This window comes from Spinacia oleracea, chromosome 2 (genome assembly GCF_020520425.1).
Source record: "Spinacia oleracea cultivar Varoflay chromosome 2, BTI_SOV_V1, whole genome shotgun sequence".
NCBI lineage: Eukaryota > Viridiplantae > Streptophyta > Magnoliopsida > Caryophyllales > Amaranthaceae > Spinacia > Spinacia oleracea.
The window spans coordinates 111,816,190-111,939,910 of NC_079488.1; the positions used below are offsets into that span (position 1 = coordinate 111,816,190).

Sequence of the window (123,721 nt, forward strand, 5' to 3'; positions counted from 1 at the left end):
AAGTGTTTCATGGTTCCTTGCCTATTGCAACACACATTCCTATTTGGTTGCAAGGCAAAGATTCTTCTGTGGACCTCATTCCTGCTGCTATTTTGGATCAAAGGGTGGTGCAGTCCAACAATCAGGCTAAAGTACAGTTTTTAGTCCAATGGGAGGACACTCTTCCTCATGATGCTACTTGGATGGATGCTTCCATTTTTGAATCTAAGTATCCACAATTTACTATCCTTTAAACTTGAGGACAAGTTTGCTTAAGGGGGATGGAATGTTAAGGGAAGAATTACAAATAAAGATCATAGTCAACGCATTGACTTTGCAAAACTGAATTCTGTTATTGACTTTCTGTTATTTGGTGTAACTGAATTCTGTTATTCAGTTGCTAGCTGGAATTGTAATATATACTCAAATGCTGTAAGCTGAGATTCATTCATGAAATATATTACAAACTCCTCTCTAAATTCTCCTTTCTTAATTCTCTCTTTCTGTTCCATTCTGTTTCTATTTCTGTTCTTCTTCTTCTTCTTCTTCTTCTTCTTCTTCTTCTTCTTTCTTATGCTGCAAGCTATATCTTTCTGTATTTTGGTGGTTCTATTACAAAACTGATAACAGGATTAAGAATCCTGTAACAGAACATCATCTCATATGTACAAACAAAAACAACGTATGCTGTTTATGGTTCTTGGTTATGTAAGCTGTTTATAGTTTTTTAACGTCTCTAATTGTAATTTGTAATCTTGTTTTGTTATGCAATATTAAGCCTATGTCCAAAAAAAAAAAAAAACCCCCGTAAATTAAACAATCTCGAACGTGCATAGATGCATCAGTGCATGAATGTACTCGTATTTGTTTGACCCTTTCCGATAGTGCACTGGTCAAAAGTCTTTGTAACTCTTAATTCAGCAGCCAATTATTTATGTTATGCTTCAATTGAATAAAACGTTGAATATGAAGTATCATATATATATATATATTCACCTTAAAATCGATCTAAATTAAGTATTAGCTGCAGCAACTAGGATATCAGCATTACTTTCACACTATAATTTGGTCTTTCATTAATTAATCCACTAGTAAGTGGTACGGAGAAACTACATTACCTTATAATATTTGGACTTTTGTTTGTCGTTTGGAAGTTTGAAAAACTTCCGGTGAAATTGTGATCATTTTGTGTAGTTTTTTTTGCCTTTGATTGTCTTGGTTGTAGTACGTCCACAAATCTTACATGTTACTCGTAATTAACTAACCACCCTTTTTCTTTTCTATGTCGGACAATGACTCCCGATTCATATGTGGGGTATATGATATCAGCCCTCGTATGTGAGCCTATATATCTCTTGCGATTTGGAAAAGTCATTACTCACTAGTTCCTCGTTAGACCTTCTATGGACTTCCAACATGAGGTTAAATGTAAAATGATCCGTACTTGGAGCAATCAATTATGTTGGAATTTCTGCTCCAAACATATCTCCAAATCCTCTCAATCGTGCGTTTTTCAATTTATCGAAACCTTCTTTTTCAGGTGTTTGATAATGGGCCAGAAATATTGCTCTAATACCATGACAAATACTCCTTCTGTCCCATAACTATAGTCTTATTTGACTAAAAATACGGGGTTAAGAAAAAATGAATACTCCATATATTAAATTGATAATTGGTTTATATGAGAAAGTAGAATATAATACATGAGAAGAGAGAATATAATACGTGCGAAATGGAATATATTTCATAGTACATGGTTTCTTTTGTGTGTTTTCAATACATTTTTAATTAATATAGTACCTTGTGTCCCTGTTCAACAATTACGAATAGTTGTTGGATATTGAAAGTTTTACTTGACTTGTTTGACCAACGGTTAAAGATGGATGTGGGCCAGCCCGACCCGAAGCCCGACCCGACCCGACACGAAAAAAGCACGGCCCGACACCGGGACAAAGTCGTGGGTCGGGCATGTGCCATGATTTTTTGGAAAAAGCACGACAAGACACGACACTACAAAGCACGCTAAATTTAATAAAATTAGCCTTAGGCACGACGGGCCGGCACGGCATGGAAAGAAAGCCCGTGGGCTTGGGCCCTTTTTAACTTTTCAGTCCGGCCCGACACGAAACAACGTGGGCCTTAAGCCCACGACTCATGGACTCGACCCGAAGCCCAGCCCACGGCCATCTTTACTAACGGTAGGTGATTTTGCTGAGTGTTTGACTCGGGTTTTTGGAACGAAAAAATAAAAAAACACAAACACAATGTACCATCGTGGACTTTGTGGCTGCTCACCAGCTTCGTGCGCAAAGCCGACATGTCAAGTAGTCGCAGCTGCATGCCAGATTGCCAATTGGAAATTCTATTTTTATTTTTATTTTTGAAGTGTGGCAATTACTCGATTAGTAGGTGAGTTAAAGTGTTAAACAACATTATCAATTTTTTCAATAAACTTAAATTATTCATAAATTACATAAACACCCTCAACTACCACAACCATTTTCCCGGTTTCCCCTAACGGCAGAACTGGTAATGCCTGACGACCCGACCCGATAATCGGACCCAAATCGACCCAAAGTTAACGATAGAAACTTAAGTAGATTAAATAGAACCCAAATGGCCTGATTTTGACCTGAATTGACCTATTTATCACATTATGTATTAGTAGTGTATTATGGAATAATATCAAGTACTCCGTATTACATCAATTCTGATATATTCTGACACAATACAACATCAACTTGAAATAATCAAGTGTGTCTTGGCCTATTGGAAATGATTTCACCTTCCAACCAAAAGGTTGGGGGTTCAATCCCACTAGGGTCTAGGGGCACTTTAAGGGAGGGTTTCCCTTACCACTCCCCCCACTCTTAAAGTGTCTAACCTGCTAATTCGAGCAGGTTCACCCGTGCAGAGTTCCGACCCAATAAGACTGTTCTTCTTACCTTGCAAAAAAAAAAACATCAACCTAAAACCAAACCCAAACTATTAACCCGAATTGACACCCCTACCTAATATCCCCACTTCCCCTTTTATTTTTTGAAAAATTATTTCCCACTTTGAATATTTTTTTCTTTTTTGAGGGAACTTTGAAAATGAAAGTAAATTTCCTTTTTCACTTCTTCTCCTTTCTCCAACTACCCCCTTCCTTATAAAAGCCCACCTCCCTCCTTTCTCTCTCTTCAACCCCTCAAACATCAAAACCCCGTCTTTCCCTCTCCTAACTACGGCGGCAGACAAATATTTCAACACAAAAACTTAAAAATGGCTCTTTCCGGTAACACCATTCTCCCTACCAAAACCACCTTCTTACCCTCCACCACCACCGCAAAACCCACCACTTTCTCTCTCCTCCCTCTCAAACCCCGCCACATCTCCGCCGTCCAATCCTCCGACAAAAACCACCCCATTACCTCCTCCAAACCCACCATCCCTTCCGCCGCCGCTGCCTCCACCACCGCTATCTCATCCATTGCTAAAAAGTCGTCGTCTGAACAACAATGGACCCTCGAAAGCTGGAGGTCAAAAAAGGCATTACAGTTACCTGAATACCCAGATCAGAAAGAACTCGATGCTGTTCTCAAAACTATTGAGGATTTCCCCCCGATCGTCTTCGCCGGAGAAGCTCGTATTCTCGAAGAGCGTCTCACTGACGCCGCCCTCGGCAATGCCTTCGTCCTCATGGGCGGCGATTGCGCCGAGAGTTTCAAAGAGTTCAATGCTAACAATATTCGTGACACCTTCCGTGTTCTTCTCCAGATGGGCGCCGTCCTAATGTACGGTGGCCAAATGCCCGTCGTCAAGGTAGGTTGCAAATGCAATATACAAATTGGTATGTTTGATTGCACTATTGTTGTTAATGGTGATTGATTTTGGGTGGCGATTTTTCAGGTGGGGAGAATGGCGGGGCAATTTGCGAAGCCCAGATCAGACGGGTTCGAGGTTAGGGATGGAGTTAAGCTACCGAGTTACAGAGGGGATAACATTAATGGCGATGCATTCGATGAGAAATCAAGGATTCCTGATCCACAGAGGATGATTAGGGCGTACTGTCAATCAGCTGCTACTCTTAATTTGTTGAGGGCTTTTGCTACTGGTGGTTATGCTGCTATGCAAAGGGTTGTTCAATGGAATTTGGGTTTTGCTGAGCGCAGTGAGCAGGCTGATAAGTATGTTATATTACTACTATTATTTAGTTGACTTTTTTTTAACCATTTTTGTAGAAAAATGTTAGATTCATTTTGTTGGGTACTTGTTTTGTTCTTTTGTTATGTTTGCCTCTTTGTTGAAAATAGTAATGGAGGCCTTAATTGGGACAAATATAATCCATTTGATTAATACAAATTACAAATGGGGTCGGGGGATTCGAACTGTGGACCTATCGTACCTAGACCATCTGTCTTAACCACTAGGCTAAGACATCATTGGTTGATTTCGCAATATAGGATGAAGGGATTAGCTTGAATTGGAATTATATTAATATGGAGTTGCTTTTTTTCAAAATTGCATTTTGGACCATTTGGAAAATTTCTTGGTGAAATTGGTAATTCGACCTTAGAAGGGATGAAGAATATAGCCTTTATCAAATCTTTGAGGGTGTTTTTGGGTTGATTTCTACTTGTCTTAGGGTGTTTATGGATCTTGTTCTGTGCTTGAAGTGGCAGAAAACTAGAATGTTGGAGATTGCTTTCTTTGTCATCATCAACTTTAAAGGTCAATGAATTATTGTCTGATATTTTTGTCATTGATCCTAAGGAGTTCATGGTGAAGTAAAAAGATTTTTTTTCCTTTTTTACTCGGGGAATTATTTGTGTTAGTACTATTGTGGGACTGGGACTTAATAAATGGGGACAGTATTGCAGCATCAATTCTCATTCAATTGCAAGAATTTAATTTGCTTTCCTGGATACACCATCCGATTTGGTGTTGACCTTTCAACTTTTGAACGGGCATCAAGTTAGATGCTCATAATATGGTATATTAGGATTCTCATATTATGATTTAATCTGTTGTCAATTGTGATCATTTGCCTCAATTTATTGTGATTTATCTTATCCTCTGCTTCGTAAATCATTTCTGGCTTAGATCATGTGGTAGTTTCTATATGGATAGTGCAGTTATTTGCTACCTTAACCTTTCTCACATGATATGACCGAGCCAATGCCTAAATTGCGCTTTTGCCTACTATGGGGTGGGGTGTAGGATCTTATGGCAGTGATTAACCTAGGATGAACCAGAACATGCAATATAAAACCTAATGGGTTGTTCTGTGGTTTGTGTAACGGTCTATAAAGACCATAATACTTTGTTTTGTTTGTAAACTTTTTCATTCAAATTTAGCCTATGTCAAAATAAAATAAAAAAATAAAATAGTGCAATGCTAATTTGCTAAATGATGCCCTTTTGCTTGGTCTTGCGATGTTGACAACTTGTGAAAAATGCACACCGAAATTGAGAAATTGTTGATTATTTGATCAAGGCTTTTTACCATTGATTGTTTGTGTCGAACATGTGCTACTTTCGGAATTTTTATCAGAGTTTTGACATAGTAATGTGTAAAATGGGTGCAGGTACCAAGAATTAGCTCACAGAGTTGATGAGGCCCTTGGATTCATGGCTGCTGCTGGTCTGACACTTGACCATCCCCTGATGCAATCTACTGAATTCTGGACTTCCCATGAGTGTTTGTTGTTGCCTTATGAACAATCTCTAACAAGGAAAGATTCAACTTCCGGGCGCTACTACGACTGCTCAGCTCACATGGTTTGGGTTGGAGAACGTACTAGGCAGCTTGATGGTGCTCATATTGAGTTCCTCAGAGGAATTGCCAACCCCCTCGGAATTAAGGTAACAAAATGCATTCTCCATTTTCAAGTTATTTTAATAAAAATTATTTATTCGAAATCACTAATGTATAAAATTAATCATTTTAACCCTTTCAAATGTTTATCTGTCAACTTTTTTTTATATAATATAAAAGTTAATCAAAACATATAAAAAGTTATAAAAAACTAGGTAAACGATATTCTGGTGTACCATACATTTATTGTACACCTTGTGCGTGCAAGACTTTTGTTCTCTATTTTCAAGTTATTTCGGGGGAAGGAGACACGTAAAGATAGAGGATGCCTACATTCCTTTTGTTGTAATTTGACATGTAAATTAAAGTCAGCGTGTAGTGGCTCGCCAACTAATTGAACAAATTTGGCTCAACATATTTCTGTGTTTTTTTGGTGTTATAGGTGAGCGACAAGATGGATCCTAACGAGCTCATCAAGCTCATTGATATCTTGAATGCTGAGAACAAGCCTGGAAGAATCACTATAATCACTAGAATGGGAGCTGAGAACATGAGAGTGAAGCTACCTCATTTGATTAGAGCTGTCCGTAGAGCAGGTCAAATCGTGACTTGGGTCAGTGATCCTATGCACGGAAACACCATTAAAGCTCCATGCGGTCTTAAAACTAGGCCTTTCGATGCTATTCGGGTATGTTACTAATCTTTATACAATTGCATTTAAATGTCTTAGTTTTTACCTGATTTAAACTGGATGCTAGATTTGGGGTATTGGTCAAATTTATGATGCAAACCACTAATGGAGTATTAGTTTCTTGGTCATATGGGGTTGGAATTGGGAAGTATACTGCCAAAAGGACACAAATGACTACATTCATGTCAACACAATGTGGTTGTAAGAGTAAGACATTATTGTGGTGGCCTGGTGGGGATGGAATGCAAGATATTTCTATTATGAACCACGTTGTTCATGCTTATGAAAATTGCCTTTTGATCTTGTGGCCTCGAAGTCATCTTAGAAAATTGTAGATGGTTAAAACCTCGACTATAACCCACACTTGCTACCGAAATTACAATTTTTGGTCCCCCCGTAGTGATAAAGTTGGATGCTAATCATGCTTGCTCATAACTTACATGAACCGTAAGATTCAAGAGTCCGCTCTAGTGGTTAGGATTTTTTTCAGCTGGATGTGATGCACACTTAGAGATGGTTGTGGGCCGGGTTGGGTTTCGGGTCGTGTAACACACTCCACATCTTCCGCCCTGGCTGGGGCAAAAGTTTCAAAATAGGGCCCATGCCCACTGGTTGTCGTGCCTAAGGCTAATTTTACTAAATTTAGCATGTTTTGTCGTGTTGTGTCGTGCCTTATTGTGCTTTTTTAAAATAATGCGGTCCACGCCCGGTCCACGGTTTTGTGCCCGGCCCAGCCCACAACCATCTTTATGCACACTCAAGCAATTTGAGTGATTCAGCACAATTCAGGCCCTCCTAGTTCTCGGGGCTTTGATGTTTGGCATCTCGACCATTCCATTCCCTCCACCCTTACGGATACTTCCCGTAAGTTTTGGTAGTAGGTAGGATGTGGTAGGTGGGAAGATGTCAAATTATGTACCTTGATTTGTCTATTCTACTTTCATGATTAGTAATAGTATGATTCTAACATGCTGGTCCAAGCCAAATCTTTTTTTAAAAAAATACTAACTTTGGTGGGTGGATTATACTACATGTAACATGTCAACTTGTGACATCTCTCTATTTCTTCAACCTGTTTACATTACACCAAACTAACGTGTACATACATTGTTGTTCTTGTTTGTCTTTCAGTCTGAAGTGAAAGCCTTCTTTGACGTCCACGAGCAAGAAGGAAGCTACCCAGGTGGAGTTCACCTAGAAATGACAGGACAAAACGTCACCGAATGCATCGGTGGAGGCCAAACCGTGACCTTCGACGATCTAAGCTCACGTTACCACACACACTGCGACCCGAGGCTAAACGCCTCACAAGCTCTAGAGCTTGCTTTCATCATTGCAGACCGTCTTAGGAATAGGAGGATGAAGTCTCAAGCCTCTCTTACATCCTAAACGAAGCCCCGTTTATTTATTTATTTTTCTTTTTTGTTCTTTTTGGTGTGTCTTTTAGTTATTGTACGAGTATCTGTAACAATACGTGTTTATGTAACCGGATTCTTTTAGAAATGTATGTTGTGTATTGTATGTGTATACCGGGGGAATACGAAAAAAATTGAGTATTCTGGTGTTTGAGAGACCATGACATTGAATAAAAATGTGACTACAGTTTCTAAACAAATTTTGTTTTTGTGGTTTTTTATACTGAAGATAGAAAGAAAGTTAAAAATAGGTAAAGGTTAGTTGGTACCACCCCTCAAGTTTTGGTTTTGTGAAATTAATTTCTGAAACGTAAATGTCAACTAGCATAGTTGGTAAAGTCTTGACTCTTAAGGGGTGGTACCCAAAACTTGAGATTGAATCCCGTCTGCATTATTCGTTGCATTGCCCTTAGAGCAACTCCAATGATTCGTCAACTCCAATGATTCGTATGCATCATTCGTCGCAATAAGGTATTGTAGTCTACCAATGTGAAAGTTTGTAGTTAAATAAATTATAGCTAGAAATTTAATTTAGCTCACCATTAAAGTTATTTTTAGTGTCTTTCTCTACACAAAAATAAAATTTAAAATTAATGTTTTGAAATAGAAAGGAAGTTAAAAATAGGTAAAAGGTTACTATAATTAAGTTTGTTGGAGAGATCATACCTAAACACTTGACCATGACATATTGAACATTGATATTTGAGTGCAGAGTACTCCGTAGCTTGGTCAAAATTGGCGATTGAACACAATACTTGTATTAGTTGGTGTATGCATGATTAATTGATTAATTAATTTGTCGGCCTGCTTTGTGGGACCTGTTTTAAATTAAGTTAATCTTGGTAGTTAGACTTTGGAGTTCAGAAGTCATCAATTCTTAGTGGCTTAGCTCGGCTAAACTTTTGCAGCCAAGTGAGCTAGATGGTACTTTCCCGTTCATAAATACTCGCAATGTTTGTCACTTTTACGCATGTCAATGCATAATTTAGATCGTTAATATCTTAAATTCTCTTCAAGTAAAAATAATAAAATTTGATTTTTGTATATACATATTGGACGAATCTAACAAGATCTCACATGACTATGTTTCATTTGACATATAAATTACCAATAATAGTCAAAGTGGAATATATGAATAGTGTAAAAATACCAAACGTTACGAGTATATATAAACAGAGGAAGTATAATTTTATTTTATTATCATGTAAAGTATATTTGTTGACTTGTTACGGAGTATAAGAAAAATGGATTGATGACTCTTACCATCTAAAAAAACATCCATTTATTATTCTTACCACCCATTGAAACGGAATTACCAATGCGATCTTGTTCCAGTGGTTAGATTGAGGGCATGTGTACGATAAGTCTCTTGTTCCAGTGGCTTAGAGCTGTTCTACAGTGACTGGCTTGCCGGCCCGACCCGGAAAATTACCGGAGTTTGGGCATAATTTTTCCTCCCGATTTTCAGACCCGACCCTAACTTTTAAAAATTTTGCGGGCTTTGGGCAGCGTAAAACAACGAATTTAGTTCTAAATTTGGCCCGACTCGAAAATGGCCCAAAAAGCCTGTTATTTTTGGCCCGAAATAGTGGATTTTGGGCACGCAAATTTGGCCTAATGCTTGGCCCGACCCGACCAACCCGACATATTGGGAAGATTTTTATGGCCTTGGCCCAGCCTGAACCCGGGCCGACCAGCCTTTTGATCTGGTCTAGAGTGGCTCATTCGTATCAAAATACCTATTTAAATAAATAAAATTTTGATTTTGCCCACTTAACGAGTTCTGTCCAAAATCCATTTAGTAGGACCTACATCTTTATTTACCTTCCTACTTTCCACGATTTTCTCTCCCCTCTCCCGTGGAACAATACAATTTTTCAAAACATACTGACTAAGATGGTAAGGTATTAATATCAAATGTTATATTCGAATCCAACTATAAGAACCTTTCAATGTCTTCTGCAATTTTCTATGTAAACCAGGTTGTGCCATAAACATTGTATAAAGTATAACCAATGTTATTTATTTCTCCATGTGTTTGAATCTTGTAAACACATGTCCTTAAAATTTTGTCGGGTGTACCTTCAATTGTACATTTAAAATTCTCGATATCTTTGATATACGTATGTAATTTTTTGGTGTGAATGAGCAACATGGGTTATAGAAATTACAGATAGAGAGAGAAGAAGTATTCGAACCTGAGATCTATCGAACACAGACTGTCAATCCTCAGTATTAACCTCTAAATCAAGACCTCATTGGAAAGATCTACGTGTATCAATAAACTAAATCATCTTCATAATTATAAATTTTGTAATGTCATTTGTATGGTAAAAATAACCAATTCCATTAGAAAGACAATCACAAATGGGCCGAAATGGCTACCACAAGGCCCATATCATCGAAAGGTCCAATACGCGTAAACAGAATACGCGGCTAAGTAAAATACGGGCCCGCATAAAATCTACGCAACCCAGACCAGAACTCATCAGCATCTTCTTTCTCGTTGTCAACTCTACTTCTCAAGTTCTCATATTCCCATTTTCAACCTCTCTTCTTCGAATCTCTCCTGCAACAAACTCAAATTCAATTCCATTTTCAATCTTCATAAAATTGTAAACAAGATAGAAATTCGATTTGTTTTGATGATTATTTCATAGAAAAAAGTAATGGAAATTGACGGAGGAGAAATGATGGCGGGAAATGATCGGAGAGCAGGAGCACTGGGAGATCTTAGAGTTCTTCCTGATGAAGTAATTTGTGCCGTTATTAGCTTTCTATCTCCTCCCGATTTCGGTCGACTCTCTTGTGTTAGCAGGTAATTTCGTTGATTATTCCCCATTTCTTCAGAATTGATCATATTAATCCTTGTATTTGATTATTGGATTTTTTCTTCATTTGTAATTTTGAAAGATTGTGAAAATTTGAGCACAATGAATGAATTTTGAATTGAATGATTACATATTCTCCAATTAATCTGGTTTCTCACTGTTTGAATTAAGTGATGAGGTGAGGATAGAGATGATCCCACTGTATAAAGGTCCGTTTTTGTTAATTAGGTTATAGTTTTAATTACTAGGGGTTGGGACTCTGTTGACTTTATGTGGGGGTTCTAATAGAGTAATACAAACCAAACCATCTTTATTTTGAGTATTGGAGATTAGTTTACATCTAGACTATAGTTTAAGAGTGTTATAAAAGATTTAATGGTGAACTTTCCTTTTCAAGAGCCCATATGCTTAGATACTTTATTGTTGAATGTGCAGTATAATGCACATACTTGATTATATGCAGCATAATGTAGATATTCTGCAATGAAGGATCCCATGAATATATGATCATATGGAGTATAATGTACTTATATCCTATGCCTAAAAGCTGATATGATATGATCATATGCAGTGTAATTTACATATTCTGTGCCTAAAAATTGATATGATATGATCATATGCAGTGTAATGTACATATTCTGCAATGAAGAACCTCTCTGGATGAGTCTGTGCCTAAAAACTGCAAGTGGTCTCCTTGAATATAAAGGTTCATGGAAGAAAACAGCACTTCAACTGTATGTTTTCCTTGTCTCTTGATTAGAATGCTCATGTATTTTCCATGATTTTTTAAAAAAATCTTTGAGATGTCATCCATAGGGATAATGCACATGGAAATGAAGATTCTCTCAGGAAGCCGTTACATTTTGATGGTAATGTTTCCTCATATGGAATTCTGGTGTCAGCCGTTACATTATGAATGATCAGGCTGATGAACCACTGCTGTGTTATGCTCTTATTGGCTAATAGTTATATGTGTGAATATGTCAATGCAGGATTTTACTCATTGTTCTTGTACAAGAGGTGGTACCGGTGCTTTACCTCATTGGGTGGGTTTTCTGTGGATAATGGAAACGTGGAAAGAAAAAATAACCTTTCTATGGAGGATTTTCTCAACAAGTATGATGGAAAGAAGCCGGTATGTGTAACTTATTTCTCGCAGATACAGGAATTGAAATATTAAAACAAGTTCAATGGAAAAAAATTCTGCACCGGGAAAAAGTAAAATTATTACCCACCTCGCTTCCCCAACTCCTCTTTCCCCTTGCATCCTCTAGATTTGATGATGGATTATTTCTTTTGTCTTCCATTTTTTTCCCCTCAATCCTTAACGCTTAGCTAGAAGCAAATTCTTTGATTTTGGCTTTAGTCCTTTTGTTATGCAGCTCCTAAGTTCGTTACAGACTTACAAGTGATTTGTGTGTTGTTCATATTGTCTTCTCAATGATCTTCTGTCGTTTGTATTGACTTGTATAAATCTACTATTGATCTCTATATAGGTTTTGGTTGCTGGTTTAGCTGATACTTGGCCAGCAAGAGAGAAATGGACCTTGGACCAATTATTGCTTAATTACGGAGATACAATTTTCAGACTTTCCCAACGGAGTCCTAATAAAATCAAGATGAAATTGAAGGATTATGTCTCATACATTAAACTTCAACATGATGAGGATCCCCTTTATATTTTTGATGAAAAGGTGCAATCATAAGTTCATAAGTATGGTACATGGCTGATGTGTATTTTCTAGCAGTTAGAAACTCTAACACACTTTGCTTGCAGTTTGGTGAAGTGACACCAGGTCTTCTGAAGGAGTATACTGTGCCTCATCTATTTCAAGAAGATTTATTTGATGTTTTGAACCCAGATCAACGCCCACCATTCAGGTGGCTCATTGTAGGACCAGAGAGGTCTGGAGCTTCCTGGCATGTCGATCCAGCTCTTACTAGTGCTTGGAACACTCTTCTATGTGGTCGTAAAAGGTGAAGTTTGTGTTTATTTTTGTTCTTTAATGGGTTACATAACCTCACTGAAATCATTTTTGTTACTGAATTTTTGACATTTACTATTCCTGGTGCTTGCGTAAAAACAATTTGGCCTATTCTCTTTACATTTTCTGGACCTGTCCCAAACAAATAGCTTTTTATAAAATGTAACATAAATGTCGTCCCTTTGTCGGTTATAGGCAACAATAGCCTATAGTTTCTGTATTCATGTGTGTTACAGGTCAAGAACCCTTGCTAATTCCTTTAGCTGACTGCATCGATAACAAGTCATTGTTCCACTATCAAGTACCACCTTTGACCTCCAACTCAAGTTGAAAGTTTAATGAACCCAGTGACTAATAAAAGCATGCTTTTTCTACAAGTGGATTCATATTAGGTTGTGGTTGTTAATAACTAGAATCTTGGGCAGTTTAGTTATCTGCATGTTAGGGATGCTTTTGTAGAATATTTGCTCACTTAACATGTCCCCTTTGGATGGGGACCATACTGTTGAGGGATCTGACTTGGAGAAGGTTGATTACAGTTATCACATATTCACTGGTGGCTTGGTAGGTTACATTTCTAGGCCTAAATATTAATTGTGTTAGTGGCTTTCAGACTTACGTTGATACTAGATTCTCAAACTTTTCAAGGCCGAGCTGCTGGTATGCTTCTGATGTCATCTCTTTGTTATCACTTTTCTTTTGATGCTGAGGATATTAACATTTTAGCAGCTAGGACTGTCCATCTCAACTTTTAATTGTATGTTAGGGGTAGATAAATTCTTGTGATGTAGAAAGTTATCTTCAAATGTTTCTCGTTCTTATATGTATGGAGCTATAGCCTACTGGTATTTTATTCATAATAAACCTTCTAATTAAAAGGCGTCACTTTGCTTAACTTTCACGGGAATAAAAAGTAAATGAGTTCCCTTTATGTTTGGGTGATAACCCTATAATTTCTGTCACTAGGTGGGCATTGTATCCCCCGGGTAAAGTACCTTTAGGTGTCACTGTGCATGTTAATGAAGAGGACGGCGATGTGAATGTCGAGACCCCGTCATCTTTGCAGGTAAAGAAACGTAGATACTTGCACTGGTCCATTTTTATTGCATTTTCATAAATTGCTGGTTGTACCAGTCACTTTCATATATTTATTTTAGTTTTTATTTTGTCTGGTAGTGGTGGCTTGAATTTTATCCTCTTCTTCCTGATGAAGACAAGCCTTTTGAGTGTACTCAACTGCCCGGTGAAACAATATTTGTTCCCAGTGGATGGTGGCATTGCGTGCTGAACCTGGAGCCTACTGTTGCAGTTACACAAAATTTTGTCAACTCCACAAATTTTGAGTATGTATGTCTGGATTTGGCTCCGGGCTACCGACATAAAGGAGTTTGCCGTGCTGGATTCCTTGCTCTTGGAGATGGAGAATTTGACGGTGTGGATGAGGTTTCATCCTGTGGTAAAAGTTGTTCTAATTCAAGGGATGTGTCAAGGAAAGAAAAACGAACAAAGTCAGATCATATGTGCCACGAAAGTGCTAAAAATGATGCTGCAAAATGTTGTGATGTCTGGAATCATGAGCTTCCGTATGATATTAATTTCTTATCAAAGTTTTTGGATGAACATCGGGATCATTACAACTCAACGTGGAGCTCTTCCAACTGCATTGGACAGAGAGAGATGAGAGAATGGTTGTGGAGGCTTTGGATAGGAAAACCAGGAATGAGAGACTTGATATGGAAGGTATGTCTTCCTCTCATTGCTATAGCTTCTCCTCTCATGGAGTTTTATTTCATTGCATTCTGTTCAGTTTATGCACTTCTTGCAGAACTATAATATCCAGTAACCACATTGCTTATTTGTAAATCTTATTTTTATGTTTAGGGAGCGTGTCTTGCCGTAAATGCAGGGGAATGGTTGGACTGCGTCGATCAGGTTTGCAGGTATCATAATTTGTCTTCTCCCAGCGATGATGAAAAGTTGCCTGTTGGCACAGGCAGCAATCCTGTAAGTACCTTGTCTCAATGAGCTATGCTAATTTTGTTGAGAAGATCAACCCACATGTGAGTTGTGACTAATTCTCTCACATGGAAGAAATAGAGTAAGATTGACTTACATATAAGATTGGTGGACTACTCCACCTATCACCAATTGGTTATACGATGGAACCCCGTCAGACTTATATATGGTCAATCTCTTATCTTGTCTGGGCTCGTGTTAGGCTCGGTGAATTGATCAAATTTGCTAACTATGCTCACTTTAGTTTAACCGTATGCGAATTAGAGCCCTCAAATTTGCTAATTAGGCTCACTTAAGTAAAGATTTATTTAAGGTATAACTATGTTATTATGTAGGCTCATTTTGTTCGACATGATGTAGTTGACGAAAAATTGTTCCCCATACAACCCCCATCCCCCCATACCGTTGAAAAAATTAGTCATTGGGAGGTCCATGTTATTGTTTTGAACTGTTTTTGTTCCAGATTCACTGAGTTCTAAGAAGTTGATTTTGGCTGATTTTTTTTTATTAAGATGAGATTCACCTGTTGTTGGCTATCAACTTTGGAGTACCTTTCTAGCCTTTTGACCAATCGGTCTCATGAATCTTAGAGACTTTGACTCCTATCAATCTATCGTTGTACATCAGAATCCTAATTAAGTTATCAACTGAAGTGTTTTCGCTCCTTTTTTTCTTCACTACAGGTTTATTTGATTTCAGAGAATGTAATTAAAATCTATGTTGAAGGAGGGCTGGAAGCTTCACTTTATAGTTTGGGCACTGAGGTATAAATCTAAGTTCTCTGATACCCACAGAGATATTTTGATTCAGAATAAAGTTTTGTAAGTGTGACCACTAGTTTGACCTTTAATTAACGTGCAGCTTGAGTTTTACAACCTACTATTGCAAGTGAAATCCCCTTTGAAGGATCATGTTCCTGATGTCTTGGCCAGTGGTTTCATTTCTCTTGAAAATGGATCTTACACTATAGTACCTTGGGACGGTAAAGAAGTGCCACATGTGATAGCTGACCACAATTCGATTAGCGGGGACTGCAAAGGTTATGGCAATTCTTTTGGTTTATGGCGCAAAAAATTGTTTGATTACAAAACGGCAGGATTTCCTGCTTCTGAAGTTAGTAATGTGTCTGGAAACAAGAGAATCTGGCCTTACATTGTGACAAAGAAATGCAGAGGGAAAATCTTCGCTGAGCTGTAAGTTGGGCTTTGATGCATAGTTCTCAATTTAACTTCTTTTCATTTTAGCATTTTTTTTTTTAAAAAAATTATTAGTTATCTCACTGAATTTATCTTCTCTTTCTGGCTTACTGCAGACAGGACTCGATGTCTTGGGAAAATGCCCTGGATTTGGCTTCCTTCTTGGGGGAGCAGCTACATAACCTTCATATATTACCCCTTCCTCAGCTTGACAACTTAAGTTTAGAAAGCATTAGAAAAGAACTTGACTTGGCTCCCAGAACTGATCTTATGGCAAATGGCTCTCTTGATTCTGGTGGTGCTGCAGTCTGGGAGTTATTTATACACAGCCTAATTAGAAAAAAGGATGTTGTGAGTCACCTCAAAAAATGGTAATCTTACATATAATATTCCCCTTTTGATCTGTAGTATGAATTCCTTATTTTTTCAAATTGGAAAGCATTTTAATTGTCTGATACTACTCTGATAACTTAATATGACACTTGATAATATCTTTTCTACATCGTCTGACTTCATAAGTTTTGAAAACTCCTCCCTCCTCTACAGAGAAAATCATACAGTAAGGAAGAGACTTTGGAATCTTCATATTCTTACTATGACATTTGGTTTTTATATATACATGCTTGACTCATGTCTCATGAGTCAATAATTTGTTCAAAAGCATTGTTGTAAGGTTTTACCTATTTACCAAAAACTCTTTTGAGCTCCAGGAAAAAGTTAGCCAAATAGTTTTGAGTCTGTTTCTTACTGCTGGAAAATAAACCAACATATGATGATTGGTACTCTCATCTTGCCTTCTATGACTTGGACAATGCTAACATTCTTTCATTTCCTCTTTTGAAAGAGATAGTTCGAGGAAGACGGTTGTCTTCCCTCTTTCTCTGAGTTCATAGAGTTTTATTGCTGTGATCTTTACTGCCTACTGTCACAATTGCAGGAAAGTATTTGGTAGTAGAAGGATAAACTTTTTCTGTGAATTAGAAAGTTTGATGGCTTGTATGATCTGTTGTGGTCAAAGTGAAACAGAATAAGCATCAAAATACCTTTTGCGATATTATGGACGGTCTCGCTACTCACTTTTGGCTATGACCGTGCTATGCTGTTTGCTTCTGTTGGATATCTAATGAAATTGGGATACTAATTAAATCTTGGTTCCATGCTTATTCTGACTATACGGTGTGCTGTTTGCAGGGGAAACCCTATACCAGATGGCCTCATTGAGAATGTTGTTGGATACCTTCCCGATGATATTAATAAGTTACTTTCTGTATTTGAGGTACAGTTTTTTACCCTTATATTGCTACTTCAATTTGATATGCGAAATGTGTTTTCTGCTGTAAGCCTGTAATCCTCGACTTCTAATTTTATGTTTCATAATTCATCCATCAATAAATATTGAATTAGTACACACTAATGGCATATTTCAGGGAGAAAGATGTTCTTGGATACATTCAGACATCATGGATGACAACTTATATTTAGAGCCTCTCCATTGCCATGACCATTCAGACAATGCATCTGGAAATGGCAGCATGAAGAATGGAGAAGCACAGTTGTGGAGACCTTCTCACATTCTTGACTTCGGCAATCTATCTATGGGTGAGGTTTCTTCACTACCAAGTTACGCTTTGTTCTGTTCACCTTATTTCCACTTATTTCAGGAAAAATAAGCTCAGATAAGTTCAGTTAAATTCAGATAAGATAAATTCGTGAAAAATAAGGGTAGACCAAGACAATTTTTAACTAAAATAAGTTTTGATAAGTTCAGAAAAAATAAGTGAAATCAGGTTAATAGAACGCAGCCTTAATGTTTCTAGTCTATGCTTACACTTGAACAATACTGATTAATTATTCTGTCTCCAGGTGATCCAATTCTCGACTTGATCCCTATTCACCTTGATATCTTTAAAGGAGAACCACGCTTGCTTAAGCAGCTACTATCAAGATATAAGCTTCCATTTCTCAAAAAGAACTCGGAAAACAATCTGACAGAAGAGGTCATGAAGTTTCAGCGGGCCTCTTACCGTGCAATGTGAGTTGTAGCTATTTTGCATCTTATGTGACTCATGATTTGCTTAATATACGATTAAACTCATATGATTTGCTTAATAAATGATTTGCTTAATACACGATAAAACTCATGATTTGATTAATACATGATTTGCTTAATACACGATTAGACCGATTTTCTTAATACACGATTAAACTCCTTTTGGTTTTCCATACTACATACATGCAAGCATGCACACAGGGGCAGCGTGTATTAGTGATTTCATGTCAATATATATACGTGGAGCCACGTAGAAACTGTAGCATTTTCATAATTTTTTTATTTTGGAAGTTCCCACTTTCCAGAAACGTAATATGGTTGCTGTTTTACATTGAATATGCAGCTGCTAAGATTTTAGATACACTTTCTGTCCTTATTAGTAAATAAGTCACATTTCTTCTTAGGCCATCCCAAAATAATAGCCAACTTTCTGAACTTAGTAAGTTTACCAGATCATTCTTAAGAAAAGCTACATTGGTATGTTGGAGATGATAAATTTTAAACAGACAATGAAATTTGTGATGTTTTTTAAGCAAATTTCTGCAGTAAGACCCTGAATCAAATGTGGCCTATCATCACTGCCATTTGAGAACAAGAACACTGAAATTTGAATGCGTTCTTACAGGTGTTACTGTATTCTGCACGAGGATAATATTCTGGGTGCTATTTTTAGCCTTTGGGAGGACTTGAGGAACGCCAACTCTTGGGAAGAAATTGAGGAAAAGGTTTGGGGAATTCTGAACGAGTGTACGGATTTGTCTTAGCTCCTCCTCCTTTATCGCGTGTTTTCCAAATTTTAGACCCCTCGTTGATACGCACTTTCAGGCCTTTCATAGTTTCACCATTCATGGCTGTATTTCGGTTATATCTTTTAACCATTCTTTGTAATTTCTTTTCTTAAGCAATAATTTTATTTGTTCACACTTACCTGTAAAATTTTGTACAAGTGACTTTGCTAGTTTGCTCACTGATGAGTGATGCCTGTAATTTTTTACATGTAAAAGTTGTTTACACTACTAATAAATAACACAGTATGCCGTATAGTCGGAGTATTACAAGATTGATAGGCCCTCGTGCTTTAACACTATCAGGGGGCGATCACTTCTTGATGGGCCCACCTGGGCAAAAATTTCCGTAGTGTATTTTTAGTTTTGCCCCCTAAATTTTCAATATAATTGTATAAATTACATACTATATTGCTTAATTCTTTTAGGTCCCCCTTGTAAACAGTTCAAGATTCGCCACTAAACACTATGGCCATTGATGGATGGCGAAGGTCTTTTTTCTAAATTAAGCAGCCTTCTCCGAAGGTCTTGTATAGTTGTACTAGCCTGGCAAAACGCTGAATATTAGTTGTTAACTGCTAATTTACCAAACACATTTACATAAGCGGATAATCAACCAGTTAATCAAATCAACTACTAATAAAAATAGCTAGCAACTAGTCAAACAGGACTAAGGTATTGTTTTAAAAACAATACAGAAGAGTAAGGTACTACTGAAACTGGGCAAAATGAAAATAATAAACTGAAACTGGGTTCCATTATATGAAAATTACACATAATACACGAGACAAATACATTGTCTCATCTCATTTGGTCATTTTCTCTGCATCACACTCTATGCTTGTTTGCTACATTGGTCATGAGGGTGACAAAAGTTTGTAATTTACATATGATACATTTTTCTGTAACACTATGAATTAGTAATAATTATACAAATTCGCCGCTACTTTCCATATAATCAAGATCTACATCAGCATCCACATCATCAAAATCCATGCTACCACTACCAAGAAGTCCACCAAGTCCGCCTGTATTTGGCGGATGAAGAGGTTGTCGCGCATCTTGAATTACAGACAATATCTCGTCAATGCTTTGGGACGGTTGATTAACATCATAGCTTTGCCAACTTCCACCTTCCACGAATTCCACCGGTAAGTTCTTTAAAAACCAAGGGTGGTTTTTTATTTCTGGAATTGTTATTCTCTGTTCAATACCCCAAACTTTAGGTCAATTAACTTGGATAGGTGTTTCGATTCTTTAGCGTAAAGCTTAAGAGCATGTTTCGGTATGGTGTTTTTAAGTGATGGAAATGGAACCACTTAACTATTTTCATTACCTAATGTTTGGTATGAGAGGTGTGGTAATACAATCCCTTTCCTAAAGGGTAACCATTACCACCATTTGTTACCTCTCCCAACCTTATGGTAACAAAATTGCTACCCTCATCAATCCCTATTTGTTACAAGTGATTCATTTCCCAAGATATATCAAACAATTTATAATGGTAATAGTTAACGTTACCCTTTCCCCATCTTATTTATTTCCTTTTTATTTCCTTTACCAAACATGCCCTAAAGCTATAGTCAAGTATCAGTATATCACCAAGTATGGAAAAATAGAGTGCGAAGTTGACGATAGCTTTAGGGCATGTTTGGCAGCTCACAATTTCAGATGATACAGTAAAAAACCAGAGAACATAAGATCAAAGTAAAAGTTACCTTCTCAGGGTTGGCCACAAATATCCGGGATAGAAGGTGTCTGCATTCTGGGGATATCGGAATATTATCCGGGATTGAGTACACTGCACTAAGTATCCGCTGTCATATTATGTAGTGATATTAAGTTGTATGACCAATTATCAACAACAAAATTACAAGAGTGACAATGATAATTATAGGTTGGAATTAGGTGCATGTTATAGTTGATGCTAGTGACTTACAACGAGGGCTTTCTTGAAGTTCTTTGGGTCAGTTGGATCTTCAAAGGGATATGCACCCACCAGCATGACATATAAGGTGACACCACAAGACCACACATCTGCAATCTACGATTCGGAAAGAAATAAAAGGACAAGTGCAACTATAAGGTATGGGAAAGAGCTAATTACAAGGTAAAACAAAAGACAATATATGATTGATCTCCAAAAAATCACCTTCCCATCATACTCTCTCTTGGATAGCACTTCTGGTGCTATATAAGCTGGCGTTCCAACTGCAGATTTCGGTTGGGAATGCAACACTGAAGACTGCAAATACAAGGTCCATATAGCAGAAAAAAGTCAACAAATACCATTGATGTATATTAGAAAATGTAAGGTAGCTTAGCAAGCAATTTGAAGAAAATGCCGCGATATGCATGTAGTCTCCAGAGTGGGAATGAATTTGTATGTAAATTGGTAAGGAAAATCAATATTCATTCTCATGGTAATGCTAGTTCACTCAAAATTATCTCTTTTTCTTCATAAATTTCCATAACCATCTATTACCAGTTGGGGAGTGGTATTAGACTATTAGGTGAGAATGCAAATTTATGAAGAAAAGCACAAGTTTGAGATAAAATTTCATTACCATGGATATCATGATGTCAATTTCCTGCCAAATAACACTTAGATTTATTCTCATTTCCATCATTTATTACCAGCTACCAAACGGGGCGTAAGAGAATTAGAAGTACTCACACATCCCTTTCCAAAATAATTAACAACTTTCAGGAGGAAGTTGGCATAACATTTACCTTGGAGTAACCAAAATCGCATATCTTGACGCGCGGTGCAGCACTTCCATCCAAGAGTGTGTTTTCTAGCTTAAGATCTCTGTGACATACTCCCTACACCAAAGGTTCTTCTTCAGGGATAATTAATGGAATTTGTTCTGAAGCAGAGAAATGAAAAGAAGGAAGCAAGGAAAAGGAAGATCACGAGTTATACCATCGAATGGCAGTAACTGACTCCTGATATTAGTTGCTGAAAGAAAAACCTTGCCTGATACGAACAAAGAAAAAAGAGGAGAGAAGCGATTAGTTATGATAATAAGCAACTTACATAAAATGATGAATGCAACAACTTAAATCAGAAGATGAGAGGACATTCCAATTACTGAATGGTCATCCAATATTCCAATCTATATTAAGTTATACGTGTTTGGTTATTTATACAGAATGGATATCAATAATTCCCTTCTGAAATGTTCTACTATGAAATACGGCTCATTACCTCATCCTCCATGAATTTACCAGCATTACATATTCGATCAAAGAGTTCTCCGCCTGAAGCGTATTCCATAACTATTGCAAGATGAGTAGGAGTCAGCAGAACCTGCAAAGGAAGTTCAGTTCAGATCACAGTCTTGATAAACTTTTACACAAAACTCTATTTCTAGAAAATGCTTCGAAATTCCTGCCTTTAACAGGATCTTAATTGTTTACATTACTTCTGCTTTACATGCAAATTGCATTACTCTAACGGCCCGTTTGGTAGCCGGTAATAAATGGTTGGAATGAGAATAAATCCAAGTGTTATTTGGCAAGAAAATAACATCATGATGTCCATGGTAATGAAATTTTGTCTCAAACATGGTGTTTTTCTTTATAGTTTTGTACTCCCACCTAACATCACTCCCCAAATGGTAATGGATGGTAATGGGAATTTATAAAGAAAAAAGAGAAAATTTTGAGTAAACTAGCATTACCTTGGGATTGGATATTGATTTTTCTTACAAATTTACATACAAAATCATTCTAATTGACACCATTTATAGCCGGCTACCGAACAGGCCGTAACAGTATGCCCGTCGTTGTCTTACGTAGTAATGCTCCGTCATTTCAACTATTTTAGCACTCAAAGTATTTCATCAATTTTTTTTTTTACCAATTATGTTGTCCACCTAGATATCAATTAGTTCCTGAATCTAATGATGTAATTACCCTGCCAATGATTGGACATCAATTGATTATAGGCTATTAGGCTCCAACACCTCCAAGGAATAGATTCAGATAAGGTGCTAACCCCATTTCCATGTAACAAGAATCATATTGGTGAGACAAAGACGACATAAATTTAGATGTAACTATATAAGCCCACGGCGCATTATTGGCAAGATTATACTCCATATATCCTAACAACAAAAGCCAATGTATGGTTAATGACTAATGACTAACGACTAATGACTATGTCATTCTCCACCTTACTTAGGTTTGTGGTTTGTCCACTAAAGCTTCTTAAGTTTCTTGTACAATCCTTTTATTGTTACTCACATATTCTTGACTTAGTATTTGGACATTTGGTAGTTGTTGATCAACTTTTTCCTTTCACTCATAATTTTTTAAGTCCATCAATTCAAAGCTACTATGAAAGCTACAATAAACACTTAACATTCCATATTTCCATCACATCAAGTTTTACTAAAAAAATGCGATAAATGTTGGACAAATCCCCGGGATTGGACCCATCCCGCCCGGTTGTTTTCATTCCAAAACTACCCCTTACTTCATCTAGAACACCCCAAAATATCCAATTACTGCCACACTTCTACACTTCTAGTTCAATTCATCCACACCTCCATACTAAAACAAGCTTGTAACTCAATTCCAATTGAACACTTACAGTGAAATACAACCAACAATCATTAATTAATTAAATAAAACTACAATTAAAACAGCAAATCTATAATCATAATTCAGCATAACTTTTAAAACAAGATCAAAACAAAATTAAAATTAAAATTAATAAAATAAAATAAAATTACCTCCTTGAATCTAATAATATTGGGATGCTTTAAAGAGCTGTGATTCATTATCTCCCTCTGCACATGCTCATCAATCTACAACATACAAAACACAAAATTTTCTCATTAACCCAGCTCAAATCAACCACTATAATCATCATTAAACATTAAATTTGCAATTTTAAGCTACTTAAGTAGTTAATTGAAGGAAAAGATACTAAAAACTGACCTTATGACCTCGTTCAATGAACTTAACAGCAAGAAATTCATTCGTCCGCTTATCTTTAACAAGCTTTGCAACACCGAAATTACCAGACCCAATATCTTTCACAATTTCATACCGCTCCATTTTATTTTATTTGTTGATTTTTTAATCAAAATATTATCTGCTAAAGAGAAATTTGAGATTGGTAGCGTGGGTGGGGGTTTTAATTCTGGGTTTATGAGGTGAGAGAAGACGACAAAGTGGAAAGAAAAAGGAGAGAGAAAGTGATGGAAACGGTTGTTATTTGAGGAAATGATTTGGAGAGAGAGAGAAAAGGAACGTGGCAAAATGCTAAAAGTAGAAGGTGACTATAAAAGTTGAATGAAATTAGTTTTTTTGATGTGAATGAGCCACAAGGGCAATATAAATTACAAATGGGGGCGGGGGGATTCGAACCTGAGACCTATCGTACACAGGCTATGAAATTAGTGAGTATGAAAGATTAGCCGTAGGAAGGACAAGTATGAAAGTGATATACTACGACTACATTAATTTTCCAAATTTTTTTTGGTAAGTTTAGATGAAGGAGACTTATCGAGTCGAATTCATTTCAGATTTCAGGTCAATCTTGTTTAGATTAACAGGTTGAACAATTTGAAAGTGGGGGGAAAGGTAAACGAATTCGCTCTTCTAAAGTGTTATACATGGAATTTAGCCTTTAATTAAAGGTTCTATAATTCCATTGGATCAAGATTAGCTAAGTAAGATTTTGTTTTCTTCACCTGATATGATATGATCTTTAGTTTTTAATATAGGCTAGTTTAATCTGATCTCGTTCTGAATATTTTATGTGAGAAGTTTCTAGCTAGTTCAGTGGATAAGATGGTTGCGCTCTAGCTCACTCAAGAATGAGATGGCAGTGGTCCGCGATCGATCTAGCAATGAGCAGGTTCATGATAGCTCTAACAGGCCCTAGAAGACAGAACCATTTTGTTTGTTTGTTTTTTTAGTATGTTTTGATTTGATTTTCCTAATATTATGCTGACCTAATAAGCAGTAGAATAAGTTGACAAGATTAGAGCTTGACACTACTCCCTCCGTCCCTTAATATTACTTACACCGCTTTTCTTTTCGGATTGTCCCTTAATACTTGCACCGCTTCTATAAACGGAATTTTTACCAATATTATATTATTTCTCACACTTACCTACTAACCCACCTACACCTCTAATTCCTATAAAAAATTATTTAAAAATATACATCACACATTCACCACTCTCCACCCCTTACACATTTTCCACTAACTATATTAAAAAAAAAATATTCCCCTATCAACTAACACTTATTAAACTAATAAGTCAATTCAAGTTTCTTAAACTCAGCATCGATCAAACTGATGCGAGTATTAAGGGACGGAGAGAGTATAATAGTATGAGCACAAACAATTTATAATGACATAGGATCGAGAAGATAAGAATCATTGAATCAATAGGCGATTCCTTTTTGGGGGGAGGGAGAAGTTTACTGCTTTTGGGCCCATGTTACAAACGTAGGTTACGTAGCCCACCATATTCTTTCCTTTTTATCTTTTTTGTTTTTTGGGAGAAAGGTGATGCAATCAATCAATGTATCTCATCATGGAGAATATTACACGTATTTTCGAAGATATACTTAGGATTAGGGGTATATAAAATCATAAATTCCATAAGGGTTTTGATTGATGAGCATGAGGGATGTTGTTTGGTAATTAGTGGGTGGATGTGAAATGGAGTGCCATTGGCTTATACTCCGTATTTAGGATTACTTTTGCTCAAATCAATTTGATTTATTTCAGATAAATTAAGTTTGTTTAAAAGATACTTCCTCCGTCCCGGAATACTCGATCCAATTTGACCGGCACAGAGTTTAAGGGACTTAAATTGACTTATTTAATTTAATAGGTAGTATTTGATAGTGGGGTATTATTTTAATGTAGTTAGTGGGAGATGGGTTAAGAAGTGGGGTTGGGGGAGAGTAGGGGTTAAATTTTTAATTATTTTTTGTATGGAGTAGGGGGTAGGTGGGTTAATAGGATGGAGTGAGAAATAATATAATATTGTTAGAATATTTCCATTTTTAGAAACAGGTCAAGTATTAAGGGACGACCCGATAAGGAAAACAGGCCAAGTATTCCGGGATAGAGGGAGTACTTCATAATTGACATATCACTTGACAAGTAGATGAATCATAATCAACTATCTTTACATGTTGAAAATATTCATGGGGGTTTGTGATGTGATGTGATCACATATACGTTGGTGCAACACCATTGGTTGATGGAGTTGCTTCGGTTATTGTCGTTATACAATTAGCGTTTTGGCTATGTAGTGTCCTTTACAAAGAAGCATTTTTTTGTTTGTGAGAGTGGCTCGGAAGTGGAGGAAACAAAAACCCTTTTCTACGGCATTAAGTTGGCTTAGGATGTGGGAATAGAAATGTCATCACGAAGAGTGGTTATCTATCAAATACGTCATAAATTTTAAGGTGAAAATTTCCAAATATTTCCATCAATTTTTTTTGGAATTTGGCTAGTATGTCTCCCTTACAATCTCAAGTCTTAATCTCAAATCTTGTGTAATATCATTCAACTATTTTAACCAAAAGATAATAAGAATCCTAAGATATCCCTAAATCTGTACCAATATTTTAAAATAGGAATATTTACATGCAAGTATGCAACATATCATTTCCTTAACCTTATATATTTTTTAAATAATAAAAATCCTAATCAACCCTTAAAGAACTTTTAATAATTGCTCGTGCTCTTTGTTTAGGCCGGAAATAGCCAGATTGCCGAAGAAATTTGGCTATTTCCGACCCTTTCTCTTCAATTCTGTTTTGTTTTTTGCGTTTGATTTCAATAAAATTACACATATTCAATGCAATAGGTATGGTGGTTTTAACTCTAATTAAGTCTTGTGTGTTTAGTTTAGTACAAGATGTTTCTTTAATGAATATTTGTGCGGGTTTGAAAAGGAGGTTAATCTTTCGACAACAAATAGACAAATCAGACGAAAATCATATTCATGGTGGAACTGTTTATTTGATTCAGTTATTGTTATATTACATCCTATGTGTTAGATTTAAATCTTTATGCATATGTCGAAACACTTTTTATCAATAAATTAGTTGTTCGTACACCGTATAATTTATAACCCTTCATTCATCAGCTCTTGGTTATGTGTTTAGTTTTTGCCCAGCCCACTTTCCCAAGTACATGAGTTACCATAACAAATAGCCCACGAACATCTTACAAAAAAAGCCCAGCCCACTTTCCCAGTATCCCCAAACCAACCTAATTTTAGTGGACCCCATATGGGCCCCCAATTCCATTTTCCGCAGCCCAATTGTTCATAGTCAAAAAATAATTATATCCGTACACCACCAGCCACGCTGTCATCAATTTTTGTAAAGAATAAAAAATTTAAAAACACATCACTAATTTACAATCAATGGAATACCATAACCGTCTGATCAAAATCAAACGTCCCAGAATAACTCCCCCAAAAAGTTGCTCCCCCCACACAATGATTACCAATTTACAGCTTGGCACCAATCAAAAGACTCGTCTCGCCTCTCTCTCCTCCCATTCAAAAACACAAACCTAACTCTCACAACAAAAAAAAACCTCCTCTTTCTCTCTCCAACTTTCCTCAAGCTTTCTCTCTCCAAAACAACAACAACAATGGCGTCCTCAGCTCGGGAAGAGAGCGTTTACATGGCGAAACTCGCGGAACAAGCGGAGCGTTACGAGGAGATGGTTGAGTTCATGGAGAAGGTGGTTTCCGCGTCGTCGGAAGGGGAGGAGCTCACGGTGGAGGAGCGAAACCTCCTTTCCGTCGCCTACAAAAATGTCGTCGGAGCTCGCCGTGCTTCGTGGCGTATCATCTCTTCGATCGAGCAGAAGGAGGAGAGTCGCGGCAACGAAGACCACGTCTCTGTCATTCGCGACTACAGATCTCGCATCGAGAAGGAGCTCTCTGACATTTGCGACGGAATCTTGAAGCTTCTAGATACTAAGCTTGTTCCTGCTGCAAGTTCCGGTGATTCCAAGGTGTTTTATTTGAAGATGAAGGGAGATTATCATCGTTATTTGGCTGAGTTTAAGACGGGTGCTCAAAGGAAGGAAGCCGCTGAGAGCACTCTCACCGCCTACAAGGCCGCTCAGGTATTCTGATCTCGCGTATTTTTTAAGCGTTTGTTTTGGTAGATCTGTTAATTAGGGTTCGAGGTTATGTTATTTTGCGTTGATATGTCATGATCTTCGTATTTTGCTGGATTTATTTGGAATTGATGCGGTATTTTATGGTTGATTGTCATTGTTTATGGAATTATTGGCTGCGTTTTGAATCGATTGGTTTACCCTGTAGTGTAAATACTACGGAGTACATCAAATTAGGATACTATACCTGGAATAACGGTAGTTTTCAAAATAATTGAGGTAATGAAGACCTTCGTTTGCTTAGTTTGATAGATATTTGGCATTTAGACATTGAATTAGGATATTCTGCTTCGAATTTTAGTACTCCATAGAAGTAAAAGAAGGCATTGATGGCTTCATTTGCTACTCCGTATAATTTTCTCAATTTAGGTTAAATGAAAATTTGGAATTGGGAAGTTCAAGGTCTTTGATTCGTAATTCTCTTGATTTCAAAACTAAATTGAGCTCAATTAGTGGAGTGCAATTCTGATGGAAGTTGCATCTTTTTAAAATTACAGGACATTGCAAATGCTGAGCTCGCTCCAACCCATCCAATTAGACTTGGATTGGCTCTTAACTTCTCAGTGTTTTACTACGAGATTTTGAACTCTCCTGACAGGGCTTGCAATCTCGCTAAGCAGGTATTTACTGTTTGCAATAACATTCTTGATGTTTATACCCTCTAACAAAGTATCTAATTAAAAATTACATAAAAATTTATCATACTAAAAAGGTTGTTGCCTCATAATTTGATCTACTCTGCTTTGTTCAGGCATTTGATGAAGCTATTGCTGAGCTAGACACCCTAGGAGAAGACTCATACAAAGATAGCACTTTGATTATGCAACTCCTCCGCGACAACCTCACTTTATGGACATCTGATATGCAGGTGGCGCATCTTCTCCTTCCGAATTATCTGATCTAATTATGATTTGCAGGTTTAAAGAACTATTGTTTAGGAACTAATGTTTCTGATATGCCATTGATCAATTTTCTTGCAGGATGAGGGCGCTGATGAGATCAAGGAGGAGGCTGCCAAGCAGCCAGAAAGCGGTGAACAACAATAAGATTGCCTACTAAGGTTGGAATTAGGGTTTTAAACTTCTCCATAGTGGTTTTAAACTGGAGAAGTGTGCTTGTTTATGATTTTAGGGGTTTTCTGATTCTGAACAAGTATTGCTTTGATTCAGCATTTGTCAACTTGGGTGATGATTATCAGTCTATGATTGCCATTCCTATATATTAATATGGCATATCTGTCTGCCTCTATATTCTTGTGTAGCTTGTTTTAAAGTTGGCCTCAATTGCCTTTTTAGTGATTCAGTCTCAATTAATGCAACTCCTTTAAGCAATGGTAGCTGTGTGTTCCTATCAAATGTTTATTTTAAATTGGAGGTCTGTGGTCCCATTGAGTTAGGGAGACCTCAACCTCAAGCCACAGCTTTCAAGTCACAACTGCAACTTGTGAATTGTGATGTCTTTTCTAACTTGATTTTCCTGATGTTATCTTGTGTAGGGTGTGTTCTATTCACTTGATTTTCACTTATTGTTTCTGAACTTATCTTATATCTGAACTTCTCAAAACTTATTCAAACTTATTTTGGTTATAAATTGTACTTGATCAACCCTTATTTTTTCTAAACTTATCTTATTTGAACTTATTTTTCCTGAAATAAGTGGAAATAAGGTGAACATAATAGGGCCTAATGGCTGCGATGTTGGTTAGTAGTAAATATTGGATGATTAACTTTTTGGATCACAGAAAGATGGATGTTTTGTTTCCCACAGAAAATGGGGGGAAATGGCGTGCTTGTTCTCCCTTGGTAGCAAGAAATGTGTTGGTATAAGCATCACTATTGAGTAGGCTGATGTGAATAGTACTTCGTAGTTGACAGTTAATGTGAACATTTGATGAGTTCTCAGAATTTGTTTAATCTATAATTAAATGAAGCTTTGAAATAAAGTATTGAATAGTTAAGGAATGATGAAGTAATTTAGCATTGATCGACAGTAATGGATGAGGATGGAGAAAAATGGGGGCAGCCAACGTAGTTGCTGATGTGGACTGCCTAAAGTTCAGATTAGATTCTTATGTCCAGCTCAGATCGGCGTAGGTATGGTAGGAATTATCCCTTTTTTAAAATTACTTTTCTTATTGAAGATGCATGTTTAATGACATGTGAGTTGTGACCTAGGATGTGTTTCGGGTCATGGGCCATGGCCCACAGATAATGACATCCTTTTGCAAGTAGGCACTTTAGATTTTAGAGTCTAGCCTGTGACTCATCATGGCCTCAAGTGGCCTCCTAATATTAACAAATATCTAAACTTATAGCACGAAATATGTGACTGCTTATGTATAAGACTAACTTTTTACAAAATGGTTATATTTAATAATCAAATAGTTATGTTTAATAATTATAATCCATCAAACAATTATAGTTTTTAAAATAGTTACTCTATATTATTGTATGGTTTTTACAATAATGATACCAATAGTCTTATGCGAGGAGACCTACTCAAGTACTCAACAACATCAGTAAAGGTCGGTTTTTGTTTTTTTTGAACAAAATTCATAAGAAGTACACCCTCCGGTTCCTAAAAAATGGTCTCATTTTTAATTTTTACTTTCCTAAAAGTTGTAATAAGAAAACTTGGTAAATTTGTCATTTGGTATCTGGAGCAATTTTTAAATCGGGTCACTATTTTGATCTTTTTGTGTGGATTGGTCTTCAATCTTCATGAAATGGTTTGGTTAAACATTGGGCCTTTCATAAACTTCTTTACAGAAAAGAGGTAGTCAAATTGGGCTGGCTAAATATTCAAATGGGCTTTTTGCATGTCAAGTTCCATATAGTAGGACTGTAGGAATGTATTTTCCATTTAGTAAGCTTTTCTAAATCCATATTCAAAGGGAATAAACTTGTGCCAAAACCAAATAAGTTCGGTTTTCTTTCACGTTTCTTTCATAACACGAGGTCCGTAATTGTTTGCCTCATGCACCAAAACTTTAAACGTCCTCATTAAAAAATGAGTTGAATGTATTAATAAAGATAAAGATGGTGGGACCTATGATATATCATGAGAGAATAAACTATAAATAACACGAGTAGTAATTTTTAGAGACAACAAAAGCGACAAATGGACAAATAAAAAAGAAGGGTAAGTGTTATACTATTCTTTACTCCCGTAGTGATTTGTCTCTTGAAATTTAAAAGAAATTTTGTCTTAATTATATTTTGAGGTTAATTTCTTTTCGTCTTCTCAAATTAAAGCGTGGGGAGAAAAAGAAAATAATAGAACGATTCGACATTTGGGAGTTGGGGAGGGTTTGAGAAAGAGATGCATGTAGTGAGAAAACCTATGATCCCATCGTATGTCTTGTTCCACATTAGGTTTGTCTGTATCACAAAGGTACACTCAGCTCGAAGGGGAGGAGGGTTTTCTTCGGGGGGGTGATAATTTGGTCTCTAAGGATGAAACCTTGGTCTCGATTGAAGAAGTCTCGTATGTGTCACGGTTATGAAAAGGAGAGATATGATACCTTTAAAACTAATTCGTGTATGGTTCTCAGATGGACGGTCAAATGTGCATGATAGAGAAAAATGACGGGGTTAGACCTTTTATTATTTACTTGGATTCGGTTATCTAAATTGAAGACGAGAACTGTGAGAATCACGAACTCAGATAGTTATGACTCAAATTAAATATCGTCCAATAGTCGCACATCAAAACTCAACAAACTTCAGTTCTAACTTCTGTGAAGTATCATAAAAACCTGCTACACCAGATCAGGCATCATTTTCCAAACTTAAAAGTGCTAGTCTTGAATGGGGCTTTCATTTTCCTTGACTCCTCACCACTTTGAAAAAGACATTTTCAACTGCAGTAAAATTAATATGTGTAGCCTTTGCGGTAGTTCATAGATTCCACACAGGTGAGACTTGAGAGATAGACGCACTAACTTACATAGGTAAGGCTTGGCCACTCCCAAAACGACGACATGATGCGAATAGGTCAGGTCGTGCCTAGCCGCGGGAATTATTTTTGTTTTCCCGATGGCCAAACCTACACATTAGGGTGATCAAAATTTGGACCGGGTCGGCTTTAACACAAAAACTCATGCCCAAACCCATAAATTTGATACGGGCTTCGATTTAAAACGGGTTCTTTCATGTTTTTCGGGCTGGTCGGGATTGGTCTAAACAAGTGTATATGGGGCTGTCCTAACCCACACTTTTTGGGTCAGGGTGAGTCGGACCTGCGGGGCGGGTTACAATTGACCAGGCCTACTAGAGATTATAAAAAGAAAAAATTATCGATTTTCATTGGGATTGGGCGGTTTACATCATATTCAAGCGATTAATAATTTAAGCTCGTCTTTCCTTTCCGATACGTTTTTTTAAAAGTAAAGAATGGCCCTACTTGACCGGTTCAACCCCTGCTCAACTATAGAAGTTGAGCCTTTGGGAAAAGAAAACAGACAAAAGGAACCCCACCATAATGGCCCTGAACCCATATAAGATTCGAACATGTGACCTTTCGATCACAAGGTTAAGCCTTTAGTATTTTTAATAGACCTATCCTACTTTAATACAATAGACCAATCCAAATATTTCCTCCTTTCATTTTTAAACGACGCATATATTTAGGCACGATTTCAAACACTAATATTTTCAATTATGAATAAGAAAAAATTACAAAAAGTTAATATTTAAAAAATATTTATTGAGACGAATCTAATAAGATTCTACACAATTATATTTTTTCTCCAGCATAAATCACAAAATGAAGTATTGTATGGATAACATCTAAAATCTAATTGTGTCATCTAATAAGATCAGAGAAAATACGAAGTATTTATATTCAAGGTAAGGAGATGACCCTGCTAGACCGAACATCTAACAAATCAACCCAGCCAAGCTACACAGGCTAGGCTGGAGAGAGAGAGGGACCGGAAGAATACGAGGAATTCTCACCGCCGACGACTATAGTAGGAAATCGAAGTTTTGATCTAAAACGATAAAAATATGGTTGATCTCTCTCTTTTCGATGGTGGGTACAGTAAATTAGTGAGAATTGGCCTATGATAGCTGAGCAAAATATATTATACGCTCATTTCCCAAAAGATTGGCCACCAAAAAGGGAAACAAAGAGGCCAAAGCAAGGATTCCCCACTTCACCAAAAACCATAAAAAACAACTTCATCAAAAACCATGAAAATTGAAAACCCAACACTTTTGCAGACTAATTTAGCCCACAAAGCACCAAAGAAAGAAAGCAACTGTGCTTAATTACTGTTTTTGGTTTCTTTCTTTCCCTTTATTTCTTTTCTAATCCTACTTTTTTCCACTTTACAAAGTGTTCTTTGACTGATATCCAAATCAAGCAATTATGACAGAGACCAAAACAGGATCACCTTCCCCAAACCAATTCTCCTCCTTAATTACTGCAACATCAACATGATCTTTCAAAAACCCAGAAACTAATACTGTAATCAATTAATCATTAACACAACACTGATATGAATACCCCATAACACGTCAAAATCGGACTTAAATTCGCATTATTACATAGTATACAAATATCCAAATCATAAGGCTCGTCAACTGAGCTCACAAACGAATACGTGCAAAGAGGAACAAGATAAATACAGTAGATAATTGAGAGAAGAAAACTTCAACAAGGAAAGAGATTACGAGCAAAAGGCCAATCAATAGGTTTCCGATAATGATTAAATGACCGTACAGCTAATTAGAGTAATAAAATAACAATTTAACACATGTATGTACTTATCAAAACATGTAAGATAGTGGCATTATAGTATAAGAATAACATTACCCTGTTTCTGGTTATAGTTAAGGCTGCACATGCCCTAGAAAACTGTCAACCGATGCGGGTTTTTTTTATTACCAGAAGCAACCTAAAAGTCTTCAACCAATACTATAATGCTACTCCTTACTACTCTTAGCCCTACATGTTCATCATCTATTGAAACATGAAGCTTTGGGTTTATACGACGTCTGGATGAAGGATGTAATCCCATAATTAAGAGTTGACAAAAAAAAAACAAGAAATGGCAATAATTATCAAATAAGAGTAATCTCCAGAATTTAAACTTGACCAATATGTCAAAGGAGTTCCTAATTTCTAAGGAGTGGAAAGAGGTGGAATCCTTGCCTTCTACCAGAGTGAAACATGAGATATAAAACTTTGGACATAAAAGGATCAAAGAGTGATTAACACTTGTGAAAGAGATATAGATCAAATAAGAGACGTAGACAAAGGTAGCTCATAACAGCCAAGGTTTTGATACGGAGTAACTTGGTAACTTCAGCAGTATCAATCATTTCCCCACATAACCAAACACAAGAAAAGCAGAGCAGCAAAGGTAAAGGCAACCCAGGTACTGGTAGTGGATAAAAGAGGACTACACTTTCCCTTTACAGCGACTTTTAATGTAGATGGATTGAATATCAAGAAAAAAGAAAAAAAACCTAGCAGTTCAAACAACGACGACAGACAAAAAAATATCTAGCAGAGGGGAACCGGGAAATTAATACTAAGTCCATTGATGACAAAACTTGACATCAAAATTAAGCTTCAAAGATGGGGGTAGATTGATAAAAATTACCACTATGAACACAGGACCTCAAATACAGGTCATGTCATATTGCTTAGACAGAAGTTTACTTCAAATGTTTGATCGAGAAGAAGAATCATGCAATCATAAGTAAACAATATGATCAATCATGTTTCATTAGTGAAAATGCCCTGCAACATTATGAACGACTTCCACCACTGACCACTTGCTCTGCCTAAGCCTGAAGAGATTTTGTTGTAACAAAGTGGGGCAATCAGGCAACCTTACTCCCACGGACCAGAGTCCCAGCTATTCTACACCGGCAGAGAGATTGGTGTTCGAAAAGACTACACTACAAAGCTACAACCATATCTAATACGACTTAGCTATTAAAGGCAACAAAGCGAGTAATCAAAAGTGGAACTTCCTCTGGAAAACGGAAAGGAACAAGAATTTCTAGTTGGGAATTCAGTTGCGGAGTACTATTTAGCCATATTAGAGATTTAGAGGCACTATTGCAAGAAAACATGCAACTAAAACTTCAAAAAACAAAGAAGAGAGGTTGAAGTAGGCTGATTAAGCACACACAAAACTTCCAAATACCACAATACGCCTCACAAAAGACCCTGCCAACATTTCTTGGTCCATCAAATTCACCCACAATATAATCATAGACTGATCAGTTTTCTCACTAACAGCGAAATCCTTCATTAGTTAATTTATGTCTAACATTTACAATCTATTTAGAACTTCTGATGTACAGTCACAAACACTGATTAACAACACATCAACAGATTATGTAAAACACTCACTTTGTACCAAATTTTACAAATGAGCTGAGGATTCAAGTATTACGAAATCATTCGACCACGTTTATTCCTCTACCATTGACTTAATTCTATGGCTAATGTCCAACCCATAAGTCTTCAATAATGAGCACCCTATCAACGAAGACAATTTCCAAAATTTCACCAAAGAAAAGGTTGTAATTTTCATACACTTATAAACGTTTCGAATTGTAATCCAAAAAACGAATTTGTAAATCATAATCCAAGAAAACTCATCACATTCAACACCAGCATAGAAACTATAGTCAATTCTATTTCCATTAACATTTAAATATTAAATTCCCTCTCATAGCTAATCCATTTACATCACCATCCAAAATATGCACAGTTGCACATCCCTAATTCAAGAAGAAGAACCACGATTCTAAATTCTATCAATTCCTTTCCATTCATACATTTTTGAGAAATGATCACCTGAAAATCTATAAATTATACTTTAAACTTTTATAATCAAATAAAAAAATTATCCTAGAAAATTTACCTTCCAGAAATCTCATCATTTAGGGCTAGGAACTCCGGGAACCGTCGGCGACATCGGAAACTGCGGAAACCCTAACGGACCGTTTCCCGTCGGCGAGAACATCAAATTGGGAGGAATATAAGGGCACGGCGACTTAGGCGACGGAAGAAACCCGAAAGGAGGATACACAGTAGTAGTATCAGTATGATTCTGATTCATAGAAGGCGGAGAAGGAGGCGGCAACATCTGACCCGTCCGATTGAAAGAGGAATCGACGGAGGAGACCGAGTTATGAAGGAACCTCATGTAAGCTGAGATCGGACTCTCCGCCGCCGCGTGGCAGGTCGGGAGTGGTGGAAGAGGAGAGAGAGGGTTACCGCCGCAGTTAAGCAAGGACGGAGGTCGGGAGCTAAGCTGTGCTAGCGGCGGAGGACGAATACGCTGCATCCGTGAGCTAGCCGGCTTCGGCGCATGGATTGGCGGGGTAGGAACTGACGCCGGCGCCGCATGAGCTGGTGAGCCAGTGAGTTTCTGGACAACATCGCGGAAATCGCTCTTGTTGATGTTGTAAACCGGCGGTTGCTGCTGCTGTGGGGGCTGAATCGGTGGTGGAAGCGGCGGTTCGACCGGAGGTTTTTTGAAGGTAGACGAACCGGCGACGTTGGAAGGTGGAAGGTTTGGGTTATTGGGTTTCGAGATTTTGTGAGATAGTTTGTTGAGATGTCTTAAGTATTGATCCCTGTTGCTGTTGTTGTTGTTGTTGTTGTTGTTGTGGTTGATGGTGGTGGTTTCAGCGGCGCTGGTAGTGGTGGTGGAAGAAGTGGCGGCGGAATCAGCAGAAGAATAAGAGGATTTATTATTATCCATTGTACGGGTAGCAGGAAATGATTGTTTTCTTTTTTATAAAAAGAAATGAATAAAAGATAACGGGTTTACAAGGATGTGTGAGGAGGACTGAGGATATTTTGTTCACTGAGATTTTGGGGATTGAGAGGACGGTGTGCGTAGGGACAAATCGGACAATGAAGCGTTCTTATAGACAAGGACTATCGTTCAAAGTGTCAAAAACTGACCCTATCCGTCAAGGGACTCGTATTCGAAATTCATCAGCCTGTTTCGATCCAAGAAATTTTAGACCTGAACCCGACTCATACCCGACCAAACTCAACCATAATCGGTCCGACTCGAACAATCTCAAATCCGAAATCGACATGTGCCCGACCAAAGTCAAACCGAATCAATAGACCCCATGAGACCCTGAACTAAGATCTGAACCGACTCATAATCAATCAGAAATCATTTAGACCCGAAAAATACATGTTTGGACTCGGCATGATTGAACTGACATAGCGTTGACCAACCTCATACAATTAGTGACCCGATTTTATTATTCTATCATTGCATGACGCCACACCTCCGATTTTATATGGATACTTAACAAACAAATTAATGCTTTTAACAACCGAGTAGCTTATTTAATCATATTGCAATTGATCGTATTGAGCAAATAACCTAACAATGATTCGATCTAAACAATGACTCGGCGCAAATGGATAATGACAAGGTATGGAAAAATATTGGATAACAACTCCATAATTACTTTATCGTAACTGTACAAAAATCTAACAGGAACTGAAATGACCCAAATCAAAATCACCCCCACCCAATTTGATCTGTTAAGAAAACTCCTTTAGACTCAAATTGATCGAGTAGTCCAAAATCTAATAAGTCCTGGCTCGAATTACACTAGATCCAACGCAGGTCAAGCCAATTTGTACATCACCGAATTACCCGGCCCAAACTTAGAATGGACATGACCAGACTTTTGACCAAACCGGAATACCTCCTCTCTCTTTTTTTTTTAATAAATATTTTAAGAAAATGAGAATGACCCTAACTGGCCTTAACCTCCACATTTTGTTGATCTAGTATTTACGGATAAGACACTTAAAACTTGGAAACGGGGGTAAAAGGTATAAAGACTCTTCCCACAAGCATTCTCGCAACCGCATTCGATAAAATTTAAATCCCTAACCTTTGGAATCTAGGCTTCGTTTGGTAGGGGGTAATTTTTTATTTTTTTTTCAATCATTTTATGTTGTTTGGTTTGACAAATGATGAAAAACAATTTTCCACGTCTCTCTCAAATAGAGAAACATGTGAAACCACTTTTCCTCCTCACCTATCCTTTCTTCCACTCGATAGTCACAAATTTCTCCCATTTTCTCTTAAGGAATAAAATAAATAAAAAAACTAGTTTGATATTGTGATACTGTAATTCGTGAATTAGATTCCTGGACTTACAAAATGACACTAAAATTTAAGCGAGCAGGTAATAGGAGTTAAAGATGGATGTGGCCGGGCAGGCCCGAAGCCCGACCCGAGGCCCGATACGGGCACAAAAAAGCCTGGCCCGGTACCAGGTCGTGGGTCGGGTTGGGCCTTATTTTTTTGGAAAAAACACGACAAAACATGACACAACTCGACACGACAAAGCACGCTAAATATATTAAAATGAGCCTTAGGCACGACTGGTCGGTCCGGCCCGACACGAAAGCATGTGGGCTTAGACCGGCCTGGGCCCTATTTTGAGATTTTTAGCCCGGCACAACGCAACGTGGTCTGGCGTGGCCTGACCCATGACCCGTGTGATCGGCCCAAAGCCCGAAGCGACCCGACCCACAACCATCTTTAATAGGAGTTGGCGAGTCACATAACACATTCCACGTGAAGGAAACTTAAACAAACCTTTTTCTTTTACTATAATATAGCCCAATTAATTTTCAGTAGCCACACCAGAACCACAATTCCGACTTCCTTCCCCAAATCCCTTTCAGTCTGAGCTCACAATGGAAGAAGATTTAAAGGCCAACCTCGCAACAGAAACTACTGGCAAACCAATCATCTGCAAAGGTAATTAATTACTTCTTTTCACTCGAAAAAGACACAATATTACTCGATTTTATCTGAACATATTTTTTCTGAAACTCTGACTTAAATTTGCACAGTAATACTCCAGTAAGGGTAAATCTGTGCTAATTTAAAGTCAACTATTTCCATAATAAAAGTTGACTAAAGTGAAGTTAATTAGTTTTAGTTTACACGTTTTAACTTTTTATTTTGTGAGACTTGATTTTTTTTTTGCAGCTGCAGTATGTAGGAAAGCAGGGGAAGCATTAGTAATAGAGGATATCGAGGTTGCACCACCTAAAGCTTGGGAAGTTCGAATCAAAATACTATGTACTTCTCTTTGTCATACTGATCTCTCCTTCTGGAAGTTGGATTTAGTAAGTCATGATTTTTAATCTTTATTTTTAAATTTTCAACTCGATTCATGCAAGTATTTACACAGTAATTTGGGGAAATGATACTGACACAAAAAAAAAAAAGTTGATTTAGACACAATGTTTACATACTCTACTAAAAAATGTGTCAAAATCAATTTTTAGTGTGTTAAATCAGTTTTTAATAATTTGTAATACGGACTTAATATATAAATGTTGATTAAGAATTTTTACAATTGAACATTAGGGACCAATTGCTGCATTTCCAAGGATATTTGGGCATGAGGCAGTCGGGTAAGTTGATTCCGTCTCTAATTCTTTTCTTTCTATCTTTCTCTATGATTGATGAGCGAATTTCTTCAATATTTCTTGAAGATTCGTAAATTCTCAAAATACGCTACTTTTTCACTTATTTCCCACTATTTTACACAATCTTTAACTGGACTGACCTGAATCTGATCTAAATTGTTATCTCGAGATTTTATTGGATTGTTATGAATGGTAATGTTATTCTTTTGAGTTAGTCTAAATTAAAATCTTTGATTGATTTGATATTCATTTGCACCTTGATTTGATATTATCCTGAGTTACTGTTAGTTTCACGGAGTTCCTCAAGAGGGGGGGTGAATTGATATTTTACGTATTTATAAAAATTAAACTATACGGAACAGAAACAGTAAAATATGCAAGCAAGATTTAGCGTGGAAAACTCTCTAGGCCCAATAGAGAGGAAAAAACCACGGCCCCTTTGGGGACTTAAACACTTTCACTAATTAGGCAAAACAACTTAGTTTCTTTACAAACCTAATCTACTCGGGCCACAATCTGCCAATCGCCTCTGATTGCAGATGACTAGGAACAACCCTCTTTGTTCCTTCCCTTATGGAAACAGTCCCTCAACTGTTCCAACTCACTGATCTCTTGTGAGATCTTCTCTCCTGCTCAAGTAAGCCTGACTCAGGCTTAACTTACAATAACTCAACACTTTAATCAAACGTATAAGAATTAATTAACTACTTAACATACGATATAAGACCAAGTAACAAATACTGCTCTATATGGGAACAGGAACAGACTTCTTCAAAGATTAAGACTTTAAGGATGATACCTGAAAGCTTCCGGTTGATGTAAATAAGTCTGATAAAAAGTTTAGCAAAGAACAAAGGTTGTATTTATACGAATCCAAGTGTTTAACCTAGATTCAAATCCAACCCAGTTTATGACTCTTTTTAATAGATAGATTTTCGCAAATCTTACTTCAAACGCGTTTTAGGAAAATCAATCTTTTCGTATTTTGAGAGTTATATGTTAACTCAAATTCAAGAGTATAACTTCAAACAGTTTTGTAAAATCAGTTTAAAAACATTTGATGTTTATCTTTTTGTAAAAGCAAAACTGTTTTATTTCGTTTCACGATATAACTAGGACTCTTCAAAATACTCTGTTCCCATACTAAGCATGTACTAAATTACATTGGTCTTATACCTTTCGACCCTTATAGAATTTGCTTGACTTAATCCTTGATTTAATCTTGCCACGTACTTTGAACTTAATTACTTCAAAGTTCCCTTGCTTGCTTCGGTTGTTGCATTTGTCCTTCTTTTAAATATTAACCTGTTCCTGACATTCTCCAAAATAAACTATTAGTAGAAGGTTAGCTTGTCATCATCAAAACCAGGAATCAACAATTTCCCCCTTTTTGATGATGACAACCTTACAACTTGATAGGAGTAAATAACTTAAGGAATGAGATATGTAACCTGACAATCCAGAGTCAAAAACTTAACCAGGAACAGATGAGTCGCTTGGGTGGTGAACCCAAGTATAAAAACAAATATAATGGAACACAAGTTGTCCTCTCAATATCTTCCCCCTTTGGAATTATCAAAAAGGGAGTAGGGAAAAACGCAGAACCAAAGGAGAAGAAGAAGAAGGAGAATATAGGAATCATATTACCCTAGCAAGCAGATAGTCATCATGCAGCTCAAGTCGGTCAACGATTTTGACCGCACCCCTGCAAGCAGAACAAGATAAACGCAACATATAGCACAATACAAGCAAAAATTCTACAAGTCAGAGTGGGGCAACTATCAGAACGTAGGAAAAGCGCACTAATGAGCATTAGTCATAAACTTGGCGCATCCAAAAACCAAACCAAAAAAAATTGTTTAAAGAGCCAGCAAAAACAAAATAAAATGTTTGATGGACAGCAGATTATATGGGGTAGGATAAGCAAGGATTTTGTAGCAGGGTCAGGTTTGGGGAGATCCAGGAGCAGCATCCTCAGCATGTGTCACCTCCTCGACGATCATGTCAGCAAGGCGTTCTGTCATATCATTGAAGAACTCTGCCTGGTCCTGCTGCATCTTGTGAATGAGCTCCTGCAAAGAAGTAACAGCTGACAACAGAACCACATTGTCCAGCTGCAGTTGATCCACTTTAGCCACCAAGAGCTGCACTGAACCGTCTGGAGAGGGAGCAGCAGATTGGGTTTCACCATCTTTGTCTGATTCTGAATCCTCGACCCTGTAGACCGGAGGAATTCCCTTGGAAGAGCTGGCTAGACGGCTACTGCGACGGATAGGCTGATGAGATGATGTGGTTGGAATGTTCTTGGGAGAGGAGGTGGCTTTGATTGGACTTGCCTCCTTTGGACATAGGTCAACAGGAACACCCTCTGTCTGACCCTCTGTCTCATGGCAAGGAAGTGGTGCCTCCTCTTCCGCAGCTGATAGTTCATCTCCCTCATCAAGCTCCTCTTCTGCTCCTTCTAAATCATCCTCCTCCTCATCGACATCTTCTTCTCCCTCTTCCTCCTGAGGTGTAGTATCTCCCACATTCGTCTTACCAACACAGACGACTCCATCCACTACACTCAGGCTAATCCCATTCAAGCAAGCTTTGTTAAGAATATGGGCAGGGGTAAGAGGTTCAGCTGAGTAACGAGTAAGGTCAACCCCAACTTTTCTCATAATGAAGGTGAGAAGAGACCCATACCCAATCATATTGTTCTAAGAGATGGAGTGAGTGAGATGGGAGATAAAAATGACAGGAAAATTTATTTGACGCTGAGATTCGAGGAGAAAGATGTAGATCAGATCTAACCTGCTTGCCAAGGCACGCTTGTCATGACGCGGAACAATACCTCGTCGGACCACATTAAAAAGGACCTTTTGAAAAGGAGTGAGGACAGACTGGTTGAGAGCTTTTGGGTGTTTCCCTTGACCACCAAAATATGAGTAAACTTCCTGCATTGTTGCACCCCCGAGCTCAATTGGACCCTTTCCCTTGTGATAGACCTCCTCCCCTAAAACTGGGACTTTGAACCAAGACCCTAATTTCTCAGAATCGAAGCTAAATTGTTTCCCATTGACTTCAGAACTACAAATTCCCTTGTTATTGACAAAGTTTGAGCAAAATTCCCCCATTGCTTCTGGATACATGCAAGCTTTAGAACAAACCTCAAAAAGATAGGTCCAACCTTGAGACTCGATCGTCTCCAACAATTCTACAAACCCTATTTCCCGACACCAACCAAAATCTATGCTAAGACCAGGGAGCATACGATCTGGGGGAAAATAGAAAAATTTGGGGGTTCGAGTTTTACCTTCTTCTCAGCTGGAAGATGAGGTTCCCCCTGAGTCAAAGCAGCAACTTCCTTCTTCAAGACCAGTTTCCGTTTGGCGGAGAGTTTTGTAGTTGATTTTGTGGCTGGTGGTTTTGGTGTGGGTTGTTTGGGAGGCATCGTTTCCGGATAAATGGCTTGAAGAGGTATGACGGTGATGATGGGTGTAGAAGGAGAAGATGAATTTGTAGGGTTTGGGAATTGAAGTTTGTAGAGGGTCATGATTTTATAGGCAGGGCTGTTGCGATTTACTAGGAGAGATAGGTGAATTTTGAATTTTAAAATTGGGAATTTGATAAGAAGGAGGGGATGTACCGAGATTTTTATAGGCGGAATGATTAGAATGGGAAGAGTTTTGGTGTTGGGAATCGGAGTGTGGGAAGCGTGTTTGAGTGAGTAAATATGGAATAGTAATGCATGCACCAGATTTTGTAAGATTCGATGAATCAAATTAATTGCTTTCCATTCATTTTTAGAATTGCCACTTAGACCTCGAATTGAATGCAAGTATTGGGAAAAAGTGCGATTACCTTAATAATGTGCAGACGTGGCTGTGGTAATGCACAGCTGGTTTTTGCAATCCGAACCTGGTTGTTAGTCCATTCAGAAAATATGGTGCATAACAAAAAATTGAAGAACATGTTTTTTTTTTTTTTTTTTTTTTTTTTTTTTTTTTTGATATTTTCCAGTGAGGTTAGAAAATGTTAAGGACAACCGGTGTTATTGTATTCGTATCATACCGAGTTCTAACCTGAGCTTGTCGTGTCTGTCCCTGTTAAGCGGTTTGGTCAAGATGTCAGCTACTTGATCTTCTGTGGGACAGAACTCAAGTTTGACTAGTTCCTTTTCCACATAATCTTTTAAAAAGTGATGTCGAATGTGAATGTGTTTGACCCTTGAGTGGTGCACTGGGTCTTTTGATATGCAGATTGCACTTGTGTTGTCGCATAGAATAGGAACACACTTTAATTTCATACCAAAATCTCTAAGTTGTTGTTTGATCCATAGCATTTGGGAACAGCATGAAGCCGCAGCTACATATTCAGCTTCTGTTGTGGATAAAGCCACTGTGTTTTGTTTCTTTGAAGCCCAGGAGACTGCACATGCTCCTAGGAATTGAACCATCCCTGATGTGCTCTTTCTGTTTACTAGGTCACCTGCATAGTCAGCATCTGTGTATCCTTTGAGATCAAAGTGATCATAGGTAGGGTACCATAGGCACAAATCGTCTGTTCCTTTTAGATATCTTAGAATTCTTTTGACAGCTGTAAGGTGAGATTCTTTTGGATTTGATTGGAAGCGGGCACAGACACCTACACTGAATGCAATGTCTGGTCTGCTTGCTGTAAGATAAAGTAGGGAGCCTATCATACCTCTGTACCTTGTTTGGTCTACACTCTTACCTTCTTGATCCTCATCCAGTCTCGTAGTTGTTCCCATTGGAGTGTGGTTGCTCTTAGCGGACTCCATTCCATATTTCTTGATGAGATCTTTTATGTATTTCTGTTGATGTATCATGATCCCTTGTTCCGTTTGCTTGATTTGGAGGCCTAGGGAGAAGTTGAGTTCTCCCATCATGCTCATTTGAAATTCTTGCTGCATTAGGTCAGAGAATTCTTTGCATAGATCTTCGTTAGTTGCTCCAAATATAATATCATCAACATAAATTTGAACGATTAGTATGTCTGTATTTCTTGACTTAAGGAACAGAGTTCTATCAACCTTACCTCGATTGAACTTATTGTCTAGCAAAAAGTGTGAGAGACGTTCATACCAGGCTCTTGGTGCTTGTTTCAGTCCATACAGTGCCTTATCTAGTTTGTAGACATGTGCGGGGTATTCTGGATCTTCAAAGCCTGGAGGTTGTTCCACATAGACTTCTTCCTTGAGATTTCCGTTTAGGAAGGCACATTTTACATCCATTTGATAGAGTTTGAATCCCATATATGATGCAAATGCTATTAGTATGCGTATTGCCTCCATTCTGGCAACTGGAGCAAAGGTTTCTTCAAAGTCTATTCCCTCTTGTTGGTTGTATCCCTTGACAACTAGTCTGGCCTTGTTCCTGGTAATCGTAGCATGCTCATCTTGTTTATTTCGAAATACCCACTTGAGACCTATTACTCGATTGTTCAGTGGTATAGGCTCAAGATGCCATACTTTATTTCTTTCGAATTCATTAAGCTCCTCCTGCATAGCAATGATCCAATCAGAATCAGTTAGTGCTTCTTTGTAATTTTTAGGTTCAATCATGGATAAGTAAGCATAGAAAGCACAAAAGTTTTTGAGTTGGGATCTGGTCGTGGTTCCTCGTCCAAGATCACTGATTATTTGGTCAAGGGGATGTGAGCTTTGATGTTTCCAAGGTCTGGGTTGGAAAGGTGTGTTTGTTTCCATAACCGACTGTTCAACTTGCTCATTTGTTTCTGCTTGATCTTCGGCTTGTGCTGGTTCCTCTTCAACTATGTTATTTTCAGAAGTTTCTTCGACTTGGGTTTGTTCTTCTGTTTGGGAACTTTTCCTTATCTCTTCGTCTTCTGTTTCTCTAGTGAGTCCTAGTTCGAAGTTTCCATCAGAAGTTGTACCTGCAACATAGTTTTGGGAGTCAGTTTCATCAAATATAATATGTATACTTTCTTCCATGCACATGGTCCTTTTGTTGAATACTCTATACGCTTTGCTGTTTGAGGCATATCCTAGGAATATTGCTTCATCACTTCGTGCATCAAATTTTCCCAGTTGATCCTTTCCATTGTTGTGGACGAAACACTTGCAACCAAAGATTCTAAGATGGGTTATAGAGGGTTTTCTTCCTTTGTACAGTTCATATGGAGTTTTGTTTTTGATAGCTCTAATTAGCACTCGATTGAGTACATAGCATGCCGTATTTAGAGCTTCGGCCCAGAAACTTTTTGGAAGTCCACTAGCAATCAACATAGTCCTTGTCATGTCTTCAAGAGTTCGGTTCTTTCTTTCTACAACACCGTTTTGTTGAGGTGTTCTGGGAGCAGAGAAGTTGTGATCTATTCCTGAATCTTTACATAGATCATCAAATCTTTTATTTTGAAATTCTGTACCATGATCTGATCTGATGTGGACCAGCTTATGATTGCTTTGTCGTTGAACCTTTGTGGCGAAAGACAGAAATTCTTCAAACGTCTCTTCCTTGTTGGATAAGAAGATCACCCATGTGTATCTTGAGAAGTCGTCTACAATAACGAGTACGTACTTCTTTCCGCTTCTGCTTTGTGTCCTCATTGGTCCACACAGATCCATGTGGATCAGCTCCAGTGGTCTTGTAGTGCTGATTACCCCTTTTGATTTAAAGGACGTTCTTACTTGCTTTCCTTTGATACAAGCATCACAGACTGATTGTTTTGCAAACTTTGTTTTTGGGAGACCTGTGACTAAATTTTTCAATTTTAATTTGTTCATTAGAGAAAAGCTAGCATGACCAAATCTTTTATGCCATAACAAAGGATCATCTTCAATAACACTGAGACAGGTTAGATTGGAGTGAGGGACCGAGTTGAGGTTAACCACATATGTGTTCCCTTTCCTCTGTCCCTCTAGGATCACTGTCTCTGTGTTACTATTGATGATCAGACATTTATTTGAGAAGAATTTTGCATAATTGCCTTTGTCACAGAATTGAGAAATACTTAATAAGCTATGACCTAGTCCTTCAACCAGAAACACATTATCGATGGAATGAGACTTTGACTTACCAACCTTACCAATGCCAATGATGTTACCTTTCTTATTGTCGCCAAAAGTCACAGTTCCACCTTCGTAGGTCGTGAGTGAGAGAAATCTATTTCTGTCTCCAGTCATGTGCTTGGAACAACCACTGTCTAGGTACCATGTGTTGTTCCCCCTCACTTCGACCTGCATGAAGTTTTTAGTTAGAGTTTTTAGGAACCCAGCATAGCTTGGGTTCCTTACTTGGAATCAAATCATTTTTCTTTACCCATTTAGTTTTGGTGAATTCGATGTTCTTTTCCAAGTACTTTTGGTTTTTCGGGCAAGAAACTCTATAGTGACCGATTTGACCACAGAAGGTGCATACTATGTCACTGTATAAATCTACTCTGGTTTTTCTAGGATGATGCTTTGTTGTGGTTAAAACCTAAACCTTCTGTGCGTTTGGTTCTAGCTTCTTCTATCCACTTTGGTGTTCCCTCTATTTTGTGTCTGGTCCTTTTAGTCAATTCACTTTCTAGATGGGTCTTTTCTTGGTGAATTTTCACTAGTTCTAACTTAGCTTTTTCTAGTTCTTCTTTATAGAGTTTCTTGGTTTTGGCTATTTTTAGGTCAATCATATCTTGTTTTAGCCAGGAGTTTTCATTGCGTAAGGCTTCACACATTTCTTTTATATGAAGGTTTTGATCAAAGAGTTTAAAGAAACGATTGTCAATATCTAAGTTTGAGTTTCTGGTCCATTCCAACTCCTCTGTGAGTTTATTGACAATGTCTTGGTGTTTCCTGTCTGAGTCTAGTTTTTCTTTTAGGAGATCCTCATAATCACTAGTGAGACAAGAAAGTAAGTCAAACAGTTCTACTTTAGACATGGATTCAAGCCTACTTTTAATATGAACAAGACTTGCCTGGAATTTATCAGATTCTGAGTCGGATTCTTCATCTTCATGTTCAGCTACAAGACACAGGTGAGCAATTTCTTCGTTGGGTTGTTCTTGTTCCTCATCAGAAGAAGTATCTCCCCATGCAGCAATCATGGCTTTCCTTACCTCAGTTTTGGAAAAGGAGTTTCTGTTGTCTTTGAATCTGTCTTTTGTAGTTTCCTTTCCCTTTCCTCGTTCTTGATCCCATAGAGGACATTCCCTAATGCGATGTTCCAAGTTTCCACACTTATGGCATCCAGTGTCAGTTTTAGGGAACTTTCTATTTGGTTTGCTTCTGTGTTCCACATCTTTGTAGTTCCTAAACATTCTTCTGAACCTCCTAGCAAACAGAGCTGTCTCTTCATCTTCTTCAGAGTCTTCATCATTTTCGGTTTTTAGAGCAAGAGCTCTATTTTTGGTGTTCTCTGAAGGTCGCGCGTTTAATTGAAGTTCATGAGTCAGGAGAGATCCAGCCAGTTGTTCCAGGTTAAACTTTGTGAAGTCTTTAGTTTCCTGGAGGGCTGTGACTTTAGCCATCCAGGGATCTTGTGGTAGACTTCTTAGAACCTTCCTGACTTGTTCCTCAGGAGTTATGATTTTGCCAAGAGAGTTTAGTTCATTGATAATGTTTGTGAAGCGAGTAATCATGTCTTGAATCGTTTCAGATGTCTTCATGGTGAACAGCTCGTATTGGTGCATTAAGAGATCAATCTTCGATCTTTTAACTTCGTTTGTTCCTTCATGAGTAACCTGGAGCAGATCCCAAATCTGCTTTGCGTTCTTGCAGCCCATAACTCTGTTGTGTTCATTTGGACCTAGTCCACAATGAAGGATTTTGACAGCCATGGCATTGAGTTCAAGCTTTTCATAGTCGGCTTTGTCAAATTCATCAACAGGTTTGGGAACAGTTTCTCCAACGGAGTTCAGCTTAGTGACTTGGAAGTCTCCAACTTCAATCACTCTCCATACTTGATAGTTTTCAGCCTTAATGAAAATCTCCATCCTGTTTCTCCAGTAGGAATAGTATTTGCCGCTAAACATTGGAGGTCGTTGTGTTGAGTATCCCTCTTCTAGTTTCTCCGTAGTGTTCATAGCTTCAGAATCGTTTTTCCCGTCAGCGTTACCTGCAGTTTAAAGGGTTCTGGCTCTGATACCAATTGTTAGTTTCACGGAGTTCCTCAAGAGGGGGGGTGAATTGATATTTTACGTATTTATAAAAATTAAACTATACGGAACAGAAACAGTAAAATATGCAAGCAAGATTTAGCGTGGAAAACTCTCTAGGCCCAATAGAGAGGAAAAAACCACGGCCCCTTTGGGGACTTAAACACTTTCACTAATTAGGCAAAACAACTTAGTTTCTTTACAAACCTAATCTACTCGGGCCACAATCTGCCAATCGCCTCTGATTGCAGATGACTAGGAACAACCCTCTTTGTTCCTTCCCTTATGGAAACAGTCCCTCAACTGTTCCAACTCACTGATCTCTTGTGAGATCTTCTCTCCTGCTCAAGTAAGCCTGACTCAGGCTTAACTTACAATAACTCAACACTTTAATCAAACGTATAAGAATTAATTAACTACTTAACATACGATATAAGACCAAGTAACAAATACTGCTCTATATGGGAACAGGAACAGACTTCTTCAAAGATTAAGACTTTAAGGATGATACCTGAAAGCTTCCGGTTGATGTAAATAAGTCTGATAAAAAGTTTAGCAAAGAACAAAGGTTGTATTTATACGAATCCAAGTGTTTAACCTAGATTCAAATCCAACCCAGTTTATGACTCTTTTTAATAGATAGATTTTCGCAAATCTTACTTCAAACGCGTTTTAGGAAAATCAATCTTTTCGTATTTTGAGAGTTATATGTTAACTCAAATTCAAGAGTATAACTTCAAACAGTTTTGTAAAATCAGTTTAAAAACATTTGATGTTTATCTTTTTGTAAAAGCAAAACTGTTTTATTTCGTTTCACGATATAACTAGGACTCTTCAAAATACTCTGTTCCCATACTAAGCATGTACTAAATTACATTGGTCTTATACCTTTCGACCCTTATAGAATTTGCTTGACTTAATCCTTGATTTAATCTTGCCACGTACTTTGAACTTAATTACTTCAAAGTTCCCTTGCTTGCTTCGGTTGTTGCATTTGTCCTTCTTTTAAATATTAACCTGTTCCTGACATTCTCCAAAATAAACTATTAGTAGAAGGTTAGCTTGTCATCATCAAAACCAGGAATCAACAGTTACGTACTTCCAATCACTATAGACAATACAGATGTTGCCACTAGACCATTTAATAATCGAAGACAGATGAAAAACAAATACTCCGCACCAAAATGCACGTGCAGCTAAAAATGGCTGTGGGCCGGGCTTGTCCGAGGCCCGACCCGACCAAGAAAAAAGCACAACCATACACAGGCACGAAGTCGTTTGTTGTGGGCCATATTTTTTTGGAAAAAGCACGACAAGGCATAGTAGGACCGAGCCGACTGAACAAAGCACGATAAAATAGTAAAATTAGGTTTAGACTCTATTATGTTCGACTTATTTTGACTTTTTTCAGACAAAATAAGTCCAGTTAAGTTCGGATAAGTTCAGTTAAGTTCAGATATGTCCAGACAGTTTTTTCCAATATATTTTCACACACAAATAAGTTTTTTTCAGACAAAAAATAAGTTTTTTTCTGATAACTTCAGATAATATAAGTTCAGTAAAAATAAGTTCAATAGAACAGAGCCTTAAATACGACGGCTCTACACTGCACGAGGACACTTGGGCTTGGGCCCCATTTTGAAATTTTCAGCACGACCTAGTCCGACCAGATACATCGAGGTTATGTGAGACAGACCCATTCAGGCCACGGCCCACGGACTCGGCCCGAAACCCGACACATAACCATCTTTATGTGCAACATCTGTGCCATGTGTATATAAAATGAACCACAAAATTTGAATACACCACATTTTTTTTTACAATTGTCTTGTTTTTTGGGGTTGTTACATTGTATATATAGGATAGTTGAGAGTGTAGGAGAGCATGTGGAAGAAGTAAGTGAAGGAGACACAGTTGTGCCAGTATTCTTCCCAGAATGTGGAGATTGTAGAGATTGCAAATCCTCCAAAAGCAATGTATGCACCAAATTTGTCAACAAATACTACAACGCCATGCCAAGGGATGAAGTTGGTAGGTTTAAGGACATGTTTGGGGAGCCAATTCATCACTTTGTACACGTCTCGAGCTTTTCTGAGTACACTGTTGTGGATATTACACAAGTGGTTAAGATCAGCCCTCAATTGCCTGTTGAAAAAGCTTGTTTGCTTAGTTGTGGTGTTGCTACAGGTACGTGTATTTAGGGTCTGTTATGTTCACCTTATTTTTGTTTATTTCAGGAAAAATAAGGGTTGCTCAAGTAGAATTTGTAACTAAAATAAGTTATGATAAGTTTTAATAAGGTCTAATTAAGAAAAATAAGTGAAAATCAGGTGAATAGAACGGACCATTAGGTTGTACATCCGAATAATATGAAACAAATATGAAATATATCATCATAATTTGTTGTAAAATAGCTAGATTGGCTTTGATGGATGTAGGAATAGGAGCTGTGTGGAAGGTGGCTCGAGTAGAGGAAGGCTCTATAGTGGCTATTTTTGGACTTGGAGCTGTTGGACTCGCGGTAATTTTCTATTACCTCGATATTATCTTTAACGTCTCACATAAACTTTGCAAACTTTGACCATAATGATCTAAGGTGGCGTTTGTTTAGTAGGAAATGGGGATGGGAATGAGGGTTTTAATCTCATTTGCATCATACTCCCATGTTGGTTACGGAGTATGTGGGGTTGGGATTATAGGGGGGAATGGGATCGGGATTACAACCCTTCTATTCCCTCGAAAATAATAATAGGAGACCGGTAGAGATGGAAATCGAAATGGGGACAAAACGACTAAATTACCATTAATGTAAAGGGGAGGAGAACGGTTGGCAAGGGTAACTTTGTAATTTTTTTTAATTTATTCCCTACATATTCTTATCAACCATCAAACAAGGTATTGGTCGTATTTTCATGAATTCCCAGCAACCAATTCTCAATCAATGTCCCACCCTCTAATCCGCAAACTCCCATTCCCACATACCAACCACCCCGTAGAACCTTGAGTTAAAAGACAAGTAGTATGCAAAGAATGCAATGTAGCTAGGTCGTCTAATTTATTTGGCTGTTCGATCGAAGCAGGCGGTTCAAACAGCAAAACTACAAGGAGCGTCGATGATCATTGGAGTAGACTCTAACCCTGAAAAAGAGGATATAGGTTAGTCATCTGTTTTTTCTAAAAACCTAATTAAATTTATGAATATTTAGTAATTAATTAGTAAAACTAATTAGTAAAACTAATTAATTACCTATCTTTTGTGCAGGGAAGAGATTTGGGATTACTAATTTTATTGATCCAAAATCTTGTGGAGAGAAAAAACCAAGCCAGGTTATCAAGGAACTTACTGATGGAGGTGCAGATTATTGTTTTGAGTGTATAGGCTCAGCTGCTGTTATGCAAGACGCTGTTGAGAGCTCTAGAGAGGTTTGTTGTATCAACTTTACTCCATCTTCATTCAAGTGAACTCCTGAGGTCAATTTAGTAATGACGCTTTTGGTGTCCCCTATGCAATAGACTATAATACCCTTACTAACTTAATAAGACCAAAGGTTGAAATGGAGGGATAAAAAAATGACAAAGACAATCACTCATCCCAGAACAAAAAGGACGTCAAAATTCTAAAAGAGTAATCAATTTTTAATTTTCATATACTCTGATGCGTGCATACAAAACTAGTATGATATGACCTACTTAAATGTGCATGGATGTTTTTGTATGCCTCTTCGATTACGGCATCTATACTGGCGGGAACTGATTTTCAATTACTGTATCTATACTGGGCGGGAACTAATTTTGACACACCATTTGTGAAGGCACAATTGTCTATGTTTTACTGACAAAGTGACGTGTGTCAAAATGATGTGGTCATGTGGTGTGTCAAAAACAGTTTACATACTGTTGGACATACTCTGTTAAGTTATGAGTATAATTCTAATTACTTAACTATGTGATACGACTCATGTGGAACATAGAACGTTACATTAGGAATCAAAAGTTCAAGCCAAAATTGGCCTCAACAACACCAATTAAGGCATATGTGTAGAGAACAACACAACCTTTAGCAGGTGCACTCAACAACACAAACTATATAGTTGCAGTGAAAAGCGTGACATATATATTGTATTGTATTATTGTAAGATGCAATGACTGACATAAATGATTAAAATGGTTATGCTATGCCTTACCTGTAACGTGTAGTTTATCTCACATATTATACTTATGTATGATAGGGATGGGGAAGGACAGTAATACTCGGAGTTGAGCCACGAGGAATCCCCTTGAGTTTGGATTGCTTGGACATTTTGAAAGGAAAAACTGTTGTTGGATCTTTATTTGGGGGGATCAAACCTAAATTGGATATACCTGCACTCGTCCAAAAGTGTATGAATGAGGTAAGTTTATATTAATTAATATATTATTCCTTCCACAACAAACACATTTAAAAATAATAACCAGCGATATAATAATTCTACCGTATCTTGATCTAGTGATTTAATATTGAGAGTCTATGTACAATAAGTCATAATGAGTTATTTTGCAGGAACTAAACCTTGATGGGTTCATTACTCATGAAGTTAGCTTTCATGACATCAACAAAGCATTCGACTATCTCATCCAAGGCCAGAGTCTTCGCTGCATTATATGGATGGACAAGTAGATGGACCATGCATCACTAAACTTTCTACTATATTCGTTGCACCATGTTTCTTTTTACTTTGTGTTTAATCCCATTAATTGTATTTAATTAATTTGAGTAATGTAACAATTAAGTAGCATAACTAATTTTTACATTTTTTTCATGAAATAACTCTGAGTTTTGAAGTAATTCACCAACTGCCCTTCGAGTTTCCACAATACATAAAACACACCTATTTCAATATTTAATACCTCAACTAACGTCATCTATCAACCCCATAAATCCATAATCAACCAATTAACCTCTAACTTAACTCACCGATCCCCTAATTAACCACTAATCAGCCCGCCCATTAACCCTCTAACTAACGCACCCACCCACTAAATATGTTAGGTTTTTTAACGATGATTATTGTCATTGGATTCCTTTGAGGTTCTTGACTTGTTTGAGCTGCATGTTTTGATTCCTCCACTAAATCCTAAACATGTATTTCTTTTCTGATTTTGATGGGTTAATGGATGGTTACTATCCTTGGTTAAGGATATAAACTCTTCATCTTTCGTGAATTGATTCCCTTAATTAGATTTTTCATTGATCTCTTTGGATCTTTGGACATCCTTTGGTGGTTGGTTTTCTAGGAACCTTTATATCCTCCTTTATTAAAATATATATTCACCCATGAAAAAAACACAGACATTTCTTTGAGATCATGAGAGGTATCATGTCTTTGATACAAGATGATCTATACTTTTCTTTAAGCCCTTTCCATTCCTTATTCTTTTGGGCATAAGTTTATGCGGCTCCATCTCATCACAAAAAAATGTCTTTCTGTGTTGAGAGTTGCGTAAACCTTAGAGAACGAATCTCGTTTTCAAGCTAGTAGTTTCGTTACCGCAACGCAACGATTTCTACATTTGTTCTCATTCTTATTCTAGTATTTGCCTTAAAAATCCAATATTTACAACAACACGTATACAAGATCATTTCAGCATCGGTACCAAAATACTAGTGTAAGACACTGTAGCAGTGTTGCCACCAATTTTTTCCGGAACTCCGAATGTGAAACATTAACGAACTTGTTAAGTTAATTTTATTTTTAAAATTTTTTCTGGAAGCAAAAATTAGAAAAAAATTGCAATTGGTTCCCATGGGCCTGGTCTGCAATACACGTGTAAAATAGCAAATGGACAGTATTTTCACTACCATCGTCATTGACGCAGCAATCCTTTTCCCTTTCTTTCTCTCTCTCTCTCTCTCTCTCCTCCAGTGGCAGAGAGTAAAATAACACCTACCCTAAAACCTTCCCTTTTATCCCACCGCGACTTCTCCGAAGCTCGAACGCCGTCCATTCACCAACCTTCAATGGCGGCTGCCCCTTCCCTCTCCGAGGTAAGCTCATTTTCTCTCTCCTAATCGTTGTGTTGTGTGTATTATCGATTTCATTTCTATCTTTAAATCTGAATAATTCCTTGATTTTTCTTAGGTTATTTCGATCTGCTTTCTTCTTTAATTTTGTATTGGTTATTGGGATTTCAGATGGATTTGGTTATGTATTGGATAATGTGAATTTGAGATGTCAACTTGAAATGTTTGGTTTGAACTGATCCGTTTTTAATTAGATAGCTTCATTTTAAGCTGATTACTGATGATTCTTGCGGATTATATATTATCTTTACTTGCAACTTTTGATTTTATATATTGTTTATATATAGGGGGTTTTAGGAGATCTAATTTTGTGCTTTGCCTGGTGATGATACAAATTAAAATGAATTGTGGGTGCCAATTAGCTTAGTTGGTCCAAGACTAGGCATTGAATCTGGTCTACATCACTGCCATTTCTGGCTCTCATGAGAAAGTTAATTCAAATGAATTCGAAATACATGTTTATATTTCTGATTTGATGTTGTAGCCATCTTTAAGTGCCCCGTGATGGTACAAATTAAGTGAATTGTGGGTGCCAATTAGCTTAGTTGGTCCTAGACTGGGCATCGAATCCGGTCTACATCACTGCCATTTGTAGCTCTCATAAGAAAAACAATTCAAATGAATTCGAAATACATGGTTTTATTTTTGATGTGGAAGCCATATTTAAGTGCCTTTGATAGCCCTTGATTGGAAGCTTTAAAATGATTGAACGAAATAGAGCGTTGAACCCTGAAAATTGCCAGTTCTTAAAATGAAAGAGTTGGCTGTTGAAAGAAATATTTATTATATGATCATATCCAATTGCATTAGTTGAGTGATTGTTGCACTTGGATTTTATTTGTGTATGGGTCCAGAATACATGGGGTTTACTGATTTACCTGCCTTTGCGTACCCGCCAAATTATTTCCTTATAAATCTAGTCACTTGTTAAAATCTTTCCTATTATATGTGTAGAGTTTGGTCATGGAGTTCTTCTGCATGTAACTGATATCAATGTAATGTTCCTCAGTAATGCGCCATATATGGTTGGCGCACTTGTTTCTGCTTTCGAGTGTGTGTAGTGTATTGGACTTTAGTTTTGCATGCTTGGGAATGAAATTTGTTAGAAAACTTGTGATCACATGTTAGTTTAAATCTGAAATGTCTTCCTTTCTGCTGGTGAACTCAACTTGTTTATGCTTTTGAGTGTGTGTAGTGTATTGGGCTTTAGTTTTGCATGCTTGGTAATGAAATTTGTTAGAAAACTTGTGATCACATGTTAGTTTAAATCTAAAATGTCTTCCTTTCTGCTGGTGAACTCAGCAATATTCTTTGCCGAAAGATGAGAAACCCGTCGAATCAAAACCAGCTGAAGAAGCAGTAGTTGAGACAACAACAGAAGTTGTTTCTGAGAAAACCGAAGAAGCACCTGCTGCTGCTGTAGAAGAGAGCAATGAAGCACCCGCCCCAGCTGTTGAGAGTAGTGAGGCTCCAGTTGTTGAGAGCAGTGAATCTCCAGTTGTCGAGAGCAGTGAGGCTCCAGTTGATGACGCTCAAACAAGTAACGAGGATGCTGCTCCAGCAGCTGAGGAAAGCAGCGAAGCTCCAGAGCAAGAAGAATCTGGAAGTGAAGAGGCCGAAGAAATAAAGGTCAGTTTACTAAGAGTTGAATGGAAATACACTGCCTTCAATATGTTAGCTGTCTGTGTGTATCTTTAGCTCAACTTCCTTGTTCTTCTTCCATCCTACTTTGCTATCACAAATTCTTATTTACAAGTGGCGTACAATAAATATTGTACACCGGAGTAAAAGTGAACTCAAAATGCTTAAAAGTTACCCTTCTATATGTAAAAGTTATCTATTTTTTAGTTATATTTTTTTCATTTTCATAAAAATTATTTCTTCAGAATCACTAGTAATGTATAAAATTAATCATTTAACCCTTTAAAATGTTTATATAACAACATTTTTTCATAATATAAAAATTAATCAAAACACTATTAAAATACAAAAACTAGGTAGAAGTTATCTTGGTGTACAATAAATTTATTGTATACCTTGTGTGTGCAAGAGATTTTGCTTATCTATTTGGTATATGCTGCAGCTTGAGACTGCACCAGCAGATTTCCGATTCCCAACCACTAACCAAACAAGGCACTGCTTTACCCGGTACATTGAGTATCACCGGTAAGACATCTAACACAATCGACCATTTAAGTTGGTTTTTTTTTTTAAATCCTTGCTCAATGTGATTGGCTAATATTTTGTCTTTTTATTAGGTGCACAGCTGCCAAGGGTGAAGATGCCCCCGAGTGTGATAAATTTGCAAAGTTCTACAGGTCTCTTTGTCCTGGTGAATGGGTAAGTACATTGGATTCTTGTTGACCACATGGGATTTTTTGATGAGTAGTTTTATTCATATGGCACTTACAGTGATATAAGATTCCAAAACCTCTGCTCAAAATGATTGTAGTGTGTGGCTTGTATGTTTCCTATTATGATTGGAAAGGAAATGTAGGGAAAAGAGGGGCACAGAATTAACATTTTTTCATTATTTTAGTTTAGCAAGTCATAAATGAAGGGCATTCTTTGGTTGATGAGTAAACTAGAAAACTTCCTCCAAATCTAAAGGAGTTCAAGTTGTTAGCTTTCTTTCTGTGCCAATCATAATTTTGTTGAAAGCAAAGGAACCATTTTTGTTAGTTTGGTTTTCTTTTTCCTCAATCCCTAGTAAGCTTTCGAATCTACTGGTTACAATGAAGATGTGATCCTACTTATTCTTCCCAACCAAACAAATTGTTAAGGAACTTTTGAGGCTGAGGTTTGGTGGTTGAGAATTTGAGATGATATGCGAGAACACTTGGAGGGTTACTGGTTATAGTATGTTGTCACTACGGCTCCGTTTGGTTTGGTGTAAAACATTTTCAGTGCAAAATGATTTTCCATGGGAAAACACAATTCCAAACTAGTTTTCCTTTGTTATGTTCCTTGAAAGAAAATGGGAGAAGATGGTGAAGATTGAGGGGAAGAAAGGAGAGGGAGGAAAGGCGGAAAAGTGGTTTCCCTCCCTTTTAAATGGAAAAGGTTGTTTTCCATTCCTTGCCAAACCAAACAATGTAAAATGGTTGAAAAGGGGAAAATCGTTTTCTATGAAAACATTTTAGACTACCAAACAAACGGAGCCTACTTGTCTGAATCATGACAACTGAAGGATTCAAATTGAGATATTTTAATCACCTCTTTCTCCCTAGTCTCCTGCTGTTATTGTAAACTTCATCATGAAAATTTCCTTCTAATGTTGCCTTAAACATACGTAGAAGTAGATAATTCAATTATTTTTTGGGGTCAGATTTCCATGTTGGACTGTTGGTTAATGTGGTTGCAAATTTGCAATGTTTGTGGAATGCAGATTGACAGGTGGAATGAACAGAGGGAGAACGGCACCTTTCCTGGACCTCTGTAAGATGAGTCTACCTGAAACGATGATTCATGTGGTTACATTGATTTTGTCTAATTCAACTGTTTGTCGAGGGAAACTGCTGCCGAAAGCAAATTTCATATAGAAGGCCTAGTTAATAAATTTAGGCTTGTTCATTGGAACTGAATTTAGTCCAAAAAATACAGAGAGATATGTACTTTTTGCTCATGTAATAATTTTGTGGTTATGTAATCCTGTTAACTGAGCAATGGAACTCAGTTATTGTAGGTCAAGTGTTCTCCATTTTTATACACTGATACTGTGAGTGAAATCATGCGGCACTTCAATAGTTCTACGGCTTCTACTTGCTTACTTTCTCTTATCTAAACATCAATTAAGGTTTTGACTCACTTGGTAAGACTCTTACCTTAAATGGAGCTATGAGGCTCAAATCTCACAAAGTGAGTGTAATTTGGATTGAAACTACTAACCCTTTGCTCTAAGGGCTGTTTGGTTCACTCAAATGGAACGAAATGATATGAGATTTATCAGGTATAGATTCACAATCTCATGTCACTCTATGTATGTTTGGTTCACTCAAATGGAAATGAATAATATGAGATTTCATACCAGAGAGGTATGGATTCATAACCCCATGTCACTCTATGTATGTTTGGGTCAATTATGAAATGATTTTTTATATCCCAGGATTGAATGTGAAAGGAATGTAATTAGAATCTTATGGGATCAATGGGGAATTGGGGATGAGAATTTGGGATGTTGGAATAGAGTTAGAAACTCATTGGTATAATTTTTTTTGTTGGATTCAAATGAGAAGTATAGCTTCAAAAAGAGGGAAAAAACAAGAAGTAAACAAACACACTAAACTTAGGGAGGAGCTAAGTGCGGGTAAGCCACGCCCCTAATATCTTCCTCCAAGGTCCTTCTAAGGGAGCTAAGTCTAGAATATTAAAACGACCAGAATGAGAGACGCTATGGTTAGCAAGTTAATCCGCCGCTTGATTTCCTTCCTAATAGACATGAATAAGTTTCACCTCCCAAATCCCAATCTATTGCTTGTAGCATATCCTTGCAATAATTTAGGTCATGAACGTTCACTCCACCTTGCATTGTGTTAGAGTTGAGAACTTGAATACAAGCAAGGCTGAATTGTTCCCAAATTCCCTTGTTGAACTTCCTGGACATCTTCCATCTGATCGTCGTGATTATTATTTATATCAAAGATTAGATGTGTAGTCTTTCGTTTTGGTTTTTTGGTTGATCTTGCAAGTTGCAACCTAGTCACGTTCTTCGCAAGATTTAGGGTTTTCTTTTTGCTTTCTGATAGAGAGAATTCGTCTAATGTATTTTCCTATTGGATGTGTTAGATCATTGGATGATCATGAGTTCCTATCCGTCAAATACGCCGTAAAATTTATCCATTAGTCTAAATTTCATTGTTAAAAAAGTTCAATCAAATATTAAAACAGATTTGAACGCCATTTCAACATGTCCAAGCAAACATAAACCATGGAATTATCAAGACTAATCATGATATATATGTCTCTAAAAACCACCCAAAACAAAATTAGAGGTAAATTATCTCATAAACCCTCACCAAAGTGTAATATGATTAGCCATTAGAACAATAGAACCCCCTTATCTATTCCCTCAAAACAGTCAAAACCTCTGTCATCTCCATCTTCCTCATCCATCTTCAACTATCAACAATGGGGTTCCCGCAATATTTAGGAGGAGCAACCTTCCACACCTTAAGAATGGCGGCTATTCCATCTCCTTCCCTTTTCAGACCCCTTTTAACCACCCCATCTCTTAACCTTCTTCTCCTTCCTCGCCCCACTAAACCCCCCCACCTCCGATTTCCTTCACTCCTCCGCCCTTTTTCTCTCTCCACCGCCACCGCCTCCGCCAACCAAGAAGCTCCCATCACTGCCCCGTCTGACACTGGTACTCCCTTGTCTTACATTTTCTGGGTTTCTCTCGTTGAAGTTCATTAATTTGAATTTGGTTTTTTTTTTTGATTTGGGATTATAGGTTTGAAGAATCAGTGGAAAGCAGCAATTGATTTCAAGTTTATTCGGGATAATAAAGATGCGGTTGCTGCTAATATAAAGAATAGGAATTCTACTGCTAATTTGGAGTTGGTTCTTGAGCTTTATGAAAAAATGCTTTCTCTTCAGAAGGTTAATCCTCTTTCTTTTTAATTGTTGATTCAGCTTTTTTGCATTAAATTTTTCTGAGTTAGTTTGTTGCTGTTACTTGAACACTAAAATGATTGTTTGGGGAGAGATTGAACTTTAATCAAATGCAACATTGTACATTATAAGGTCTAATTTTGACAAGTGTTTGATTGATGGAATTTGAAATGTGGGATGCTTGGAGAATGTAATCGACCATAGAAATTTTCTAGGGAAGAAGGTGAAAATGGTAGTGTGTGTAGGGAGTTGTCTGCGATGTCAACATTGGACATTATAAGGTCTACTTTTGACAAGTGTTTGATTGATCAAATTCGAAATGTAGGATGCTTAGAGAATGTAATCGACCATGGAAATCTGCTGGGGAAGAAGGTGAAAATGGTAGTGTGTAGGGAATAGTATGTGAGGCGATTTGTCCTTGTTTAGGAAGGTTTCTTATCTAGTTGCCTACCAAAAGTAATGCATCCTTTATCATCGCAAGGTCTAACTTTAGCGAGCGTTTGGTTAGTGATTTTGATACTTGGGATGCTTAGAGAATGTTATCTCTTGTGGCACTATGCCGAGAGCCTGAGAATGAAGGTGAAAGGTGGGCGTGTGTAGGATTTAGCTGTTAGGTCTTGCTTTCTTATTTAGTATGATTGCTTAAGTAGTTTCCTATGAAAGTGATGCACCCTGGCAAGATCTTAAGTTAAAGATCTGATCAAGTTACCTGTTTGATTGATCAAATTTGAAACGTGGGATGCTTAGAGAATGCAATTGACAATGGAAATCTGCTGGGGATGAAGGTGAAAATGGCAGGTAAGGTCTAACTTTAGCAAGTGTTCGGTTTTGTGATTTGATACTTGGGATGCTTAGAGAATGTTATCTCTTGTGGCACTATGCTGAGAATGAAGGTGAAAGGTGGGAGTGTGTAGGATTTAGCTGTTAGGTCTTGCAACTAGTTTCCTACCAAAGTGTATGCACCCTGGCGAGATCTTAAGTTAAAGTTCTGATCAAGCTACCCGTTATAGTAAGTTAGTAACAATATCTCTGAGCTTTAGCAGGATGGATTCTTCTTTTGTGAGATAGAAAGGGAAGATTTTGCAACAATATGAATGAACTTGTTTGGTTAGATACTTAGATGTTTAGCTGAAGTGATCTTTAGAAATTGACTCTAGGAAATTAAGCATGGTGCAACTTCATTTGGATGCTTGATAAAGTTGTTTTTAGTGAGATATTGCAAAATTTGAGGATTAGTGTTGTTAATCAGAGGAAATTAGTGGCTTTAACACTGGAATTTAGCAGATTAAGTTGAAAATGTGTACTTAGACTCTTAGAGAATTGTTTTCTTCGCCACCTTTAGGGAAAAAATGATAAAGGTTGTGTTTGGGTTCGGGGGTCTATCCTTTTGACCTTTTCAAGGAAATTAGTTCTCAAATTCTCCATTTTGGTTTGTAAATTAGAGAAATTATATTTGTTAAGCGTTAATGGGTGAAATAGATTAATGATAAAGGTTGTGTTTGGGTTGAGTGTCTATCCTTTTGACCTTATGAAGGAAACTAGTTCTCAAATTCTCCATTTTGGTTTCTAAAACAGGGAAGCTATTTTGCTAAGCGTTAAAGGATGAAATAGATTTACCATGCTTGTATGTGTATCATTTGACAACTTTTTGTTACTGCACTAGAGTAGGTTTCTTCTGAATTTAGCTAATTGTCGCTCACAGAGAGCAGGAGGTTGAGCAACTTCGTGGGGAAAGAAATGCGGTGGCAAACAAGATGAAAGGAAAACTCGAACCATCTGAGCGCCAGAAACTGATAGAAGAAGGTAATAAGAATTATATGTTGTTGCTCACTTGAAAATCTCTTCAAGGCGGAGAGTTCTGTAATGATTTGCATTTAGGTAAGAACTTGAAGGAAAAACTTGCCACCCTGGAGGAAGACCTCCTCAGATTAACAGACGAGCTTCAGCAGGAAGCACAGTGTATTCCAAACATGACTCATCCAGATGTGCCGATAGGAGACGAAGATTGCTCAATATTGAGAAAGATGGTAAATTTGCTCATACAATTCCGAGTTTTTCTCTTGTTTGCTTTAACGATAACTTGGGGGTGGTTGTTTAGAAATTGATTGTTGTTATCCAGGCTTTTTTAATGTACGTATATCAAAATTTTGTTTCTGTAGGTGGGCAGGCCACATGGATTTGGCTACACTGTCAAGGATCACCTTGAACTTGGCAAAGAGCTTGATCTTTTTGATTTTGATGCTGCGGCTGAGGTAATTTTCTGTTTCTGTAAGGCTAAAACTATCTTTCTATTGTTGTGTAAATGGCCCTTGATATGTGTCTTTTGATCACCTTGTAGTTATTTAGACATTATACCAGTAGTTCTCCTACGACGATTCATGTTAGCCGACCCCAAAACATTTTGGGACTAAGGCTTGTTGTTGTAGAAGACGCCTTATTCTCAGTACACAGATGATAAGCACTTTCTGGAAAACCTGTATTGTTTAATATTGTGCTTGCTATTGGTATAATGCCCAATTGATGCTTGGGTTTCTTAGTTAAAATTATCAATTAGTTTAGCAGCGGAAATTGTTGAGGTGCATAATCCCTGTTCATGTCTTAATTTTTATTTATTTAAAAGAACTCTTCTGCTTGCCTTTTTAGGTCAGTGGCTCCAAATTTTACTACCTGAAAAATGAAGCAGTCATGCTAGAAATGGCCCTTGTCAACTGGACTCTTTCCGAGGTCATGAAGAGAGGTTTTACCCCTTTGACAACCCCAGAAATTGTAAGGGCTTCTGTCGTTGAAAAATGTGGGTTTCAACCTCGCGCAGAGAATACACAGGTTTGTACAATGATTTTCTTTTGTAATTATTGATCATCCATTTTTTCATATATTTCCTTGAAAGTATGATAGTTTGATTCATAATTTATGGAGTGCCTTAAAACTGTTACCTGATTCGCTAGCATGAGATTGGGTACGGGTTCTTAGTTTGCTACATAATTTGCTAAATTAGACCAATTGTGACATTTTCATGTTATAATTTTCCTTTTCAGTTCGTGGGGTGATTAGAGAACTAGGTAGCACTTTGCCTTACTGTCAGGCTTGTCATATTGTAGTCATGACGCGTTTTATCGTTCCAAATGATTTTTTATAAGCATATCCAGTGAATTGCTTACAGATTTATGAAGCTGGTCATTGTAGGACTCAGTCGGAGTTGATATCTTGCTTGAATAATGAAGCTTATGTTGGGTCTTTTGGAACCTTCACAGGTTTATAATATTGCAGGTTCTGATCAGTGCCTCATAGGCACTGCTGAAATACCATTAGGGGCACTTCATATGGATTCAATTCTTTCTGAATCATCATTACCTCTGAAGTATGTTGCTTATTCGCATTGCTTCCGGACTGAAGCAGGGGCTGCTGGTGCAGCAACGAGGTAGATCATCTTAGAAGTTTTGTCTTCTTTATCTATATGCTTTAGGGGTGGAAATTCGGGTTAATGGGTCAGGTTCGGGTTTGGTTCCGGTCGATTTCGGGTTGTGTCAAAAAGTATCAGAAATATTGTAAAACTTAATATTACTACAAAATATGATAAATGGGTCAAATCGGGTCGATTTCAGTTCATTCGGGTTCGGTTCAGGTAGGATTGGAGTCGAGTTATCGGGTCGGGTCAAGGATTGCCAACCCTAATATGCTTCCTCCGTATTTATTCTCTTCTGAAACTACTTCCTTGTTGACTGCTACATCACCCTCATTTTTCAAATTTGGCATTTCAAGGTTATGGTTTGATTGACATTGCTGGTTTTCTACTCCACTGTTCTCCCAAAACATCATTGTTTCATTTCCTAAAAAATATTCACTCGAGTTATATATTTTCCTCATTATATTATCAGTTCACACTTGAAAATTGGTTCTTTTTGTACCTATACGGCCATACGGGTTTATTCAATGCAATACAACACGCTTGCCTCTGAAGATCCTGCGTCATCTGACAAGTTTGTTGTGATTTGATACAGAGGTCTTTACCGAGTGCATCAGTTTAGCAAGGTTGAGATGTTTGTCCTGTGTAAACCGGAGGACAGTGATTCATATCTTGAAGAGCTTATAGGAATTGAAGAAGACCTCTTCACAGCCCTGGGTTTTCACTTCAAGTAGGAAGAAAAACCATGTTCTTGCCTAAATATTTCATGGCTTTTACCTTTCTTTTCCTCTAATAATTTTTGTTGTCTACTTTTGGTGGTGGCAGAACCCTGGATATGTCATCTGCAGACCTTGGTGCTCCTGCTTTCCGTAAGTATGATGTAGAAGCATGGATGCCGGGATTGGGACGTTATGGGGAGGTACATCAACTATCTCTCTCTCTTTCTCTCTCTCTCTCTCTCTCTCTCTATATATATATATATATATATATATATATATATATATATATATATGTATGTGGGTACAGGTCGTTTAACGTGTAGCAATTGTGAGTTTTGGACAGCTACTATATCAGTTTATCTAGACCTGGCATTCTGCCAAAACTGATTTGACTGGAATGGCCCGACCCAACCTGTCCTAGACTAGCCTGATCCAAACTTTAACCTCAAATTAGGTAACCTGAAATTGCTCCATCTGATTGTAATTATACTATGATCAAAATTGATTAATTTTCTATACAAAACAAATTGACGATAGATCCAAAATTCTGAATATCTCTTGTTCCAGAACAGACGATTCACTGCATGAATATGACCCCAACTGAATAGACTCACTCAGCCCGACCCCGATTAGTAGGACCTGTTTGCCATCTCTAGAGTCTTTGCTGTTTGTTTTCCACACAAAAAACTGCCAGCTAAAACGCAGTATAGCCTGTTCATTCTTTGTAGGTTCTAGCAGGAGGCAAAAAGATCAGATAAAATTCTAACCCTCAACTGATATGGGGGACGATATACATATACTCTTAACCAGTGGAATTTCTTTTGTTTCTTAGGTAAACTAACAATTCTAAATGTCTGCTCGTTGCATTACATCTATACTAATATACAGGATGATTATATAGGATGATTTACATGCCACGAGTCATCCTCCCTTTTTCTTTAATTTTTAAAACCATATAACACCTTTTCCTCTCTCATTGTGGTTCATTTTGACTAAACCATTATGTCGATTCACTTTTTTTAGCTAGCATTCCAACTTCAATTGAACAATTTATATTAAACTCCATTATCGTCTTCTACTGGTGTTTCTACATTGTGATTTTTCATTCTTTCTCTCCTTTGTCACATGAAAATTTCACTATTTTTTTTATTAATAAATAATCTCGTGCATCGCACGAGCTAAAAACTAGTTGTTGTTTGGTTTTTGAGAAATGGTGTTCAAGTGGTAATTGGTAAAGCTATGTCTTTCCACACTCCCACACCTGGTTTTCGGGTACAATGCTTCTCATCTCCCCCTCCCCCATGTGTTGTAATTCCTCTGAGATAGAGGTAGTTGTGTACTTGAGTCAGCATCTTAGGTTGATCATTCATAGTTGGCATTTCTGATTTTCATTTGTAGATATCAAGCGCTTCAAATTGTACAGACTATCAAAGTCGGCGGTTAGGGATCCGATACCGTCCAGAATTGTCGCCTATGAATCAGAAGAAGGCTAAGAATACTCCAACACAGTTTGTGCACACTTTAAATGCAACAGCATGCGCAGTACCACGTATGATTATCTGTTTGCTGGAAAATTACCAACAAGAGGACGGCTCTGTTATCATCCCCGAGCCACTAAGGCCCTTCATGGGTGGGATTGAGAGTATCACCTACAAATCCAGATAGGAATATTTCTTGTAAGTTCTACCATTTTTTTTTTGCTTTCGAGTTCTTCACAAGGTGTGCAATTCAAATAAGAGTTGAGTTGAGTGTAGGTCATAACAGTTTGTTTATCATTTCGTAGAGGACGTGATTCCAATATCTTACTGTCCTTCTTACTTCATAACTAGATTAACTCCGTGCACGCTGGATATTTGAAAATTATTATTTGACCATATTTTTTATAAAATTAACTGAAATATTTATCCCTTAAATCTATTGCGTAGTTAATAAATCTTGAACGCACTCATTTTATCATATAATATATAGACATAAGGAAGTGACATGTGTCATTGCTGGTGTTTGTTTTAGTATAATGTAATAGATACTAGGCCAAGTTTTACTTGTGTGGAAGGTTTTATTAAAGTTTTTAATTTTTGTAGAATTGAAACTCCGCCTTAACCAGTTATCCTTGGTTGTTGAAGAAATCTGCCGAGGGGGGAGCACCATTTTCCTCTTCGGCTCCGTTTTGACAGAAACACTTTCCCAGGACAAAAATTGTCTATTTTTCTTTGTTTGTTTTGTTAAATGGATGGAAAATAATTTCCTCAAAGGTGGAAACAACTTTTCCTAGGTGAAATACATTTTCCTTTAGAAAAGAAGGAATGTCGTATTTTTCTATCCATTCCCTTGCATTTCTTTTTCTCTCCTCCAATCCATCTCTCCTTTCTACATTTACTTTCTCTTTCGGAAACAACAAAGGAAAACTATTTTACAATTGTGTTTTTCATTTGAATCAAACGGAGCCTTGAGTTCTTACTCTGCATCCAAATTTGTGTCATTTGTTTTTTTAAATCGAATTCGTGTTCTTCGATAGTCTTTTTATTATTAATAAAAAATTAAGTTAGGTTTTTCATTTGGATAGTTCCTGTTGGATTTGACCTATTATTTTGTGGGTTGATTGATATTTTGATTAGTTTTGTTTTATTTTTCATCTGGATAGTTCATGCTTGATCAATGCATTGCCTTTTTTGAAGTGTCATTTTAAATGTTTGCGAAAAAGAATGTGGCTATGTTATGTTTACCTTATTTTCACTTATTTAAGGAAAAATAAGTTCAAATAAGATAAGTTCAAATAAGATAAGTTTAGGGAAAATAAGGGTTATCCAAGTACAAGTTACAACTAAAATAAGTTTTGATAAGTTGAGACTTGAGATAAGATAAGTTTAAGCAAAATAAGTGAATAAAGCGCACCCTAAGCCGCACACATCCCATTACAAAATTATGCAACTCAATAAAGCAGTTATTTTAATTAAATGAACCCTGGTGTTAAGGGTGTTTAAAGTTTGGTCTATAAGAGCAACTCCAATGGTTGGAAAATAGACCTGCTCACGAATAAAAAGAATATATGAGCAGGTAGCCCACCGTTGTTGCAATAATGACATCAGCAGCTACTAAAACATTGTAGCTATTTTGGGCAGGTAGCTCAAAAAATAAAAGGGGAAATATATGAATTAAATATTATAGGAGCTACAAGAGATTGTAGCCCACCAATGTGAAAGTTTATAGCTTAAATTAATTGCAGCTAGAAATATGATGTGGCTAATTTAGCTACATCACCTTGTAGCCCACCATTGGAGTTGCTCTAACCATACCAAACTGCAAACCAAACAATTTTTTAGCGGTTTTGTTCGGTATACAGTTTCAAAATTACGGTTTGGTTTGAGAATATTTTCAAAACGTGAACCGTAACACAAACAGCTTTATGCAACCGCAAACCAAACAGTTTTTTAGCGGTTTTGTTCGTTATATGGTTTCAAAATTACCGTTTGGTTTGAGAATATTTTCATAACGTAAACCGTAATAAACCGCTTTATGCATAAGATTTTCTTTTTTTGTATTTATTTTATAAAAATTATATTTAGTGTGAGTTAGTATTGAATTAGTTATATGATTTATTTTGCTAACATATTTATTCTCTCAATCAATCTTTTAATGTGTTTGAGTAAAAATTTATGTTACAAACTACTTTAACACAAAAAAAAAATTGTTTAACAGCAAACCAAATCTCACCAAACCGTATTAATACGGTTTGGTTCTTTGCCAAACCGTACTTTTATGGTTTGATTTGGGTTTCGTCCCAAACCGCACCAAACCAGACCGTGTTCACCTCTACCTAGTACGTCGTATAGTTCATTTATTTAGGAGAGGCGTGAGGGGCAGCCTGGGAGGAAACAGGGGCAGCATTAGTGGTAGAAGGCGAGGCACCAGGGGCAGCACCAGACGCGCCACAAGGATCGGGGTATTGCTTTCCGGAAGTGATTGGCTTAACATTTCTACATTCGGAGACGGCGGGCCCGCCGTCGAAAGTCAAGTTGATGTCTGCAAGCTCAACCTTATCACAGGGAGATCCACTGCTGCACCATAGCTTCACTGTTTCCTTACTTGTTGCAGTTCCCTTTATGTTTTTGAAACTTACATCACTCACCTTAACCTTTGATGGTGTCTGAAGATAAAAGTTCCAACAAAAGTCAGTGAAATTACATTCATTACAAGTAATAGGAACTTAATTTATTAAATCAAATGTAACACTTTTTTCAAAAATATAAGGTTTCGCAGGGCCGGAAATAGCCAAAATTCTCTTCAGTTTTGCTTTGTTTTATTGCGTTTTATTGCACTAAAACTACGTATTTGGTGTTGTAAGTACCTCTATGGCAGATTTGATTCTAGTTAAGTTTTGTTCGTTTAGTTTAATTCAAGTTGTTTTTTTGGTAGGGTTTTATGCGGGATCGAAAAAGAGGTCAGTGGACGTATCAGACGAAGATCGTATTTATCACGCTACGGCTACAACACGTCTGTAGACCCCCTCGTCGAAAAAGGCTGTAAATCACAACTATATGAAAAAGGGTATACAAAATGTGAAATGATGTTTTTATTTGATTCGATTGTAATGTGTTTGTTCGATTCAAATTTTTTTGTAGATACTGTATGACTTTTTATAAATGAATTAATTGATTATTTAAAAAAAAAAAAGGAACTTAATTAAGTCAAGATTTTTTTTTGTTTACCTTTCCCTTGCATTGGTCGTAGGGGCAATACTCTTGATTGATAATAATAGGGTTTAACACATTGTTAACAGTAATATCCTCAAAATGGATGTCTGAAGCACTAGCCGCATAAGAGTTCATCCAACTCTTGATCCTAGCAGCGTTTTCTGTGTCTGTAAATGTGCAATTCTTGACCGTAATACTTTTGCTGGGTTCTTCGTTAGGGTACCGGCCCATGGATCCGATACTGATACCGTGACCCGGCCCGCATTTAACACCCTCGATGTGAACGTCGACAGCTCCGTCGCCCATGGAGATACAATCATCTCCTGTACCGATATTTGCGTTGGTGACGGTCACCCCTTTTGAACGTCCGATGTGGATACCGTCTGTGTTAAGGCTGTCTTTTGGTGCTTCAATAGTTAAATCGTTGAATGTTACGTTTTTGCAGTCCAGAAGTGCCATGTGATATAACTTGCTGTTTAAAGATTTGATCCCGGCTATTTCACCGTTGGTGATGACGTTGAACCTAAAATTCTGTACGCATAGGGGGCCAATAGAAAAAATAAGTAATATAACATGATATTTACACAATTATGTTCAAATTTTCAAATTTTAAATATTGAAATCAGTGACAAAGCAAGAAATTATAGACAGGGGCAAAACTTAACGTAACATTTCTATGACAATGGAAAACAAAAAAAAAAACAAAAAAAACAAGCATCTCCTATGTCCTTATGTATTTGGTCCGTCCCATAAACATTGTCCAATTTCCTTATATAGTAACATATCCAACTATTTGCTCTACTTGCATAAACTCATAAAATTTTAAAAGCGTAAAATACAAAAATACTCCTTCCTTACAACATTTTGGCTAAAGTCTTAATAAAAACACTTTTTGCATATGAGGTAAATAATTAGGGACAAACGTTTTACCTTCAAGGAATTCTAATTTTCAAGGTAAAATTACCACTTGAGCTATACTCCGTATTAGACATGTATTTTGCATATCATATGGGAGACCATGACCCTCGCCAACCCCCTATTCCGCCCCTGACCGGAACCATAAAAAACAAGAAGGTATTTTTCGCCCAGGGAGCCGGGCCTAGGGGTGAGCAAGACCGGGTACCCCGTCAAAAACTAAGAAACCGATATCGATCAAATTCAGGTCCTGATTTTTGGAACCGGTGGACTCGGTTAAACAGGGTCAAAAAAGTTTGGAACCAGTACCAGAACCGGTCCAGCCAATGTTGGCTCCGAGTTTGAACCCGTCGGGTCCTTTTCGATTCTGCCTCCGGGACCGATTACCCGATATTTCTGCTCACCCCTAGCCGGACCCACTCATGCCACACGAAAAGCCACTAGTTGTATTGACACAAGTATATCATCAAAACAAAACAAACAAGCAAATAAACAATGGTTTTACAATTAAATGTGATGCACATGATAGACAAAAAAGATAGATAAACACATACATAAGGAAGACTGTCGCAAGAGCCAGTATCAGCACAATTGTTCTGCTTCCATGCCTGTTGTCCTTGTCCGTCGAAAGAACCACCACCGGAAACACCAGTCACGGTGAGGCCGACGATGTTTTCGAACTTAACCCAGGTGTCTTCATTTTTGAATTTGGCCAATTCCGGCGGCGCGTTGAAGTTTCCAGAAATTTCGAATGTAATAGGGGCTTTGCATGGACCCATAAACTTAACAGCAAGTAACGAATACGTTCCTTTTGGTACTACAATCTTTGCAGGGTTTGCTGCTGCACATGCTTCCTTCCATGCACTTACCAAACTCTAACAATATGATCGATCGACATCAATGTAAGATTTAATTTTGCTTAGTTAAAACTTAAATGTTGAAGAATAATATGCAAATCTAAATGGAAATTTTATGGTTTATAACACGGAGAACGTTCTATAACGAATGTTCCAATATAAAATTTTGACATTATTCACAATTGAAAACAAGATTCTATAGTTATTTCCAATACATGAGGAAAAAACGTATATATCCATGTGATGTCTTGTTTGATTCTTGGCAATATAATGAATACTTTAATAATATCAGAATTTTATATGTTCTGCTAATGTATAGTTAGAGATATGAATGATACAAAATGTGCATTGATTAACGTGAAAAGTATATTGGAACACTATTTTAACGTTTTCCGTTCAAAATTCCGTCAAAGGGCCCGCCAATAACAATTTATCTCAAATTGTTGGTAATTAAATCACAATTAAAGGTAATTTGCCCCAAATACAACTATATAAGGAAAATTTTCCAAATTATAAACCCTAATTTGCAAATACAATGTGGCTAATGACTTTTTTTAGACTAATTGCCTTTATTTGAGGTAAATTATACATTAATATGAAGTTAATTACCGATAAATGGAAGTATATTGGTGGGCCCTTTAGATAGAGTTTTAGATGAAAGATAATAGGTAGTTTTTCACATAAACTACATAAAAAATATAGTTATTTTCAAAATTACTATTATAAAAAGTAATTGCCTACAAAATCCAATCTAGATTGATCAACTGTTACAAGAAAACATTTGCTATTTTTGTTTTGTTTTGGCAAACATGTTTCTATTTTTCTAAACATAGATAGATGCATATTTTACCTGTGTTGCATCTCCATCAGGCTTGGCACCAAAAGTAGTTATGTCAAATACTTGGGATCTTGCAATGCTTACAAACATATAAAACAAAGAAATTAACAATGGAAGATGGAGTTTATTCATTTTGTTTTCTATACTTTTTGGGGGATTTTTTTTTTGTTTTTTTTCAATATTTTTGTGTGTTTTTATTTTTATTTATTATCATTATGTTAAAAATCAGATAGGTATTGCTTATATAATAATAGCTGAAATCTTTCACCAATCATTTGAATTACCAATTTTATTCAAGATGCTATTTTTAGCAAAGGTTGTGGCTATTAATGTTGCATATTTTTTTGCCTCAAAAAAATGTTCAAAATTGCCAAATTGCTTTAATTTCTTTCCTATTGATGGACAAATAATTCATTTACTATTTTTATACATACTACTCCGGTACGTACTACGTGTGTTGTTTATAGTATGACTAAATAAATATTTTATTATAGATCGAACTAGTTACAAGCACGTGCGTTTCATGTGTTCGTTGAGAAAATATAATTTTTTTACTCCGTATTAAGTTGTTTCATGTAGCATTATGATAATGGACATGTATCATGCATGGTTTTGCAACATATATGTTAATAATAGTTCTTATTTGCATGGTAAAGAAGATAAAGGACATCACACATGGAAATAAAACACGGTCGTTCTGTTATGGAACGCCGAGTTGTAACAGCTTCCTGACCCAACGTACGCAAAATCCGATTTATAATGGGGGAATAGAATTCACACAAAATTGACATTAATTATTTATTTATCTCTCCTCGTTTAAATGGACATCTATATTATTTAGTAATTGTTTCTCTCCTAATGCAAGTAATTAATTGTAATTATTGGACATCCACATTAATCGGTCGTTAAATCGCTTACATGATACCAAACGTAAAGAGTAATCACAAAATCGTATTGAAATGAGTTAATAAGGGTACAATAAGTTAATTGTACGCCAAGTGTGGACTGTGTGCAAGAGCAAGACCTTTTGAAAATTAAAAATGAACCAAAAGATAGTGATTTCCCACAAAAATGCTAAAAAAATGTTATAATCCAGAAATATATACATCCCTCTTCTAATAACTTCTCAATTTATCTTCCACGCCAACAATGGTTTAAAGCCTAATATTTTTTTTCCCCGTGTAACATTAAATTGCCCTGGAAAAGTTGTTTAACAAAATCGCCAATTCTAATGTCGATTTAATGGACTACATCACCACTGATTGAGTTGACAATATAGTCCTAACTTGTTATAAAAGATAGACCGATTTTGTTTGCTGATGTAAATAATAGATTGACAATTAATTAAAATATATACGTGTTTCAGTAATTTTGACATCTTTTAGCAATTTTGCTGAAAAATAGCTCCGAAAAGAGTAGTTAAACCGATTTTTTTATATTTTTTTCAAATATTTTTATGGAAAGTTAAACCGAATTTTATTACCGAGTGCGGAGTAATAAAGAAATGAACATCGTCTCCTTTCCAACTCCAAATCGCACAGTCTCAGATAGTTAGACTCGTCTCCATTCACAGTCGCAGCTGCATCTCCGTCCTCCTCTTAAAACCCTCCATTGAAAAGCAGTTATAGTTGTATCACCGTTCACCACCTCTAGTCGGCGCCACCATTACACCTTTTCTCTGCTGCTGCTATTTTCGGTAATTAATTATCTATTTTTTGTATCCATTTTTCTGTTGATTTTATTTGTATTTTGATTGATTCTAAATTGTAATTGCCTGCTATTATAGGTTTCAAGTTGTTAAGTATATTATGGGTTTTTTTGCTTTGTTTTGGTGAAATTTGTATTATCCTGTTTGATATGATTCTCATATGATTGATTAGGGTTACTGATTCCATTTTTCTGATAGGATGGGTTTCAAATTGTTAAATATATATTCTATTAGCTTTGTTTTGGTGTTGTTTTATGTCTAATTAATCTATTCACACTTTATAATTTTACTTAAAATTCGTATTGTTCTTCTTGATATGATCCGATTTGACTGACAGTCACTGTTCGATGTTCATCTCTCCCCGGGCTCAGGGACGGGCCTGACTTTATGATTAATGTAACGAATTTGATGAAGTGTTAAGGTGGAAGTAAGTGTTGATTGAATAGCTCTAGATCAGCCTAATGCCCATAAGTATCAAAATATGGCTTTGTTTTAATTGTTCAATTTGAGCTGGTTTAGCGTCGATAATGTTACCGGTGTCATATTGATAATTAGATGTTCGGTGCACAAGTTATATGGATTTTTTGACTCCTTTGTTGATATGAGTGCAATGGCAAGTGAAAATTTTCCCTAGTTCTATGGGGTTATGGGTTACAGTTAGGGGTTGCAGTGTTACAACTTACAATGCCAGTTACTAGTCTAGTGAAAATTTACCCTAGTTCTATTGGACTATGGGTTACAGTTAGGGGTTGCGGTGTTACAACTTAAGAGCTTACAAGTTCACAACTAGTCTAGTGTTTGTGGTCAAGGATGGTGTGGGTGCCGGTGGTATGTGGGAATTTCTTGGCTCGAAGAATCTGCAGCTCTGTCAATCTGGCTCACTGTTACCTGATTCGCTAGTATGAGATTGGGTACGGCTTCGCCATTCGTTACCTAATTTGCTAAATAAGACCAAAAGTGTATCATTTTCATGTTATAATTCGCTTTTTTTGGTTCGCGGTTCGTGGGGTGATTAGAGAATTAGGTAACATTGATCTGGCGTACTATGGAAACATAATTCTCAACCCAATGTCTGTAATTCGTTTTCCACCAAGGTGGAATAAGTGAGGTGAGGGATTAGATGGGTGCCTCCTTGCAATAGGGAAGAGGCTATTTTCATTTTTCATTAGGTTCTTGATTCTTATCGATCAAATATGAAGAACGTGAGAAGGAGGTCAATTAGATCATGCCTCATGGTGCGGTATCACTGATATAATGATTTTTTAATCTGAGAAGAATGATAAACTTTAGGAATCTATGTCTTATGACTTTATGAGAACTTTGAGAATATGAATCATTAAATTCCTTTATTATATGAGTCTGGGACATAGTTTTTATAGCACATGAATGATAAAACAGGGCTGACAAAGACTAAAAGAAACTAAGAAGTCTGTTATGCACAGTTAATTACATGAATGATGTGTTCTCTGGGGTAAAAAACCTTCAACAATGGCAGTCAATCCACATATTATACAGATTCATTATTTGAGACATTTTGGTATTTATAAACAGAAAGAGGCATTGTGGTTTTATCCGTTATGATCCAAAATCAAAGAATATATAATCTTTTTGTTCCATTGGAAAGTAACTGTTCCGTACTTTTTGATTTTTTCCCCCACTGAAAATTCGTAAGTACATTCAAGGTCAATACATAATATGTTTAGGCAAGAGGAAATTAAGAAAATGTTATTCTCTTAACTATTCGAGTAATGGAATATTATTTCCATTTAGAATGTCAATTTAAATCCAAGTGAATGCTTAAATTTCCAAATTTCCACAAATATTCTTGCTTGTAGGTGGGAAGTTGGAAAAGAAACTTTAAAGATTACTAGGATGTTGATCAATAACCAAAAGGTTCACAATGATTAAGATATCATTGTTACAAGGTCCCGGGAGGTGATAATATACCAATCTTACTCTTGATGCTGGAGACATTGTTCTTAACAAATTGCACAAGTACACTGTTGTTCATAAGAAGTTTCCTCACCTTGTTGTTTTCCAGTATAGTGTTTTTCTTAGATAGTTGAAATTAGATAAATTTACATTTCTATGCTGTGGTGAGTGCTTTTGTAGATATGAAGACAAGCCAAGAGAGTCTAGTATTATTAATGAGTACCTTGAGATTATGATTTAATGTGTCGCTACTTATACCCCTTATATTTGGTAGCCACAAAACAAGCCTGGCTGCTGATTACATTGGACAAGATTTAGAAAATCAGGACAAGCATGTGAAAAATGAATTTGAGATTTTGGAGCAGCAGTTAACTTTACTGTCTGTATTAGTTTATTAATTGAGGTTGATATAGTTTGTAAACTTGTAATTCTTGTCCCTCCCCCAGCTTGAACTTAAAATAGGTTTTGCATTTACCCCATTACAATAGGTTCATCGAGCACTGAAATGTCAAGTCTTGTAGAAGTGGTAGAATGATTGCAAATGTATTTGCCAACTCTTCTACGACTCACCAGCCTTGATGTATACACACACACAGTCACACCCTGATGAAAATATGATATGAAAACTTGAAATCATTGTACTCTGGAAAGGAAGTTTCAAGTGTGTTGCAAGGGATGTTAGGTGACGACATTATTGGAAATGAACTCCATAGTTTTCTACTTCTCCATCTAATGAGTGTCATGTGTGTTGTTAATTTTATGGTCTAAGTGATGTTAAATGAGAGCATTACTGGGGATGGAATCTATAGTTTTATACTTCATCTAATAACTTCCTCTTTCAACATTTCTATTTTAGACGTCCTGAAAGACTTTTTAACGTTTCTAATAGTAATATATAAGAAATTTTTAAAATGCTACTGCATACAAATCAATGAAGTACTTATCTAAATTATGATTAGGTGGAAACAAGGAAAAAGTGTGAAACAGATAATAAGCTATGTTCATTTATTCTTTTTCTTTCTCAAAACTTAACTGATACAGAGTAGTAGACAAAGAGAGTACTATTTAAGCGAAGGTGACTAGTACTCTTTGTATGTAAGGAGAGTATTTTTACTCCATATAACAGAAGGAATGATCAATCACTATTACGTATTGTTTCTTTTTAAAACATGAATTATGCTATTAAATTAGTTCTTTAGCACACAACATCGGTTTTAGCCACCGTTTTTTAAGATTGGCTAACTTTCCAACATTGCAACTTGCAGAGTAGCCATTTCAATTTTTGGAAGACATGGATGATGTACTGACAGAGACTCCCCCACCTTCAAGGTTCTCTGATGAAGATCTCAACATCTTCACCCCTCCATCTCCTTCACTCCCAACTCCATTTATTGTACTATCTGATCCTTATACTAATGAAACTCTTCGTCCTTCACTCCTCATCTTCGCATTATCACCTCCATCTCGTCACATATTTCACAATGTATCCTCTAAAAAACTCATAGGAACAGTCATCCTCCCTGAGATTCCCTTTTCTGGAAACTCAATTTCACCCTCTTTCAAGAACAAATCTTGCAACATTTACGCATTGAATGATACCGAAAAGCCGGTTCTTCTGGTATGTGTCCAGTTCGATGTACCAGCAGAGAGATGTCACGCTGTCTCAAAACTGTTGCTCGGTGAAAAGATTGTTCCAGAAAGGGTGTTGATTTTAGATTCAGTTCAGATACAAAAGTTTCGTGGCAAGTTATCAAGGGATGATACCGTGGCGTACAAGTTGGAGACATCTTTGGAAAGAAAAGGGTTTGGTGAAAGCCCGGTTGGGTCATCTCTTCTGAAGGATATGGGCTACTTCCCATCAGGAAGTGTGGTGGACGGGCTTGCTGCTGCTCTGTTGGCCCGGTGCCAAATCAGGAATATGCGAGGTATTTTGTGCGTTTCTTGGCCCGAATATGGTAAACCAGTGATGCAGTTGGTTAAATCTCTCTTGGTGAAGGATATCTTACCTGATTTTGATTTCTCTTCTTCTACTAGCTATGAAGATGAGAGTTTGAAATCTAGTTGGCCTAAGAATCCTCTGTTTGATACAGAATTGTACACCTGATAAAGTTCACTTTAGTTGAATTAGAAAAACATCTTATTTCCAATCTAGAAGGGAAAGATATTATGTTTTAAACCTTGTTGAGTTTTAGGTTGAAAATTTGTTACTTTTGAGGATATTATCTTGTTACCACTTGCTGTTCGATGTTTATGGCTTGTGTTATCGATTGGCTGCGTTCCTTTTTTTTTTTGAATCCTATAATCTAGCCGAGTTTATTTGTGTGTGAACACGTTTTAAGATGTTGGTAACCAATGTTGAAACGGCGAAAGAGGATGTCTTATGAGCAGTTTGGGGAACATGGGTTCTTCAGAGTTCATTGTTATAGGCATGTAGCTATAATTGTGTAATTGTCACAGGCTTGCAGATGATGAATTTGACATGTTCTTCATTGCTTCATCTCTCTCTGGTTGGTTCGGAAAAGAGTAGATTTTTATTTTATTTTTCCAATTTTGTAATAGGTGGTTTCAAAGTTGAGTAACTTGAGAGTAGAATGATGATATAGGTTGTTCATTTTAGGTTGTTTCTACTTTCTAGGTAGAAACACAGAAATTTGAACAACTCTACTCTCTGTAGTCTTGGAAATTCCAAATGAAAGTTATAGTAGTATTCCTTTGTTTTACGGCGAGTAGTTAGCTGCGTTTACTTAACTTTCTTATTGCAATTTGAGGGCAATACAACAATACAAGAAGAAGCTAAGTAGCTTCAATAGTGAATGTTAGTTTGCTTGCACCTATCTTTAATAAATGTACAAATGTGAAAATTATAAGAATAACTTAATCTTTACTTTTTACCTACGACGAGCAAATGAAAAATGGAGCTCTATTCTCTTCGCCTCATTCTTATTGCTTATTAGATCAGACAAGACTAGAAAAGGCAAAAAACAAACACATTAAACATTAAACATTAAACATTCAGATAGATCATACCAGATGAAGAGAACAAAGGCAGAGTGTAAGTGCACAATATGTTATATGTATTGTACACCCGAGTGTCTAAGAACTCCCTGTATCTAGAATCTAGATCAGGTAAAGCATTAATTAAGGCCATAAAAAGAAAAGTTGTTTAACGGTCTGTATATTTCGTTTATACATAAATATTTTCACATAAAACTTCAGACAACAGAATGACGAAAGCTTCCAACTCTTCAAGACTTCAACCATAACAGATAATCAATAATCCAACGATTTCTTGAACTTTTTGTTACACCATAATCTAATTAGCTGAATCTTGCATCATAGTTGGTGGCTTACCCTCTAATAATTCATTTTTCACATCTCACTTTCGACTCCTCTTTTTCCATTTGCTCTACCCCGTCCCTTAATACTTGCACCGTTTTGACTGGACACGCTTGCCAATGCACATCTTTGACCACCAATATTTTCAACTACATGTTATAAAAACTTAATTTTTTTCAATATTGTGAAAATATATATTAAGATTAAGTCAACAATATATTATATACTAATATTTGTTTTTATATACTAGAAATAAAATAGGGTCAAAGTGAATTATGTGAATAGTGCAAAAAGTCAAAACGACGCGAGTATTAAGAGACAGAGGGGTATTTCACTCTTGATACATAACTTGAGTTAAGGTGTTCCTACCAACCTTAATATTAGTTGCAACTCCTCTTGACTTTTAATGAATTTAGCTCCAAACAAAATGTAGAAATAAATTAATTGTTTTTGGATTCTATACACTTAAATACTTGTACACTCTCAAACTCCCTCCCACATTTTCCCAACTCTCTCTCATATTTCCTAGAGAAATAACAGAATAACAGCTTTTCAAAGCTAAAAATGGCGCCAAACCATCATTCAAAAATCTTAGTATTGTTGTTGGTAGTTTTGTCAATGATGATGAGCTTGATTTGTGGTGATACATCAAGTCCTCCTTTAACATTAGACTACTACAAGTCTTCTTGTCCTCGTTTGCTTAGTATTGTAAGGAAAGAGATGGAATGTGCTGTTCTTTCTGATACTCGAAATGCAGCTACAATTCTTCGTTTACACATGCATGATTGCTTCGTTCAGGTCAGTCCATATTCTCTCACCCTCCCGTTTAGGCCTTGTTCTCTTCACCTGATTTGGTCTGATTTTTCTAGTTTATGGTCTAGACCTGATCATCTATTGCCCGACCTGAAAAATTACGGGTTTGGGCAACCTCAATTAATAATTTTAGACCAAAGCCCAAACCCGGCCCGAAAAAGCCTGGAAACCCATTTCGGCCCGAAAAGTCCGCACCAAATTTATAGGTTTGGGCTTTCATTATTTTGTTAAAGCAGTGCCCGACCCGAATTATGATCACCTCTATTATGGTTTGATCTGGTTTGATCTGAAAATGTTTTCCATGAGTGATTTTGTTTTTTCTGGTCTGTTTTAATAAGCAATAAGAATAAGGTGAAGAGAACAAATTCATTTCATGTTTGATGATGATAAATGTATTAAAGTAAGGATGATTTTTTGTATTTTGACTTTAATTTACAGGGGTGTGATGGATCAGTGCTGTTGGATGATACAGTGACACTAAAAGGAGAAAAGAAAGCTGATCAAAATAAGCATTCCTTAAGAGGGTTTAAGATTATGGATCGGATTAAGATGATGGTGGAATCTGAGTGTCCTGGAGTCGTTTCTTGTGCTGATATCCTCACTCTTGCTGCCAGGGACGCGGTTATTTTGGTAACTTATTTTATGCTAATGATATTTGATATCCTGCTAATTACATACTTTATCCGTTCCATAATGATGTTCCAATTTAAAATTTTGACACTATTCATAATGGAAGAGAATCTTCTAAATTATTGTCAATGCATAAGAAAAAACATATTCACGCCGGGTCTTGTTTGATTCGTGCAGTGTACTTTAATAATATCAAAATTTTATAATTTTTACTAATGCGTAATTAAAGATATAAATGCAAAATATGCATTGACAAACGTGAAAATTATAAATTGAAATATCACTGTAGAACGGAGGTAGTATATAACCTTTTCTTCATTTTTTTTGGTAAATACTTCCTCCGTCTTTTAATACTCGCAACGTTTGTAAGTTTCACGCATGCCAATGCACAACTTTGATCATTTATATCTTGAATTCTCTTTATGCAAAAATTATAAAAAGTTGATAATTTGAAAATACTCATTGAGACGAATCTAACAAGATACCACATGACTATGTTTTATCTTATATAAAAAACACTACGAATAGTCAAAGTAGATTATATGAATAGTGGCAAAAGTCCAAACGTTGCGAGTATTAAAAGACGGATGAAGTAATATTTACTTGATCCTTTTGTATTGACTTTTGAAGGTTGGAGGACCATATTGGGATGTTCCTTTGGGGAGAAAGGATGCTCAAAGTGCAAGCAATGAGTTAGCAGATTCAAACCTTCCTGGTGCAAATGAAGGTCTTCTTTCCATCATCTCAAAGTTCGCTTATCAAGGCCTCTCTGTCACTGATATGGTAGCCCTTTCAGGTCAGTAACTCTTATTTTTCCTGAACTTATAATTTTTTTCCCGAAATAAGTGAAAATAAGGTAAACGTTGATTCTGTAGGTGCTCACACCATCGGAATGGCACGGTGTGAGAATTTCAGGGCAAGAATCTATGGAGATTTCGATATAACATCAGAAAAAGACCCCTTGTCAAAGACACACCTTAACAACCTAAGATCTGTTTGTCCAGCAATTGGGGGTGACAACAATGTATCAGCAATTGATTATGAAACTCCTAATCTTTTCGATAACTCGTACTATCAACTTCTTCTGAAAGGTCAAGGGCTCTTAAACTCGGATCAGGAAATGTATTCTAGCATGTTTGGGATCGAAACTAAGTACCTTGTTCGAAAATATGCAGAAGATGGTTTGGAGTTTTTCAAGCAGTTTGCTGAATCAATGGTAAAAATGGGAAATATTACTAATGATGATAGTTTTGTTAATGGGGAAGTTAGGAACAATTGTAGGTTTGTTAACTCATTGAGCCACAGTGAGTGAGTTTTCGGTTTTTATTGTGACCAAGTTCAAAAGATTAAATTTTATGTTGGAATCTGTTTTAATATGAAATCAGAAATGTGTAAGATTATTTTTGAACCTACAATATTTGGATCATGTTGTAATAAAATGATAGTTTAATTTATAAGATTATTGGTGACTTTTCTCTTTCTTGAATCATGAAAAATTTGTTGCAATATTATTGAAGCTAGAGATCAAATTATGCATAAATTGGACAATCTTTGCAATTTATTTTAGGGGTTCGTTTTTTCGCATATCTGATATGTGTGGAAACACACATATCAACTAAAAGACAAATAGCTAAAATACAAAAAAGGAAGTATCATTCATGTAAAAAAAGTATCAATCTGTAAAAAAAAGTACCATTCTGTAAAAAAAAAATTACCATTTGTGTTTAGAAAAGTACCATTTAATTTATTTATTTTTGTCTTTTTTCCTATTTTGTCTTTTGTTCTGATATGTATTTCCCCATACATATCTGACATGTATTTGTACTTCCTCTTATTTTAGAGGGAACTTGGGGAGAAGGAGAAGTCTCGTTGAGAAAGAAACGACTGAAATAAACATAGTAGCTGATGTTGAACCCGTCAACCTTTCTGTAGTCATGGCTTGTGAGATAGCTTTTGGTAGACTATGAAATTGCCCTACACAAGAGTTTTTGGACTCAAAATTGATATTTCACTTCGTAGGGAACTGATTTTGTCACACCATACATTGATTTAGCAAGCTTAATATGATTTTTCGTGCTCTTCTCACAAAGTGGTGTACCAAAATCAGTTTCTCGTTCTATTTGATGGTTTGATTTTCTAAAATAATTATAGTAACAGTAAAAATTCACCTTAATTTATTTAAGTATCATGTGATATTTTGTTATGTTTCAAACTTTGAGAAAAATATGACACTAATCACTAAAACACTAAAACTACACGACATTGGTAAACATTAAATATGAATAATAGGTCTCAGGTTCTTTTCCCCGGCCATTTATATTGCCTTTATAGCTCATTTGTAAAAAAAAAAAAAAAAAAAAAAAAAAAAATTGAACAATTGAACATACATGAATACATGATCCTCCGTTTTCTCTTTTCCAAATTTTGGGTCTTTGTCTTCGATATCGCCGTTCGCCGCCGCCAAACTACCAACCACCGTAGGAGTGAGAGTGCCCATCACCGCCGGTCACTCACCCATTCAGCTCCACAAAGTTACGACTTACGAGATGTCGATTTTATTTTCAGTTAAGTGCCCACCACCGCCGGTCACTCACCCACCTCCCCTTGGGTATGAAAATTCGATACCACATACCAGAGGGATTTTAGAGGTAGGTCCACAAATATTAAATTTTATAAAGCTAATTAACCAAACATCAAGTATGGGGTTGGATGATTTCAAACCCATATCTGATTTCAAAAATGCTGAACCAAACACACCCTTTAGGGCGTGTTCGGCGGTAGCGTTTGAGGTAGCGGGTAGCGTTTTGACCTAGTCAAGACGCTACTTGTAAAATTTGTAAGTGTTTGGTAAAGTAGCGATTTAGGTAGCGGTTGGGTAGCTTTTGTCAAACGTTAAAATTAGTAGCGTTTAAGGTAGCGGGTGGCGTTTGACAAATTTATAATAAAGTTTTAAATAATATTCTTGCTTTTATTTTTATTTTTATAATATCAACCGCTACTTTTACCGAACACTCATATTAGTTACCGCTACTTTGACAACTAACCTTTACCCGCTACTATTCACCGCTACTCGCTACTTTAACCGCTACCCGCTACTTAACCGCTAACCGTTACCCACTACCGCTAGTGATTTAATTTCCATTTGTCTACTTGGGCCAGGCCCAAATTTGTAGCACGGTTTCGTACAAAGGCTATGCAAGTGTGAAAATATAGAGTATCTTCTTCAACCTAATTTCAGTTTTCTGGCAGAAAAACTTTGATACAATTAGCAAGTTTGCTTGGGAAACGTGAATATTAGATTGAAATCTCGTTTCCCATTCGTTTCTGGGATGAATTCAGTTTCAAATACGTCTCTATTCTTCTGAAACGGTTTTGGCGCGTTCCGAAACGCGTTTCACGTCGTGATTTTTTGGCGTTTCCGTGCTCAACATCTCTAACTTCCATTGCAGGTACTTAATTCCTTTCTTAAATTAAACTTAAAATTTTAAGTTAGTTTCTTAGAAATTCAGAATAATAGTTAGGGTTCTTCACTTAGTCACCCCTTAATTCCTTGAAGAGTTGTAGAATTGAGAATTTGAATAGATTTCTTGTTAATTTGTTAGCTGTTGTTAGATTAAACGTTTAAGATGAGATTGAAGGGAAGGGGAAGATCGGAAGAACCTGGATTACTAACAAACTGTTTAGTTCCAAATTTCCAATTACATTTTGTAGACAAAATAAAGAGATGCAAGTATGCAACTTGCTTTTATATATGAAATTCCAATTGCATTTTGTGCAATAGCATGGGAGATCAAATGTTGAACGATTGTTTGATTACTTATCTAGATTGAGAGATTTGTTTTTGAATATTAATATGAATGATATAATAGATAGATGTCAAAACATGAAAAGTGTAGAGAACAATTGTAATCTTGAAGTATTTTTGGTTGTAATAACTGATACTTGTTACTTTTGGGATGAAACTTTTTTAAAGTATTGATTTTTTTTATTTATTTATGCATTGATTATTGATTACATGGAAGGTTGTATTGGCATAAAATTGTGTTGAATTTTGTTGGATCCGTTCGAATTAAATTCGCAGAAATGAAATTTGGTGAGGATGTAGCAGATGGTTTAATTCATATTATGTGAAGCTATTTTTCAAAATACAATTGAACTTTAAAGTTGATTGAAATTCAGAGTATTTTGATTTCTTTGAAAGTTTGAATTTGATGAAAGATAATGTTAGGTTTAGCTACACCTTTCCGGTTTGCTAGTTTATCTTCATGTTAAGAGTTTTTGTAGCTTTGCTGAGTGATGGGCTATTGGAAAAAACTACAGAAGTTTGTCTCTCTTTGGGATTTCAGCTCTTAATTTGTGATTTGTTTTTGTTTATGAAGATTGTTTTGTTTACTTGAGCAGTTGAGCTGGACTTGAAATCGAGTTTTTGGCTAACTACTTGGAATATAAATTTGAATATGTGGGATGATCATGTTAAAATGAAAGTGAAGGATGAGAAATTGAGGTCCTTTTGCACGTTTGCTCTACAGAGTAAAGAGTGATTGAAGGTTTAAGATTATATGAATACTTATAATTGGCTTGCAGAAAGTTAGAAACAAAAGTCTTAAATTGAAAACATTAGTATAAGACTATAAGGCTATCAACTCTAATAAATGGTCAATTCCTAGCTCAAAATTCCTCTTTAGACTGAGCAAAATGTGAGTTATTGCTTATATTATTCAAACATATCCCCGCTTACCTAAGTGGATGATTGCATTCTAGTATTACTCCATTCCATGGATAAACATGATACTAGGACATCCCAATTTGTTGGACAGATATGATCTTTATACTGTTATACACCTGATTCCTTTGGTTTTGGATATTTTGATATACTCGATTACCCATTTCTTGGATAGACATGATGTGGCAATCAAGTTTCATGCTTGATGTTGGTTACCTGAATACCTGATACGGAGTACTATGCTACACTATTGGTGTTTTTGAGTGTGATCTTACTTTCTGCTGCTTTTTTTTTGATATTTTTATCGTAATCAACATTTTTATACCATTTGCGCTCTCTCTTTTCTCCCCATTGAGGGGGAGGGGTGTTAAAATTCCTTCATATTACTCCTGTTGTGTTTATTTGATTTCAGAACATATGGTTATTTTAGTACAGTGCATAATTCAATTCCACTGGATATTCATAAGTTAATCAGTATATATAGTACTCGACACTATATCTCTGTTATACTTCACAAAAAGGAACTCTCTAGGAAATTTATGTCCACGTAAAATATCAACAATACCCTTATTAAGATTTAAATTGTTTTATAAAACATTTTTGAAGTGTTGGAAGCTTGGAAGATTAATTATTGCATATAAACTAGAGTTTTGAAAATGTTGCATGCATCGCGTGCACCAAGTGCTAGTTGAATTATTAATCGTACTCCCTTTTTGTAGTGACTAGAAAGTAGAAATGTCACTGTAATAGAGGGCTAAGGGCTTACTTCCATGCTATTTGACCCTTTGAGTGAGCTGACCTTGTTCTCTTCACTTGATCTAGTCTAGTTTTTCTAGGGTCTGACAATGTTTCCTATGAGTGTTTTCTGCTTTTTCCGATCTGGTCTGATTTTTCTGATATTATCCAATAAGCAATAAGACTAAGTTGAAGAGAACAAAGCCGTAGCTGTGGATTTAGTAATCTGTTGTAATTTAACTGCTACATATTGACATAGGTTATTAAGATTATTTACTGTATTCTGTATTAGAAATAATAAACCTGCATAAGCGAATTGGTTTCTGCTTCTGAAAACTTATGATATTTGCTGATACAACAGAATGGCAAAAGGTCTAATATGGGCAACAACAGAGGATCTAATGAGAAATAGGGGCCGAGTTCTATCTTTGTACAGACAAATATTACGAAGTCTGAATTCTCCAGAATTGCCACTGAACTTTGCGTCAAGAATGGCCAAGAAAGGTGAGGTGCGCGCTATCTTCATGCTTGGATCCGAAGAGAAATCCCTCAGCAATATTGCTGACCTCGTCGATGCTGCAGAACACTCATTATCTCTCTTGAAGAAAGGTGAAATCCCTAAATACATCCAGTGACTGATTAACCATCTCTGCTTTGGATAATGCATCTCTGTCTCTTTAACTATTGATAGACCATACAACTGATTCTTTTTGTAATTTCTTTCTTTCTGAATGTAAGTTGAGCTAAGTATGCACTCGTAGACCTGTCAAACGAGTCGATCGGGTTGGGTTGTAAAAAAATAAATTCCAGGTCGGTTTTTGGGTCGGATCGATTTTTCACAGGTCTGTGCACCGGGGTTAAACACCAACGATATGTACATATGTTTGGCAATGTACGAGTATTATTCGGTTAAACACCAAATACCAAGGTTATCGACCTTAACTCTTATCCATATTAAAGATCTCACTTCCGACTTCTTGTTTTACTGAGTTGTAATCTACTCCTTTTGTCCTAATTTAATTATCACACTTTTCATTTATGTCCGTTTTAATTTATTTGTCACATTTCTTTTATGGTATGAATCCACTAATATTTTATTACTGTCTACTCCTGTTTTTCTATTGCCTATAATTATTAGAGCGCCACGTAGGATTACTAATGTTTCGGCCAATTAAAAATAAGATTTATCATTTATTTTTAAATTAAAAAAAATCAAGTGCCACGTAGATAATTAATTAGGTGTCACATAGATATTTTAATTAATTAATTACTAATATATACAACTTCATCCAAAATCAAACACTGATCTAAAATAAAATTCAATCCAAAATCAAACACTAATCTAATATTAGAGCGCCACGTAGGAAATCTAATGGTTTTGAGGAATGAAAAATAAGATTTCAAAATTATTTATGAATTAAAAAAGTCGAGTGCCACGAAGATAAATAATTAGGTGACACCGTGACATGTAGATATTTTTATTAATTAATTACGAATACTACGTATATACAACTCCATCCTAAAATTAAGCATACTATTGACGATTCCCAATATGCAATTTCACTTTGAATATCCTCAAGATCAATTTTGATCAAATCGTCATTTCCATCAGCATTACTGTCCAAGACAATATTATTGCCATTAAAAGTGGAATTTTGTAAGTTTGAATTAACATTGCTATTCAATACATCCAACCAATTTTAAAAGTTTGTTATGACAGCAACTTGTTCTTGTAAGTGAATTAAAGAAGCGTTAGGAGAGAGAATATTATTGCCATTTTCATTCAAAAAAGCTATCCTTTGAGACCTTCAAGCTCCAGCCATGGCGCCTAGCGCAGGATAAGAATAAGCCCTTATCATGCGCCTAGAGAGATTTTAGAAATCTCGCTTGTTTTCTAGTGTCATTAAATCTTTTTATGCATATTTTTTTGTGACAATTATAACTGCTTTAGCGAAGAAAAATTATGGAGAGGGAAAACAGTACTCCCTCCGTCCCTTAATACTCGCACCGATCGGTTTGACCGGTGCGGAGTTTAAGACATTTGTATTGACTTATTAATTTAATGGGTGTTAGTTGATAGTGGGGTATTTTTTAATATAGTTAGTGGGAAATGTGTAAGAGGTGGAGAGTGGTGAGTGGAGGTGTGAATTTTTAATGAATTTTTGTAGGGAATATGGGTGTAGGTGGGGTTAGTGAGTAAGTGTGAGAAATAATATAATATTGGTATAAATTTCCATTTATAGAAGCGGTGCAAGTATTAAGGGACGACCCGAAAAAGAAAGCGATGCAAGTATTAAGGGACAGAGGGAGTAATAGATGTCTGGAAATTTTGATATCCCAAATGATGGTCTTGGTGTTCCAGTTGATGAAGATCTTTCTAATAAAGATGAATCGGGGGAAATACGAAGGACAATTCTTAGTTATTCGGACCCCTTAGTTAGTGGGACCCATTCTATTGGAGAACAAAAGATCATCGCCATTTAGAAAAACAATCTAAGTCTTTAAAGCATGAAACTTCATTGTTTGCCCTAGCATGGGGCTCGTTAGCCCTTTTGGAGAAAAAAATCCCATTTCCTTACTTAGAAAAATATTTTAATTCTTTCATTCGCCCAAGTATGTGGCTCATTAGTTCCTACGGGAGCATAAAAATCCGTTTTTTAGTGTACCCCTTTCTTGTTGAGTCTGTCTCCTTATGCATAGTCCTAATTAAGTGTCTTCGTGTCTCAGTCCTACTTGATAATATTTGCTAAATGCCTAGGTCTAAGTCATAGGTTGTCGTTCAGATTCATCATAGTTGTAGTCGTCATAGTTGTCAAAACGACCTCCCAAACTTAGCTGTGAGAAAATTATCTCAAGACAAGTCTCGGTTACGAGACATGCCATCTAAAGTACAAATCAAACTCCCAACATGGGATAGGCTTGCTCATGCCTCACCGTGCCAAACAGTTAATTTTCTTTTGAATTATAAAGGGATGATATATTACTATTTAATGAGTAACGAGTTTCGACTGGAATACGTAAAATGGGATAAAGGAAGAAAAATACTTATCAGGTTATCAGGTACCCGTTTCTTTTAGAATTGAATAATATCAATAATGGTAACCACACCCGTACCCACTATCCAAAATTTTGAATCTGGTATATGATATGATAACCATATTAGTTATAATACCGGCCCTATTTTCTAGACCGGGTATCTGATCGAATTTCGGGTTTATATGTAATTATGTTGAACCGACTTGTTAACACATAATTTACATGTAATATAATAAAATAAGTCTTGTTTGGGCATGGGCATATAATAACGCACAATTTATTCATTTAATTTAACTAATGTAGGCTAAGAGTATTATGATTTTTTAAAAAAAAAAATTATGAAAATAAAAACACATCTAATCTTGCTATTACGGGGTAGCAACTTACTACGTATATTAGAAAACAAAAATATCAAAAAATTGTGATTTCTTTCATATATTCTTAGCATATATATTTTTCAAGTCATTATTCATATATTATTTAATAATCTTGCCATAATACTTGTTCGCACATATATTTTTTTGTATCGAAGGAAAGAAAAATAAAAACATCAGAAAGTTATATATTTTAAAAAATTCTTTTAGTATATAGGTTATTGATAGAAAGAAGTAGCACACAAGAAGTGCATAGATTGAGATAGAAGATTTTGACTCGTATGGGACATCGCCCAGACTCAAAAACTATGTATGTATATTTTTTAATCTATTTATGTAAAGTATAATGTTTTGATTCTAAATCTAAATATGTTTGGTGTTTTTCAAGGAGTTTTCAGATTGTTACCAAATGTAAATAAACCATAGATTAATTTATTTATGTTTTAGGGGAACCATAGACTAATATCTTAATATAGAATACGGATAACTTTTAATAAACTTTGTATTTAGTAAATTACAATTTCCGTGCCTAATATTATGCTCCCTTACACAATATATATAATAGCATTTTTAACATAGAAAGGCACTGCAAATTATTTGTAACAAAGAAAAAATGGCTTTTAAATTAAATTACACTCTTATATTGTTTTCCCTGGCATTTTATTTGCTTGTCCTAGAAATTAATGGTCGTACGCACGCTCCTGAAGGCGATACCATTGTGTTTGACATAACCAAGAATGGAGCTAAGCCTGGTACCAATGTTGCAAAGGTAAATAAATACTTGAAAAATCGATGTCATAATCATGTAAAAAGTTTCGATATTTCTAACGGGTTTATGGGATGACTTTAATTGAGACACGAGATGACATTTTTCTTCATATAAGATGATGCAAAAATATGGTATATGTATTGACAATCAGCTAACTCCATTTTTTAATCGATAATATTGGTTTATTGATTGTTTTCAGGCTTTTATGCGTGCGTGGAGTGATGCATGTGCATCGAAAAAACGAAGCAAGGTTTTAGTTCCTAAAGGAAAATACTTGCTAAGCCCTATTACGCTTAAAGGTCCATGCCAAACACCAATTACAATAGAAATTTTAGGCAATTTCAAGGCCGCTTCGGATTTGGCATCCTTTAAAGGTGAAGATGCATGGTTTGAGATAGATAACGTCGATGGTCTGACAATCACAGCTCCTAAAGGAGCAGGTGTGTTCGATGGCCAAGGAAAAGAAGGTTGGAAAAATAATCATTGTGTTAAGACTTTTGGCAGCTGCATATTCCTTCCTCATGTAAGCGCAATTTAGATCAAGTACACATATTTGGTAGGGGAATGTTAGGATGCAAAGATTGTTTGTAAAATGATACAATAACTTATTATTTATATTGTGCATTGCAGAACTTTAGGTTCAATTATCTGACGAATTCAAAAATTATTGGAATCACTTCACTAAACAGCAAGTTGTTTCACATGACCCTCCAAGGGTGTAAAAACCTGGAAATGACTAACATGAACATAACCGCCCCAGGAGACAGCCCTAACACGGACGGTATTCACATCGGACGTTCAGATGGCATTACCATTAGAGGAGTCAAGATTGCCACCGGAGATGATTGTATCTCCTTCGGTGATGGGTCAAAAAACATCCTTGTAGAGCATGTCACATGTGGACCTGGCCACGGTATTAGCGTGGGGAGTCTGGGTAGATACCCCAATGAGCAGCCAGTGTCAAATATTACTGTAAGAGATTGTACCATCAAGAACACTCTCAATGGCGTCCGGGTTAAAACATGGGGCGCCTCTTATGAATCCTCTGCCAGTTTGTTGCATTTTGAAGATATCACTATTCAAAATGTTACATTTCCCGTCATTGTTGATCAAGAATATTGCCCCCAAAATCATTGCAAACAAAGGTCCTCGTCCAGAGTTAAGATTTCCAACGTTCGATTCAAAAACGTGAAGGGGACATCAGGTACCAAGGACGCCGTACAACTGATTTGTAGCAACACCGCGCCATGTAACAAGGTGGAGCTTACTGAAATAGACTTGAAATACAATGGAAAAGATGGTCCCGCGGTTTCAAAGTGTAAATTTGTCAAGCCTATTCTTACTGGAAAGCAGAATCCACGCGCTTGTGATGCACCTGCTGCCCCAGTTATTGAAGTAGCTGAATCAGACTCTTGAAAAAAGCTACCAAAATTTTGACCGTCACTTTAAAATCATGTTCCTTTAAAGAAATTTGTTTTGAGAAGGAAAATAAAAGAAAAAAGAATATTATTCTACCTCTAGATTTACCACGTCGATGCTCCAATCAGTGGTGGATAAATAATATTTAGTTAGATTAAATAGATTTGAAATTTTTTTAGTGGTGCCAAATGGTTAATGGGGAAACTCATAAACTTTTAAAATTGTAATAAAATTTTCCAAAAATAAAAAATTCAAGTGGGGTCAATTGAGCCCACATTTTACTAAGTGGCTCCGCCATTGACCCCAAAATAGTAAAAGTTTATACTTTTAAAATAGTAAGTTTGTCTTTTTCATCTTGTTTTATCCTTTCATTTCGACCTTCGATCTTGCATACTTTCACTTTCGTTTCCGTCCACTATAAAAATCTAAAAGTCTACACATGCATTATTTTACCAATACTTTTTTCACGAAACCATTATTATAATTTTACGATAATATTAATTCGATTACCAAATTACTAATTAATGGATCCAAATTAATTTCTCTTAATAATAATACCGTTTTTTTAGTGAAAATAAAAATCACTATTATATAATGTAACTCTTGAGGTCATTACGAGCACATTAAAATCCATTTTTTAGTGTACCCCTTCCCCGTTGAGTCCGTCTACTTGTGCATTGTCCTAATTGAGTGTCGTCGTGTTTTAGTCCTACTTGATAATATTTACTAAATGCCTAGGTTTAAGTCATAGGTTTTCGTTCATTTCTAGTTAAAGCCGTTGTAGTTTTAGTCGTCATAGTTGTCAAAATGACCGCCCAAACTTGGTTGTGAGAAAATTATCTTACAACAAGGCTCGGTTACGGACCAGGGCCGGTCCTGACATTTCAGGGGCCCAGGGCGAATCACGATAAAGGGGTCCCAAGGGGGCCTTATATATGGTGCGAGGTTTTAAAATATCCAATGTATGTCCATATTACATACGGAGTTTATTATATTTATCTCTCATTTAAATATTTGAACCACATTTAACAACATATATGAATATAAAATGCCATAAAACAATTAGTTATGCAAAATAAAATATGCAAATAATACTTACTACGTATTTCTTAATGACACAATGTTTAAAAATTTGCACATAAAAATATTTTGTTTAAAGAACCATAAAAAAGAAGTCAATTTAAAGAAGAAGTGGATTAATAACGAAAGAAACAGAGACAATCAAAACGATAAAAAAAATATTCACAAAAAATCAGCTATAAGGTTTCGAACCCCTGTCAACTGCCAAACATTAAATGAATTTAACCAATTAGCCACCAACATTTCATATTTACTATCTGTGTTTATAACTTATTTAACTTATAACTCAGTTGTATATTTTGGGGCCCCTTGCCCTCCGGGGCCCTGGGCGGCCGCCCCTAATTTCAACCCCCAGGGCCGGGCCTGTTACGGACATGCCATCCAAAGTACGTACAAATAAAACGCCTAACATGAGATAGGCCTGCTCATGCCTCACCGCGCCAAACAGGTTAATTATTCGTTCGAATTATAAAGTGATTATTTTAATTTTATGAGTAACGGGTTTCGACCTGAATATGTAAATCGGGAAAAAAGAAGAAAACTACTTATCAGGTACCCATTTCTTTTAGAATTGAATGATATCCATAATGGTAACTGTAATACCTCGTATTTTTCTGAATTTATAAATATATTTTAATGTATTTATAAAGTATTTTACGAATTTTAGAATTTAAATTGCATTTAATATGGATTTAAAAATTAAATAAAATACTTATTATTTTTATTTAATTCCGAAATAAAAATAAATGAATTTATTATTTTTATTATTTAGGTCGGGGAATTTATTGGGTCGTATTTCAAAACAATTTAAATTCAATTCCGAGCCCAATCCAATTTAGTTGGTGAACCCAACAAAGCCTTAAAGCTTTCAATTCTAGTTTAAACCCAATTGCAAAGCCCAATGCAAAACCCTAAACCTAAGCCCACTAGGGATTAGGAACTTAGAAATATAACCCCTTGCATTGATGATCCCCTCATAAATTCATTAAACTTTCTCTCTCCTCTTTTGCTCTCCCCTCTCTCGTCCGTCCCCTTTGCCCACACACACCGAGCACCCCTGCTCGTGTGTTGTGTTGCTCGTGTGTCCCGCCCCACTCGCCCCTGCCTTGTCGCTGCTCGTGCTCGTGCACGCAACACCCCTCGCCTCTCGCTTTTTCTCTCGTGCCTCTCGCACACAACCCGCACTCCCTCTCTCTTTTCTCTCGCTCTCGTTGCTCACTCGCCCAGCACACACGCACCCTTGCTTCCTGTTGGTGTTGTTGTGTTGTGTCGTTGTTGTTGCCGTGTGTTGTTGCTGCTCGTGTGGTGCCCTCGCCCACACACCCGCACTCTCTCTCATTCACTCGTGCTCGTGCCTGCTGCCGAGCCAAGGCCCCTGCCTGCTTGTTGCCTTCGCTGCCCGTGCGCACAACACACGCCACTCGTGTGTTGTGTGTTTTCCCGTATACTTTTATCCCTTTTTCAATTCCGTATTTAAAATTATATTATTATTTTTTATTAATTAAACTGTTGGGAACGGTTATGAACACCGTATTGTGATGTTTTACGTGTTTGAATTCATAAGGATGATTTTTATTAAAGAAACTATTATTTTCAGATTTAATAAATTAATAAAGTGTGGATTTTTGATGTCCTAAAGTGATTTTTGTGATTATTTAATACTAAGGTTTTAATCCTAATTTAATAAGCGATTGATTTATATAATTTAATGGTGATTTAAATTAGGAAAATCAAATGTAAATTTTCAGATTTAATCCAAGGTTTTAAAGTGTTGATTTTAATGGTTTTAAAGGCAAAATGTTAATATTTTCGAACTAGGACTTTAATCGGCCAATTGAGACTATTATTTTAATTATGAACAACCTAATTCTAATTAATTCAAAGGTTTTAAGATTTATAAAAGTTGCTGGAAATTTAGTAAGCATGGATAATAACTAAGTTTTATTATTTTAATTATTGGAGGTGATTTCTAGCCTTCATTGTGATTCGCAAAGTGCCCTCGTGCTTAGATATTTGAGGTACGTACATGCCTAGGGTGACCACCCTTTACATGAGGATTATGTGCCGATTATTATTTGTGAATCATATGTTTTGAAGTATTATGGAATTCATGTTTGATGTGGTGAACAAGCATGCTATGTTTTATTGTTGAATTATGAAGCCTATGTAAACAGTCATGTTGGACCATTTATAATCGCTGAATTATGTCAAGCATGTTGTTCAAGTTTATGTGCATGTATGAGTGTTTCACATGCAAGGATTATGTTTATGCTATTGTACGGGATGTCTAGCATACTTTAAGCCAAGTAGTAGTGTCGTAGTGCACTAGTTATTCTACCGCCGAGTAGACTATGTTTGAGAAGTTTATGTGAATTGAACTAAGGACTATTCGTGCCATGTGTACACCTCGCTTGTTAACTGGCAATGTCGGGTTATCTCAATAGCATATTGAGAAGGAACCATGAGAGTAATATCACTTGAGTCTTATGTTTGATCACAAGTCCTAAAGGATTAAAATAAAGTGTCAATGTTTGGTTGCTTGTATTTTATGTCTTGTTGTTGTGTCTTGAGTTCACCTTGTGCATAAAATATTAATTAACATAAAGTGCAACCCGAAGGAGCTTCAAAACTCTTGTAACGTGTATACCTTGAGTATGAACAATGGAAGGAGTCTTGTCGGAAACTTGTACTCCTTGAATAATACAAGATGTTGTTTCATTCTTTATTTTAAGCACGGAAATTCCGTCGGTATGGTCCGACAGTCGGTATGGTCAGATATTTATTATTTTGGTGTGTGCAGTGGTTGGCTCCTAACACCATTTCTTTCCTTTTATGGATATTTTCTTTTACCCGTTTGAAGCTAATTCTTAATTAAACTACGAGTCAAGAGTCATGTCAAGTGTCGAGTCTTGTCTCCATGAATACTTGTTATTAAATGGCTTTTGCATGTGGATTACTATATTGTTGAGTAAAGCATGTTAGGAGAGGATTTCATTCTAGCTTGTTCGTACTCAACTTTCGCTGACTTCGTGATTCATGTCTTTCGGTCATGGTCTTTGCCTTAATGACCCTATGATGATCCATCATTGCCTTTGCATTGTTGGGGAGTAGATTTTAATAAACAGGTTTGTAGAGATAACTTGCGGGAGAAGTTATCATGGGATTGAGTTGGAGAGATTATTTTCTCTTCCGCATTTAAAAACTCTATATTTATTTTCTAGTCATGACTATAGTATTTACGTAAACTTTTAGTTAATGGATTTTTTAACTATTTAATGTTTTGGTTTTTGGGTCTTAGGTTCCGAGTTGTTAAACGACCATTAACTATTTAATATATTTGAAAGTTAGTTAAATTCCGATGCGTAATTCTGGTAAATAGCATTAGCCGTTATCACAGTGGCGGTAATATCTTGGTAATTCCTGTATTTTGAGTTGGAAAATGGTTTTATGAAATAAGGAATTATTAGGGTGTTACAGTAACCGTACCCGTACCAACTATCCAAAATTTTGAATATGGTATATGATGTGATAACCATATCAGTTATAATACCCTATTCTCTAGACCGGGCATCTGACCTGGTTTCGGGTTTATGTGTAATTTTGTTGAACCCACTTGTTAACACATAATTTACATAAAATATAATAAAACGAAAAAAAATCTTGTTTTGGTATGGGCGTTAATAACAAACCATTAATTTATTTTAACTTTTGTAGGCTAAGAGTATTATGAAATTTGTTTTAAAAAATTATGAAAATAAAAATACATTTAATCTTGCTATTACGGGGTAGCAACTTACTACGTATATCAGAAAAAACAATAATACCATAAAATTTGTGATTTTTATCATTTTTAGCGTATATATTCTTCAAATCATTATTAATGTATTATTTAAGAATCCTGCCATAATATTTATTCATACATAGTTTTTGTATAAAAGGAAAGATAAAGAACAACATTAGGAAATTATATATTTTAAAAAGTTCTTTAAAGAAAATAATTAAAAAAAACTAAGGATACACCAGGAGATGACCCGTGTAATTCCTAATATGTCTTTTAGTATATAGATTATTGATAGAAAAAAGTAACACACAAGAAGTACATAGATTGAGATAGAGGATTTTGACTAGTATGGGACATCGCCTAGGCACAAAAACTATATATATTTTTTAATCTATTTAGGTAGAGTATATATTTTAATTCTAAATCTAAATACGTTTGGTATTTTTTAAGGAGCTTTCAGATTGTTACCAAAAGGAAATAAACAATAGATTAATTTATTTATGTTTGAAGGAACCATAGACTAATTACTTAATATAGAGTACGGATAACTTTTATTAAACTTCGTATTTAGTAAATTACAATTTCCGTGCCTAATATTATGCTCCCTTACACAATATATATAATAGCATTTTTAACATAGAAAGGCACTGCAAATTATTTGTAACAAAGAAAAAAATGGCTTTTAAATTAAATTACACTCTTATATTGTTTTCCCTGGCATTTTATTTGCTTGTCCTAGAAATTAATGGTCGTACGCACGCTCCTGAAGGCGATACCATTGTGTTTGACATAACCAAGAATGGAGCTAAGCCTGGTACCAATGTTGCAAAGGTAAATAAATACTTGAAAATCGATGTCATAATCATGTAAAAAGTTTCGATATTTCTAACGGGTTTATGAGATGGCTTTAATTGAGACACGAGATGACATTTTTCTTCATATAAGATGATGCAAAAATATGGTATATGTGTTGACAATCTGCTAACTCCATTTTTTAATTGATAATATTGGTTTATTGATTGTTTTCAGGATTTTATGCGTGCGTGGAGTGATGCATGTGCATCGAAAAAACGAAGCAAGGTTTTAGTTCCTAAAGGAAAATACTTGCTAGGCCCTATTACGCTTAAAGGTCCATGCCAAACACCAATTACAATAGAAATTTTAGGCAATTTCAAGGCCGCTTCGGATTTGGCATCCTTTAAAGGTGAAGATGCATGGTTTGAGATAGATAACGTCGATGGTCTGACAATCACAGCTCCTAAAGGAGCAGGTGTGTTCGATGGCCAAGGAAAAGAAGGTTGGAAAAATAATCATTGTGTTAAGACTTTTGGCAGCTGCATATTCCTTCCTCATGTAAGCGCAATTTAGATCAAGTACACATATTTGGTAGGGGAATGTTAGGATGCAAAGACTGTTTGTAAAATGATACAATAACTTATTATTTATATTGTGCATTGCAGAACTTTAGGTTCAATTATCTGACGAATTCAAAAATTATTGGCATCACTTCACTAAACAGCAAGTTGTTTCACATGACCCTCCAAGGGTGTAAAAACCTGGAAATGACTGACATGAACATAACCGCCCCAGGAGACAGCCCTAACACGGACGGTATTCACATCGGACGTTCAGATGGCATTACCATTAGAGGAGTCAAGATTGCCACCGGAGATGATTGTATCTCCTTCGGTGATGGGTCAAAAAACATCCTTGTAGAGCATGTCACATGTGGACCTGGCCACGGTATTAGCGTGGGGAGTCTTGGTAGATACCCCAATGAACAGCCAGTGTCAAATATTACTGTAAGAGATTGTACCATCAAGAACACTCTCAATGGCGTCCGGGTTAAAACATGGGGGGCCTCTTATGAATCCTCTGCCAGTTTGTTGCATTTTGAAGATATCACTATTCAAAATGTTACATTTCCCGTCATTGTTGATCAAGAATATTGCCCCCAAAATCATTGCAAACAAAGGTCCTCGTCCAGAGTTAAGATTTCCAACGTTCGATTCAAAAACGTGAAGGGGACATCAGGTACCAAGGACGCCGTACAACTGATTTGTAGCAACACCGCGCCATGTAACAAGGTGGAGCTTACTGAAATAGACTTGAAATACAATGGAAAAGATGGTCCCGCAGTTTCAAAGTGTAAATTTGTTAAGCCTATTCTTACCGGAAAGCAGAATCCACGCGCTTGTGATGCACCTGCTGCCCCAGTTATTGAAGTAGCTGAATCAGACTCTTGAAAAAAGCTACCAAAATTTTGACCGTCACTTTAAAATCATGTTCCTTTAAAGAAAATTTGTTTTGAGAAGGAAAATAAAAGAAAAAAAGAATATTATTTTACCTCTAGATTTACCACGTCGATGCTCCAATTAGTGGTGGATAAATAATATTTAGTTAGATTAAATAAATTATATAATTTTTTAGTGGTGCCAAATGGTTAAAGGGAAAACTCATAAACTTTTAAATTGTAATAAAATTTTCCAAAAATAAAAAAATTCAAGTGCTGTCAATTGAGCCCACATTTTACAAAGTGGCTCCGCCACTGACTCCAAAATAGTAAAAAGTTTATACTTTTAAAATAGTATGTTTGTCTTTTTCATCTTGTTTTATCCTTTCATTTCGACCTTCGATCTTGCATACTTCCACTTTCGTTTCCGTCCACTATAAAAATCTAAAAGTATACACATGCATTATTTTACCAATATTTTTTTCACGAAACCATTATTATAAGTTTACGATAATATTAATTCGATTACCAAATTACTAATTAGTGGATCCAAATTTCTCTTAATAATAATACCGTTTTTTTAGTGAAAATAAAAATCACTATTATGTAATGTAACTCTTGAAGTCATTATATAGAGGTTTACAAAAAAAAAAATCCACCATTAGTTGGTTTTATTTTCATATTGCACAATTGTATGATTACGTGCATAAGTTGTACTAGACTTTCCTAATTAGTGATTTGGCATTAAATAATCGATTTTAAAATTAAATAAATTCAATTTGATAAAACAATCATTTTTTAATGAATTCCATTAAATTATAAAGTTACCCTTATGATAATGAATTTGGAGTTCCATTATGGAATAGAAATTAGTATGTTAGTACTCATTAATTTTACTTTGGAAAAATTGATACAAACGGTCTCAACTATGGACACTTTTTCTTTAAACAATTTCACGTATCAATTAACTAAGTTTTATCCATATTTTATAGGTATTTTACAAGAAATGTAAAAATAATTTCACATAACACACATGAAATTTTAAATGTATTCTAATTATTATTTTTCACCCTTTCATTTAAAGAAAATTTGTAAATTATTACCTAAGTCTTTAGTGACATTGCAAATTTACTACCTAGGTGTTTAGTCATTGATGTCATTACTACCTTAACTGGTATTTCGGCCAATTAGTTAATAATCATATCATAATCAACCGTTAATCATACATTAATTATTTTAAATACTAATAAACTTTTAAAAAAATTAAAAATTATTTTATAAAAATTATTAATTAATTTTTTACTAATTTTTTCATAAATATTTCATAATCAATCACTAATCATACTTTCAAATTTAATTAAGTAACTAAAATATGATTAACGGTTGATTATAATATGATTAGTGACTAATTGGCTGGAATATGGGGTAAGATAGTAATTAACAACAATAAATAGACACCTATGTAGTAATTGCCAACTTTTAACAAGTTATGTAATAATTTGCAAAGTAACTATAGACCTACCTAGTAGGTAGTAATTTGCATGGAAGTAGACACATTAGTAAAAAAAATTGGTCATGGAAGTAGACACATTAGTAATTTTTTTTTTTTTTTGGTGTTAGCACCCGGTTCACCCTTAGGGCTAATCCGGATTCGGGACGAGTTCTGGGTGGTTAGGTTCCAGTCCCCTCCCAATTGTTGTTGCAGAGGATCGAAAACCAATTTTTGAATTTGAATTTTGGGTGGCAGAACTTATAGTCGAAGAAATGAATGGATAAGATATGCAATTAATATGTGGTTTATACCGGGACCCCTATTACTCATGGTGCATCCTATTATATTAAAGAACACAAGGGAAAAATACAAAGAACATAGATACGAGTAAACAAAATTATCCCACAAATGTAACCTAATTTTCGAAAACTACCATTAAAATTAAGTGCCACTATAAATTAAAATTTCCCAATCCGTATCACCGCTGGTTTTTCAGTTTTTCAATTTTGAAAGTCATATGCTTTAGACTGAATCATGAACAAAAATATAGTCATATCTATAATAATTATGTTCATTTTGAAAACTGATAACAAAAAACTGAAACTACTTTTTGTGTTTTCATATTTTGGTTTTTAGTTTTATAAAAAATAAAAAACGATACTGAACGGACCCTTAATTTTCAAATAATAGTTAAAGAAAACTTCAAATTTATTATCAACTCCTAATTTATCTTAATTTGGAGAAGACAAATCTAAAAAAAGTACCGGATAACAAATAATAACAGAAAACAAAAAATAAAGAGCTCGTAAAATAAATGGAAGAACATTACATACTAAAGTCGTAAAAGAACGTATATTTCAACCAGAGGCGGAGACAGGGGGGCGGGTAGGGGAGACTGCCCCCCAAAGATAAAAAAAATAAGCAATATGTATTAATAACTGTAAGAATAAATCATCAATTTCCCTTTGCTCTAGTGGTCAAAGGTTCATATTTGAACCCCTTGATACAAGGCTCGACCCTCAACTTTCTCGCCCCTCCAACCTACAAATCCTGGCTCCGCCACTGTTACTCGTGAGGTGCTTTGTACTTTCTCAACATGTTACATTTTCCAAATGACAATTTATCTGTACATATAAGAAGTATAACTTTCTATTATAACAGACATCAAGAATGACATATGTCACTTCATGATGGGAAGGCTAATTTACCAAAGTAGCTTGATATTTTGAATAGGTCTACTTTTACATTATCCATTTCTTTTAAACGTTATTTTAATTATTACTTAAATCCATATTAGACAACTTTTTCCAAGCAAAATAATTAAGCTAATACTTGAAACGTTTGCAATTTGAAGGCAAGTTCCTAGTGCGCTACAACCATTGGATTTTCCCTTATATGACGCAATAAAAATTTGCAACATTTTTTTTAGTAATATAATAGTAAAATCGATATATTAATAATAGCAAACGTATTTACTCAATATTTTAGTCAAATTAGCATATTACACATGTCAAATATTTTGGTCAAATTAGCATATTAAGCACACAAGAAATTTAATACTTCGTAAGATAAAAAATTCCATATCAGTCTATTAGATAGTTAAATGAGTATGGTTGAAAATTTATTAATTATGTTGTAGTTGTAGAGAAGGGGGATATTTCAGATAAATATTTTTAAGAAAAATAATAAAATAGTTATTTTAGCACAGTCGTGCATGCATGCGACCTTATCTAGTTAATTACAATAGATTAATTTCTTAATATAGATTATGGTTAAGTTGAGTTCTACATCCAGTGATATACTCCGTATTTAGTAAATTTTATAAACTGCCTTCCCTAATTTATGTTTTCCTGGCTCACTATATATTAACCGTATTTTTTAACAAAGAAAGGCACAAAAAATATTTATAATTAAGAAGAAAATGGCTGCTAAATCAAATCACACTTGTATATTGTTTTTCTTGATAATTTATTTGCTCTTCCTAGGAATTAATGATGTGCGAGTTCCTGTGGGTGATACCATTGTATTTGACATAACCAAGAATGGAGCTAAGCCTGGTACTGACGTTGCAAAGGTAAAGAAATACTCGAAAAATCAATACCATAATTAATAATAAGAGAAGTTTATATATTTGTAACTAATTTGGGGTTTATGAAATGACTCTTTTGAGAATAAGGCGTCATTTTCGGTGACATAATATAATGCAGTCTAATACTAGAATTTGAAAAAAAAGAGTTACTTTTTATGGTAAGTAAACAAATTATATTAATACCAACATCATATACATCTGAATTTCAAGCCTTTGTACCTCTGTGTGCACTAGGCCATCATCTCTTTATTCCTAACAATTCAAATATAGAAAAAAATACATTCTTCTAACAACTGCCTATGAGTCTTGGGCTCATCATCCCAAATCAAACATAAAGAACAATCACAAACACAAGTTTTGAAAAGCGAATCGGTTATCCATTTTTTTAATTGGTAATATTTGGTTTTTTTATCGTCTTCGGGCTAAATAAAAAAATTGAGATCCCAACTAATATATAATAAAAAAAAATACAAATAAAATCGATAGTTATTAAAATCAAATCAATTCTCCAGCAGGACAAAAGGTTAAGCTTCCTAACTTCTCACGTATTCAAGCTGCACTTTCAAAATAAATAGAAAATAAAACCAGAGGTGGAAGAAAATGTTAATCATTAAAACCAGAAAATTAGAAGTAAGAGATAATTACTTTGAATTTTGAGGAGGGTGAATTGGAATTGCAGGATACTCCATGGTTGCGTTGGCGGCATTGTAGAACGTTGAAATCGTTGCTCCGGTTGTTAGTTGTGAGAAGTTAGAGTAGAGCATAAGGTTTTGGGGGAGGGGAGTAGAAGAAATCGGAAGAAAAGAGATAGGGATATGGAGTTGAGATAGAGGGGGGGGGGGGGAGAGAGTGTGCGGTGAAAGAGGCACGAGATTTTTAGGGTTTGTAATTGTCGTTGGGGGTTTAATTAGGGGTGGGGGAATTTTAGTATTTATATGGGTGACGCTAAAAGTGGGGTTACCGAAATCCCCCTCCCCGCTTGGCTTATATAATAGAGATATAGGTTATTTTATTTTATTGGTAAATTAAAGATTTTATTAACCAAGATAGTAAGGAACAAGCTAAGAAACAAAACTCAAAAGGCGAGAGTATGAAAGAAAAATCTTCAGATATGCAGCCCTTCTAGGAAGGCCTCCCTAAACAAGAGCTTACAAACTTTCTTAATGTAGAAACATCTGCTAAAGAATATATTTTGCATTTCTTTATAAAGACTAGTAACAGTTCGCTTCCTATCTTGAAATCTTTTGTGATTTCTCTCAATCCATATGAAGAAAACTGTCTTAACCAAACTCATTCTATAAATCTGGTGCAGAGCATTATTTTTGTTAAAGTGCGTAACAACCAGCTGCAACTCTACATACCACTCTTCATTGTACCTACTCAAACCAAGCCACTGCGAGAGATTGTTCCAGATTTCAGCCGACAAAGGGCATTTGAAAAATAAGTTATCAACACTTTCCAAGGAAGTACCACATAAACAACAAATGGGATCACAGACCACTACAAAACTATTAAGTCTGTCAGAAGTAGCTAGCCTGCCCCAACACAACAAGCCAACAAATGAAAGTACATTTTGGAGGAGCAGGTGCATTACATATAAGTTTCCTCCAAGGGACTTTGGTTTGCGTACCTCTAAGAGCATTGTACACCCTTTTAATGGAAAAGTTATCATCGGTAATCAAGTAACTAGAAAAAAGTATATAGGTTATTGATAGAAAGAATTAGCACACAAGAAGTACATATATTGGGATAGAGGATTTTGACTCGTATGGCACACAAGAACTATTTATAAATATATATATATATATATATATATATATATATATATATATATATATATATATATATATTCCCTCCGTCCCAGATTAGTTGTTACACTTACCTTTGCACAAAGTTTTAGGTGATAAGTGGTTCTTTGGTTATCAATTGTTATTTTATTGAAAAAGTAGATGTGATAGGAGTTAGTGGGGTATTTTTTTAATTGAATGAGAGAGGGTGTGAGGACAAAAAGAAATTTATTGGGAAGTGAGAGACAATATAATAATTGTGGGGTCCTTCCAAATTTAGAAGTGTAACAACTAATCTGGGATGGACGAAAAAGAAAAGTGTAACAATTAATCTGGGACGCAGGGAGTATATACATTTGGCTAAAATATTGTTTGGCTAAAATAATAATATATACTCAATCTAAATATGTTTGGGGTTTTTCAAGGAGTTTTCAGATTGTTATCAAATGGAAATAAACCATAGATATTAATATATTTATTTATGTTTGAGGGGAACCATAGATTAATTTCTTAATATAGTGTAAGGATAACTTCTAATAAATTTCGTATTTAGTAAATTACAATTTTCGTGCCTAATATTATTCTCCCTTACCCAATATATATAATAGCATTTTTAACATAGAAAGGCACTGCAAAATATTTGTAACAAAGGAAAAAATGGCTTTTAAATTAAATTACACTCTTATATTGTTTTCCCTGGCATTTTATTTGCTTGTCCTAGAAATTAATGGCCGCACGCACGTTCTTGAAGGCGATACCATTGTATTTGACATAACCAAGAATGGAGCTAAGCCTGGTACCAATGTTGCAAAGGTAAATAAATACTTGAAAAATCGATGTCATAATCATGTCAAAAGTTTCTATATTTGTAACAGGTTTATGGGATGACTTTAATTGAGACACGAAATGACAATTTTCTTCATATAAGATGATGCAGAAATATGGTATATGTATTGACAATCTGTTAAATCCATTTTTTAATCGATAATATTGGTTTATTGTTTGTTTTCAGGCTTTTATGCGTGCGTGGAGTGATGCATGTGCATCGAAAAAACGAAGCAAGGTTTTAGTTCCTAAAGGAAAATACTTGCTAGGCCCTATTACGCTTAAAGGTCCATGCCAAACACCAATTACAATAGAAATTTTAGGAAATTTCAAGGCCGCTTCGGATTTGGCATCCTTTAAAGGTGAAGATGCATGGTTTGAGATAGATAACGTCGATGGTCTGACAATCACATCTCCTAAAGGAGCAGGTGTGTTCGATGGCCAAGGAAAAGAAGGTTGGAAAAATAATCATTGCGTTAAGACTTTTGGCATCTGCACATTCCTTCCTCATGTAAGCGCAATTTAGATCAAGTACACATATTTGGTAGGGGAATGTTAGGATGCAAAGACTGTTTGTAAAATGATACAATAACTTATTATTTATATTGTGCATTGCAGAACTTTAGGTTCAATTTTCTGACGAATTCAAAAATTAATGGCATCACTTCACTAAACAGCAAGTTCTTTCACATAACCCTCCAAGGGTGTAAGAACCTGGAAATGACTGACATGATCATAACCGCCCCAGGAGACAGCCCTAACACGGACGGTATTCACATCGGACGTTCAGATGGCATTACCATTAGAGGAGTCAAGATTGCCACCGGAGATGATTGTATCTCCTTCGGTGATGGGTCAAAAAACATCCTTGTAGAGCATGTCACATGTGGACCTGGCCACGGTATTAGCGTGGGGAGTCTGGGTAGATACCCCAATGAGCAGCCAGTGTCAAATATTACTGTAAGAGATTGTACCATCAAGAACACTCTCAATGGTGTCCGGGTTAAAACATGGGGGGCCTCTTATGAATCCTCTGCCAGTTTGCTGCATTTTGAAGATATCACTATTCAAAATGTTACATTTCCCGTCATTGTTGATCAAGAATATTGCCCCCAAAATCATTGCAAACAAAGGTCCTCGTCCAGAGTTAAGATTTCCAACGTTCGATTCAAAAACGTGAAGGGAACATCAAGTACCAAGGACGCCGTGCAACTGATTTGCAGCAACACCGCGCCATGTAACAAGGTGGAGCTCACTGAAATAGACTTGAAATACAATGGAAAAGATGGTCCTGCGGTTTCAAAGTGTAAATTTGTTAAGCCTATTCTTACTGGAAAGCAGAATCCACGCGCTTGTGATGCACCTGCTGCCCCAATTATTGAAGCAGCTGAGTCAGACTCTTGAAAAAAGCTACCAAAATTTTGACTGTCACTTTAAAATCATGTTCCTTTTCTCTAACAATATGTATGAAAGAAAATTTGTTTTGAGGAGGAAAATAAAAGAAAAAAGAACATTATTTTACCTCTAGATTTACCACGTCGATGCTCCAATCAGTGGTAGATAAATAATATTTAGTTAGATTAAATAAATTTGATAATTTTTTAGTGGTGTCAAATGGTTAATGGGGAAACTCATAAAATTTTAAAATTTTAATAAAATTTTCCAAAAATAAAAAATTCAAGTGAGGTCAATTGAGCCCACATTTTACGAAGTGCTCCGCCACTGACTCCAAAATAGTAAAAAGTTTATACTTTTAAAATAGTATGTTTGTCTTTTTCATCTTGTTTTATCCTTTAATTCGACCTTCGATCTTGCATACTTTCACTTTCGTTTCCGTCCACTATAAAAATCCAAAAGTATACACATGCATTATTTTACCAATACTTTTTTCACGAAACCATTATTATAATTTACGATAATATTAATTCGATTACCAAATTACTAATTAATGGATCCAAATTTCTCTTAATAATAATAATACCGGGTTTTTTTAGTGAAAATAAAAATCACTATTATATAATGTAACTCTTGAGGTCATTATGTAGAGTTGTACAATTTTTTTCCCCACAATTAGTTGGTTTTATTTTCATATTGCACAATTGTATGATTACATGCATGATTTGTACTAGACTTTCCTAATTAGTGATTTGGCATTAAATAATCGGTTTTAAAATTAAATAAATTCAATTTGATTAAACAACCATTTTTTTAATTAATTTCATTAAATAATGAAGTTACCCTTATGATAATGAATTTGGAGTTTCCTTATGGAATAAAAATTAGTATGTTAGTACTCATTAGTTTTACAAACGGTCTCAACTATGGATACTTTTTCTTTAAACAATTACACCTATCAATTAACTAAGTTTTGTCCAGATTTTATAGGTATTTTGCAAGATATGTAAAAATAATTTCACATAACACACATGAAACTTTTAATGTATTCTAATAATATAAGTTCACATAACACACATGAGATTAGTATGTATTTCAAATAAGTTTAGTTAAATTTAAATAATATAAGTTCAAATAAAATAAGGTATTTTCATACATTTTCACGCACATATAAGTTTATTTCAGCCAAAATAAGTTTTTTCAGATAGATAAGTTCGGGTAAAATCAGATAATATAAGTTTAGACAAAATAAGTCAAATAGAACGGAGCCTAATTATTTATAGCGCATGTATGATGTATCAGTATTCATTACCCTATAAAAAATGGAGTACTGCTAAGGATTGTCTTGGAATAATTTATGCTTTAGCCCCTCTCAATTTGCAATAATAACTAGTGTGTGGCTCGGGCGATGCCCCGATTGCTACATTGAATAGTTAAAATTTTAGAATTTTCTTAAGCTCGATATTTGATAAAATACAATAATTTTTCAATTACATCATCTTACAATTTATATAATTGGTTTTCTAGTGGAACTAAGTGATTCAAATTAATAAACACCAAATTAGATATATACAGCCCTGCAAAGCATTTCTATAGTTGATGCTTATGAGACTTATGAAATCATGTTTATTCATGGTTGTCCTAATTCTTTAATATTGTTTTTTTTTCAAAATAATCAATAGAAAATAAAAAGTCACATAAAAAATTTAGTGTTTAGACTTCATGTTAACATTCATTTATTAATTAATGTGAAAAGATTAACCACAATTAGTTGTTGGTAAAGATGGTAATGAGAGTTATCATCCACACTTGAGGTCTGGAGTTTGAACCTCATTGCACGTGTTGATTTTTGGTTGTTTATGATATGCCATTCATTTGGTGAGTGAATGATGTGGCGCAAAGGAAGAGTACTACGTGTCACATAGACATTTTTCTCAACGCCTTTTAATATATTAGTATAGATTCCCGCTCGAAGTAAAAGATTGGCTTTGAATTGGCGGGAAAATAGAAGAGAAAAATGTTTTTTTGTATATATTTTCTTAGTTGGGTAGTTGTTTAACACTTTTACTTGTTTAGGCGTTAGTGGGCATTTTAGGGTAGTTTTTAGAGAATAGGGTTAGTTATTAGTTAATAACTTATGGGTGGTTTTGGACTTGAATAATTTAAATTTTACTTTATTGTGAAAATGTAAAATCTAATTTCAGAAATTTCAATTATTTCAATTATTTTTAGCTCATTATATTTTCCAAAAAGAAGTGTAAATTAAAGTTGTTTATGTTTGGAGAAAAGGCCGGTAGCATTACAAAATCGCCTCGAGTAGAACCATTATCAATCATAAATACTACTCATTTATGGCCCGTTTACCCGAGTCCGGAACCATCATCAACTGTGAAATCTAATTTCAGAAATTTCAATTATTTTTAGTTCATTATATTTTCAAAAGGAAGTGTAAAGTTGTTTATTTTTGGAGAAAAGGCCGGTAGCATTACATAATCGGGCCGAGTAGAACCATTATCAATCACAAATACTCATTTACGGCCCGTTTACCCGAGCCCGGGACCATCATCAGTTTCAAATCTAGTTATATCCAAGCTTCAAGCTACTTAAAGAGATAGAATCTGTCATTTTTTTTTTTTATGAAAATACAGAATCTGTCTATAGATAGCATGCATGAAAAATGGTGCAAAAAAAAGGAGCAAAGATATGTTGTCAGTTTTCTTGATTTTTCTACGCGGTCACATATATTTAGACTCCTAAAAGACTAACGGTAGAGAGCGAAAAGAACATGATTCAACTGATTTCAACAACACATGAAAATAACATAATTAGAAAGAGTTCTATAATTAGAAATAAAATGTTATTTTTATGCATTTGGAAATAGTATATATAGACAAAAGCAAAGCAAGAAGGTCAAACAGAGAAAAAAAAAAAAACATTTCAAAACCGTTGTACTACAAAATTAGTGAAAATGGAAACCAATACAAAACTTTCAGTGTTCTTCATCTTGTTTCAATGGTGCATCGTAGCCATTAACGGCAAACCGGCCCCTGCCGGTTCTGCTGTATTTGACATAAGCAAGCATGGATTGAAGTCTAATGGCGATGCTACGCAGGTGAGTAAGGCTTTAGTTTCTTCTCTTCACTTGGTCTGGCCTGTTTTTTCTACTTTCTGGTCCGGTTTTTGTTAATGTTTTCTGTCTAAATTTTCTGGTTTGATCTATAAGCAATAAGGATAAGGTGAAAAGAACAGCGCCTAAATACATACGTAACAACAAATTAATACCTAGCCTGGTCTATTTTTCTCCTACTTTCTGGTCTGATTTGTTGTTTTCTGTAAGTGTTTTTTCTTTGTTTGGTATGGTTAGGTCAGGTAAAATCTGATTTTTCTGCTCTGATCTAATAAGCAATAAGAATAAGGTGAAGAGAACAGAGCCTAAATACATACGTTACAACAAATTAATTAAACTTGGTGTACGTTGGTTTTCATATTCGTAGTTCTATCGATTGTGTAGGCCTTACAGAGTGCTTGGGCCGCGGCTTGTGCATTGCCAACTCCTAGCAAGGTGTTGGTCCCGAAAGGAACCTACATGCTACACGCGATTAACTTCCAAGGTCCGTGCAAGTCAAGGGTCACTTTTGAAATTTTAGGGAACTTCAAGGCTCCAGCAGACCCAGCACAGTTTAAGGGGTCAGATACATGGGTTAGATTTTGTGAGATTGATGGTTTGACCATTACAGCACCTAAAGGAGCAGGTGTGTTCGATGGTCAAGGGCAAATGGCCTGGAAAGTCAACGATTGCTCAAAATCTGGAAATTGTGATACTCTTCCTTATGTAAGCTTCCTTGATCAATATCACACTAACTAAAATCGTAAGCATGGCATTGGGTTGGGTTAGTTGTACCTCGGACCCATGCAAGGCTCACTGGGCTCGTGCTATCAAACTCAGGAGCCGACCTAGGCACGGGATGACCCATATGATTGGTCTAACGGCCCGTTTGGTAGCCCGTAAAAAATGGTCGGCTACCAAACGGACCGTAAGGGCTTGTCATGGGCCATGCATGCCTGCTCCCCTCACAGATCGTGATGGTGAGAGTGAGCGCTGCCTAAAATTCCCATGGCTCGGGCCAGCCTGGCCCGAGTCTAGTGTCATCCCTACCAAAATGGTGGGAACCTATAATCAAATGGTTTGTTTTTTATATATATCTTTCTCTCACTGAATATGGTTTTTGTCCCTTGAATTGCAGAATTTTAGGTTCAATTTTTTGACGAATGCAGTAATTAACGGTATAACTTCAGTGAACAGCAAACTGTTCCACATGGCAGTCTTGGGCTGCAAGAAAGTACAAATGCGTGGCATTACTGTTAGTGCACCAAAAACTAGTTTAAACACTGATGGTATTCATGTAGCACGTTCAGTTGGAGTGAACATAACAAATGCACATATTAAAACCGGAGATGATTGTATTTCCATTGGGGATGGAGCTAAAAACGTCCATATCGAGCAGATCACTTGTGGGCCCGGACATGGTATTAGTGTAGGAAGTCTAGGTAGGTACCCTAATGAGGAACCCGTGGTCGGCGTCACCGTGAAGGGATGCACCTTCACGAACGCAGACAATGGTGTTCGGGTTAAAACATGGCTCAACTCTTTCAAAGGTAGTGTCACCGGCCTGCATTTCGAGGACATCATTGTTGAAAATGTTTTGAATCCTATTATTGTTAATCAAGAATATTGCCCCTACAATCACTGCGCACAAAAGGTAAGGGTTTTGTTGCTAATGTTGGAGTCCGACTAATTTAGCTGGTAATTAAATCCCCGAGGCTTTGTTTGGTAGAATGGAATTGGAAGGATAAGAAAAGAAAAATATGGTTTCCCGTGTTTGGTTCCAAAACTTAAATGAGATTTGATGGGGAAAGAAGGGAAATGGAAAGAAAACATCATTAATAAATTTTCACAGAGAAAATTAAAAGCTGTCAAAGCATTTTCTTTTCTTTTCCGCTCACTTCCTTCCATCAAACCAAACAACGGAAAATAAACTAAGTTTTATTTCCCTTCTTTTCCCTTTCTTTACTAATATTGTACTCCCTCTGTCCCTATTTGTTTGCCCCATTTGTCATTTAAGGCCGTCCCCGAAAGATTGCTCTTTTACAATAAATGCTCATGAGATCACAACTTTACTCTCAAATAAAACTCACTTGGCCCACCACTTTTGTCTCTTCTCAATTTCACTCACCTATTTCTTAATAAAACACAGTTGCTTCACGAGGCCAACAATAAGGGACAGAGGGAGTACCAAACAAAGCCTAAGAAGCAAAACCAGTAAAGTGAATTGAAACTTGTACTTACTATTCAATCCATGACTTCATTTGCAGAATCCCTCCAGAGTGAAGCTTGCCGACATTAGATTCAAGAACGTGAGGGGCACATCAGGTAGCAGGGAAGCAGTGACGATAATTTGCAGCAGCGGCACGCCATGTGAGAAGGTGCAGCTCACTGATATCAACCTGAAATACAAAGGCAAAGGTGGTCCTGCAGTTTCCATGTGTAAAAATGCCAGGCCTATCCTAACAGGAAAACAGATCCCGCCTGCTTGCTCTGAACTAGCTACAGCTGCTAAAGATGACTTTTAGGTTACAAAGTTTTGTGTAGTAATCTCTTGTTCCTTATTGGCTCATATGTTGAGATTACCATTTGTAATCTCAGAATTACATGAAGATCAGACCTGCTTGTACTGTATCGATCAGCTACCCCTAGTAAACATTGGGGGTAACGTATGCTTTTGAAGATGATCTTATGTAATACTCGATCCATGTAACAATTATCACAAGCGCAGAATTTGTTGCTGTTGTGATTTTACAGTGGAAGTCGATTGTTTTTCATCTATCATTCTTGAATATATATAAATGGAAAGAGTTTCTGGAGCTGAAAAAAGTTGGAGCTAATTATACAAATACTGTGTTTTTCCTGTTAGAAAAACACTCTTCTTATCTCCTGTTGAACATTTAACTTGTTGGGTATGATTGAAAGTATGCTATTAACTTTGTTCAGATAGCAAATAAGGGAAAGGAAGGGGAGGGGAAGAGGGAAAAGGGGAGAGGAAAGAAAGGAGTAGGAAGGTGGATTTCTATTTCCCCTCCAAATCTCTCCAATTTTGGAGGGATGTTGTTTATTAAAAGGGGACTAGTTCCCCTCCCTTTCTCTCCATTTCCTCTTCTCCAAACAAAGAACAAATCCTTCCAAGGAGTCCGGATATATTTAGTTTTATGGGTTTTTTTCTCTTGAAAAATGTAGAAAGGTCTAAACCATTCTCTCCTGGGTTACTCCATAGTGCACCACTGCACCTGTTAGTAATAACGGTGTGTTTGGATAGAAAGATAGTAGGGAAAGGAAGGGAAGGGGTAAGGTGAGCTCCCTTTTCCCTCCCAATCTCTCCAATTTAGGAGTGATGGTATTTATTAAAGAGGCGGGCAAAATGGATCCCTCCATCTCCTTCCTTCCCCCAACCTTCTATCCAGACAAGGGAACTTGTATCCCTCCTATTCCCTTCCTCTCCATTTCCTCTTATCCAAACAACATGTTAAATGAAGATTCAACCCTCTTTCTCTCTCAGATTCATGCAATAATAATTTATTAATATCTCAGATTGCATTTGGATACAGCATTTGAGAAATAGGGAAATTTCTGTGACTTTGAGAGAGTAATAACTTGACATTTTATAAACAACAATCATATTTGGATGGTGCATTACTGCATTCATTATATTATCACCTTCTCATATCAGAAATGAAATGCATTTATGTGTACAGTAGAAACTAGAAAGCAGCAACTATCAAAGATGACAATCAGATGGCTCCTTCAAGAAAATGGGGAAGAAACAATATTATTTGCAAGTTTGCAATGTTAAGCACATATATATGTTATGTCCACCGTAATGCTAGGGATCTTTCAACAAGAACTTACAGAAAGTTTGTTTGGTGATTCCTTCATTTTGGACTTCCTCTCTCCCCCCTTAGTGAGTAGACACTGAGATCAATCAATTAAGCATCTCGTGGTTGCTCTTCTTCATGGTGCATTGTTGTTATAACTTCAGTTTGCTCAACTCGATCTTTTTCACAGGATATGTATATGCTTCATAATTAATTTTTTGTCCCAGGAGGCTCAACTTCGTAAGAGTGGTTATCAGGTCAACCTAATAGAAGAGCAAGGATCAGAATTCGTGTGAAACCGAAAGTCCAAAAGTCCATACTCCATAATAATAACAGACCAAAAGGTCTCACTCATTTTCAATCCAACTTGAAGGGCTTTCACTCACCTGATAGTCAGTCTCAGAAACTGTGTCTCGACTGCGCTGGTATTTTTGAACCCATGGAGCAACTTCAGGATCTGTAGCCAATAAGTCCTCGGTTGCCTTTTGATCAGGACCAAGAAATCCGGACATAACAGCCAGCTGATGAGCAAAACAGGCAAAGAGAAAAAAGATTAGGGTGTAAAGAGAGCCACAGAGGGAAAATGATGTAGATGGGATTCAATCCCAAGTCTTGGGTACCACCCCCTCAAGACTTTACCTACTAAGCTAGTTGACATCCACCCTCAGTTAGGTGTTGATGTTGTTGCCATTTAAATAATGCAGCAATATGTTCAAAACTACTTAAATTTATCAAGAATGGGATAATCAACTTTTTGTTATGAAGATGTGATTTAAAAAACTAAATTATGATGCAAAGACCTCTACGTTAAAGAAACTCGAGTTATAGCAACAGAAATGCAATTTTGAAATGCTTACATAACAATTAACAGTAACCAATATTATCTATTTTGAAACCGCACACAACACAACCAAAACAATAGTTACCTCAACCTGTTTACTAGAGTTAAGAACAAGCTTTGTTACAGTAAGCATTTCATACCTAATAGTTGCATATTTTCATGATTTATGTCTCTAAAAAGAAAGCTTATTGTAAATTTGTAACGGTAAGTTACTGGCATACTATGATATATAAAAGCAGACATAATCTTAAAAACAAAATTGCCTGAAAATAGCTTCCCTTAAATCTCTAACGGCCCGTTTGGTGCCAGTAATAAATGGCAGTAAAGCAGACATGAATTTAAATATAATTTGACTAGAAAGTAACATCATACTAGTACTATCCAAATATCCATGGTATTGCAATCTCATCCCTAACTTGTGTTTTTATTGGTGAATTTTCATTCACCACCCACCCACCCCCCAAGTAGTAATGGATGGTAGTGAAGATTTGTGAAGAAAATGAGATACTTAAGGTGAATTAGCATTACAATGGGAATTTGTGTATGACTTTTCTCGCAAATTTACAATACAAATTCATTATCATTCCCACCAATTATTACCGCCTACCTAACAGGTGTTTGTAGACAAAGGAAAACTACTAGCACGACTGCATGATCGCATCAATGTGGCACCAAAAAGAAATTTGCAGAAACTACATAAAATTAAAGAAGGATTCTAGACATCAATTACCCCACCATTTTCTGAAACGCACTTAAAGAGCTTTCAAGTGTGAAAGGAGGGTATTTAGAACAGGGGAGGTACCTGGCGGGGGCCAAATCCAACAGATTTGAATTTATCTTTCATTTCCTGGACACTTGCTTTGTCCCATTGGGGAACTCTACCTTCTGGGTCTGGTTCTTGAGCATCCGTCCTCCCAAAATCCCTATCAAACAGGCCCCACTATTGCAGTTCAATTTGAACATTTCATGCAAAAGAACAAGTGGTAAATCATCAGTAATCATCACATGGGTTTCTTCAAACATCCAGAAAAAATCATGTCTGTTGAAGTTGTCTAGAATGTCCCAAGTATAGGAAACACACCTGTCCATTAGAACCATATGCAGTATACAACAAAGATCCCTTCTCTTCATTCCCACCACATTTACGGATAGCAGATGCTAGGAAAGTATTCTTTAAAGCTGATTGTGCTGCATTGAACAAAAAAACATGCTCAGGGTATTTATAAGTTCAAGTACATTACAATTTTGTTTCCATTGGCCAGGATTTGAGACTAATGCACTTATTTCATTTTAGCTCCTAATTTACTCCTTGCACCCAAAAATAATGATATTATCTCTTTAGAAATTATGCTATCACAATAATTTGTCATCTTTCTTTGGACGCTATACTGAAGTCCTTGGGCACCTTATTCAAGAACACTTTCTTAAAAATTAGTACCATAGCACTATAGTAGGGTAACTTATTTTGGGATGAAAATGTTTCCTTAGTATCATCATGGTACGAGATATGAAGTATGTGATAGATTCATTCGTACGCATTAGTTGGAATCAAAGGGAGAAGAAAAGAAAGAGAGTGAAACATATAAGTTATTCATCGAATATGATTTTAATTAATCCACAATATGTTGCTCTAAACTGCCTGAGTGTCAGCCAGAAACCAGATTGAAGGAAGCAAATACATTTGTGTGAAAATTTTGTTGCAAGAACACCAAATGCTAGAAAGGAACACAGAAGTAGCCACTTTTGTCTAACCTGCACATTGGATTAGGTCAGCAAAAGCAATCGGTCCACCCTTGGAGTTTGAATCAATTTCTTTTTTTGTGTCCTCCAATAGACTTAACGCAGCAGAAAGCCCTTGGTTTTCAGGTCTGCTTATCTCTGAGCTTCAAGCAAGAAGTTCAGAAAAAGAAATCAACCCTAGTATCCAGAAATTATGTGAAAACAGACCACTTCAGCCATAACTTTTGATGGTTCTGATACTAGCAAGTGGCAGATACAAAATACTATCCCAATGGTGAATCCAGAGAGAACTGAACTGACATTTTTCTACCCTGCCTAAACAATTCACATCATTTAACTGAGATACATCATTTTTCCAGAAAATACCTGAATCGAATTGAACCATTTGGGCCTCCAGATTTTGTGGCCTACAAAGTTAACCATATGAATCAGTTTCTCGTTTATTTATTACTCGGACGCAAGTAATGTAGAACGGAGATGCATATAAAGAAACCTGATACAAAAATATCAATGATCTCACCTTGTCATAAGTCATCACATCATTTAGAGCTAGAGTTAGTATGGACGGAATGAGGTCTGGATTTTTCTGAAAAAAAAACAAACAGGATGTATTATTATTTATTAGTCTAAGAAATGAGTACTACTAATCTAATAAAGAGGTTTAGATATTACAAACAGAACACACATAAACACTAGCCGCGTACCTTTATAACTGTATACAGTATTCCTTTAATATCAGCTGCAATGTAATAAAATAAAGACATTCAGCTCAGTAGACTACTTAAAAAAACTAGAATTGCAAAAGCATCTCAGACACTTACATTGAAACTCAGAGCGCTGCCTTCTCTGAATTAAGTCAGCAGCATACGCATCTCCAGAAAAGGTTCCTGAACTTGCTATTACTTCCTGAGAAGGCATTAAGGCTGGCAGAAAATCATCATCAAATTATAAAAAGTATACATACACTTTCATGCAGACCAAGACATTAAAGGTTGTGGTAAAAAATGTTTTATAGAAATCTCTAGCTGGATGACATATAGTTCCATCAGAAAATCACTAGGACTTGAAGTCCTGAACATATCAATTAAAAATCTAAAACCTGCAATGTTCTGCATGCCCCTTAGAAAGAAGATTACAAAAAATTCAAAACCATTAGTCCATTACTAAAGAAGGCAGACAAATTAGCAACTTTTAGGTAATAGCTATCTCATATCACGGATCAAGTTTTAATTCAAGTGTCTCCATTTCTTATTTATTTCTTTTGTAGACCTCTAATGTATGGAAGTGTTGGTGGGTTGTGAACCTTTTTTTTTTTTTTTTTTTTGAAAGTTGGTGGGTTGTGAACCTTTGTATGACTGATTTGGGTTTTTTCCCTCAATTTTATCATAATAAGAGAAGGTGACAAAGGCGGACTCCTCGCAAGTCCCGTAGTTTTTACTCTTCACATCGAAGGGATTTTCCACGTATAATTTGTGTGTGTTGATTGTTTTTATTCTTCTGCATTTGATTATTAGTTGCTGATCATTATTGGTTGATTGCTAGATTATCATTTGGTGAATTATTTGTGGTTTATTGGAGTTGTATTGTTTGGTTGATTGTCTTAGAGTGATCCTTGTGGGTAGTATATACTACTCGGATCCTATCAAACAAAGCCTTAGGTTAAGTTCTCTTGAACTCATATCAGGGACTTACTTATTCTGGTTAATTTCATGTAATCAACAGTTCCAATATGTTCAATTACGAAGTAAAGGTTCAGTTCCAATAAGATCAATTCGCAATTATAACAAAGTCAGATAATCAAGTTCACTTGAATAACATCCTTGCAGAGCTGCACATAATTGCATGTAGAGAAAAATATACTCCGTATCAAATATTGCAAGAATGCTATAAATGTGAGAATAATTACACACACAATTCAAAATTCATAGCAACTTATCATGAAATGTAAATTTTTTAGAAAATTGCAGAATTCTTCAAAAACCCTAACCTACTCAAATCCAAAGTAATACTGATAAGATAAAGAGAAATTGCTCACAATTCCAGCTGACAATGCGAGGCAATTAAGAACGTCTCTTCGCCGAAATCGATCTTCATCAACTTCCAATTTATTACTACTACAGCGAATTGTACCCTGAAATTGCGCTAAGAAAATCAGCTTATCTAACTATGTCGAATAAATTAAAGACAACGATAATGTGAGAAAGTGAGAATCATACATGAAGAGGAGAATATCTCGTAGTTGTAGTGGTAATGGCGGGAGAAGAGAGAGAAAGTGGTGCGAGAGAGGAGAGTGATGAAAGGAAGGAGAGTGACACCATTTTCTGGGTAGTGTTGAGGAGAGAGAAAGTGAAAAATGGTGACAACAAAATTGGGAAGGAGAAAGAGCAAAGAATGATTTCTGTGGAAACTGGAAAGCGGGAGTGAGTTTCATTGGATGTCACCATATCCATAATCCATGTATTATCCTGTTAACTTATTGACATTTTTTCAAATTCTGATCCGTTTAAGTCTTGTTCTAATCGACTTATTTTGATTTATTTCAAACAAAATAAATTCAGAAAAATTTAGAAAAATATGTTTTTTTCAAGCATTTGTACACACAAATAAGTTTTTTCGGACAAAATAAGTGTTTTTTCCAGATAAAAGAAGTTCAGATAATTTCAGATAAGTTAAGTTCAAACAAAATAAGTAAATAGAACTAAGCCTAATTAATCGTCTGAAATTAAATTTATAAAACTATTTTGTCCAAAGAAACTTCATCCTAAATTATCTGAATAAATCAATTTGTTTGGGGAAAAAAAACTCAAATAAGCTTATTTTATCTAAACTTGTTTGAACTTATAAGAAATTTGAACCGATTTGAACATTTTTTCCTGAAACAGTCAAAGTAAATTAAAAGGGTTAAAACAAACTCATAAAGATTTACTTTTATGTTGTATATCATATTCGGTGTTCGGTTTTATTGAGGTCTAATCGGATCGATTCAATTTATATTGAAGTTCGATTTTTGAAATATTGTGTCCAATATGAAACGAAATTAACAAATCTAATCCGATCTAATTTTTTATTTGGTAGGCATGATGTGATCCATAATCCGAATTAAAATTACCTATTCTGTACAACTTTTGCTAATAATGTTATAAAAATATAAATCATAAATTGACACACACTGTCGAAATATCTTGAAAGTTAGTACACGATCTTGAGTATTTGTAGTTTAACCAAAACAACTCAACAAGTATTTCGTGTCAAAATAAAGGGACTAAGAGAGAGGAATGTATTTTTAAACATAAAATTTTACTCCGTATGACCTAAAGAAAATTTCAATTATTTCTATTTATTTGGATCTTGAAATCCGATTTTAATTCTCATTCAATCTGAATTAGTACTCCTATATATTTTGGATTGGCTTAGATTTTGGTACCCTAATCACATCCAACAAGATGTCACATTAACATAGGTTATTGAAAATTCATATTCAAAGTTTTTATGACAAAAATAACGACAACTTTTGTGTAATACCGCCTCACCGAAAAGACCACTTTGATTGTTTAACTAATTGGTTGTATTGCTTAACTAATTGGTTTCAGTGCTTAATTAATTAGTTTCAGTACTTAACTAATTGATTACAGTGATTAACTAATTGATTTCATTGCTTAACTTGATGACATCAATGTGGTATTTGTGTAAGACTGTTTTATACTTCGTATAAAAGTTAGTACAAAAATAATTGCAATGAAGTATGTAATTTATTAAGAACAGTAGAGTCAACCAAAGCCCAAGGGACCCTATGTGGACTTTAGGTAAATCGGAATTCATGGTACACGAGTACACACTCCAACTTAAGACAGCTACACAGGTACAAACACTCCCATTTAAGACGTTTGCTTGTTCAAAGTCATCAAATCCACTTACGTACCAACTAGGTACACTTGAGTGTACATAAGAAATCGCGATAGAGAAAACAGAAAAGGAGCAAGATCATCATATTACAACAATTTGTGATTATCATTCATATGTTGATAATGAAGTTAATTAATAATGGAAAATTTCATATCTGTAAAAGAATACGACATTGTGATAAATAAACACGATAATGTTCCTTTACGTATACACTTGTATTCTTTTGGTGCACGGTCTATGATCTGATATGTGTAGTTGGAAATGAAGTCCACTGTCTTGTGAGAAAAGTGATATAAAAAGTGCAATATACAACTACTCCCTCCATTCCTTTTTGTTCTTCCCATTTCCTTTTTTAGCATTTCTTTTTGTTCTTCCCCTACTGAATCTTTACTATTTTTGGCCATAGTTTTTTTACCAATTTACCCTAAGATTCCCCACTATTTACCAAAAATACCCTAAGATTCTACCCTTTCCCACCCACTTTTACCGCACCCACCTTATTTAATTATTTAACCTAACCCTACCCCCCCTCCCTTTATTACCCGTCCCTTTCTCATTCTGATTTCACTCTCTCACCTCTGATTTCTCTCTCTCTCATTCTGATTTCTCTCTCTCACCTCTTCGGATCTCTCTCTCTCTCTTATTTCACTCTCTCTCTCTCTTAAAATCCCTCCCCTGTTCTTGAGAAAACCCTAGGTTTTCCGCCTCTGATCTGGGTTTTCCTCTCCAAATCTCACAAATCTGAAACGTTTTCGCCGAAAAACTTTCATAAAAATTACTCGGATTCATTTTCCGATCAGATCCCCTCTATTTTTGTCCCCTTTTTGGTCCCTAATCGTCGCTGATCTTTGTTTTTCTGGTACGTTATGGGTTCTTCTTTGTCTAGAACTCGAGGTGATTCTGGGGTGGGAACTACTGGTCAAAGAATCCCCGATTCCAACTGTGATTGGGGATCCAAGTGCAACTGTCCCAATAACGAGCATTCCTACTCCGCCGAATATAAAAACAATCTGTATTTGGCCCAAAAAGAAAATACGAGTACTCGAAACTATTTGGAAGAATGGTTTCGGAAGAGGGAAGTGGAGCCAGGAGAGGAGGTTGAGTCAAAATATGACGATCGGAAACCCACTCCCTCAGATCTGCGTTTTTTCGGTGAAGGAGATTCCGATGAGGTATTACTTTAGATTTTTTGCGATTTATTTAGGGTTAGTGATGTCGGTTTTATTAAAATGGTTTGATGATTGTTTGCATGTCTAAAAAAGTGGGATTTGATAAATGTTGGATTTATTTGGAGTATTGTTCATTAAACTCGGATTATTTTTTGGATAAGTTGCTCTGATTTCCCATTGCATGTGTTAAAAATGCAGATCTGGTATTATTTCGAATTTTTTGGGAATTTTTTGGAGATTTGTTGGATTCATTCGGGCTTTTTATGTTATTCTTTGCTCTGTTTTCTCATTGCATGTTGTTAAAATTGAGTTCTGATTTTATTTTGTGCTCTGTTTTTTCATTGCATGTTGTTAAAATTGAGTTCTGATTTTATTTTGTGCTCTGTTTTTTCATTGCATGTTGTTAAAATTGAGTTCTGATTTTATTTGGAGATATTTGGAAATTATTTGAAGAAAATCGGAATATTCATGTGTTTTGTTGATCTGTTTCCCATTGCATGTGGTTAAAAATGGGATCTGGATGTATTAGGGATATTATTTGACATTTTTAGGGTAAAAATGGGATCTGGATGTATTCGGAAAATTAGTTGGATTTTAATGGAATTATTGTGTGATTTGCTCTCATTTATCTCATTGCATGTGGTAACCATGGTGATCTGAAATTATTTGGAACTTTATTTTGAGTTGTTTGATTAAATCTGATTTTAATTCATGGTCCCCTGTTATTTTAAGATGGCACTAATCACGTTGTTTGTCCCCTATTGATTGCAAGGAACCAAGTGGGTCTGATTCATTTGATCTGGTGTATGTTGGAGAGTGTGAAAATGAGAATGGTGATGCTGTTGGGTCTCCAGGACAACTTTCATCTGGTTATCCCTCCTCAAAGAAAGGAGGAATAACCAAAAAATCGGCTTCAGCATCTGATGATGCTTAGATAAGTCTGACTCCTTTCTCCCTTTTTTCATTTTATTGAATGCTGGCTAGCTGTGGAGTCATAAGGTGGATGCCAACAACTGTGATCTGTTGTTGGCCAGGGGTGTTGTTGTTTGGATGATGATGTTGTGATTAGTTGTATGGATGTTGATGTTAGATAATGATGTTATGATATTGATATTGATAATGATGATTGGATGATGGTGTTTCCATATGGTTATGAAATTTTGTGGAATGTTGTCTGTGTGATGAACATGATTTGATGGCTTAATGTCCCCTGTTTTATGGTATGTTTTGTGTATGATAAATATGATGCTTTGGTGAGTATGAGATTTGATCAGTATAACTATGTTTTGGATTAGTAAAGGCATGAAATGAATATAATTTGGGGATAGGGTTTGAGTTATTTCAGTCCTCTCAGTGTGGCCTGGTGTTGAATGCTTAATGTCCAAGCATGTCCCTTTAGGATACAGTAATGTCCCTTTATTTATTGTGATCGATGATGAGTCTTTTTATTGCTGAGGAACAAGTCTTACTAACCACAAATGCTCGTGCTGCCATTAGTATCAGTAATGATATTTCTCGGGCGCTAAGTGTTTGTGGTTTGGAGTTGTTTCAATGATGCTTGGGGACATTCTGAGATCAATATTAGGAGGTTTGTGATCTTCAATGATGTGATTGTTGATATTCTGAGATCTTTGTTTTGATAATTGTCCTTTAACTTCTTTTGTCGAACGGAGTGAATGTCATTTCACACAATGGAATGTGAATATCAATCATTCCGTTCGGCAGAAGAATGTTAAAGATATGATAGTATTGAAACTACTTGATCAATGATGTGTGTCAATATGTCTGAGAAATGAAACACTACATGTTAATGATCTGTTTAATGCTTCATGTCCCATGAATCAGTGGAGGTCTGTGATGAGTCTTTCATTTGATGAGGTTCAAACCCTATGTTTTGATCAGTTCATGGTGATCTGATGCATTGTTGATTGTTATTGTTATGCTTGATCTGTGATGAGTCTTTCATTTGCTGAGACTCAAACCCAATGTTCCAATAACACTTGTGCACCATTAGCATCATTGATGCTCTTCCGGAGCTAAGTGTTAGGGGATAGGGTTTGTGTCAATGATGCTTGGGGACATTCTGAGATCTTATGTCATGTTTGACAGGAGAGGCAATTCATGTCTTGCAAAACATGTATAATGTGTTTCTGATATTCAATGATGTTAGTGTTGATATTCTGTGATGTATGTGTTGATAACCTGAGATATTTGATTCTAAACATGTCCTTCACCACCAATTACCAAAGGGAATACAGATCATGTCACATCATTGATTGATCTAGTATCCCCTTTGGTGAATTGGTGGTGAGGTTGTAAATCATTTAGAAACAAATCTGTCAATGATGTAAAACAACTTAACTGAGATTCAATGATGTTGCCTTGTTCATTGCTGCTTTGTTCTTGTTTCCTTGTCCATTACATCTTTTGGCACATCGGCATCCAATTGGGAAGAATTTCCATCTGAAAATGATGTGATATGCATTCTTTCCATTTGGATGCCGATGTGTTTAGAGATGTGATGTGTTAAAGTTGTGTACTTATGCCTTGTGATCTGTGATGAGTCTTCATTTTATGAGTGTCAAACCCTATGTTTTTCAATCAAACTCATGCACCATTAGCATCCATGATGTTTTTCAGGAGCTAAGTTTAATTGGAAAGGGTTTGATTCAATGATTTTTGGGGACATTCTGAGATAATTATGATTCTTTGTTTATGTGAGGCATATTCCATGTGTTATCAATGATGAATTGATTGTTTTTGTCAAAATTACATCTTTTGACGCATCGGTTTCAAAATGGGAATAATTTCCATCTGAAAATGATGTGATATTATTATTTATTTCCATTTTGAAGCCGATGTGTTTAGAGTTGTGATATTGCAAATGCTGCCTTGTTCTTAATAACCCAATGCTGCCTTGTTTATAGTGTTGCCAATGCTGCCTTACCTCTTGTGCCTTGTTCTTTTTCTGCCAATGCTGCCTTGTTCTTGTTATGTACTCATTTGATGTTTATTGCCTTGCCTTGATTACTCTACATTGATGTGAATAAGAATGATGGAAAAAAACTTTACTAAACTTAAACATGAGATTCATTCATTGATGCTTCCAAAAGATATGCTTACAAAATGTTTTGCCTACATGTTATGCTTGCATTTAAGCTTACAAAAGTGACACATTGGTTTTACTTGTCAATTTAAAAACATGTCCCCAAAACACAAAAAGTTATCTAATTGTTTTCACCTTGCTTCACTGGTTTGCTTTCCATTCATCATAGAGTTGCATGCATTCATTAACTGCCCATATAGGTGCCTTGACTTGCTCTGACAGTCTGCCTTCATCTTCTAAAATCTTCTTCTTGTTGTGTGGAAGTTGGTAATCATTGTTGC

The 123,721-nt window shown here is 36.0% G+C and overlaps 17 protein-coding genes across 21 annotated transcripts; 13 read left to right on the forward strand and 4 right to left on the reverse strand.

Moving 5' to 3' along the window:
• The first annotated feature begins 3,151 nt into the window (after positions 1 to 3,151).
• Positions 3,152 to 8,085, forward strand: LOC110805446 (phospho-2-dehydro-3-deoxyheptonate aldolase 1, chloroplastic). Its single transcript, XM_022011085.2, has 5 exons — positions 3,152 to 3,783; positions 3,871 to 4,148; positions 5,550 to 5,826; positions 6,222 to 6,467; positions 7,602 to 8,085. The coding sequence occupies exons 1-5, from the start codon at positions 3,244 to 3,246 to the stop codon at positions 7,857 to 7,859; spliced, it is 1,599 nt and encodes a 532-aa protein (XP_021866777.1). The 5' UTR covers positions 3,152 to 3,243; the 3' UTR covers positions 7,860 to 8,085.
• Positions 8,086 to 10,363: 2,278 nt separating this feature from the next.
• Positions 10,364 to 19,027, forward strand: LOC110805367 (lysine-specific demethylase JMJ21). Its single transcript, XM_022010984.2, has 16 exons — positions 10,364 to 10,703; positions 11,340 to 11,450; positions 11,533 to 11,585; positions 11,709 to 11,851; positions 12,213 to 12,410; positions 12,494 to 12,693; positions 13,668 to 13,767; positions 13,878 to 14,441; positions 14,583 to 14,705; positions 15,401 to 15,481; positions 15,579 to 15,910; positions 16,030 to 16,284; positions 17,105 to 17,189; positions 17,341 to 17,512; positions 17,777 to 17,945; positions 18,589 to 19,027. The coding sequence occupies exons 1-16, from the start codon at positions 10,555 to 10,557 to the stop codon at positions 18,725 to 18,727; spliced, it is 2,874 nt and encodes a 957-aa protein (XP_021866676.2). The 5' UTR covers positions 10,364 to 10,554; the 3' UTR covers positions 18,728 to 19,027.
• A 450-nt stretch (positions 19,028 to 19,477) lies between these two features.
• Positions 19,478 to 24,007, reverse strand: LOC110805528 (serine/threonine-protein kinase SAPK1). The gene is made up of 9 exons (XM_022011172.2): positions 23,699 to 24,007; positions 23,491 to 23,565; positions 21,960 to 22,061; positions 21,675 to 21,728; positions 21,482 to 21,574; positions 20,901 to 20,993; positions 20,688 to 20,792; positions 20,467 to 20,565; positions 19,478 to 19,951 (listed from the first exon to the last, which is right to left on the reverse strand). Exons 1-9 carry the CDS (start codon positions 23,816 to 23,818, stop codon positions 19,676 to 19,678), a joined length of 1,017 nt encoding a protein of 338 aa, XP_021866864.1. The 5' UTR covers positions 23,819 to 24,007; the 3' UTR covers positions 19,478 to 19,675.
• Positions 24,008 to 27,294: 3,287 nt separating this feature from the next.
• On the forward strand, positions 27,295 to 29,266 carry LOC110805272 (14-3-3-like protein). Its single transcript, XM_022010900.2, is given in 5 exon segments — positions 27,295 to 27,881; positions 28,433 to 28,555; positions 28,687 to 28,803; positions 28,916 to 28,957; positions 28,959 to 29,266. Coding segments are annotated over 5 exon segments (801 nt in total). The 5' UTR covers positions 27,295 to 27,398; the 3' UTR covers positions 28,995 to 29,266.
• A 6,314-nt stretch (positions 29,267 to 35,580) lies between these two features.
• Positions 35,581 to 36,792, reverse strand: LOC110805193 (VQ motif-containing protein 9). The gene has a single exon (XM_022010826.2). The coding sequence runs from the start codon at positions 36,670 to 36,672 to the stop codon at positions 35,842 to 35,844; it is 831 nt and encodes a 276-aa protein (XP_021866518.2). The 5' UTR covers positions 36,673 to 36,792; the 3' UTR covers positions 35,581 to 35,841.
• A 1,503-nt stretch (positions 36,793 to 38,295) lies between these two features.
• On the forward strand, positions 38,296 to 53,333 carry LOC110805106 (alcohol dehydrogenase-like 2). Of its 2 annotated transcripts, none has more exons than XM_056837867.1 (9): positions 38,296 to 38,718; positions 38,959 to 39,092; positions 39,337 to 39,383; positions 50,362 to 50,687; positions 50,939 to 51,021; positions 51,581 to 51,656; positions 51,763 to 51,923; positions 52,730 to 52,891; positions 53,041 to 53,333. In XM_056837867.1, the coding sequence occupies exons 1-9, from the start codon at positions 38,655 to 38,657 to the stop codon at positions 53,155 to 53,157; spliced, it is 1,170 nt and encodes a 389-aa protein (XP_056693845.1). In that variant the 5' UTR covers positions 38,296 to 38,654; the 3' UTR covers positions 53,158 to 53,333. The 2 variants fall into 2 exon arrangements, with proteins under 2 accessions (XP_056693845.1, XP_056693844.1); XM_056837866.1 differs by having other exon boundaries at positions 38,300 to 38,718; positions 38,953 to 39,092.
• A 1,009-nt stretch (positions 53,334 to 54,342) lies between these two features.
• LOC110805017 (cytochrome c oxidase subunit 6b-1) lies at positions 54,343 to 58,307 on the forward strand. The gene is made up of 5 exons (XM_022010649.2): positions 54,343 to 54,525; positions 55,864 to 56,190; positions 56,645 to 56,727; positions 56,820 to 56,901; positions 57,950 to 58,307. The coding sequence occupies exons 1-5, from the start codon at positions 54,499 to 54,501 to the stop codon at positions 58,001 to 58,003; spliced, it is 573 nt and encodes a 190-aa protein (XP_021866341.1). The 5' UTR covers positions 54,343 to 54,498; the 3' UTR covers positions 58,004 to 58,307.
• Positions 58,308 to 59,589: 1,282 nt separating this feature from the next.
• LOC110804793 (serine--tRNA ligase, chloroplastic/mitochondrial) lies at positions 59,590 to 68,985 on the forward strand. Of its 2 annotated transcripts, none has more exons than XM_022010428.2 (11): positions 59,590 to 59,926; positions 60,014 to 60,162; positions 61,884 to 61,977; positions 62,053 to 62,201; positions 62,334 to 62,426; positions 62,818 to 62,997; positions 63,426 to 63,592; positions 64,173 to 64,307; positions 64,403 to 64,496; positions 65,695 to 65,972; positions 68,710 to 68,985. In XM_022010428.2, the coding sequence occupies exons 1-10, from the start codon at positions 59,689 to 59,691 to the stop codon at positions 65,959 to 65,961; spliced, it is 1,566 nt and encodes a 521-aa protein (XP_021866120.1). In that variant the 5' UTR covers positions 59,590 to 59,688; the 3' UTR covers positions 65,962 to 65,972; positions 68,710 to 68,985. The 2 variants fall into 2 exon arrangements, with proteins under 2 accessions (XP_021866120.1, XP_021866167.1); XM_022010475.2 differs by having other exon boundaries at positions 59,789 to 59,926; positions 61,877 to 61,977.
• LOC110804933 (probable galacturan 1,4-alpha-galacturonidase SALK6) lies at positions 68,132 to 71,817 on the reverse strand. Its single transcript, XM_022010556.2, has 4 exons — positions 71,610 to 71,817; positions 70,457 to 70,777; positions 69,003 to 69,518; positions 68,132 to 68,440 (listed from the first exon to the last, which is right to left on the reverse strand). The coding sequence occupies exons 1-4, from the start codon at positions 71,727 to 71,729 to the stop codon at positions 68,132 to 68,134; spliced, it is 1,266 nt and encodes a 421-aa protein (XP_021866248.1). The 5' UTR covers positions 71,730 to 71,817.
• A 1,254-nt stretch (positions 71,818 to 73,071) lies between these two features.
• On the forward strand, positions 73,072 to 77,488 carry LOC110804656 (uncharacterized). Of its 2 annotated transcripts, none has more exons than XM_022010344.2 (2): positions 73,072 to 73,293; positions 76,508 to 77,488. In XM_022010344.2, the coding sequence occupies exon 2, from the start codon at positions 76,529 to 76,531 to the stop codon at positions 77,339 to 77,341; it is 813 nt and encodes a 270-aa protein (XP_021866036.1). In that variant the 5' UTR covers positions 73,072 to 73,293; positions 76,508 to 76,528; the 3' UTR covers positions 77,342 to 77,488. The 2 variants fall into 2 exon arrangements, with proteins under 2 accessions (XP_021866036.1, XP_021865984.1); XM_022010292.2 differs by having other exon boundaries at positions 73,073 to 73,293; positions 76,503 to 77,488.
• A 1,575-nt stretch (positions 77,489 to 79,063) lies between these two features.
• On the forward strand, positions 79,064 to 81,502 carry LOC110774903 (peroxidase 11). Its single transcript, XM_021979802.2, has 4 exons — positions 79,064 to 79,371; positions 79,825 to 80,016; positions 80,647 to 80,812; positions 80,892 to 81,502. The coding sequence occupies exons 1-4, from the start codon at positions 79,138 to 79,140 to the stop codon at positions 81,326 to 81,328; spliced, it is 1,029 nt and encodes a 342-aa protein (XP_021835494.2). The 5' UTR covers positions 79,064 to 79,137; the 3' UTR covers positions 81,329 to 81,502.
• A 1,725-nt stretch (positions 81,503 to 83,227) lies between these two features.
• On the forward strand, positions 83,228 to 86,459 carry LOC110805697 (uncharacterized). Its single transcript, XM_022011606.2, has 2 exons — positions 83,228 to 83,465; positions 85,836 to 86,459. Exon 2 carries the CDS (start codon positions 85,837 to 85,839, stop codon positions 86,107 to 86,109), a length of 273 nt encoding a protein of 90 aa, XP_021867298.1. The 5' UTR covers positions 83,228 to 83,465; position 85,836; the 3' UTR covers positions 86,110 to 86,459.
• Positions 86,460 to 89,456: 2,997 nt separating this feature from the next.
• Positions 89,457 to 91,435, forward strand: LOC110784843 (probable galacturan 1,4-alpha-galacturonidase SALK6). The gene is made up of 3 exons (XM_021989318.2): positions 89,457 to 89,653; positions 89,853 to 90,176; positions 90,284 to 91,435. The coding sequence occupies exons 1-3, from the start codon at positions 89,498 to 89,500 to the stop codon at positions 91,067 to 91,069; spliced, it is 1,266 nt and encodes a 421-aa protein (XP_021845010.2). The 5' UTR covers positions 89,457 to 89,497; the 3' UTR covers positions 91,070 to 91,435.
• Positions 91,436 to 96,579: 5,144 nt separating this feature from the next.
• Positions 96,580 to 98,460, forward strand: LOC110784763 (probable galacturan 1,4-alpha-galacturonidase SALK6). Its single transcript, XM_056835610.1, has 3 exons — positions 96,580 to 96,764; positions 96,963 to 97,286; positions 97,394 to 98,460. The coding sequence occupies exons 1-3, from the start codon at positions 96,609 to 96,611 to the stop codon at positions 98,177 to 98,179; spliced, it is 1,266 nt and encodes a 421-aa protein (XP_056691588.1). The 5' UTR covers positions 96,580 to 96,608; the 3' UTR covers positions 98,180 to 98,460.
• Positions 98,461 to 104,191: 5,731 nt separating this feature from the next.
• Positions 104,192 to 106,102, forward strand: LOC110784513 (probable galacturan 1,4-alpha-galacturonidase SALK6). Its single transcript, XM_021989010.2, has 3 exons — positions 104,192 to 104,347; positions 104,547 to 104,870; positions 104,978 to 106,102. The coding sequence occupies exons 1-3, from the start codon at positions 104,192 to 104,194 to the stop codon at positions 105,761 to 105,763; spliced, it is 1,266 nt and encodes a 421-aa protein (XP_021844702.1). The 3' UTR covers positions 105,764 to 106,102.
• A 2,570-nt stretch (positions 106,103 to 108,672) lies between these two features.
• On the forward strand, positions 108,673 to 111,636 carry LOC110804571 (probable galacturan 1,4-alpha-galacturonidase SALK6). The gene is made up of 4 exons (XM_056837868.1): positions 108,673 to 108,866; positions 109,266 to 109,586; positions 109,999 to 110,514; positions 111,128 to 111,636. The coding sequence occupies exons 1-4, from the start codon at positions 108,723 to 108,725 to the stop codon at positions 111,383 to 111,385; spliced, it is 1,239 nt and encodes a 412-aa protein (XP_056693846.1). The 5' UTR covers positions 108,673 to 108,722; the 3' UTR covers positions 111,386 to 111,636.
• Positions 111,637 to 112,609: 973 nt separating this feature from the next.
• Positions 112,610 to 117,751, reverse strand: LOC110804485 (thylakoid lumenal 29 kDa protein, chloroplastic). 2 transcript variants are annotated; one of them, XM_022010114.2, is made up of 11 exons: positions 117,479 to 117,751; positions 117,298 to 117,393; positions 116,084 to 116,168; positions 115,967 to 116,001; positions 115,783 to 115,848; positions 115,629 to 115,669; positions 115,275 to 115,405; positions 114,604 to 114,710; positions 114,325 to 114,462; positions 113,068 to 113,202; positions 112,610 to 112,944 (listed from the first exon to the last, which is right to left on the reverse strand). In XM_022010114.2, the coding sequence occupies exons 1-11, from the start codon at positions 117,710 to 117,712 to the stop codon at positions 112,834 to 112,836; spliced, it is 1,179 nt and encodes a 392-aa protein (XP_021865806.2). In that variant the 5' UTR covers positions 117,713 to 117,751; the 3' UTR covers positions 112,610 to 112,833. The 2 variants fall into 2 exon arrangements, with proteins under 2 accessions (XP_021865806.2, XP_056693847.1); XM_056837869.1 differs by lacking the exon at positions 117,479 to 117,751 and having other exon boundaries at positions 116,084 to 116,185; positions 117,298 to 117,389.
• Between the last annotated feature and the right edge of the window lie 5,970 nt (positions 117,752 to 123,721).

Coding starts and splice junctions, on each gene's coding strand:
- LOC110784763 (XM_056835610.1), top strand. CDS start 96,609: ATGGCTTTTAAATTAAATTACACTCTTATATTGTTTTCCCTGGCATTT. Junction 96,765..96,962: donor CTGGTACCAATGTTGCAAAG/GTAAATAAATAC, acceptor GATTGTTTTCAG/GATTTTATGCGTGCGTGGAG. Junction 97,287..97,393: donor GCTGCATATTCCTTCCTCAT/GTAAGCGCAATT, acceptor TGTGCATTGCAG/AACTTTAGGTTCAATTATCT.
- LOC110805106 (XM_056837866.1), top strand. CDS start 38,655: ATGGAAGAAGATTTAAAGGCCAACCTCGCAACAGAAACTACTGGCAAA. Junction 51,022..51,580: donor TTGGAGCTGTTGGACTCGCG/GTAATTTTCTAT, acceptor CGATCGAAGCAG/GCGGTTCAAACAGCAAAACT. Junction 51,657..51,762: donor CCCTGAAAAAGAGGATATAG/GTTAGTCATCTG, acceptor TCTTTTGTGCAG/GGAAGAGATTTGGGATTACT.
- LOC110804656 (XM_022010344.2), top strand. CDS start 76,529: ATGGATGATGTACTGACAGAGACTCCCCCACCTTCAAGGTTCTCTGAT.
- LOC110784843 (XM_021989318.2), top strand. CDS start 89,498: ATGGCTTTTAAATTAAATTACACTCTTATATTGTTTTCCCTGGCATTT. Junction 89,654..89,852: donor CTGGTACCAATGTTGCAAAG/GTAAATAAATAC, acceptor GATTGTTTTCAG/GCTTTTATGCGTGCGTGGAG. Junction 90,177..90,283: donor GCTGCATATTCCTTCCTCAT/GTAAGCGCAATT, acceptor TGTGCATTGCAG/AACTTTAGGTTCAATTATCT.
- LOC110774903 (XM_021979802.2), top strand. CDS start 79,138: ATGGCGCCAAACCATCATTCAAAAATCTTAGTATTGTTGTTGGTAGTT. Junction 79,372..79,824: donor TGCATGATTGCTTCGTTCAG/GTCAGTCCATAT, acceptor TTTAATTTACAG/GGGTGTGATGGATCAGTGCT. Junction 80,813..80,891: donor TGATATGGTAGCCCTTTCAG/GTCAGTAACTCT, acceptor TTGATTCTGTAG/GTGCTCACACCATCGGAATG.
- LOC110805367 (XM_022010984.2), top strand. CDS start 10,555: ATGGAAATTGACGGAGGAGAAATGATGGCGGGAAATGATCGGAGAGCA. Junction 10,704..11,339: donor CGACTCTCTTGTGTTAGCAG/GTAATTTCGTTG, acceptor GATCATATGCAG/TGTAATGTACATATTCTGCA. Junction 14,706..15,400: donor TTGGCACAGGCAGCAATCCT/GTAAGTACCTTG, acceptor TCTTCACTACAG/GTTTATTTGATTTCAGAGAA.
- LOC110804571 (XM_056837868.1), top strand. CDS start 108,723: ATGGAAACCAATACAAAACTTTCAGTGTTCTTCATCTTGTTTCAATGG. Junction 108,867..109,265: donor CTAATGGCGATGCTACGCAG/GTGAGTAAGGCT, acceptor TCGATTGTGTAG/GCCTTACAGAGTGCTTGGGC. Junction 110,515..111,127: donor ACAATCACTGCGCACAAAAG/GTAAGGGTTTTG, acceptor CTTCATTTGCAG/AATCCCTCCAGAGTGAAGCT.
- LOC110805697 (XM_022011606.2), top strand. CDS start 85,837: ATGGCAAAAGGTCTAATATGGGCAACAACAGAGGATCTAATGAGAAAT.
- LOC110804793 (XM_022010428.2), top strand. CDS start 59,689: ATGGGGTTCCCGCAATATTTAGGAGGAGCAACCTTCCACACCTTAAGA. Junction 62,998..63,425: donor CTCGCGCAGAGAATACACAG/GTTTGTACAATG, acceptor GAACCTTCACAG/GTTTATAATATTGCAGGTTC. Junction 63,593..64,172: donor GCTGCTGGTGCAGCAACGAG/GTAGATCATCTT, acceptor GATTTGATACAG/AGGTCTTTACCGAGTGCATC.
- LOC110805446 (XM_022011085.2), top strand. CDS start 3,244: ATGGCTCTTTCCGGTAACACCATTCTCCCTACCAAAACCACCTTCTTA. Junction 3,784..3,870: donor GCCAAATGCCCGTCGTCAAG/GTAGGTTGCAAA, acceptor GCGATTTTTCAG/GTGGGGAGAATGGCGGGGCA. Junction 5,827..6,221: donor CCAACCCCCTCGGAATTAAG/GTAACAAAATGC, acceptor TTGGTGTTATAG/GTGAGCGACAAGATGGATCC.
- LOC110805017 (XM_022010649.2), top strand. CDS start 54,499: ATGGCGGCTGCCCCTTCCCTCTCCGAG. Junction 54,526..55,863: donor CTGCCCCTTCCCTCTCCGAG/GTAAGCTCATTT, acceptor TGGTGAACTCAG/CAATATTCTTTGCCGAAAGA. Junction 56,728..56,819: donor CGGTACATTGAGTATCACCG/GTAAGACATCTA, acceptor TCTTTTTATTAG/GTGCACAGCTGCCAAGGGTG.
- LOC110805528 (XM_022011172.2), bottom strand. CDS start 23,818: ATGGAGCGGTATGAAATTGTGAAAGATATTGGGTCTGGTAATTTCGGT. Junction 23,566..23,698: donor TCATTGAACGAGGTCATAAG/GTCAGTTTTTAG, acceptor TGTATGTTGTAG/ATTGATGAGCATGTGCAGAG. Junction 19,952..20,466: donor TTGTGGCCAACCCTGAGAAG/GTAACTTTTACT, acceptor GGTATTGAACAG/AGAATAACAATTCCAGAAAT.
- LOC110804933 (XM_022010556.2), bottom strand. CDS start 71,729: ATGAATAAACTCCATCTTCCATTGTTAATTTCTTTGTTTTATATGTTT. Junction 69,519..70,456: donor CTTGCGACAGTCTTCCTTAT/GTATGTGTTTAT, acceptor CTATGCGTACAG/AATTTTAGGTTCAACGTCAT. Junction 68,441..69,002: donor ACGACCAATGCAAGGGAAAG/GTAAACAAAAAA, acceptor TTTTATCTTCAG/ACACCATCAAAGGTTAAGGT.
- LOC110805193 (XM_022010826.2), bottom strand. CDS start 36,672: ATGGATAATAATAAATCCTCTTATTCTTCTGCTGATTCCGCCGCCACT.
- LOC110804485 (XM_022010114.2), bottom strand. CDS start 117,712: ATGGATATGGTGACATCCAATGAAACTCACTCCCGCTTTCCAGTTTCC. Junction 115,406..115,628: donor AATGGTTCAATTCGATTCAG/GTATTTTCTGGA, acceptor TCTTGCTTGAAG/CTCAGAGATAAGCAGACCTG. Junction 114,711..115,274: donor TGACCTAATCCAATGTGCAG/GTTAGACAAAAG, acceptor TGTTCAATGCAG/CACAATCAGCTTTAAAGAAT.
- LOC110784513 (XM_021989010.2), top strand. CDS start 104,192: ATGGCTTTTAAATTAAATTACACTCTTATATTGTTTTCCCTGGCATTT. Junction 104,348..104,546: donor CTGGTACCAATGTTGCAAAG/GTAAATAAATAC, acceptor GTTTGTTTTCAG/GCTTTTATGCGTGCGTGGAG. Junction 104,871..104,977: donor TCTGCACATTCCTTCCTCAT/GTAAGCGCAATT, acceptor TGTGCATTGCAG/AACTTTAGGTTCAATTTTCT.